The following is a 144179-nucleotide window of genomic DNA, read 5'->3' as shown; positions in this document are numbered from 1 at the left end:
GGAACTATTTGAGGCAGTTTGAGAGGGACTTGGGACTCTACAGTGAAATTGTATAATAAGAACTAACTGGAACAGCAATAGGCAAGGCATATTGACATGGGAGAGAGGCATAAAGCAATCACAGGTGTTATTCGAGAGAGCTAAGACAACAACTGGTAATGGCGATGAAAATAAAACAGGACAGGGTACCGTGTAAAGGAACAGTCCAGCAGGCATCAGCTGTGCAGCTGAGTGATCATAAGGTCCAGTGAACAGCAATGTGAGTCCGAGAGCAGCTCGAATTGGTGCTACAGCACAGGCGATCAGGAAGCACGGCTGTTGAATTGCGTGTGCTAGCGGGCCGGGGCTAGCAGATGGATCTTCATGGTCGTCTCAACAGGAAGCCTGTTGAAACCACAGACGATTACGTTGATGGATCGGCGGGGCTCCGTGTCGACACTAGGAGGTCCCGTCCGGTTGACAGAGAGGTAGATAGCCGGGAGATGGGCCTGACTCAAGGCTAGCTCACGGCTGATTAGCCAACCACAACATCCATTCGGTTGCAGCTAGCTAGTTGCGATGATCCGGTGTTAAAGGTCCAGTGATTCAGTGATTCCGGCAGAAAATCCGATATGTTCTGGGTCGATAACGCGCTGTGCAGACTGGCCGATAATAGTCCAGGCTAGAGCTGGCTGGTAGGTAGTGCAGGCCACGGACAATGGTGAAAAAATAACGCTAACTGTGGCTAGTAACAAGTAGCTAGTTAGCTGGCTACTCCCGTTCGGTAGACAGAGAGGTAGATAGCCGGGATATGGGCCTGGCTCGAGGCTAGCTCAAGGCTAACTGGTGCTTGCTTCGGAGGCAGTGGTGATTAGCCAACAGCAACATCCATTCGGTTGCGGCTAGCTGGTTGCGATCCGGTGTTAAGGTCCAGTGATTCAGTTATTCCGGCAGAAAATCTGATGTTCTGGGTGAAAAACCGCTAACGGTGGCTAATAGCAAGTAGCTAGTTAGCTGGCTAGCTAGTTTCAACTGGAGATTCTAGATAAAAGGTAAGTAAATAATAGAATCCGATCCACATTGAGTGAGGCGGGTTGCAGGAAAGTATATTTAGTAGAAAGATGAAAAGTGTGATAGGGGAATATATACAACAAAAGACAAAGAAGAAAAAAACTGGCTATTTACACGGAACCCACAAGAGTACACGACCACACTGCTACGCCATCTTGCTACGCTTTCTTGAGCAGGGGGACCTCGCGGGCGCTGCAGGATTTCAGTCCTTCACGGCGTAGTGTGTTACCAATTGTTTTCTTGGTGACTATGGTCCCAGCTGCCTTGAGATCATTGACAAGATCCTCCCATGTAGTTCTGGGCTGATTCCTCACCGTTCTCATGATCATTGCAACTCCACGAGGTGAGAGCTTGCATGGAGCCCCAGGCCGATGGAGATTGACAGTTATTTTGTGTTTCTTCCATTTGCGAATAATCGCACCAACTGTTGTCACCTTCTCACCTAGCTGCTTGGCGATGGTCTTGTAGCCCATTCCAGCCTTGTGTAGGTCTACAATCTTGGCCCTGACATCCTTGGAGAGCTCTTTGGTCTTGGCCATGGTGGAGAGTTTGGAATCTGATTGATTGATTGCTTCTGTGGACAGGGGTCTTTTATACAGGTAACAAGCTGAGATTAGGAGCACTCCCTTTAAGAGTGTGCTCCTAATCTCAGCTCGGTACCTGTATAAAAGTTTCAATTTGCTTCGATAGGACTGGTTTCACATTCGTCTCCAGGGATCATAAGGAAAAATCATCAAAAACAATTGCTATGTGTATTTAGAATCCCCTTCTCCAAACGGATTACTAATTTATCTAGCTCTTATCAATAGCTCTTATCAATTTATAAATTACAGTGTATGGGGAATGCTGTTATTTCTATCAGAAAAAATGTAGTTGATGCTTTTTCGACTTGGAACAGGCAGGTTCACTCGACCTTGCGAGTAAAGCCGGTGGAATTATTTGAGAATTAAGTCAAGGTCAGAATTCGGCGTATCTGTAGACATACCTCCACCACACCTTCATTTCTTAGATCTCCACCCTGAACGAATAGCAGGTGAATAGCATGCTATTCTCATGCTTAAATTCAAGGTCAGAATAAGCATAGAGAGAAAAGTGCATAAAAAGGGAATTATGTTAAATTTAAGCGCACTTAACTATGAGTGCAGAACAGCTTGTATCTAGACTGTTTACAGTATCTCTCCTCCTCTCACTCTCTCACTCCCTCTCTCTCTTCCCCCCACCTCAATTTCTCTCTTTCTCTCTCCCCACCCCCTCCCTCACCCCCTTTCTCTCTCTCTGAGTCCTCCACCGACTCCTAGCTAATAATACCGTCCACTCTAGCTAGCGTCCCATTCATCCCAAGGCTCCAAACCTGATGAATAATTTAGCAGTCTATATTTCCAGCCATCTGGTTCTCTTTGCCTGGCCATCAGTCCTCCTCCTAGTCTACGTATACTGGCTGCTTGCATAGGCTTCAAACATACACATACATATTCACACCCATAGACATATACAGTACATAGACACATTCATATACATTGGCATATAAATTCATACTCACCTGTGTTTATATACATACTTGACTTTAAAATGGTGTGCTTCCCATTCGCATAGATAATGATAAAGCCATGATAGCCATGTCATGAATGTTTATGAAGGTATATTTGTATGAATTTACTATACTTCTGTGAAGTAGCTGACTTTTACTCAACATGTGACAAAACTGCAACTTAAGGGAAATGTACGAAAAGTGCAACAATCATAATTTTCCCTCTGTAATGTAAATCTAAAGGAATCACTGTCATATGAACATCACCTTAAAGCTAAAACGACTTGAACCAAATTATACCGAAAACGAACGCTTTCACCGCTCCTAATGCCACTTTCGGTCATGAACCTGCTGCACTGGCCAACATCCACCAGCAGAGGACAGAGTAAACCATCTGTCCCCTTTAACAAATTATTCTCCAGAGAGGACCATACCAGGTTCAACGCTATACAATAAAACAGGGTTCTAATCAGTCAAGTTCACGACGACATTAACAATCCTAATCTAAAAACATAATTACATACAATTTGATAATGACACAGCACATGGTTATGAGCAACTAAAACTGGCGGACATCTTGAAATGACTGTTTAGATGGGGTTGCTGTGCTGTGCTGAGGTTTTGCTTATTGAAATAGATCATGTGAGAAAAATCAGATGATGGGAAAAGCTGGGAATCCCTCCCTCCCTCCTTCCCTCCATCCCTCCCTCTCTCTACTGAACACTGTCCTTTTCTCTGTTAAATTACAGCTCACAGAGATCAAGCCCCTGGTGGAGCGCCAACACAACCAGCCTCTTTGTTCAGGTGAAATTCTTCGCTGGTATCTCTGGCTCCCAAACTCCTGAGCTGCGTTTACTCAGCTTAAAGAAATTAGACGACTCTTGTAGCTAGCTGCTTGGCGCCCACCCTCTTCCCCAGCCATCTCCATAGACAGAGGATGCGTCCCAAGTGGCACCCTATTTCCTATATAGTACGCTAAAAAGAGCATAGGGTGCCGTTTGGGAAGCAACCATAGACAGAGAGGAGCATTTAAAGATGCACATGTAACAGCCAAGATAATCCAGTCATTCTTGGGGTGTAGGCCTACACTGTAAACAGGATGTATATGGTGATGGCATAACGTAGACATACCAGTGGTAATGATATTAGGGATCATAAAAGGCATCGTAGAATTGTAACATATGTCTCTGTAGTATCATAAAATGAAATAACAGGGTAAATTAGGTTCATAATATGAACTCTTCGGTCAAATTGTGATGTGTATGAAATGACAGCACTGGATTTGCCACTGTGCCATGACAGTACCTAAGGAAACTTTTGGCGCCGTGAAAACCCCCCACATTTGTCACACCTGTCTATTGTATGAGAGGTAGCCCAGTGGGATGAATGTGTGGCTCACTGTGCCCCCTGCCCTGACAGCTTCCCCACCCATCCCAGACACATGAAATATCAGTCCTTCAGCATCGGCTGTTGTGTGTGTGTGTGTGTGTGGTGTGTCTGTGTACATGCATATATCTGTGTGTGTACACACGTGTGTGAGCGTGCATGCGCGCACATTGGTCTGTGTGTATGTATAGTATGTGTGTAGGGGTGGCTTGCTGTATCTGCTAAACATGGCTGAGCCCAGTCTGGCTGGCCCAGAAAGTGAGAGAGAAAGAGAGAGGAGGTCAAACATTCATTTTACACTGCCTTTACACACACTGACAGATGCTGTCTGCTTTGATCTAACTTTAGCTGATCCACTCCTGTCTGTCAGTCCGCCGGTGGTGACTGCATGGTCAGGAAGCAGCTTAAAGGTTCTGCTTGTCCTACGCCACAGAAAGATAAGCTATGCAATCTAACACTGTGGGGAGAGGTCCAAATCACAGGCAAATACAAACACCAGTAAGGCAGTAACCCTTTGCTTTTCATTGCTTTACAGCTGCCCATCAGTGCACAACCAACCGCCCAGGGAGGGACACTACCTGGGTCTCCGTACCATATAGCATATTTCCAGGAACCGCAAGCCACTGTGGTGGGGCTCTGTGTGGATGTAATGGGGGGTTGTGAGGAGTGACAGTTAAAGGGGAGAGTGGGGCGTTGGGGAGGGGGGTGGTTGCAGTGTGCCAGGCACAATGGGGTCCGCCCGCCTGCCACGGAGAGAGAGAGCGAGAGCAGGAAGGAATCTGGCCGCTCTGTTTCTCTCTCCCTCATTCCCTCTCTCTCTGTCTCTCACTGGCTCAAATAGGAGAGGAGCTGCGAGGGGAGAGGAGAGAGAGGAGAGGGGCGAGGCGAGGGGAGAGGGGCTGGCTGAACCGAGTGAACTGCAGAGTGTTTGCTGTGAGGTCAGAGAGTCCAACATTCCTCTGGAGCTGTGTGTTTACACTGCTCGGGAGAGAGAGAGAGAGAGAGAGAGAGAGAGAGAGAGAGAGAGAGAGAGAGAGAGAGAGAGAGAGAGAGAGAGAGAAGAGAGAGAGAGAGAGAGAGAGAGAGAGAGAGAGAGAGAGAGAGAGAGAGAGAGAGAGAGAGAGAGAGAGAGAGAGAGAGAGAGAGAGAGAGAGAGAGAGAGAGAGAGAGAGAGAGAGAGAGAGAGAGAGAGAGAGAGAGAGAGAGAGAGAGAGAGAGAGAATGGGGGGGGGGGAACGAGGGGGCTTACAGAACGGGGAACAAATCAACGTCCCGTCTCTCTTTGTGCCATACAGTCCCGTCCTGCTCTACTCTACTCTAACGCTGAACCATCGCAACACTACCTATCACTTCAACCGGGTTTTTTAATCATCACAAACTTTACATTATCTGTGAAGATAAGCAACAGGCTGACAGAGTGTTTATTATCTAAAGCCTGGGATCTAGTACAGATTTTTTAACGTTGGCAAGATGTGTGGTTTGTTTAATGTTAATAATTTATGTGTTGAAAAGTTGGGGGAAAACTCTAAGGAGCAGAGTTAGGTCTGGTAATCAAATGTATATTTCTCTGTGCCTCTGGAGACACACATGGAAAAGGACCTCCAACACTGTCAAAAACAATTGTACATTCTGCAGAGTGATTAATTTTTTTTTATTTTTTATATGTAAAACTCACAAAGTGAGATTCTACATAAAAACTAGCTCGGCTTAACAATTGTGAAAACGCCAGAGCCTATTGTATAACTAGAAACTATAGATATTGGTATATATACTTATTAGATTCTGTTTATTTTACATTAACCATTTACTATAGTCTTAAAAAATATATATTTTCCATCAAACAGTCTTCAGTACAATTTAATTCCAAATCACAACAACTTTAATGCTATTTGTTAGTATATAATTGTACAATTCAAACCAATTATCTGGTTAAAAAAAACAACATCTGAAATATTCCATAAGGATTTCCTTCATAAAGCTGGTTTTCATTTCTAATGAAGAGACATAGTACAGTAAGTAGTTCCTATGAAATAATCTCAACTTTGAAAACTAAAACCACTTTTGGTCTTTACAAAATCCTTGTATCAATATTATAGAAATATAATGTGTTAAGTAGAAATTCTATATCATGTTCTTGACTAAATATGCAACAAAATTGCAATTTTCACTTTTAGTTACTACATGATCTTGGCTTAATACGAGGCAGAAATATGCCATTCACCATTCATGTTTCCTGCTCACACTTATTTAGAAAGGTTATTTAAGAAATGCATTTTAAAAAACTGTTTGGCCAAAGATACAATTGTAGAAATGCATTAAAAAAACTGCTTGGCCAAAGATACAATTGTAGAAATGCATTAAAAAAACTGCTTGGCCAAAGATACAATTGTTTTATGAGAGAGCCCCTCTACCATTAAATCAACCAGACCTCTCTCAGATCTGGGCCTGTATTCATAAAGCATTTAATAAATAAAATGACATGGACAGGGAGGAGCTGATCCTAGACCAACACTCTTAAACTGAGAAGCTTTGTGAAAATGGGTACTGGTCTGCTGTACTGGGACTCAGAGCTGGGACGATCAGAAGTGCAGTTCATCAGGGAGATTTTCATTCACTGAATAAAGATGTTTCCTTTCCCCCTCTCCTGGACAGTCAGACACACTACACTCTATTCACAGCACACTTCTGCACTGCAGATTGCACAACGCCGAGCACTAACACTTTAGGTAGGAACATTTGGAGACTGAATGAATCTGTCCACTTTTATAAATAACATGTAATATTATCTCTCAGTTGAAAGTATTCTCACAATATCAGAGGCTATAATGAAGAAAATGTACAGTTTACTGACTATACAATATAGAATTCTAAACAGGTTTTTCTACAGTAATCCTACAAAATTCAGGATTACTGTAGGATCTCTCTCTCTCGCTCTCTCTCGCTCTCTCTCTCTCTCTCTCTCTCTCTCTCTCTCTCTCTCTCTCTCTCTCTCTCTCTCTCTCTCTCTCTCTCTCTCTCTCTCTCTCTCTCTCTCTCTCTCTCTCTCTCTCTCTCTCTCTCTCTCTCTCTCTCTCTCTCTCTCTCTCTCTCTCTCTCTCTCTCTCTCTCTCTCTCTCTCTCTCTCTCTCTCTCTCTCTCTCTATTCTCCCTTAGTTTTCCATCAAACACTTTTTTGTGGCTAAATAATCACACAATTTTTCAACAAAAGAAATGGAAAATGTATTTGCCAGTGTTTTAGTAATATATATAACAGGGGTCACCTCAGAACCAAAGAGTTCAGATTGCTCTCTTTAGGAAGCCTCAGCAATCTTGATAAAAATCACATCAAATCCACATAAAACAATCAAACTTTTTTAAATTCCAAATAATTGATTCCAGAAATATATATTTTCATCTGCCATGCCATTATGTGCAATCATGATCAGGTTTCTTGACTTATAAGGATTTATAATTACCATTTGAATTGCATGTGTTAGTTGCCTTTCAGGAAATCATCACATCTGGCATCTGCTAGAATGTAATTTCAGCAAATCAAACCTGAGTGTGAGACTATTGGTTGTCTGGCATTCCAGACTGTTTAATCAATCTAGCTTCAGACTGCTGCATAGCAACACCAGTTGGTAGGAGCTCAAGTGCGCACCCCCTGACAAAAACAAATCTAATACTGAACTACAGGGGAGGAATACGGCAAAATCCTGAAAATTATTTAATCCATTTTAAATCTAAAGCTGAGGAATATTATGAGGCACTAAGACGATAGGGTGTTACAAAGTTGCTTAGATGGTCTATTTTAAATTTCAGAAGCTGAAATATAGGAGATTGAAAAGGCATTTTACTAGCTTCAGATGACAGCTATAATGCCACAGTATAGTTTCATTATTGTGGGAGTAGAACTTAAAAATTGGTTTTTAAAGCACAGTCAAAATTGAGAAACAAAAACAACAGCAGTTTATCAAGAACAAACAGGCACCAGACTATCCAAATGAACTGAACCATCACATTTTCTCACTTTTTACCATCTTTCAATTTCATCAACATGTTTCAATATCACTGTAAAACAAACATTTATTCTTTGGTGTAACGTAATTAAATTCAGAACAATTTGAGTCAGTACCAAAATCTTTGGCTCTGTAAATCTATCAGTTAAGTATTTGAGCTCTGTCCTTCAAGTTATGAATGTCTACAGCAATAAAATCCATTCACAGACAGAGACAGGAAATGAGAGGAGGAAGTGTACTTTGCTTCCAAAGGTTGAGCTATCCTTCATAGTTGTGTATTCTTTGGTAAAAGTCCTGACTTACAATAACAATAAAAAAGATCCAAACTGCCACATTGTGCATATGTGTGTGACTGGTGGTTGTGTGGATACGTTTACCAACGGCCTCAATTTTGACATGCTTTTCGAGCAAGTATAAAATGCTCACTGATTTACTAAACAGAAGCACGCACTCTTTAGTCCCACGGTCCCTATAGGTGAACAGCTCTAACACTACATTTTAACACTCAATTTAAGGGAAACATGCACTTAAAAATCACTTAGTAACTACTGACAGGTAAGAGATAATTCAAAATGATCTTTACCCAGCGAAGAGCTGGACAAAGGGGGATGAGAGAGAGACAGAATGAAGAGGTATATGACAAGGTGGTGGTTTTGACAGTTCAGCTACCGGTTAAGGGGATAGGGGACGACAGGAGAGAGAGAGGGAGAACTCACTCTGGCCAGACCTCCATTCCTCAGCCCCCCAGGGGGTAGAGCCACAGTCACAGCCCCAGCAGCCAGCCCTGCCGCAGGGGAGCGTAGCCAGACACCCACCCAGGACACCCGTCCCCCAAACAAACCGATCCGGGAGGGAACCACCGCAAAGGGAGAAGCGGCAGGAGGTTTCCAATGCAGCTGGGCACCGGGCAGCTGCCAAATCACCGCCACGCTTCTCTTCTTCCTTTCTCTCTCTTTCTGTCAATCCCTCGCTCCAGATCTGAGAGAGGCCCAGGATTGGGAGAGCGGAGGGAGAGAGAGAGAGAAGGAGAGAGGGTGAGTCAGGCACACAGACACAATAGATAGCCGTGGCTTTGACAATGCCTTCCCCAAACGCCAGAACCGTTGCTCCCTCTCCATGACACCCGCATTCAGCCAGACAGACTACGCTGGACACAGACAAAGGCAAGTGCAAAGAAGGATGGAAAGAATGGAGAGAGCAAGCAGGGGATAGCGGAGGGGGAAAAGGGGGTTAGGATGAATGGTAGGGTAAGATCGGCGAACTGCGCTCACCTTTCGTCCGACTCTTTGTTGTGTGTGTGTTTCATTCATTTTCCGAATTTTTGCATAGTAATCCATCACAAAGTTTGGGACAGAGTACTGCGACCGTAATGCGATGAGTACTGTTTTGTATTTTCATATTCAGCCTTGCGCACTTTTCGTAATATGGGAAGTGTTTTTTCCCCTGCATGCGGTCATTGTCCAGTCCTAGTTGGTGATCACATAGAAAAGGAAAGGAATGTGAGATAGATAGTCAGCTCAGCTGTTGATGTTTTGCTGTTGTTTGCCCTGAATCCTTCCTGCTTCTCTACACAGTCGCGGCATAAGGACTTTCTTGTCCCCCTCCCTCTCTATCCACTCACAAGTATAACAGTAAGTATAAGTAGTGCCAACGAGTGTGTGTGTGTGCGTGTGTGTGTGTGTGTGTGTGGTGGGGGGTGATTGCGTGTCTGAGTGTGTGTACCTGTGTGTGTGTGCGCGTCTGCTCGTGCATACATCCAGTGAGTGTATTAATAAGGCACCGGGTCGGTGTGAAGACCTGTCTTCAGCAGCTCATTAAACTTCTCACACCAATCATTCAACAGGAGCCTATAGGACATGGGAAACTGGGAAACACAGGAGAACAAAGGTATGGTGCACCCAATAGCACCTCCGCTACACTACCCCGACAGAACAGACCCACTTCCCTTTTTCTCAAACAATCGCAGCTTGGCTGTGCACTATGGGCAGGAACAATTCCCTTAGTAAGTGAGTGTAACAGACAGTTCTGCCTGCTCCACAATATATTGTAGCTACAGGAGCTATGCATACAGGTGTAGGATCTTCATTTGATCACCCTATTGCAGGAGAACTTTCCTGCAAAGCAGGAAATGTAAAACCTGTAGTGTATTTGAGGTTTAAAATGGCTTCTGAAGTTTGTCATTTCAGACTTGATTTTCCCTTACGAAAAATGCATCAACCCCTACAAAAATGTCCATTAATTATAATTCACATAATAATTCCCATTTCCTGTAGCTGCAGGATTATTTACCTGCAGTAGCAAACTAGCTCAAATTAAGATCCTACATCTGTAGTTTCATACAGACAGACCCAGCTGATAAAAAAGCTTGGTTTTAACGGTTCAGCAGAGAGAGGAAGCCAGGAAGGAAATGTGTTACAAAGCAGGCAGAGGAGGAACTTTTCTAGTGAACTAGGTAAGGCAAATACTGTATATGGCAATGGAGGAGGGACTATGGAGTCTTGGCATTTACAGTCTTTCAAAGACTGGGATGTAGGATTTGATTAGAAACTATAAGTATAGATACAAATACACAGTAGCCAAGTCAAAACTATTACTACCTGCTCTTCATGTTCAACCTGTGGTCCAAAACAGACCAATACAATATTTATGGGATTTGTTTATCAGGTTTGTGTTAAATCTACAATTTCTGAAGAAATGACTGTCAGTTGTAACTATCTGTGATCCATACTGTATAATTGAATTAAACATAAATATCTTATAAATAGTATATCTTATAAATATCTTATATATATATATATATCATTAAAATGCATGTGATCGAAATATTCCCTTTGAAGAATGTTACTACAGGGTATAGTCTGACAGCGTGGCCATATCTTATGCATGCAGTTTGTGTACAAATATGATGTGTGTGATGATGTGGTCAGTCTGTCTCCGAAGACAGGGAGAAAGAGGAAGGGAGAGATGAAGAGATGAAGGGAGGGAAGAGACAGGGAGACAGAGAGAGAAAAAAAGAGAGCGAGATAGAAAGAGAGAGAGAAAGGGAGAGATTAAAAAAGGGAGGGAGAGAGGGAGAGTCAAGGCGAGGCCAGGAAGAAATGAGGTATCTGATGCACATGCCCAGAGGAATAAGGCTGCTCGATACTTCTAAAGTCTTCACTTGTACTGCATGTATTATTTATACTCCCCACTGCAGCTGTCTCAGAGGAAAATTGAGATGTGTCTCTGTCTGATTCACAGCAGCTATGGGCCCCGGCACAGTGCACTGAGGAGCCATCCCCATCCGTTTGACCAAAAACCCAGGGAAAGCGTTTGTTGAGGGGGATATAGACTCACATAAATGAGTTATAGGAGGTGTTACCAAACTTGGTTACTTAACGCTGGTATAATACATTATGATGCGGTTAAAATGTGTTGTAAGACTTGTCATAAGCATGTATGACCTCCTTATGATATGTTCTTATCATCTCACAATGATTCTGAATAAATAGCAGCCATTTTGAGTCAAGTGACAGAGGGGCATAACTTTTTATAAGATTTATCATAAGACATTATAAAGGCTTGTGCATGTTTATAACAAGTAGGCCTAATGAAGCATTATACAGTAAGTAAATAAAGTGTTACCAGTGACAAACGTCTCTATGGTTCTTTTCTCAGACTATCTCTCATCACCCGGGAAGTTGATGGAAACTTTCCGCCCCATTCTAAAATATGTTAATCCTAATTTAATTAGTTATCAGAAAATGATCATTCATGAGGATGAGGACATCACAGCAACATTCTGCGAAAACATAACTTTTTTTATTAGCAGAGCTTTTACTTCAAGACAATTGAACACAACACAAGACATGCTATTATTACAATATCATAGCATGAGCATCTATGTCATGTATGATGTTCTGTCACATTCTCATCAACAAACTCAAATCACCAAATGACTCATTACAATTTTGCCCATATGAGTTATGCGAATCAAAAAAGACTTTTCCAGATGAACATAAACTCAACCCCTGTCTGTATGCTCTGCCCCCAGGGTACTCCTGGCACCTTCATTAATAGTCTGGAAGTGCCCAGAGGTTTTCTCCTTTTGGCAATCTGCGGCTTCATCGTTATCAGGCATTTCATCTAACCCATCCCGTGTCTGCCCAATGTGCTACTGCTTGATGATGACTCGTCACTGAATTTAACATAAAGGCAGAGAAGGATTTGTCTTGACAGCTTAACAGCAGCCAAGAGAATGGTTGCCTTACGATGGCAAGCCCCATACACTCTGCCTCACCAGATGTATATATTCATGGACATAGCTCAACTTGAACTGTCAATCTCTCGACTGCATGGTGTAAAATCTGAGAATATTAACATATGGACTATAGCACTTGGCAGTATAAAATCATTACTTTAAGATAAGTAGTTAAGTAAGCAGGTCCTGTGGGTTGGATGGGGAGGGGGGATAAATGAGTAATGTCTGTTGGTTTGTGGTTTTTTGTTTGTCTTGATCACAAAAAATAAGTATGATGTTCTAGCGAATCCACAGCTTCGCCGTTGAGGCAAGCCTCATAAAGCAACTACTCTAAACATGATTTGTCCAGACCGGACAGAAGCTATCTGAGGAGAGGGATTTCAATGGATACTTTGGTAGAAACGGCAGGGAAAAAAGCCACCCCAAAAAAGAGAGAGAACTAATCTCCTTTTTGGATGTTCAAATCCCTCAAAAGGAGAGTTCATTCAGAGTTTGCTCACAAGTCGACAAAAAACAACAACATTCTTCATAAACATAGCATGGGTGGAAAATTGACTTGGTGCACCTTTCATGAATGAGATACTAGCTTTTTGAAAGGGATCATTTTGGGGCAGCAACTAAAAGCTTAGCTGTGTTCGAAAACCCCAAATCAGGTGGAGGCACTTTATAACTAAGTGTAATTAAAGTGATACATCACAGCTAAACAAGCCTCATTTCATTACAATAACCTTCTATCTCTCACAGGCGCACAATTGTCTTTGCACCAAGGTGACAAAAGCACTGCAATAATTAGCATGAAAACAAAGATGGCCGCCGGTGTGGTGGTGGTGGTAAACGAGCAGTGAGCTCATGCAGTGTTGACCACCTTCCAGATGTGTTGATTGATACAGTGTCTTTTGACTGGTATCGATACACAGAACCATGTGTGAAACTGCACAGCCATGGAGCCGTGTGGGCGTTCTGCATTCAGAGCCTGCCGTTCTCCCAGCCGTGGGGAGAATGAGAAATAACTATGGTGGGTCCGAGTGCAGGCTGCAGAAAAGAGCAGCACATCTGCACCCAGCCAAAGCGGAGTGTGTTTGCTGGTGTGTGTGTGTGTGTGTGAGACACACTGTGTGTGCAGGGCCATCAATCACACCCACCATAGGGCCTTCACCCACGCATACGTGTGCATGCACACACTGCAATGCACATTCACATGCACACACACACACACACACACACACACACACACACACACACACACACACACACACACACACACACACACACACACACACACACACACACACACACACCCTCTCTCCCTCTCATAAGACTAACACAAATGCACTCTCTTATCACCTAACACACACACACACACAATCATGCACTTAGTGTCACTGCAGTCAGATCGATTAAAGTGAGAGAGGGATCAGGCTTCCTTTGCATTTCTGCACTTATTAATTCGCTGACTAACTCAGGCTTACGTGTTTGTGGAGAGAATCCAGTTAAGTGTGTGGGAGCCATTAGAGCAGCACCCAGAGATATACAGTAGACCACTGTTCTACAGAATGCCTCTATTTTGTGGAAAGAATGACATACTTTGATCAAAGAGCAGCAGTAGCTTTTCACATTTGAAACATGAAAGCCTGTGTTCCATACAGAACTCACAAACACATGTCTAGTAGGTTCTGAAGTAGGCATGCAATCTCACAGAGCTTCTTTGAGATCCAGTAGAAAATCAATTCACTTCAGTTTTCATTATATATCTTGACGCTGGTCCTCACAAGTGTACTCGAAGACGTACTCCTTAGATTCACTTCATCTTCCAGCTATGACATACACTACCTTTCCAAAGGTACGGTAGACTCCTCTGTGTGATTTCAGTGCTACATGTGAAGTGACTGAGATATGTAACATAAAGACGCATTCTCAGCATCCAGATCTTAGGAATAATGACTGCAATTCACAGATACCCCATGTCTTGGCCTGACAATTGACATCTACAGTTGATGTCATAATTCATTGAGAGCAATACTGGAAATAGACAACATTTTGATGGACACCATTATTTTGAAGACAGCCAGAGTCATGTCGAGTGAAGTATATAGACAGACACAGACAGACAGACACAGACAGGCAGACAGACAGACAGATCACAAACGCTGTAGAAAGAACTCTGCTAATTTGTCCTTGTCCACCTGTCCTTGCTATCGCTGCTTGTTATGCGTCGGAGGCACTACCACACAAAGCCGTCTCTTACTGCACTCCTCTCTTGCTACAAACAACCTGACAAATAGCTGGAGCCAGGATGAGTTACAATGTCACCAGCAGTCTACCAGCAATGGACCTACTGACCGGCCCTCTGCTTTACTATCTGTGTCCAGTGTCCCTAATGTCCAAAACCCCGTCGGCAACAAACAAATCACACCTGTCCCCTGTTTAAGTACCACCAGTAGCTAGTTTTGGGATTGGGGAGGAAAGCTGATATGAGCCCCTGAGGCGCTGTACAAGGTGAGACACTTAACCTGGGGGAGCCGACTGTTCTCTAGTCTAGACTGCGTCCCACATGGCACCCTATTTCCTATACACAGTCCACTACATTTGACCAGAGCCCTAGGAATAGGGAGCCATTTGGGACTCAACCCTGGACCTGTTGATGTTGCTTTATTTTGTTTACATCAAATACAAACATACACATACGAACAACAACTTACAGACGCACACAAACAACAACAACTACATCTCATCTGCCCAGACCCACATGCTCACACCCCCATCCCTACTGCCTGCATTATTGTTTGCCACATGGCCTTAAATGTTGATGTTGCTTTAGAAAGCACATACAGCGCATTCGGAAAGTATTCAGACCCCTTGACCTTTCCACATTTTGTTACGTTACAGCCTTATTCTAAAACGGCTATATAAAAAAAAAAAACTGAAATATCACATTTACTTAAGTATTCAGACCCTTTACTCAGTACATTGTTGAAGTACCTTTGGCAGCGATTACTGTCACCCAACGCACCCTAATCATCTCCAGCGCACCTGCACCTCATCATCTCATCACCACCCCTATATAGCCCTGGACTGTTCAGTGTTGTGTTGTGTGTGATTGTTAGTGTCATGTCGTGTACTCGCTCTTTGTTGTTCTCTTGCTCAGTGTTAAGTACACCTTTACATTGTTGATTCCTGCGTCTGCGTCCTGCCTCTTCGTATCCTCTGTACTCGTCACAATTACAGCCTTGTGTCTTCTTGGGTATGACGCTACAAGCTTAGCGCACCTGTATTTAGGGAGTTTCTCCCATTCTTCTCTGCAGATCCTCTCAAGCTCTGTCAGGTTGGATGGGGAGCGTCGCTGCACAGCTATTTTCAGGTCTCTCCAGAGATGTTCGATTTGGGTTCAAGTCCGGGCTCTAGCTAGGCCACTCAAGGACATTCAGAGACTTGTCCCGAAGCCACTCCTGCGTTGTCTTGGCTGTGTGCTTAGGGTCGTTGTCCTGGTGAAAGGTGAACCTTCGCCCCAGTCTGAGGTCCTGAGCGCTCTGGAGCAGGTTTTCATCAAGGATCTCTCAGTACTTTGCGCCGTTCATCTTTCCCTCGATCCTGACTAGTCTCCCAGTCCCTGCCGCTGAAAAACATCGCAACAGCATGATGCTGCCACCACCATGCTTCACCATAGGGATGGTGCCAGGTTTACTCCAAAACCTGGCACCATCCCTATGTGTGTGTGAAGACAAACAATGTGTACGAAAAGACAAACAATGTGTACGAAATGCTTCAGTCTGGTTTTAGACCCCATCATAGCACTGAGACTGCACTTGTGAAGGTGGTAAATGACCTTTTAATGGCGTCAGACCGAGGCTCTGCATCTGTCCTCGTGCTACTAGACCTTAGTGCTGCCTTTGACACCATCGATCACCACATTCTTTTGGAGAGACTGGAAACCCAAATTGGTCTACACGGACAAGTTCTGGCCTGGTTTAGATCTTACCTGTCGGAAAGATATCAGTTTGTCTCTGTGAATGGTCTGTCCTCCGACAAATCAACTGTACATTTCGGTGTTCCTCAAGGTTCCGTTTTAGGACCACTATTGTTTTCACTATATATTTTACCTCTTGGGGATGTTATTCGAAAACATAATGTTAACTTTCACTGCTATGCGGATGACACACAGCTGTACATTTCAATGAAACATGGTGAAGCCCCAAAATTGCCCTCGCTAGAAGCCTGTGTTTCAGACATAAGGGAAGTGGATGGCTGAAAACTTTTTACTTTTAAACTCGGACAAAACAGAGATGCTTGTTCTAGGTCCCAAGAAACAAAGAGATCTTCTGTTAAATCTGACAATTCATCTTGATGGTTGTAAAGTCGTCTCAAATAAAACTGTGAAGGACCTCGGCATTACTCTTGACCCTGATCTCTCTTTTTGACGAACATATCAAGACTGTTTCAAGGACAGCTTTTTTCCATCTACGTAACATTGCAAAAATCAGAAATGTTCTGTCCAAAAATGATGCAGAAAAATTAATCCATGCATTTGTTACTTCTAGGTTAGACTACTGCAATGCTCTATTTTCCGGCTACCCGGATAAAGCACTAAATAAACTTCAGTTAGTGCTAAATACGGCTGCTAGAATCCTGACTAGAACCAAGAAATTTGATCATATTACTCCAGTGCTAGCTTCCCTACACTGGCTTCCTGTTAAGGCAAGGGCTGATTTCAAGGTTTTACTGTTAACCTATAAAAAGCGTTACATGGGCTTGCTCCTACCTATCTTTCCGAGTTGGTCCTGCCGTACATACCAATACGTACGCTACGGTCACAAGACGCAGGCCTCCTAATTGTCCCTAGAATTTCTAAGCAAACAGCGGGAGGCAGGGCTTTCTCCTATAGATCTCCATTTTTATGGAACAGTCTGCCTACCCATGTGAGAGACGCAGACTCGGTCTCAACCTTTAAGTCTTTACTGAAGACTTATCTCTTCAGTAGGTCATATGATTGAGTGTAGTCTGGCCCAGGAGTGTGAAGGTGAACGGAAAGGCTCTGGAGCAACGAACAGCCCTTGCTGTCTCTGCCGGGCCGGTTCCCCTCTCCACTGGGGTTCTCTGCCTCTAACCCTGTTGCAGGGGCTGAGTCACTGGCTTGCTGGTGCTCTTTCATGCCGTCCCTGGGAGGGGTGCGTCACTTGAGTGGGTTGAGTTACTGACGTGATCTTCCTGTCTGGGTTGGCGCCCCCCCCTTGGTTTGTGCTGTGGTGGAGACCTCTGTGGGCTATACTCGGCCTTGTCTCAGGATTGTAAGTTGGTGGTTGAGGATATCCCTCTAGTGGTGCGGGGGCTGTGCTTTGGCAGAGTGGGTGGGGTTATATCCTTCCTGTTTGGCCCTGTCCGGGGTTTCTTCGGATGGGGCCACAGTGTCTCCGGGACCGCTCCTGTCTCAGCCTCCAGTATTTATGCTGCAGTAGTTTATGTGTCGGGGGGCTGGGGTTAGTTGGTTATACCTGGAGTACTTCTCCTGTCTTATCCAGTGTCCTGTGTGAATTTAAGTATGCTCTCTCTAATTCTCTCGTTCTCTCTTTCTCTCTGAGAACCTGAGCCCTAGGACCATACGTCAGGACTACCGGGCATGATGACACCTTGCTGTCCCCAGTCCGCCTGGCCTTGCTGCTATTCCAGTTTCAACTGTTCTGCCTGCGGTTACGAAACCCCTACCTGTCCCAGACCTGCTGTTTTCAACTCTTAATGATCGGCTATGAAAAGCCAACTGAGAGACCTGAGCACCTAGGACCATACGTCGGGACTACCGGCCGTGGTGACTCCTTGCTGTCCCCAGTCCGCCTGGCCTTGCTGCTATTCCAGTTTCAACTGTTCTGCCTGCGGTTATGGAACCCCCTACCTGTCCCAGACCTGCTGTTTTCAACTCTTAATGATCGGCTATGAAAAGCCAACTGAGATTTATTCCTGATTATTATTTGACCATGCTTGTCACTTATGAACATTTTTGAACATCTTGGCATGGTTCTGTTATAATCTTCACCCGGCACAGCCAGAAGAGGACTGGCCACCCCTCATAGCCTGGTTCCTCTCTAGGTTTCTTCCTAGGTTTTCGCCTTTCTAGGGAGTTTTTCCTAGCCACCGTGCTTCTACACCTGCATTACTAGCTGTTTGGGGTTTTAGGCTGGGTTTCTGTACAGCACTTCGAGATATTAGCTGATGTAAGAAGGGCTATATAAAATAAAATTGATTGATTGATTGATTGATGTGACGCTTGGCATTCAGGCCAAAGAGTTCAATCTTGGTTTCATCAGACCAGAGAATCTTGTTTCTCATGGTCTGAGTCCTTTAGGTGCCTTTTGGCAAACTCCAAGCGGGTTGTCATGTGCCTTTTACTGAGGAGTGGCTTCCATCTGGCCATTCTACCGTAAAGGCCTGATTGGTGGAGTGCTGCAGAGATGGTTGTCTTTCTGGAAGGTTCTCCCATCTCCACACAGGAACTCTGGAGCTCTGTTAGAGTGACCATCTGGTTCTTGGTCACCTCCCTGACCAAGGCCCTTCCACGATTGCTCAGTTTGGCTAGGCGGTCAGCTCTAGGAAGAGTCCTGTCTCGGAGCTCTACGGACAATTCCTTCGACCTCGTTGCTTGGTTTTTGTTCTGACATGCACTGTCAACTGTGGGACCTAATATAGATAGGTGTGTGCCTTTCCAAATCATGTCCAATTGATTGAATTTATCACAGGTGGACTCCAATCAAGTTGTAGAAACATCTCAAGGATGATCAATGGAAACAGGATGCACCTGAGGTCAATTTCTAGTATTTTTGCTTTGTCATAATGGGGTATTGTGTGTAGATTGATGAACAAAAAAATATTTAATCTATTTTAGAATAAGGCTGTAACGTAACAAAATGGGAAAAATTCAAGGGGTCTGAATACTTTCTGAATGCACTGTATTCATACAGTATCTACTCAGACTCTGGGAAATGCGTTTGACTCCATATAATGAGAGGGTGACTGTCACTTTTTATCTACATTGTCTTCCCTGTCTGTCTCTCCCTCCTCCCTTCCGTCACTCCCTTCCCACTAAAAATATGATAAAACATGAGGGGGAACCGGTCCAGACCCACAGGCATCCAGGCTTCCAGGCTCCCCTATCCCGGTGACAGGCAGGGAGAGGAGACCAGGACCCACACACTCCTCAGCCCCGGCTGGTGCTGCAGCAGTACCCACCGCTGCCCCACATTCCTCTCACTTAACTGGGGCTGCTGGGGCTGAGCTGAAACTCATTTGGCAGCCAGGGCCCTGAGAGAGATGGCTGGGGAGGAAACAGAGGAGGAGGAGGAGGAGGAGGAAGGTGTACGGCTGGAGCTCCAGACGTAAATAATGACCTGTCACGAAAGCGATCGTGTGAGTAACAGTCATTTTTGCATGTTGAAATAACAAAAGTGTCCTGGAGATGAATAGAAGAAACTACACTATGAAACAAAGATAAATGACATAAAGAATGATAGTAAAAAGTTTTGGAGCACCTTAAATGAAATTTTGAGCAAAAAGGCAAACTCTGCTTCATCATTCATTGAATCAGATGGCTCATTCTTCACAAAACCAACTGATATTGCCAACTACTTTAATGATTTTTTCATTGGCAAGATTAGCAAACTTAGGCATGACATGCCAGCAACAAACGCTGACACTACACATCCAAGTATATCTGACCAAATTATGAAAGACAAGCATTGTAATTTTGAATTCCGTAAAGTAAGTGTGGAAGAGGTGAAAAAAGTATTATTGTCGATCAACAATGACAAGCCACCGGGGTCTGACAACTTGGATGGAAAATTACTGAGGATAATAACAGACGATATTGCCATAACTTCAATTTAAGCCTAGTAGAAAGTGTGTGCCCTCAGGCCTGGAGGGAAGCAAAAGTTATTCCCCTACCTAAGAATAGTATAAACACCTTAACCAACTTACCAACCCTTAGTAAACTTTTGGGACAAATAATTTACTAAACCCTAAACCTCAACTAAATCTTGTAATGAATAATGTGGAAATTGAGCAAGTTGAGGAGACTAAATTGCTTGGAGTAACCCTGGATTGTAAACTGTCATGGTCAAAACATATTGATACAACAGTAGCTAGGATGGGGAGAAGTCTATAATAAAGCGCTGCTCTGCATTCTTAACTGCACTATCAACAATGCAGGTCCTACAGGCCCTAGTTTTGTCGCACCTGGACTACTGTTCAGTCGTGTAGGTCAAGTGCCACAAAGAGGGACTTAGGAAAATTGCAATTGGCTCAGAACAGGGCAGCACGGCTTGCCCTTGGATGTACACAGAGAGCTAACATTAATAATATGCATATCAATCTCTCCTGGCTCAAAGTGGAGGAGAGATTGACTTCATCACTACTTGTATTTGGAAGAGGTGTTGACATGTTGAATGAACCGAGCTGTCTGTTTGAACTACTGACACACAGCTCGGACACCCATGCATACACCACAAGACATGCCACCAGAGGTCTCTTCACAGTCCCCAAGTCAAGAACAGACTATGGGAGGCGCACAGTACTACATAGAGCCATGACTACATGGAACTCTATTCAACATCAGGTAACTGATGCAAGCAGTATAATCAGATTGAAAAAACAGATAGAAAATACACCTTATGGAACAGCCAGGACTGTGAAGAGATACACACAAACAGACACAAGCATACACACACACACACACACGCACTCTACACACACGTACTTTGTAACATTGTTGTATGGTGGTATTCTACACCTTACGGAACAGTGGGGACTGTGAAGCAACACAAACATAGACACATGCATACAAACACACAATAACATATGCACTATACACACATGTACACATGGATTTTGTGTTATAGATATGTGGTAGTAGAGTAGAGGCCTGAGGGCACACACTTAATATGTTGTGAAATCTGTTATGAATGTACCTTAATTTTGCTGGACCCCAGGAAGAGTAGCTGCTGCCTTGGCAGCAGCTAATGGGAATCCATAATAAATACAAATACAAATACAAATAGCTCCCGCCATTCCTCTCCTTCACTCGTACTGATGCTTTCAGAATGGCTGTTGCACATTGAGACAGCTGAACATGTCGAATATGGAGCACACAAGATGGACGCTAAACGATCTGACATGATAGGGCTTATGAGTGGCAAGGACCTATTATCTGAACGAATTACACGAGAAAAAAAGCCATTACGCACAGCTACACGGACACACACACACACACACACACACACACAGAGTAAAGGCTGTATATAAAATCATATTGATTTACTTTGATAACTTTGATATTTTCTTAAACCTAGCCCTTCCTCATCTGTGTGTGGTGTTATCGTCTTATGAAATGAGGTGAATATTAGATGAACAACCTGTATGTTGGTCCTGTATTTAGTGAGCTGAGAGAAGTAGTGTTTTATGAACAGTGGTGTGTCTTCATGGCCTGATGTGTGATGCTGTGTGTGAGTGAGTGTGTGTGTGTGTGTTTGTGTGTGTGTGTGTGTGTGGGGGGGATTGCAGTTGAAAATTAAACTAAAACTGGCAGTTTTAGAGAAATGTTGATTAATGTGCATGGTCCCTGTAAAAAAACATAAAGTAATAAAGTAAAGGAAGTAAAGTGTATGCGTGGGTGTGTGTAATGTGTGGGTGTGTGGGTGTGTGGGTGTGTGGGTGTGTGGCTGTGTGGGTGTGTGGGTGTGTGGGTGTGTGGGTGTGTGTAATGTGTGGGTGTGTGGCTGTGTGGGTGTGTGGGTGTGTGGCTGTGTGGGTGTGTGGGTGTGTGGGTGTGTGTAATGTGTGGGTGTGTGGGTGTGTGTAATGTGTGCGTGTGTGGGTGTGTGGGTGTGTGTAATGTGTGGGTGTGTGGGTGTGTGGGTGTGTGGGTGTGTGGCTGTGTGGGTGTGTGGGTGTGTGGGTGTGTGGGTGTGTGTAATGTGTGGGTGTGTGGCTGTGTGGGTGTGTGGGTGTGTGGGTGTGTGGCTGTGTGGGTGTGTGGGTGTGTGGGTGTGTGGGTGTGTGGGTGTGTGGCTGTGTGGGTGTGTGGGTGTGTGTAATGTGTGCGTGTGTGGGTGTGTGGGTGTGTGTAATGTGTGGGTGTGTGGGTGTGTGGGTGTGTGGGTGTGTGGGTGTGTGGCTGTGTGGGTGTGTGGGTGTGTGTAATGTGTGCGTGTGTGGGTGTGTGGGTGTGTGTAATGTGTGGGTGTGTGGGTGTGTGGGTGTGTGGGTGTGTGGGTGTGTGGCTGTGTGGGTGTGTGGGTGTGTGTAATGTGTGCGTGTGTGGGTGTGTGGGTGTGTGTAATGTGTGGGTGTGTGTAATGTGTGGCTGTGTGGCTGTGTGTGATGCTGGTCTATAGACGGCAGATGTGTTGGGGCCCACCTCAGGGGGTTAGACCAAACCACAGTCCACACAGGAGAGAACACCAGTCATTCCACAACGCCCTCCGAGACAGAATCAGTGCTCACACCCTATGACAAAACAAACATCATCTGTGATGTTTGGCCCGCCGCTAGTCTCGTGTCACGCTGCCCAACCGCTGTCAGAGAGTTGTGGGTGTTGAGATCAGCCCCCCCAACGGACTCCCTCAGGACAGGGGAGGTTTGTTATTTATGTTTAAGAATACCACTAGTTGACTTTTCTTTCCACCAAACCATTCCCACTGTACTTTGTGTGGCTCGAGTGTACATATTCCAGCATGGTAGGTAGCACACTGGTCACACACAGTTGTGTAAAGTACTTAAATAAAAAGACATAAGTCATTTTTTGGTATATCTGTACTTTACATTACTATTTACAATATCATTTTGACAACTTTTTGTTTTACTTCACTACATTCCTAAAGAAAATAATGTAATATGTACTCCATGCATTTTCGCTGACACCCAAAAGTACTCGTTACATTTTGAATGTTTAGCAGGACAGAAAAATTGTCAAATTTACACACTTATCAAGAGAACATCCCTAGTCATCCCTACTGCCTCTGATCTGGCAGACTCACTAAACACAAATGCTTCATTTGTAAATGTCTGAGTGTTGGAGTATGCCCCTGGCTCTCCATGAAATAAAATAACAAGAAAATCGTGCCGTCAATTTTGCTTAATATAAGGAACGTGAAATGATTTATACAGTGGGGGAAAAAAGTATTTAGTCAGCCACCAATTGTGCAAGTTCTCCCACTTAAAAAGATGAGAGAGGCCTGTAATTTTCATCATAGGTACACGTCAACTATGACAGACAAAATGAGAAAATCACATTGTAGGATTTTTAATGAATTTATTTGCAAATTATGGTGGAAAATAAGTATTTGGTCAATAACAAAAGTTTCTCAATACTTTGTTATATACCCTTTGTTGGCAATGACACAGGTCAAACGTTTTCTGTAAGTCTTCACAAGGTTTTCACACACTGTTGCTGGTATTTTGGCCCATTCCTCCATGCAGATCTCCTCTAGAGCAGTGATGTTTTGGGGCTGTCGCTGGGCAACACAGACTTTCAACTCCCTCCAAAGATTTTCTATGGGGTTGAGATCTGGAGACTGGCTAGGCCACTCCAGGACCTTGAAATGCTTCTTACGAAGCCACTCCTTCGTTGCCTGGGCGGTGTGTTTGGGATCATTGTCATGCTGAAAGATCCAGCCACGTTTCATCTTCAATGCCCTTGCTGATGGAAGGAGGTTTTCACTCAAAATCTCACGATACATGGCCCAATTCATTCTTTCCTTTACACGGATCAGTTGTCCTGGTCCCTTTGCAGAAAAACAGCCCCAAAGCATGATGTTTCCACCCCCATGCTTCACAGTAGGTATGGTGTTCTTTGGATGCAACTCAGCATTCTTTGTCCTCCAAACACGACGAGTTGAGTTTTTACCTAAAAGTTCTATTTTGGTTTCATCTGACCATATGACATTCTCCCAATCCTCTTCTGGATCATCCAAATGCACTCTAGCAAACTTCAGAGCCTGGACATGTACTGGCTTAAGCAGGGGGACACGTCTGGCACTGCAGGATTTGAGTCCCTGGCGGCGTAGTGTGTTACTGATGGTAGGCTGTGTTACTTTGGTCCCAGCTCTCTGCAGGTCATTCACTAGGTCCCCCTGTGTGGTTCTGGGATTTTTGCTCACCGTTCTTGTGATCATTTTGACCCCACGGGGTGAGATCTTGCGTGGAGCCCCAGATCGAGGGAGATTATCAGTGGTCTTGTATGTCTTCCATTTCCTAATAATTGCTCCCACAATTGATTTCTTCAAACCAATCTGCTTACCTATTGCAGATTCAGTCTTCCCAGCCTGGTGCAGGTCTACACTTTTGTTTCTGGTGTCCTTTGACAGCTCTTTGGTCTTGGCCATAGTGGAGTTTGGAGTGTGACTGTTTGAGGTTGTGGACAGGTGTCTTTTATACTGATAACAAGTTCAAACAGGTGCCATTAATACAGGTAACGAGTGGAGGACAGAGGAGCCTCTTAAAGAAGAAGTTACAGGTCTGTGAGAGCCAGAAATCTTGCTTGTTTGTAGGTGACCAAATACTTATTTTCCACCATAATTTGCAAATAAATTCATAAAAAATCCTACAATGTGATTATCTGGAGAAAAAATATCTCAATTTGTCTGTCATAGTTGACGTGTACCTATGATGAAAATTACAGGCCTCTATCATCTTTTTAAGTGGGAGAACTTGCACAATTGGTGGCTGACTAAATACTTTTTTTCCCCACTGTACTTTTACTTTTGATACTTACAGTGGCTTGCGAAAGTATTCACCCCCTTGGCATTTTTCCTATTTTGTTGCCTTACAACCTGGAATTAAAATTGATTTTTGGGGGGTTTGTATCATTTGATTTGCACAACATGCCTAGCACAAAAAAACTGAAAACGTGAGCATGCATAACTATTCACCCCCCCGCCAGACATAACGTTTTCCTTGATGGCCATAAAGCTCAATTTTTGTCTCATCTGACCAGAGTACCTTCTTCCATATGTTTGGGGAGTCTGCTAAATGACTAAGAAAAAAAAAAATATATATATATATAAGATACTCCAATCTCCGCTGTGGAGCTTTGCAGCTCCTTCAGGGTAATCTTTGGTCTCTTTGTTGCCTCTCTGATTAATGTCCTCCTTGCCTGGTCCGTGATTTTTGGTGGGCGGCCCTCTCTTGGCAGGTTTGTTGTGGTGCCATATTCTTTCCATTTTTTAATAATAGATTTAATGGTGCTCCGTGGGATGTTGAAAGTTTCTGATATTTTTTTATAACCCAACCCTGATCTGTACTTCTCCACAACTTTGTCCCTGACCTGTTTGAAGAGCTCCTTGGTCTTCATGGTGCCGCTTGCTTGGTGGTGCCCCTTGCTTAGTGGTGTTGCAGACTCTGGGGCCTTTCAGAACAGGTGTATATATACTGAGATCATGTGACAGATCATGTGACACTTAGATTGCACACAGGTGGACTTTATTTAACTAATTCTGTGACTTCTGAAGGTAATTGGTTGCACCAGATCTTATTTAGGGGCTTCATAGCAAAGGGGGTGAATACATATGCACGAACCACTTTTCCGTTATAAATTTTTTGGAATTTTTTGAAACAAGTAATTTTTTTCATTTCACTTCACCAATTTGTACTATTTTGTGTATGTCCATTACATGAAATCCTAATAAAAATCAATTTAAATTACAGGTTGTAATGCAACAAAATAGGAAAAACTCCAAGGGGGATGAATACTTTTGCAAGGCACTGTAAGTATATTTTAGCAATTACATTTACTTTTGATACTGAAATTAAAACCAAATACTGAAGTAAAACACAAAAGACTGATTTCTACTGTGAAAATGCTTTTTTAGTGTACATTATTTAGGCACTTCTTCCACCTAATTTAGTTGACCTATTATGGAATATTTAGCAAAGGCTCTATGGATTTTCCCTGGGCATAGCTATAATCAGAAATACAAAGAGGTGTTGTGTAAATGACAGCAGACAGTTAGGAATAGGCTATTCTACAGAAGATACACAGACCCTGTAAGCTTTATCACTTTGATAAGTCTGCGGCACGCATTTGTGAGTGATAGGCCTACAATTGGTATGTAAAAGGCTTTCATCAATATTAGTTGAACTAAAAATAGTGTAATCAATTCACAGCAATAGCTTTATAAAACCAACCAGTATGGGTGGAGTGGAAAAAATAGATGACTTCTAATATCTGGATATCCCTTAAAACAGAACAATCAACAATAAATTAAGTCGAAAACATTGTCAAAAAGTCGGACTAGTTTTATGTTGCAAACTTAAGATTAGCGTTAAACCCTTTTCTGTTAAGAAGATGACTATTGTTTTGTGGAGCTGCCTAGATTTTTTAGCGAAGGAGGTGATGATGAACAAGAAAATAAACATTCAACCTCTTGTGGCTGGGCTGCCTTGTTTAGCTTCGATTTAAGCTTTTATGATACCATTCAGTCATTTAACTACTTAACTCCTGACTTACACCAACACGGGTGCTATATCACTACATCACTAACGTAGCCGCAGGGCAAATGCAGTAATCACTGCTTGTTTCAGCAGACCCAAGGGCATGGGCAGTAATTCATGCAATTCATGTTTCCCTACTGAGGAAATCTCTGATTACTCAAGGTAACACAGAGAATGGACTCTATTCATGAAACTCTTGCTGTTCTCCTAAAATGTAAGTATAACCTAAACAAGTACTTTTCCAAAACCACCATATACCTGCCCCCAACCTTCAGCTGATTGCCTTTCCAACTACCTACACTGAAATTCCACATGTAAATGTAATGTGTCTGTTTCAGCCATGGGTGAAAATAATAATAAACGTCTCTTGCATATAAACTACCAGTCAAAAGTTTGGACAAACCTACTCATTCAAGGGTTTTTCTTTATTTGTACAATTTTTTACATTGTAGAATAATAGTGAAGACATCAAAACTATGAAATAACACATATGTAATCATGTAGTAAACAAAAAAGTGTTAAACAAATTTGAGATTCTTCAAATAGTCACCCTTAGCCTTGATGACAGCTTTGCACACTCTTGGCATTCTCTCAACCAGCTTCACCTGGAATGCTTTTCCAACAGTCTTGAAGGAGTTCCCACATATGCTGAGCACTTGTTGGCTGCTTTTCCTTCACTCTGCGGTCCGAATCATCCCAAACCATCTCAATTGGGTGGAGGTCAGGGGATTGTGGAGGCCAGGTCATCTGATGCAGCACTCCATCCCTCTCCTTCTTGGTAAAATAGTCCTTACACAGCCTGGAGGTGTGTTGGGTCATTGTCCTGTTGAAAAACAAATGATAGTCCCACTAAGCCCAAACCAGATGGGATGGTGTATCGCTGTAGAATGCTGTGGTAGCCACACTGGTTAAGTGTGCCTTGAATTCTAAATAAATCACAGACAGTGTCACCAGCAAAGCACCCTCACACTATAACACCTCCTCCGTCCATGCTTTACGGTGGGAAATACAGATGCGGAGATCATCCGTTCACCCACAACACGTCTCACTAAGACACGACGGTTGGAACCAAAAATCTCAAATTTGGACTCCAGACCAAAGGACACATTTCCACAAGTCTAATGTCCATTGCTCGTGTTTCTTGGCCCAAGCAGGTCTCTTCTTATTATTGGTTTCCTTTAGTAGTGGTTTCTTTGCAGAAATTCGACCATGAAGGCCTGATTCACACAGCCCCCTCTGAACAGTTGATGTCGAGATGTGCCTGTTACTTGAACTCTGTGAAGCATTTATTTGGGCTGCAATTTCTGAGGCTGTTAACTCTAATTAACTTATCCTCTGCAGCAGAGGTGACTCTGGGTCTTCCATTCCTGTGGCGGTCCTCTTGAGAGCCAGTTTCATCATAGCGCTTGATGGTTTTTGCGACTGCACTTGAAGAAACTTTCAAAGTTCTTGAAATGTTCGGTATTGACTGACCTTCATGTCTTAAAGTAATGATGGACTGTTGTTTCTCTTTGCTTATTTGAGCTGTTCTTGCCATAATATGGACTTGGTCTTTTACCAAATAGGGCTATCTTTGGTATACTACCTTGTCACAACACAACTGATTGGCTCAAACGCATTAAGTAGGAAAGAAATTCCACAAATTAACTTTTAAGAAGGCACACCTGTTAATTGAAATGCATTCCAAGTGACTACCTCATGAAGCTGGTTGAGAGAATGCCAAGAGTGTGCAAAGCTGTCATCAAGGCAAAGGGTGGCTATTTGAAGAATCTCAAATATAAAATAATTTTGATTTGTTTAACACTTTTTTGGTTACTACATGATTCCATGTGTTATTTCATAGTTTTGATCTACAATGTAGAAAATAGTAAAAATAAAGACAAACCCTGGAATGAGTAGGTGTGTCCAAACTTTTGACTGGTACTGTAGGCCATGGAATTATGATGCAGTTTCTGAAAATGACCCACGATTGTGAGGCTTGGCAAAGTGGTTAATCATGTTTGCAAAGTTAATTTAATGACAACCCGTTAGAACTGAAATGGATACAAACTCCTAACTGAGTGCAGAAGCTGTTTAGTGGCCTATGTACATTGTTAAAGAAAAATTCAGGAGCTTAAAATATGTATTTTGTTACTGTATATGGTGACTTCTTAGAGTCCCCTTAAATTCTGTGGATCTGCAAGCATCCACAGAAAAACTGATCATCCCCAATCTGCTGTTTAGCTACTGTTCTAACTTTTCCTTTTACTGAATAATAATTGCAAAGTTAATGGACCTTTGTCTAAAGGTCCAACATATCCATAATAGGTTCATCCTTGGCAGCTCTAGAGCTTAAAGCCCAGCTCCAGCCCCCTACCAAAACCCCTTCCGAAGCCCCAGACCCCAGCCTCTGCAAATTCCCAGCCCAAGCTCAAACCCCAGCTCAACCCAAACCCTAAACTCAGCCCAAACCCCAAACTCAGCCCAAACCCCAGCTCAACCCAAACCCCAAACTCAGCCCAAATCAGCAGCCCAAGCCCAAATTCAGGCAAGTCTAGAAAATCCAAAGGCCAACCCAGACCAGACCTGCCCCTTCCCCAGGTGGTCAGCCCCAGCCTGTATGCCAGCCCATGCCCCAGCCCAAGGCCAATCCCATTGGGGAATTACAACAGACTTTCATTTAACTTCTGGCTTCTGTCCCGGCAGCTTGAGCCACAGCCACACAAAGGACCCAAGTTTCAAGTTGAACGTGAGAACCACCTCATCTCCTGACCTCTATTAGCATATGAATGGTCCAGAAAGGAACTGAAAGCAAAGAGAGATGAGGAAAAGGGAGAGAGTGACCGAACACAGCTTAGTGTGCCCTTGGCCGACTCTCCTCCTTTCATCAGTTTCAGTTACTGTGAAAACAAACTATGCCCTTTCATTCAGATCTCTTTACAGGGTGACACGCTCTGACAAAGAGCTATGCTGAATAACATGTTGCTCCAATGTTGCACACACATTATGGCAAATATGATTGGATACACAAAAACATTGCAAAGGCTTCATGTCTGAAATTTGTTTGAATTTATCAAATTAAATGTATATTGGGGAAAAACATCTGCGCAAAGAGCATACATTTCCTATAAATAAAGTGCCTATTGACTATAATATTCAACGCATCTAAATCAAAGTCATGGCAGTTCAGTTGCTCTTCTTTTCAGTTGTGTTAATGGGGGTAAATCTATGGTGAAAAAGGACAAACCATACCTGGTGTAGTCCTTTACTGTGAGAGACTCATAGGTTAATCTGCCTACCCAGCAGTCCCCAGGTTGACACTATTCATTGAGCTTATCTGGGAGAGGGGAGGGGAGTTAACCACACTGACCTTACTCTCAGTCCACTAACAAAAAGGGCACGCTCTCTCTGCCCTCAGCTCCAGCTGGTTAGAGGAAGAAATGGAAAGGGAGATGAAGCAGGAGAGGGGGACAGGGAAAGAGAGAGGGAGAGACAGAGACAGAGAGAGATTGAGACTTGACTTGGACTTGAAGCCTCAAGACTCTGGACTTTGACTTGAGACTGATGACTTGAAATTATTTGTGGATTACTCTCCACGCAGCCAGAGACTTTAGCCATTGCATCGCACTTGCAACAGGTTGGCTAGTGAAACGCACATTCTGCCCTCTGATTGGACCGGCAAAATGTAAATCAACACAGGTCGGGTGAGCTAGCGAACAGATTGCTGATTAGATCGGGTGCAGCGCAAACGCCAAATTGTAGGGAGAGAGGATTGCCATAATAAATAAATATGCAGCTCCAAACATTGTTTGGGGATCAATAATATTAACTGTTTACTTTGCAAGCTCACCAGCAATGGGGCATCAAGCAACAATTACTGGTCTTTTGGTATGTGAAAATTTTGGCTGCTGTGGACATACAGTATAATTTTTTTATGCTTGGCCTGCCAGTCCTCAACATGAAACAAAGCTCTGTAAATCTGTTCCCTGTGTGTCCATTATCTACCTCTCTCTCTCTCTCTCTCTCTCTCTCTACACCTCTCTCTCTCTTGCCCCCCCCCCTCTCTCTACACCTCTCTCTTGCTCCCCCCTCTCTCTATACCTCTCTCTCTCTTGCCCCTCCCTCTCTCTCTCCACCTCTCTCTCTCTTGCTCCCCCCCTCTCTCTCTACACCTCTCTCTCTCTTGCTCCACCCTCTCTCTCTCTACACCTCTCTCTCTCTTGCTCCCCCCTCTCTCTACACCTCTCTCTCTCTTGCCCCCTCTCTCTCTACACCGCTCTCTCTCTTGCTCCTCCCCCCTCTCTCTCTCTCTCTCCACCTCTCTCTCTCTTGCTCCCCCCTCTCTCTCGCTCTCTCATTCTCCTCCTCACCCTGTCTGCCAGCTACACACCACTCCTGTATCATTTTTTTTTTCTTCTTCATATTATTGTCAGAGAAGTGAGAGCAAGAGAGTGAGCTGAGAGCAAGAGAGTGAGCTGCCGGGAGAGGCAACATTTCAAAGGCACAATACAAAAGAACCATATCAGACTGTGTTACATATTATCTAGCTGCTATCTTATTCCATTTTTGGAAAACCACCAGTATCTTTACACCCAGACAAGCACCCGATTCCCACCTTTAGTGACACAGAAAAGTCTGTCTGTCCGTCTGTCTGTCTGAGGTAGATTATGTCCTGTGAGATGTGAGTGGATAGGGCTTGGAGGAGCATCCGTCTGTCTGTCTGAGGTAGATTATGTCCTGTGAGATATGAGTGGATAGGGCTTGGAGGAGCATCCGTCTGTCTGTCTGAGGTAGATTATGTCCTGTGAGATGTGAGTGGATAGGGCTTGGAGGAGCATCCGTCTGTCTGTCTGAGGTAGATTATGTCCTGTGAGATGTGAGTGGATAGGGCTTGGAGGAGCATCCGTCTGTACTGTGCCATTATTGCTCTCCTCCACTGCTTTTATCATCTCGATAAATCTCCACTGTCTGAGCCCCAGCCTCCCCATAAAGAGCCAACCTGTGAGTATCACCCCAAGGAGAAGAGAGAGAGACAGAGAGAGAGAGAGGGAGAGAGCGAAGTAGCCCGTACCCAGACGCATCCATCTCACACACCTCTGTCTGGAACAGGCAGACAGACGGGCATGCCTGGTATATACTGTAAGCTACAACTGAGATATTAACTTTATAACATTGATCAGATACATCCAATAGTATAACATTTTAGACCCCAGAGAAAGACTCATTTTCTAGCAGAAAAGCACATTTTGAACACTTGGACTGGTTATTACAGTGCAGAATTACTGGTATGATGATGTTATATGGCAAGCTACAGTAGTACAGTGAAAGGGAAAGAGCAGATAATAACAGAATAGAGATGGTGGACTGATACAGGGTTCAGAGGAAGTGCATTGCAACAGGATCTCTCCAGTATCAGTCAATCAAAAAGGCTCAGCTCTCTGAAAAGGAGAAGCCACACAGATAAGTGACCCAGGTGCCTCCGAAGATTGTTTCGTCTCGCACAAAGCCGAGATAACTCTTACACAGTGCGAACTGCAACAAAGAACATTTGACACAATCTACACCCAACAACTGTTGAAAACGACCTACGCTGTATTGTGTGTGTCAAATATGTCCACCTTCAGTTACCAGGTAGGCCTATAGGCTACTCTTAGTAGAGTATCAACTTTATGGAAAAAACAACATTTGAGTCAACTTACTAAAATGGACCAATGTTGACCTCCAATAAAGCACAATGTTCTGTGTTTATGTTCCCTCTGTGCAGGCATGCCGTTAGCTTTATGTCAACAGACGACTGAGTCCTTTTACCACGTCTTCATAACACAGCCCTGATGTAACTGAGATAACCTTGCGTAACCACTGACGCTAGTCCAAACACAAGGCTTGAGTTGACACATAGAATGTACTTTGCCCAAAGATGGCTAACCTGAAACATCTTAAAACATTCACAACAATTTCTTAATGCCATTTTGAGTCAGTTTGAACTTTTGAACCCTGAAATATCACTGCAATATCCCTTTTTTCCATGTCATTTTGAGTCACTTTTGACTGTTGGATTCATATAGTCTTCAGTCAGTTTCTTCTGATGCCGCATTAAGTTCTGCCAAGGCTATTAAACTATTACTCTGACAGTGACAGATGGCCAGGGAGAATAATTTGATCACTTCTACAGTATATGACATATTTCTTAATTTGGCATCTCTCTGCAAGGCACATTTAACTGAACACGGAACTGACACTGTCCGTTCTCTAGCCTCGCTCCCGCTCACCCCTCTCCCTCTCATTAAATGGTCCTCCAGACAGTAACAGCCACTGTGTCATACTGAAATACTAAATAATCAATCCACTCCACCTTCTTCCCACCTATGAGCCTCTTTCTACCCTTCAATCTCATTACCACACAACAATTATCTGACAAGCAGGAGAAAACATGTTTCAAAACATTGAACAAACCCCCTTGAGGTTGCAATTTAAATATCAGCCACTTGTACAGAGATTCAGGACTCCCTAGATGGGATACTTCAGTATCTGCCCATCTAAGCTCTCAGCACCATGGTGATTGTTAGGATCACCATGGTGATGAGAGGCTGCCCTGCTCCCATCATGCATCTGTCTACTCATCATGCCCTAGCCTTTGTCCTCTCCCCAGGAGAGATGTGGCAACACCCAGAGAAGTGGCATTAGATTGATGCATCTATTTCCAACCATCATACAAGCCCTAGTCCCAATGAATGGAGGCCAATAGTCATTGGAGCGTTTCAATGTCCCTCACCCCGGGACTAAAAAGTAACAAACAACTAAATGTGACAGGGAGCCAAAGGGAGTTGACAAGTTCACAGCTTTTTCAGAGAACATGGCTTCATACTGCTTGATGAATCCTGGGCCTACAGAGGGCAAAGACTGGGTTGGAGTTCACTGTGCACTTCAGAGCAGGGTGGCGTCCCTAATGGCACCCTTTTCCCTACATAGTGCACTACTTTTGACCAGAGACCAATGGGCCAAGGTCTGGGATCATGCCTCCCCAGGCCTCTGGCCTCCATTCTCCTTCCTCTGGCTCTCTCTAGGGTAAGGTTTAATGAGAAATCTTTATTAGAGTTTGCTGGGAAGAGTTGGGCCCGATGAGGTTTTTATTCATCCCAAGTTTAATTGTGAGCTGCTTGCTTGGCCCATGGCCTAAGTGAGGCTACCCAAGTATATTATTATGTCTAAAACGATGCCAATGATGACTTTTAAAACTGTCATTAAGCTTATGAGATACAGGATAATGTGTGATTTGATCACAATGAGGTTAAATCTCTTAATTTACTCATAGTCACTGCTGTCATTTGGTCAAAACCAGCCTAACATGTCTCTGCCTCAAGATTAACAATTTGTATATGTATGAAATGATTCAAAGATTGATCATATCCACTTGGGGGTTCATCAGGCCACCAGCCTGCTATCTGTCAAACCTACTGACCAGGCAGGTAGCCTAGCGGTTAAGAGCATTGTGACAGTAACTGAAAGGTCGCTGGTTTGAATCCGCAAGCCAACAAGGTGGTGAAAAAATCTTCCGTTCTGGCCTTGAGCAAGGCAATTAGCCCCCAACAAAACATTTGGGCGCTGTGGATGTCAATTAATGCAGCCCCCTGCACCTACAGTGGGGAAAAAAAGTATTTAGTCAGCCACCAATTGTGCAAGTTCTCCCACTTAAAAAGATGAGAGAGGCCTGTAATTTTCATCATAGGTACACGTCAACTATGACAGACAAAATGAGAAAGAAAAGTAAGTATTTGGTCACCTACAAACAAGCAAGATTTCTGGCTCTCACAGACCTGTAACTTCTTCTTTAAGAGGCTCCTCTGTCCTCCACTCGTTACCTGTATTAATGGCACCTGTTTGAACTTGTTATCAGTATCTTTTTTTTCTCAATTTGTCTGTCATAGTTGACGTGTACCTATGATGAAAATTACAGGCCTCTCTCATCTTTTTAAGTGGGAGAACTTGCACAATTGGTGGCTGACTAAATACTTTTTTCCCCCACTGTATCTGATTCAGAGGGGTTGGGTTAAATTTCAGTTGAATGTATTCAGTTGTGCAACTGACTAGCTATCCCCTAGTGTAGCTGGTGCTTCATAGTCATGGGAGTATGTTGAAATAACACAAATACTCAGCGTAAAGAGGACAACAGGGTGTTTCAAAGGAATGCTTGTAATGTTGTGTTTCAGTCAGAGCATAACCTGACAGTGGGGTAGGTGGGAGGGATAAATATGTCTGGTATGCCACAGTTACCAACAGCATGTTCATCGTACTGAAACCACACCTTAGCCAATGGGAGGTAATGATAGACACAGCTGTCAGTACTTGAGGGGCTTTTTTCATTATCTTTCTTTGTTCACAACCAAAGGAAGGAGTAGACTGACTTAGAGAATGTAATGGTGATGACATCATGGCAGCGGAAAAGGGTTCCAAAAGGGTTCTTCAGCTGTCCCCATAGCAGAACCCTTTTTGGTTCCAGGTAGAACCCTTTTGGGTTCCATGTAGAACCCTTTGTGTAAAGTGTTCTACCTGGAACCAAAAAGGGTTCTTCAAAGGGTTCTCTTATGGGGAGAGCCGAAGAACCCTTTTAGGTTCTAGATAGCACCTTTTTTTCTAAGAGTGTACTGAAGAAAAACAGTTTTCACTCATTCAATGACCACTGTCAAATAAGATTGACCAGAGCCATATACTATATCTCTACATATTGCTCTGCTAGTGCTATTGACCACAACAAAAAACAACCTCCCTGACCTCCATAGATCCAACCTGCATGCCCACGCCGTAGTCATTTCTCAAAGTGATTTTTCATTTATCATAACCACGTGGCTTCAGTCAAGACACCAAGACAAATCCCTCTACGGCTAAGGCTGTGGACTCCTATTCCAAGACATGCAAACATCTGAAGTATCCCAAAGAAATTGTCACATAATATGCTGTGGAAGAATCCAGGCAACTAAACCAGTTACAGACTACAGTAGGTGCCACTCAGCAGCACTGAAGGGCATAAAGACAGTCCACGTGTCTGTCTGCCCACCCTGTAGCATTGCACAATTCTCAACCAATAAATCCTTTTCAGGACGGTGCACCCACAAGCACCCTATAACACCACATTTCCACATACATGCAAACATGAGATGAAAGAACTTTGACTGTGCAATTACCAGGAAAAATACAGGAAACTCCTGTCCCTTGCTTGAGAACCCCTTAGTACTGACCTTAACAGAAAACCACAGGTTTCTCATCTCTCCTTCCTGCTCATATTTCACACCAGCTACCTCTTGCCTTTCTTTTGAAGTTAGTCCCTCCAGATCCACTGTTTCTGAGGCAAAGTCAGTGGAGGGAAAAACCAACAGTCCAGACAAACTCTGGTCATTTTTCTTCTCTTCATTTTCTTGCTTCTTTCAGTTGTTTTGTCTAGTTGAAGCTGCCTTCCTCCCTCGGCCGTCTCTCCACACCAAAAGGGGTAAAGAAAACAAAAAAGAGAGAGCTGTGCAGCGAGAGAGCCTGACAGAGACAGAGAGTGTGTGGCACAAAAGTCTGCTCGGACACAGTCACCTCACCTCCCTCCTGTTCAAATTTAGAGGCTGGAGCTGGTAGAGCAGAGCCGAGCCCCACTGTGCATGCTCAGAACCGAGAAGCACACTTTTAAATGAACATTACTTCCTTTCCAGTCCCTGGCACTCAGTCTCTCTCTCTCTCTCTCTCTCTCTCTCTCTCTCTCTCTCCTCACTCTCACTCTCACTCTCACTCTCACTCTTCCCGCCTGCCTCGCAGTTGAACAGGAATCAGGAATGCTACTCTTATACCAGAGTCAAGCCATTTGCCCTACCCACCAAGGAACATGCCCACCTCTCTGGATCAACAAGTATAGCCCCCCCTCTGACTGACAGACAGACAGGCAGACAGACAGTGGGAACAGTATATTATATTTGGAGCAAGATGTGCTCTACTTACAGGAACTCACAGCCTCAAGCTCATTTTCAATCCAGATCACTTGCAACAGTCTTTTCATCTTTATGTGAAGTCTAGACAGGAATGATAGTTGATTTAAGGGTTTCTAATACTAGAACCAAAATGCTAATTCCAGTGTTCCATAGGTCAAGTCAGAAATGTCAGAATGATGTCAAATGTGACCTTTCTCATTTCCCCAACATATCTCCACACGCAAGCACCTTGTTAGTCATCACAAAAACACAATTGCTTGCAAATGTTGGAGAAATGTTTAAACAATCATATATCTATTTCTCTCTCTCTTTCTCTCTGGTCCCTTGTATCTGGGTTTGACTGATAACAACATAATCTCTTCCTATGTGTGAGCCCCCTATTTGCCATCAGACTGGTGATCCAGCAGGACTTCAGCTTACTGTTCACTGTGTCCCACACCACTACTTCACACAGATGGGTGACTTACTCCCTCCACTTTTCACTGTTCCCACACACACACACATACACACACACACACACACACACAGGAATCAGTGCAGTGTACTTACCCACACTGGGCTGATAGCAGAGGCTTGGGAAATGGAGAGTCATTCTGTAGAGAGTGATTACATTGCACAGTGAGAGAAGCAGCGAGTTACAAACCTGAACAGGGGGAACTTACACTGACCAGTAGACATGGCACATAATGTACTGACAACAACCTAAGCATTTTATAAACATTGAGCCACCTTAACACCATTACATAAAACACTCAACATGTCTTCCAAAACAAAATTACTTTACTGACTAATACAGCCTAAAGGTAGAATTATTGGTTATTCTTTTAAATTGTTTATCTTCTGAAACCATGTTATGCAGTTAGGTGCCTGTGTAATCTCAAGACTCCATGCTGACCCAATTCCTCTGTTTCATTGAATCTGTATGTATTGAAACCAGGCTATGCAACCAGGACAGCAGTTGGAAGACAAAAATATTCCCTATACATCTGTCCTATGGTAGTATACAGTAGCTAGGACTACATCACAAAAACATATACACTCAAATGGCAAAGCAAAGCTATTCAATGTTTGTGACACAGAAGGGTTCACTGCTTAATAATTTTGTTCAAGATGCACTGATCGTGTTCTCTACTAATAATATAGTATAAATTATTTATCTTTAATTTCATAAATAAGAGTTTTAAAGAACTGTTATCACAACAACAAAAATAGGAATTTCTGTAAGAACAAAATAAACTATGTTTCAATGTTGAGAAAACAGAGTAATCTTGTCGACATTATAGCATTAAAGCAATCTCTCTGATAGCTGTCCAGTTTATTGGAGCTAACCTGACTGATCATGTGCTCAACACGCTCAACAAGCTCTCACAGCCTCATGTCAGAATTAGACGTTCATCCATGTTTCTCAAACGTCAAATTTCGAAGTTGGTCCAAAAGTCAATTTTTTTGAAGTGTTTAAGGTTAACTACAAAGGCTTAAGGTTAGGCATTAACTCTGAATGGTTAAGGTAAGGGTTAAGGTTTGGGATAGGCTTAAAACTAAAATCTCAAAAACAACTTTCCATCACTGGATTCGAACATGCAACCTTTTGCACCAGAGGCAGATATCCCTATCCTCCATCCCCGTCTGCAAAACCGAAACCTACTTACATTTACATTTACATTTTAGTCATTTAGCAGACGCTCTTATCCAGAGCGACTTACAGTCATTATTATTATTACGTTTTTTTTACTTGAAGGTAACAGCTCTCACTGTTGCCCCTAGTGGACGGTTTCCACATCATCTCTCGACGTCCTCAGACATGGATGGACGTCTAATACTGACTTGTATCAGGTGTGACCTGGCTGAACACGCTAATAAAGGGGACACAGATTATAATTCACAAAAGTCAGTTAATATGGGGGGACACAAGATTGCGGAGAGGGTCAGGGGAAGGGGGTGTCAGTCAAGCCTGAGCTCCAGACGGCTGTGGACTGGTCCTAGAGGTCAAAGGTCAAACAAAGGTCGTGGGAAAGCACAGGTCAATATGGTGATGTTAGGGTGGTGCTCCAACTGACCAGAGAGCAGACAGACAGACAGGCTAGGGGGGAGAAGGGTCCTAGCTACTAATTAATTACAATTTTTGAAGGTGCGCGTTCAAGCTGCGTGTCCCCCCCGTGGTGGTCTCAGAGCAGCGTCACTATGTCACAATGGGATGCCGGACTATCGCGTCTCAGCGTCTGTGGACTATGATTTACGCTTTAGGGATTGCTTGGGATAGCTGTTTGGGGTATTTTGGTGCATTGTGAGGTAGTTTGTGGTAATTAACTGGACCTGGGGAGAGAAGGAGATGAATCATCAACAAAGTGACTAAAGCTAAGACCCTGGGCCAAGAGGGCTTCAAAGATAGGGCTTGCTATGCCTATCTGAGCTTCAGGAGAGCCCCAGTAGGAGAGTGGCCAGTCCCTCTTTGCTCCATGCTGCCTCATTAGCTTTCTTTTACGGGGGATATGGGGGCCGGAGGCCGAACATGACCTCTGACATTGTGTGCCGACAAGCTGTGCACCGAGAACAAAGCACTGTCATTAAGAGCAGCTCAGAAGGGGCTGAGCCTTACAATGTGCAGCAGTGTCAGTCTGTAATGAAATGAAATGGCCGAATGCATTAGTTCACCCAAACGCACTGCTTGTGAACTTAAGTCTGGCACTGAAAAGGGAAGGCAGGCGGCAACAATATGCTGTTAATAGATCACACTTAATGTCCACCTGTTCCTGTGCAAATACATGTGTAAAGTTTGTTTTTGACCATCAAGTAGTCATGGTAGTCCACGGTAGTATATTTCCCCTCTCTTTAAGTCAATAAAAAAAAAAACATGTCTAAGGTGCGCAGAGAATCTAAAGCGAAGAGCCATTCAAATTGGAGCTCAGAGCAATCTGCTCTTAAGAGTTTGTGAGCAAGCCTAGGGCTTGTTGTCGAGAGTGGTAGAGTAGTTGACTTGAAAACTGTCACGCTCTGGTTCCGGGACGTTGTTTTTGAACCAGGGTGTGTTTGTATTGTTGGGTGTTGTGTGGGTTAGGTTGGGTATGGGTGTGTTCGTTTTGTTGTGTGCTGTTTGGTTGGGGTGTCTAGGGGGTTGTCTTTCTGGTTTATTAGTCATGTGACTCCCAATCGGAGGTAACGAGTGTCAGCTGTCGGCTCGTTATCTCTGATTGGGAGCCATATTTAAACTGTGTGTTTTCACCTGGTGTTTGTGGGTTTTTGTTCCTTTTTCGGTCTGTGTACCGTGGACTTCATTGAGTCGTCTTTTGTTTTGGATTTTGGTTACTTTGCTAAATAAAGTCATGTTTCTTGGACACGTTGCGCCTTGGTCATACTTGGACGACATAGACGACCGTGACAGAAAAACCCACCACAAAAAGACCAAGCAGCGTGTCAAGCGGCAACAGGACCTACCTACACAGGATTTATGGACTCCCATAAAGGATTCATGGACATGGGAGGAGATTCTGGATGGTGAGGGGCCTTGGGATCAACCGGGAGAATATCGCCGTCCTCGTGAAGAGCTGGAGGCAGCTAAAGCCGAGAGGCGGCGATATGAGGAGGCAGCACGGAGGCAAGGCTGGAAGCCCGAGAGTACTACCCAAAAATTTCTTGGGGGGCTAGAAGGGAGTGTGGCGAAGTCAGGTAGGAGACCTGCGCCTACTCCCTGTACTTACCGTGGAGAGCGAGAGTACGGGCAGACACCGTGTTACGCAGTAGAGCGCATGGTGTCTCCTGTGCGCGTGCATAGCCCGGTTCGGTACATTCCAGCTCCACGTATCGGCCGGGCTAGTTTGAGCGTTGAGCCGGATGTCATGAAGCCGGCCCCACGCATCCGGTCACCAGTGCGTCTCCTCGGGCCGGCTTACATGGCACCAGCCTTACGCATGGTGTCCCCGGTTCGCCTACATAGCCCGGTGCGGGTTATTCCACCTCCCTGTACTGGTCAGGCGACGGGGAGCATACAACCAGGTAAGGTTGGTCAGGCTCGGTGCTCAAGGGAGCCAGTACGCCTGCACGGTCCGGTATTTCCGGCGCCACCTCCTGTCTCCAGTCCAGTACCACCAGTGCCTACACCACGCACTAAGCCTCCTGTGTGTTCCCCGAGTCCTGTGCGTCCTGTTCCTGCTTCCCGCACTAGCCCTGAGATGCGTGTCCTCAGCCCGGTACCTCCAGTTCCGGCACCACGCATCAGGCCTACGGTGCGTCCCCAGGGTCCAGTATGCCCTGTTCCTGCTCCCCGCACTAGCCCTGAGATGCGTGTCCTCAGCCCGGTACCTCCAGTTCCGGCACCACGCATCAGGCCTACGGTGCGTCCCCAGGGCCAAGCATGCCCTGATCCTGCTTCCCGCACTAGCCCTGAGATGCGTGTCCTCAGCCCGGTACCTCCAGTTCCGGCACCACGCATCAGGCCTACAGTGCGTCTCAGCCGGCCAGAGTCTGCCGTCTGCCCTACGGCGCCTGAACTGCCCGTCTGCCCAACGGCGCCTGAACTGCCCGTCTGCCCAACGGCGCTTGAACTGCCCGTCTGCCCAACGGCGCTTGAACTGCCCGTCTGCCCTATGGCGCCTGAACTGCCCGTCTGCCAAGCGTTGCATAAGCCGCCCGTCTGTACTGAGCCTGCAAAGCCGCCCGTCTGCCATGAGCCTTCAGAGCCGTCCGCCAGACCGGAGCCGCTAGAGCCTTCCGCCAGACAGGAGCCGCTAGAGCCTTTCGCCAGACAGGAGCAGCCAGAGCCTTCCGCCAGACAGGAGCAGCCAGAGCCTTCCGCCAGACAGGATCAGCCAGAGCCTTCCGCCAGACAGGATCAGCCAGAGCCTTCCGCCAGACAGGATCAGCCAGAGCCTTCCGCCAGACAGGATCAGCCAGAGCCTTCCGCCAGACAGGATCAGTCAGAAACTTCCGCCAGACAGGATCAGCCAGAGCCGTCCGCCAGACAGGATCAGCCAGAGCCTTCCGCCAGCCATGAGCAGCCAGATCCGTCAGCCAGCCATGAGCAGCCAGATCCGTCAGCCAGCCATGAGCAGCCAGATCCGTCAGCCAGCCACGAGCAGCCAGATCCGTCAGCCAGCCATGAGCAGCCAGATCCGTCAGCCAGCCACGAGCAGCCAGATCCGTCAGCCAGCCATGAGCAGCCAGATCCGTCAGCCAGCCACGAGCAGCCAGATCCTTCAGCCAGCCATGAGCAGCCAGATCCGTCAGCCAGCCACGAGCAGCCAGATCCGTCAGCCAGCCATGAGCAGCCAGATCCGTCAGCCAGCCACGAGCAGCCAGATCCGTCAGCCAGCCATGAGCCGTCCCAGCCAGGATCCGCCAGAGCCGTCCAGCCAGGATCCGCCAGAGCCGTCCAGCCAGGATCCGCCAGAGCCGTCCCAGCCAGGATCCGCCAGAGCCGTCCCAGCCAGGATCCGCCAGAGCCGTCCAGCCAGGATCCGCCAGCCAGCCAGGATCCGCCAGAGCCAGCCAGCCAGGATCCGCCATTCAGTCCGGAGCTGCCCCTTAGTCCGGTGCTGCCCCTTAGCCCGGTGCTGCCCCTTAGTCCGGTGCTGCCCCTTAGCCCGGTGCTGCCCCTTAGTCCGGTGCTGCCCCTTAGCCCGGTGCTGCCCCTGAGTCCGGTGCTGCCCCTGAGTCCGGTGCTGCCTCTTAGTCCGGTGCTGCCCCTTAATCCTGTGGGGTTTAGTTGGGGGGTGGTCATGTGGAGGAGGTTACGTAAGCAGGTTGTGACTATGGTAGGGTGGGGATCACGACCGGGGCCAGAGCCGCCACCGTGGACAGACGCCCACCCAGACCCTCCCCTAGTCTTTTGTTGGTGCGCCCGGGGTTCGCACCTTTAGGGGGGGGTACTGTCACGCTCTGGTTCCGGGACGTTGTTTTTGAACCAGGGTGTGTTTGTATTGTTGGGTGTTGTGTGGGTTAGGTTGGGTATGGGTGTGTTCGTTTTGTTGTGTGCTGTTTGGTTGGGGTGTCTAGGGGTTGTCTTTCTGGTTTATTAGTCATGTGACTCCCAATCGGAGGTAACGAGTGTCAGCTGTCGGCTCGTTATCTCTGATTGGGAGCCATATTTAAACTGTGTGTTTTCACCTGGTGTTTGTGGGTTTTTGTTCCTTTTTCGGTCTGTGTACCGTGGACTTCATTGAGTCGTCTTTTGTTTTGGATTTTGGTTACTTTGCTAAATAAAGTCATGTTTCTTGGACACGTTGCGCCTTGGTCATACTTGGACGACATAGACGACCGTGACAAAAACATTGAGGAGAAAAACATGTTTGGCCTGCCAAAGACCACTTCTACCATAAAGAGAGGGGGGGTCAGGAAAGGTTCACTAAGGTCTGCTGTGTTTTCTTTGTGGAAAGTCCCCAAGGCAATAGTAAAATGAGGGAGAGGAGAGGAAATACGTTGCATTCTCCTGATAATAGCTACTGTATGAGGACCTAACCTCAGAGACAATTTTTTTGTATTGACATAGCAATTAATTGATATACAGCTATTGATATCTGTGTTATCAATTAACTTCATGTATCGACCCAGCACAAAAAATCCCATTACCCACAGATCTCATGTCAACTTCCCCAACTTACTTTAAATAACATTGCTGCAATATTTACTTCTGGATCAATTTTGTGTCTTAAGAAAATATTATTTGCATTACCATGATATAGGGCATTATTTGTGAAAAACCAAGCTCAATAAAAAAATTATGAAGTTGTTAGTTCAGGAATACATTCTCATTGACATTTGTAAAAAATTAAAACATTAAATCACTCAACTTAAAACCTGTAGTTATAATGCATTATTATGCCGTTATAATGCATTGCAAGACTTGTCAAGAGCATGTATAAGCCCATGATGTAAGGGATAATCAACAAGTGGCTATGCGTTCTATGGAAAATAATGAACGACGTGGTACTACTTCCACAGAGTTGCTTTATTTTCCAGAGAATGCATAGAGTCATGAATCAATTATCCCTTTTATAGCATGGCTATAATTTAACACTTTTGATGTTAGAAATGTGTTCATTTGCCTCTAGAAATGTGTTCAATATCCACTGAAGTAGCTAGCAAGTTTACTAGATAGACAGTAGTTGCCTCGGTAACCAAATAAACAGACTTGCTAGTTTAGCTAACCAAACCATCAGTCCTAGCTTGCTATTATGAAAATCTAATTCAACAATGACAAATGTTTTCAATTCGACTTTTGCTTTCAAAAGCAGCTCAAACATAGAACATGTAACAATGAACTATAGCCATTGAATTCTACTGTGCAAATATACTGTGCGTTATAGGGAAATAATGCATGCTCTAGAATGCCCTTCAAGCCAATCAGAAACGAGTATTCAACAATGCCATGGTATAATTAAGTGATAATGCCAGAGAAGCCGGTGTTTGGAGGATACATTGGCACAGGTGTTGTTAGGCCCGAGACGAAGTCGAGGGCTGGCAAACCGTGCCAATATATCCTCCAAACACCGGCTTCGAGGGCATGATCACTTTTACAGTATACAACGGCTTACCAACATATTCAAATAATGATTTACATAATTTAATTTAAAACATTATTTTGATTAATTTATTCATACTATTTCATCCTTCCACAAGATATAGTCCCGACACAAATCTAGGGTTGCTACCCAAGCCAGCTGGTTGTTCGTTCTATCGGTTCGGTTGCCAGAGACGCGACCCAGTCGTTCAGTCTTTTTATTCTGTATCTATGGATGCAAACCAATTGACATTTCTTTGTATATATCCATAAAAAGGAAATCATAATTTCGACTGGCTGAGAAACGCTGCCTGCCTGTCTGTCTCGTCCTGTCTCCCGACACGTTCATTACTATGGGACAGCTGGAGATCGAATTTGAATATTGAAACAAAGTTGCAAATTTCAGAGAGACAGACGGCAAGGTTTATACAAATCTCCGCTGTTGAAAACTAAATGTTAGTCTAAAAGAAAGGTGAGATAATGTCTAGATGCTTTTTATAGTGGAGATCAAGTTTATAAATTGCCTGGCTGGGCTGATGAGACAGTGGATTGCGCAGTCAGATGGAACAGAGTAAATAGGCATTTTAACGTCATCGATTTAGCAGGTGGTAACTTGTGGAATAGACACTGGCTGGAATGCGGTTTTAACCGATCAGCATTCAAGATTAGACCCACCAGTTGAATAAATGTAATTTTGTAACTGGGTGGTTCGAGGCCTGAATGCTGATTGACTGAAAGCCGTGGTATATCAGACATTATAAACTGGGTGGTTCGAGTCCTGAATGCTGATTGGCTGACAGCCGTGGTATATCAGACAGTATACCACGGGTATGTCAAAACATTTATTTGTACTGCTCTAATTACGTTGGTAACCAGTTTATAACAGCAATAAGGCACCTCAGGGGTTATACCACGGCTAAGGGCTGTATCCAGGCACTCACTAATTGGAAGTCGCTCTGGATAAGAGCATCTGCTATATGACTAAAGTGTAAAATGTAAAATACAGACTTATAGTATGCCTATTACATACAGTATTATGCCTTGTTATAAGATTATAACAAGTTATACAACATTAATGCATGCCTGCATGCTAAAATACAATTTTACAAAAAGAAAACAAGGAAACAACATGTTGTCCCCTGGAATTTGGGCCAATCAGAGCCCTCCACACGACCTCTCCAATCAGACCTCTCCAATCCGTCTTGCAAGAGAGAGAGTTTGGTGACAGCTTGATAAACGTTCTGTCTCCTATGACACCTGGGTGTTTCACTAACCATGATCAAAAAAGGCAACAGTAAACATGTAGTCCCCCACGAATGATGCAGCGCCGCCCTTGAGCCAATCAGTGTAATTTTGTAAATGACGGATCTGTATGGCAAGACGCATCATTCACCCAAGTTTTGTCAAAATCGGCCGAGTGCTGTCTGAGATATCGCGTGTGATTTATGTACAAACGGACAGACTGAGACCGATCCACAGTCCCCTCCCCGATTTCATCGTGGGGACAATAAAAATATATGCCTACTTACTGTACATTATTTCAAACAATATAACAACAACATTCACAGTTATGCAAATAAAATGACAAATAAAATGCAAATAAAATGACAATTACCATGAAATAACAGTTCAAAGATAATCAAAACATAGACCTACATCAGAGCCAATTGAACAGCGTTTTCAACTGTAGGTCCTAAGGTCCAAGACAGTTTACAACATAGTTCGGACCAGAGCAACCAACAACACTGACTGGATTGTTGAGGGCGCTAGCTTGGCGAGAGGGGCTGGAGCGTCATGCCTACACCTCACAAAATGGAGCTCTAGTGACCCTCACTGGATTTAAATTGCACATCATTTCACAGGCATTTCGCTTTCAGATTTTCACTCATTTGCCAAACGTCCATGCCTGATCATTTATCCAAGTCATCGACAGTGAAAGCCACCAAATTCATTCTAGGAAAAACTAGAAATAGATATCATAACCTCACACCTCTCACTACATTAGAATACCAGCATCTACAATCAGTCTCTCCACTGATGCAGTCGGCACCCAAACATTTGCAGAAAGTCCATTCAATAAGAGGGCCTTAAGTCAAATGTATCCATGATTTACTGTATGTAAAGTGTGCACCTTATTATTGTCAAACTACCCATTTCATCTTGAAAACCATATATTTAGCAAATATAAACTTTCCTGGAAACAATCAGAACGTTGAGCCACAATTAACCGAACTCATGCTGAAATGACCTCTTGAATGTTTGCCATAGAAACCTGAATTCAAACAATATAGGCAGACAAAAAACAGAGACCCAGATTTCGACCTACATGTTTACGTTAATTGCCTGATTACTGAAACTTTAATTGATTAATAATTAGGCTATTATTATTATCATTATCAGCATTATCATTATTATTATCATTATTATGTTACCAATAGTATTATTATTATTATTATTATTATTACAGCATTTGATAATCAAATAGGCCTATAAATCAAGAATGGTATAACATTTCCTACCTGGCTCATATCGTAGCCTACGCGTCAAGTGCAGCGCATAGTTTGGTCCTCTTTGTCTCTAATTTTGTCAGAGAATGGTCAGGAGATATTGGTTGGTCACCTGTTACCGTAGACTACAACTGAGTTTGCCAGCATCACTGATGCAGGTTAGCCTTTATATGCTGCTTTAAAACGAAGTCAACTTTTATAGCCTAAGACTCGAGGCAATGCAATTGAGCGAATAGATTTTCAAGACAGACAAAAGCAGACCTCAATTGATCTAGCGCTGAAAACAAATATATTGTCATTGACGACACCCACTCTTAATGCTTTTCTTAGTGGGAGAATAGCGATTCATATACAAATAGCTCACATCAATTGCGTGGGCCATTGAGAGCAGCTCCTGTCACGTGCCGCCTGGAGAAGGGAATAATTCCAGTGGTTCTTAAGCCAACATTTTAGCCAATTTGGAATCGTTTCTTGTACCATTTCACTGTGATATTTGTACATGTTTAGCGATCTTCTAGTTCTAGGATATAAACCTAGAAAGCAACAGTAGCCTAGGCTATGGAGCCATATTCAATTGTAATAACAATGCAATATATATTTTTCATTCTAAAAAAATGTTTTGCAGTGCTTACCATTATTGCACCATCCAGAAGGTAATATTGGGTGCCCGATGCTTTATTGTTGTGAAGCAACCTTCTTTATTGGGAAAGGGCACAATGATTATTCAAACGTCTTGAAGTCTATTGACTCAAACAACGAGCAGAGTCCGTTTGAAAGTTATAGCTCCTTCAATCTGTGAAAAGGCGGGGGATATGTTTGAGGTGGGAAGTACAGCTGTCTCAAGAGGCTCCGTCACCGATAATTAGCGATCAATCACGAATTAGTTTAAAGCTTGAGAAGAACACCGAGAGCACTATTAGATTGCAAAGATTCACTGCTTTCCGATAATTACTTGTTTTTTTTTAGAGGAATGAAACCGCCTGTGCTTTTATCAGCCTCTCCGGTGGCCTATCACTCCATAAATCAAGTGAAATTGAAGGCAACACACACATAGGCCTACAGTGAATGAGACTGTGGGTGGGTAGACCTATGGAAAAAGGTTGTTTGCATATGGAGTAAGGGCTTAATAAAAACGTTATAATCAACTGCAACTAGTTCATTATTTCAGGAGGATACTTTTTTTTTTTTTACAAGTATGATTTATTTTCTGATAATCAAGACCTGCCTGAAAGACATCTGTACAAAAACCCTAAGTCAATATCATTAATGTACAATCTCAAGCCTAGTAGTACTTCAGATGCTGGTGCTTCATTTCATGAATAGGGTTGTATGAGAAAATGCACTGGAATTAGAAAAGGTCTGTAGCCACCAAACCCTATTCATTACATTGTCCAAATAATATGGCATCTTCAACACATATTGTGAGGAAAAGCAAGATAAACACAGCACATGGACAACTACCAGGTCATGGTAGATTGGATATACAAACTACCATAACCTTTGGTGCTTGTCATTATAAAGTGTGTGACATGATGGATAATCAACACGAAGCTACTTACTACATTTGCATTCACATATATGATAGTACCATTATGTATACATAATCCCAGCGATATGTGAAAAAAATATTCATCCTTTCATAAAAACATGAAACTTGGTACAGGCCTGAATTCCAAAATGAATACCGTTGCCATGACTCTCAGTCGCACCTTTTCAAAATCATTATTTGTGATGTAGGCCAATGTGATAAACAACTTCCAACATTTTCGTTTTTTAAATATTGGTCAATAAATGGGCATAGAGTAATCTTGTGGAAGTTCTCTAAAAATAACACTCATCCTGTATCCTGTCCAATACAAATGAGGTTTCAGGCAATAAGAGAAGATAAACAGTGATGCATTAAATTGGGTCCCTCAGACATCCGTGAGGAATTGGTGTGTTTAGAGCTTGGCATAAAACAAAAGGCTAAACAAATTAAGTAACATCAGACTAATGAGAGACTGGAATATAGCAATCACCGAGGATAAACACGATCAATAGAAGAGCTTCGGGAATAATACAGACACAGCCCAATCCAGCGGGGATAAGAGTTTCTTCAAAGTTGACATCTGCCCATGTAAACATTGGCATTACTAGAAACATGCAAAAACGTAGTTCTTCAGAGGCAGCGCAGGTCTACTCTTCCAGGCTGAGTTTGTGGAGATTGGAGTGTGCAGTAGCCCTGGTGGGTCCCTGGAATTGGTTGTACACTGATGCCAATGCCACCTCAGCCACAGAAAACAACTTGTCGACGAGTTCACTACAGAGGTGTTGAGTGGAGTTTTCCTAATTCAACATTGTGCAGTTTTGTTTTCTAACCTTACTTCAACCCCTAACCCTAAACTGAACCAATCACATGTATTACCTAAACGTAACTAATCACATTTGTTTCTGCCCTCAAGACAGACGTGCCCTCAAAACAAGACGGAATAAGGAAAACTCCAATCTGCAACAGAGGCTGAACACTGACAATGATGTGAGACAGACATACCACACTCACAAAGGTTTGGGGGTCGACTGTCCCTTATCTGGATGCTAGACAGCGTTGTCAACTCAGGTCTCCCTCTGGCTCCAGGCAGGCGGCAGCTGGGGGAAGGTGGTGGTGGTGGTGGTGTTTGTGTTGGTGGTTACTTTTACCTCCAGCAGCAGGCCCAGAGTGGACTGGAAGTTCAATTTTAAGGAGCTCAGGTAGCTTGTTAGTCAACAGGCACAGTTGTAGCAGACCTTGACCAACTCCTGTCTCCAAGGTGACCAGCCAAGGGGCAGGAGTCTACAATAAATCAAGTAGGGGAAACAAAAAGAGAAGCACAGCAAAGTAAGTTAAATCTTGCAAAACTAAAAAGACACCATTTCTAATAAAAAGTCACTGCAAACTCAAAATAATTCATAGATACACACAATAAGGGCTGGTCTTCAATTTGAGGGGAAACAAAGGAGGGGAACATGCGACACAGATACCCCTGATCTCTATACTACTGTAGATGGGGAATAGATGAAACTCTGAAAGACTTTGAGAGATTATGTCAAAGGTGTAGCCTAAACATCACTCTTGTTTTCACAGGAAGATTACTCAGACTGAACTGTATATTTACGTTGAATATCTACCTAAGTATATCTAACTGATATCTACCTTGAGATCAATTTCTTCAATAAAACGTTTTGTTGTTGACCTTGTTCTATATAGAGGTTTTCAACTAAGTTGTATATTCAGCAACAACAACAACAAAATCATGCATCGATATGCATTTAAAATACAGTATGTCTGTCTGTCTGGAAGATTTAACATAAACTTGTTTGTTTTTAGACAGTTGCAGAGTTTTTCTGCGCTGCAGTAGTAAATTAGGCTTTACTGAGTGGAGATTTTAGCCCTAGGTAATAAAAATTCCTGTTTACATCCAAGTGGGTCAATGCATCACTTCTCTAATTTCCCAGTCTACTTTAGGTATTTTAGAAGAGGGCAATCATAGCACAGACAAGAAATCTAACTAATACATTTAATTTGGCCTCCAAATTGCAGGTCTGTTGGGGATGGGGGAGGACTGGCACATTAAAGGAGAGTTCAGGTTAAATCAGGACAAGAGTGGCAGAGATCGAATATCCCCAGCTTGGATAAACCCATTGGCCAGGCTTTTTAAGCTCCTGCCGGTGCTGAGACAGTGTCTGAAACCAGATCCCCAAAGCCCCAGGTGTATTTATATGCTGGAGTAAATAGGGGTGAGCAGGCCACCAAATATAATTACAAGTCTGTGCAACAATAACCCAACGTCAGAGTAAATCAATCTTGCATTTGGGTCTCTTTTTGGGGTATAATTATACAGATATAAGGACTCGACATGTGAGAAAGATTCTATTGATGGAAGGATGCTGTTTGTTTCCCAAAAAATTAAACAAGATGATTGCTACACAATTGACTCTCATTCAAGTTTTATGCACATAATCAGAGGTATGAGTTGGTTGTCAAATTTGTAGTCATACCATAGAGTACGCCAGTATGAGGAAATGGTTCTAATCATTTTTCCACCATACATTTTTACCATAGGGTATTTTAGAAACACTTTAAATAAGGTCTGTGTTTCGTGTAGGCTTAACCTGGCGTGACGTTTTGATAACCGTGTAAATCTCTCTAGGACATTTTTTTACTTGCTTTACCCCCATTTTTCTCCCCAATTTTTGATCTTATCTCATCGCTGCAACTCCCCAACGGGCTCAGGAGAGGCGAAGGTGGATTCATGCGTCCTCCAAAACATGACACACCTAACCGCGTTTCTTAACCCCCGCCAGCTTAACCCGGAAGCCAGCCGCACCAACGTGTCGGAGGAAACACCGTTCAACTGGTGACCGGGGTCAGCCTGGAGGCACCCGGCCCGCCACAAGGAGTCGCTAGAGCGCAATGAGCCAAGTAAAGCCCCACCAGCCAAACCCTCCCCTAACCCGGACGACGCTGGGCCAATTGTGCACAGTCCTATGGGACTCCCGGCCACGGCCGGTTGTGGCACAGCCCGGCAATGAACCCGGGTCTGTAGTAACGCTTCTAGCACTAAGATGCAGTGCCTAAGACCGCTGCGCCACTCGGGAGGCGGACAAGGGGACTTTTATAAATATATTTGCCTGTATTTATCCCCCCCCCAAAAAAAAATATAATGCTAATTTGCTGCTAATGTGGCTATCATAAAGAACTACAAATGCCATGATGATCTGGATGAGACTGCCAATTGAGGCAAAGGTAAGAATCTCTGGATTAACTATTTAATGTTATCTAAATTTAGTAATGAATAAATTGGCTACATTTCTTTAAATTTACAATTCTGTGAACTGTCTTGTGCAAGTTTTAAATTGACACAATACCTGAAGGCAAAGGTGTCAGCTAGAGATGACGTGCAGGAGCTTGCATGGATTTGTAGTCTTGCATGTTTGAATCTGAGAGTAAATAGAGTCTAATATATTGATAAAAGTCACCTTGTCCGAGAGAGATTTGCATGGTTATCAAAACATCACACCAGGGTAAGCCTATACGAAACACAGCCTTTATTTTAAGTGTTTCTAAAATTCTCTATGGGAAAAATGAATGGTGGAAAAATGATTGGAAACATTTCCCTGTTTGACCGCTAGGTTTTATGGGTATTATGACACCTCCACTGTTGGGTTCTATAGCCTACTTGTATGCATGATTACGTGTGTGGCAAGGTACATTATCAGTGGTGCTGACGACATGCATGCATCATCATCATCATCAGGTGTGATAGGGTCACTTTTGCCTGGTAAATCAGACTGACAGCAGAGTTCAGTCTGATTTAACCAGGCTTGGTTCACTTAACCTGACTTAAAGGGATACCTCAGGATTTTGGCAATGAGGCCCTTTATCTACTTCCCCAGAGTCAGATGAACTCTTGGATACCATTTTTATGTCTCTGCGTGCAGTTTGAAGGAAGTTGCCAACTAGCACTTGCACAATTGCTAACTAGTGTTAGCGCATTGACTGGAAGTCTATGGGTTTCTGCTAGTGTGCTAGTAGATACCCATAGACTTCCAGTCATTGCGCTTTCGCTAGTTAGCATTGACTCATGAAACTACCTCTAACATCCCTTATACTGGACACAGAGACATAAAAATTGCCAAAATACTGAAGTATCCATTTAAAGGTCCAATGCAGCTGTTTTTATCCTAATATCATATAATTTTTAGGTAACAATTAAGTACCTTACTGGAATTGTTTTAAATTAAAATGGTAAAAAAGAAACAAAAATAATTTACTGGCAAAGAGCACTTTCTCAAGCAAGAATTCTGCTAGGACTGTCTGGGAGGGGTCTGAGTGGGGAGGGGAAACCTGAAAACGAGCTGTTATTGGCAGAGAGGTTTGGAACTCTCTTAATTATTGGTCTATTAACTAATTTACCTCCTGGTGATGTCACCAGGCAGGCCAAAACCCCATCGATTTGTTTTTATTTATTTTTTACACACATTATCACAGTTTCTTATTCCTTTCAGTTTGTTAGTTATGTCTACTTACTGCATAATTATCTAAGGATTTCTTTGTTTTTAAATCACTTCAGGCCAGGGGTGTCATGCACCTATTATGTCATGGATTCTGCCGAGACTGCCCTTCCTTCTGGCTCGGGCAGGCTTCGGCGTTCGTCGTCACCGGAGTACTAGCTGCTGCCGCTCTATGTTATATGTTTCTATGTTCACTTGATTGTTGTCTGTTGTTGCACACCGGTTCCCCATTATGTTAGTTTGTCTTCCTATTTAACCTGTTCACGTCCACTGATTGGTGTGTCATTTTGTGAGCGGGTTTTGCTCCTCCTTTGTTGTTTGGAGGGTTTTGCTTGTATTTCTTTACTACTCAGTAAAGTGGTTCTTCATCTCATTCTGTGTCCTGCGCTTGACTCTGGCCTACCGCATTCCACCGACATTCGTGACAGAAACACGCACCACTATGGAGTCAGCAGGAGCAGCCGGAGTAACCGAGACGATGGAGGAACGAGTCCGTCAGGAATTCATGATTCAGACTCTCGGGGTCACCATGGAACGAGTATTCCAGACAATGGAACGATGGGAGAGAGGTGGTATCCCGTCACCATCTCCAACCACTCAACCACCTACAACACTGGTCACCGCTTCGCCATCTGGGTCCAGTGGGATTCGGCTCTCACTCCCGAGGGCATATGACGGAACACCTGCCGGGTGCCAGGGATTTCTCCTCCAGGTTGAGCTGTACCTGGCCACCATTCACCCGGCGCCCTCGGGATACGAGAGCGTGTCCGCCCTCATCTCCTGTCTATCGGGGAAGGCGCTGGAATGGGCCAACGCAGAGTGGGGAGGAATAGACGCAAGTACTGTCCGCTACGAGGATTTCACCCGCCGCTTCCGGGCGGTATTCGATCATCCACCAGAGGGGAGAGCGGCGGGTGAACGTCTGTTCCACCTACGACAGGAGATGAGGAGCGCGCAGGAGTTCGCGCTGGAGTTCAGAACTGTAGCAGCCAGCGCGGGATGGAATGAGAGGACCCTGATCGACCATTATCACTGCAGCTTAAGGGAGGATGTCCGTCGGGAGCTGGCCTGCAGGGACACCGATCTCACCCTGGACCAACTGGTGGACATGTCCATCAGGTTGGATAACCTGTTGGCAGCCCGCAGACGTTCTGATCAGGGGCCGTCCATTCCATCCCCCAGCACCTCCGAGTCTACCCCCATGGAGCTCGGAGGTGCTGCGGTTAGGGAGACGGGGAGAGGGACCGTCGCCTGCACCAACTGTGGCCGCAGAGGACATACTGGTGGTCGGTGCTGGGGAGGGTCCTCAGGAGGTCAAGGCAGCAGGCAGGGCACTGGTCGACCGTCTCAGGTGAGTAGGCACCCGACTCACCCAGAGCCTCCTGTTGCTAATTTGTGTATAGATATTGTTTTTCCAGAAGTTTCCCCCCATTCCCAGCATAAGGCGCTAGTAGATTCAGGCGCGGCTGGGAATTTTATTGATCGCCAGTGTGCTCGTAGTTTAGGGATTCCTACTGTGTCTGTTGATAAACCTTTCCCTGTGCACGCTTTAGATACTCGCCCGTTAGGGTCAGGCATAATCAGGGAGGTCACCACCCCACTTCTGATGAGGACGCAGGGGGGTCATGAGGAGAGGATTAGCCAATATCTGATTGATTCTCCTGCGTATCCTGTGGTGTTGGGACTTCCCTGGTTAACCATTCATGACCCCACGATTTCATGGCAACAGAGGGCTCTTAAGGGATGGTCCGGTCAGTGTTCAGGGAGGTGTGTTGGAGTTTCCTTGGGGGCAACTACGGTGGAGAGTCCAAACCAGGTTTCCGCTATGCACATTCCTGCCGAGTATGCCGATTTGGCTATCGCCTTCAGTAAAAAGAGGGCGACTAAATTACCACCTCATCGTCCAGGGGATTGCGCGATAAATCTCCAATAGGAGCTGCACTTCCCCGGAGTCACGTGTATCCTTTGTCTCAGGAGGAGAGGGCGGCTATGGAGACATATGTCACAGAGTCTCTGAGACAGGGATACATTCGGCCATCCACTTCACCTGTCTCCTCAAGTTTATTTTTTGTGAAGAAGAAGGATGGTGGTTTACGCCAGTGCATTGATTACCGTGTCTTAAATCAGATTACCATCAAGTACAGCTATCCATTACCCCTGACAGCTAGTATGACGGAATCATAGCACGGGGCACGCTTCTTCACAAAATTGGATCTCAGGAGCGCGTACAACCTAGTGCGTATGCGGGAGGGAGATGAGTGGAAGACGGCATTTAGTACCACCTCTGGACATTATGAGTATCTTGTCATGCCATACGGGTTAATGAATGCTCCATCAGTCTTCCAATCACTTGTGGATGAGATTTTCAGGGACCTGCACGGACAAGGGGTAGTGGTGTATATTGATTACATACTTATATACTCCACTACAAGGGCCGAGCATGTGTCCCTGGTGCGTAAAGTACTTGAAAGACTGTTGGAGCATGACCTGTATGCTAAAGCAGAGAAATGCCTGTTCTTTCAGGAGTCCATCTCCTTCCTAGGGTACCACATGTCCGCGTCTGGGGTGAGGATGGAGAGTGACCTCGTTTCGGCCGTGCGTAATTGGGCGACTCCAACCACGGTAAAGGAGGTGCAGCGTTTCTTGGGGTTTGCCAACTACTATCGGAGGTTTATCCGGGGCTTTGGTTAGGTAGCGGCTCCCATTACCTCGTTGCTGAAGGGGGGACCGGTGCGTCTGCGGTGGTCAGCTGAGGCAGACAGGGCTTTTAGTCGCCTGAAGGATCTGTTTACCTCGGCTCCAGTGCTGGCTCATCCGGATCCCTCCTTGGTCTTCACGGTTGAGGTGGACGCATCCGAGGCTGGGATAGGCGCTGTACTTTCTCAGCGCTCGGGCACGCCACCCAAGCTCCGCCCCTGTGCTTTCTTTTCAAAGAAGCTCAGCCCGGCGGAGCGCAACTATGATGTGGGGGACCGGGAGTTGTTGGCGGTGGTCAAAGCCCTGAAAGCGTGGAGACATTGGCTTTAGGGGGCTAAACACCCTTTTCTCATTTTGACTGACCACCGCAATCTGGAGTACATCCGAGCGGCGAAGAGGTTAAACCCTCGCCAGGCAAGGTGGTCCATGTTTCTAACCCGTTTTGTTTTCACCCTTTCTTACAGGCCGGGCTCCCAGAATGCTAAGGCAGATGCTCTGTCCCGACTATATGACACGGAGGAGAGTTCCGTGGAGCCCACTCCCATAATTCCGGCGTCGTGTTTGGTGGCACCGGTGGTGTGGGAGGTTGACGCGGACATCGAGCGGGCGTTACGTAGTGAACCCTCTCCTCCCCAGTGTCCAGAGGGTCGTAAGTACGTACCGCTAGAGGTCCGCGATCGTTTGATCTATTGGGCTCACACGTCACCCTCCTCTGGTCATCCTGGCATCGGTCGGACAGTGACCTGTCTTAGTGGGAAGTACTGGTGGCCCACCTTAGCCAAGGACGTGAGGGTTTATGTTTCCTCCTGCTCGGTGTGCGCCCAGTGTAAGGCTCCTAGACACCTGCCTAGAGGGAAATTACAACCCCTACCCATTCCACAACGACCGTGGTCCCACCTATCAGTGGATTTTATGACTGATCTTCCTCCCTCTAGGGGGAACACAACCATCCTGGTCGTTGTGGATCGGTTTTCTAAGTCCTGTCGCCTCCTTCCTCTGTCCGGACTCCCTACGGCCCTACAAACTGCCGAGGCCCTGTTTACACACGTCTTCCGGCACTACGGTGTGCCTGAGGATATAGTGTCTGATCGGGGTCCCCAGTTCACCTCAAGGATGTGGAGGGCGTTCATGGAACGGTTGGGGATCTCGGTTAGCCTTACCTCAGGTTTTCACCCCGAGAGTAACGGGCAGGTGGAGAGAATTAACCAGGAGGTGGGTAGGTTTCTGAGGTCATATTGCCAGGACCAGCGAGGGGAGTGGTCGGTTTTCCTACCCTGGGCAGAGATGGCTATGAACTCCAACCGCCACTCCTCAACTGACCTCACACCTTTCCAGTGTGTGTTAGGTTATCAGCCGGCCCTGGCACCGTGGCATCAGAGCCAGATCGAGGTACCTGCGGTGGACGAGTTGGTTCGGCGCTCGCAGGAGACCTGGGACGCTACACATGAACGCCTGCAGCGGGCCATCAGGCATCAGAAGGTGAGCGGCGACCGCTACCGCAGTGATCTGGGGCGAGCGCCGACCGCTACCGGGTCTGGCTCTCGATCCGAAACCTGCCCCTTCGCCTGCCCTGCCGGAAGTTGGGTAGGCGGTTTGTGGGCCCATTTAAAGTCCTGAGGAGATTGAACGAGGTATCTTATAGGTTACAGCTTCCTATTAATTATCGTATTAACCCCTCGTTCCATGTGTCTTTCCTCAGGCCGCTTGACTCTGGCCTACCGCATTCCACCGACATTCGTGACAACGAAGTATGTAATGATGGAGAATTTTTGCATTTTTCAAACACCTGAAACATATTTTTCCTGCAATCTAGAGCCACAAGTTTAGTAATTAATTTAACATCTGAAAAAAATAACAAGACAAATCTGAGGAGGAATGTTCCCATGTGCCCCATATGGGCATTAAGCCTCTGCTTCATGCTCATTTTCTCCCTAAAATAGATACTGTATGTAGTCAACTCCAAAGGTCTTATACCTACACCTAGTGGCTAAACCATAATACTACGTATTGAACAAGATGTTGAAGGAGTTCTTCATCGAATAAAAAAAATTGATAACAATACAAAACGAAATGACCTGATTTTTTTTATTTGATATGTAACTTCTACACATCTGAAACAGTGATACTGTCAGTATCATATGGGGGTAATTCGGACAATTTTTGAAACAAAATAAAGAACACACCTCAGATATGCTCATATCTGAATATACAGGGATGTGGCAAGTCTCTATGAATACTGTATCATCTCCACATTCAATCAGTTTGTTTTCATTTAAATATTTTGCACATCTTAGCCCACCAGTCCTCCTAAAGAATATGTTTGACTTAACTTTTAGCATTTTGGTGAAAAACTTAAATTAACGTTTATATACTTTTTGGAAATATAATATTTGAGACAATAAATTAACACAAATTGACACAGATGGCTTCCTCCTCAGTTTTCAGGTTTACAGGGTTTCTTCAACAGTGCATGTGGCTAACTTCTGATGTAGGCCTGCTTTGTTCCTCACTGACACCTTTATTACGAATTTGTAATTGTACTTGTAAGTATTGTACTTGTAAGTATTGTACTTGTAAGTATTGTACTTGTACTTGTAAGTATTGTACTTGTAAGTATTGTACTTGTAAGTATTGTATTTGTAAGTATTGTACTTGTAAGTATTGTACTTGCATGTATCAATGGAAGAACAGCACCAGAGCATTGTTTTAGAGCCCCCTTAATAATCAGTGCATTATTTGCAGAAAGATTAGTTCAGATAGATTTAGATGAGGCTAAACAAAAGCATTCAAGTTGACACAATGAACAGAGAACTTCTCTCCGATTTCACCACTGACACATCAAGAGAAATCAGGTTAAATCTTAAGAGGCACTCACAACAATTTTCATGACCCAATGAAATGCACATACTGTATAAGGTCACAATGAAATCTGCACCAGAGAAAAACATGTATTTTCCTACCATGGGACAGGTCTTTTTTATATGTTTTTTTGAAGAAAATCTCTTCAATTGTTAAGTATCTGAATAAAATATAAATGGTGGTGCAGTGGTCGACAACTATTCTGCCATAAGACCTTACATTATGTAAAATAAACACATACAGTATAAGTTCCTAACTACTGGTTATTAGACCTGCCTCACCAAGGCTCACCTGTGATTGTCAATAGTGCATTTTGTGCCATCGAGATTGTTTCAAATAAACCGGGTGAAAAGCCGCCCAGTGGAAAACATTTGGCACATGCCGTCTTAATGACGTAATTTTCTGGTTGTAAACTGCTTTTCTGGTTGTGAAGCAGTCATAAAAACAGATTTCCAACTAGTCTCAGTTACAACCACGTAAAGATGTATTTTTTATGACGAGATCAAGATGTCATAGTAAATACGTCATATGTTGGTTGTTATCTTACGTCATATGTTGGTTGTTATCTGGTCACAAAACACATTACAACTAGGCAAAGACATCTTTTTCTGGTTACTTACGTTAACAAAACATTTTTATACAACGTTACCATAAAGTCATAAAATACGTCATACTGACCACATTGCAATCAGTTTTAAGTGGTTGAATAAGTGGTTGTACTTACAGTATTGAAGAGATCATGAATTAAGTTTTGCATTTCCCACAATGAGTTCAACTTTATACACACAGAAACACAGATTCCACGCTGGGAAACATCTGTAAGATGACTTGCGGCTACAATCAAGGGCTTTTGAGGATAACATTTGCCCTCGTCAACAGTTCATCTGCAAGCGGGACAAGAGATACAATTGCATTTCGAAACACAAACTACTGTGTTAGTTTTTTTAGGTCAATGTTCTCAACCTTATGACTCCCTTCTGGCCCGCAGTTGATGATGTAATATATAATGGTCCATGTGGTTGCTGTAGCCAGCTGAGTGCTAGCCTCCACGATCAACCAGGCCCTGAGACTTAGCCCTGCCCTCTCCAACTTCACTCTCTTCTCCCTCTGCCCTCACTAACAACAATACTGTCAAATTAAAAATGTCAACAATACTGTGAAATTACAATATGTACAGTACAGTACATACAGGTCCAACCACCCATTGACTCTGGCAGGGTCTCTCAGTGCTGTTTGAGCAGAAACTAAAGCCTCGGGATGGGGCTGAGCAAGTCTGCTCTCCAGGGAAGCGGATGTCATTCCTGGAGGAGGGTCTCCCTCCAGTTGAAGCTGTGGTTTGGTCCATGTGTGAGGGGCAGGATGGGTGGGTCCACCAGCTGCCAGACCCCCGTGTCGGCCTGCTCCTCGCAGGAACAGAAACCTAGGTAGGGGATCTACAGGAGGGAAAGAGGCTCTCGTCAGCCACAACAAAGGCAGAATGAAAGTTAGGGAGTGCGGTGGAAAGGCAGAGGGGGAGAAAGAGAGACAGAGAGAGAGAGAGAGAGAGAGAGAGCGAGAGAGAGAGGGAGAGGCAGACAAAGAGAGAGACAGACAGACAGAAACACAGACTGAAACACAGATACAGAGAGACAGAGTGAAAGTAAGAGTGAAAAAGAGTGAGGGGGAAGACACAATGAGATCAAAAGAAAATATCACATTGAGCGAGTAAAATAAACTTCAGCTAACCTTCCTGACTACTTGGATGAAGTCCTTCGAGTTCTGAGGGCTGCGGCCCTGGAGCTGTCGCGTGCAGGCCTCCAGGGAGGAAGCGTGGGCCACAATCAGTATGTTGTTTCCTACAGAGTGGGAGATGAGGAGATGAGGGAAGGGAAGAACAACATGGACCAGATGAATCCCAATGTCCATCCCACACATTTCTGTATCACATCTGGGATTCAAATAGTATTGGTTTTCTTTAAAATACATGAGCGTTTGATTGAACCTGTCTAGAGTGGAGTAGGAGATGAGCAGGGTTTGCACTTTTGGGACTATTCCGTTGATTCCATTGTGCTAGGAAAGCTCAATCGAGCACAGCTAAAGGATTTTAAAGATAAGTACTAATTGAACCCAGGGCTGTTTTTTTTATACACATCCCATCCAAAGCCACAGCAGTGATTGAACCCTGCATCATAATTACCCATGTTTTTGCAGTCAGACAGAATGTCTTTGGTCACTTGGTAGCTCCGGCTCATGTACGTGTCATAGGACTCCGACACGCTAAGTTTGCTTATTGGGATGAGAGGTCTGTGGGAAGAAACAGTGAGAACGTGAGACAGAGGCATGGCTGAAAAGGCTCCGGCCCCGTCCAGCAACAACCCTTAGCCCCTACCTTAAATAAGCATAGGCAATATGGTAGTAGCTCCATCATTTTCTTTGATAGGCTTAATGGAATGTTGACCATATTATTTGTACATATCTGGTTTCTTTATATCCGTGCCTAGGCCCAAGGCTAGACTAGGGGTTGTTTCTGGATGAGGCCTAACTCTGCGTTTACACAAGGAAGCGGCATCGCACAGTGAAACATCGGAAGCCATTCATTTTCAATGGAAGGAAAGCGAGAGAAGCGGAGTGGGCGGGGGGACCGTTGAGCGAGGCGAGCATGAGTGAGGGAGCTAAACAGAGTATGACTAAAGCTGGGGAAAGCTGAACTTTATTCAAATCCTCCGTGATATTGTGACGCGAGTGACCAATCGAATCTCACCATAGCTTCCAACCCCTACTGGATTGGCTGACAATGGCTGTTGATACGTAGCACAACCTAGCTTGCTTGCTAGCTTGTTAGCACCCACATGAGGGTGAGGCTAGCATGGCTAGGCAAGTGCCGCTTGTATAGTGTAAATGGTCAGTAAGTGTACAGTATGGAGGTGAACCAGGAAACAGTCTTGCCTGTATCACCTGTATGTTGTGTCTACACTGAAGTGGGATGCAGCCAGGTCTGTGGGAGGGATCCAGGCAGGAAGGGAGCTCCCAGAGACCCACTTGGTCCACTCGAATAGCCCTGGCTCCACTCTGATCTTCAGCTTGCCATCCTGCTGCAGACCTGCAAGGGGAGACAGAGAGGCGCATCAGCACAAGAGGAAGACTGCAGCCTCTGCTGCACACATCAACCCTGTCCAAAAACAACCCCTAGTCCCCTAGTCCCCTAGCCACTTATGTAGATCTGAAAGGATTGGATTAAGATAAGCAATATGGAGACAATTTCACTTAGCCTATCAGAAGGAAAGGGAACTACTACCATATTGGCTAAATTTACCAACCCCCTCTCAGATCTACATAAGTGCCTCAGGGGAAAGGACCAGAACACAGGACCAGAACACATTATATGCTCTCAATTATGTTTATTGACAACATTTCAACCACTAAAGGGGCAATCCACAGTTGAAACAATAACAAAGCGTCCTCCCTGCCACTGTTTCGGGATGGGGCTGGAGAAATGTAACCATTTTCAAATTCATAGACAGAGCTATGGATGCAAGAACTGACCATCCATGATATCAAATGATAGTTTTAACTATGTTTGTAGGCTATACAGTGCATGTTTACATTTACTTTGTTTACAAACATTGGAGTAAAAAAACTGTATATTTTGGTTCTGATGGGGTACGACAGTTGCTAAGCTCATGAAGCATTTATAAATTAGATTGTTCAAGAATCAATGGGTACATATAATTCATTTATAAGCCCCAAAATGGATGTAGCAACTGCAGAATGCCCCTTTAAGTCTTCATCAGGGGTTAGAGAGGCGGACATTATGGATATGGCTCTTTATCCTAAGTAGGATTTGTGGTGGCAAGTAACTACATGCTGGTTACCTTTGAGGATGTTCTGAGCAGTCTGGACACAGCGCAGAGAAGGCGAACAGTACACAAAGTCGATCACTGTGTTGCTCTCCAACAACGCCTCGCCTGCAACAAAGACAGACAGGGGAATAGATTGTTATCACGCTGTAATGAAACATGAGATATGGAATTGGGCAGATAACATAGCCTACTACTATGTGTTGACAACCACATACCCACTATTTGTGCTTGTGTGGAACCAAACACAGTGATGGGGGTGTCCATGTCGTAATATCGGTGTCCTCCACTCCACATAGGCAGGCTGACTGGCATGTTCAGGTTAGTGGGCACATATCTACCTGTAAAATAGCACACCACAACCCAGCACACTGCTGTTATGGTTTCAAAACCTACAAACAATACTGCCGTTTTATCTATCCAATCAAAACATCAGATTCATCCAACTCAAAATGTATGCCTCCTTTGAAAGCACACTTGCTTTTAGGATTGCACCTCCAGTACCATTGGTCTGACTCTGCTCACCTTTGGAGTCAGAGCACAGTGAAAGCCAGTGTTTCCCAAACACCACATCCATCCGCTCACCGTGCCGACAGACAAACAGGGTTCGCTTGGGCAGCCGAGAGTGATTGCTGCTGACCCGAAGCACCTAAGAAACAATACAGTGAATTGGGGCATCAAATCCATAACATTTTCGAGAAATTATCAGTACACCAGAAAAACCGCTTTGCTATTGAAGCAAGGTTATTATAGTTTGTGTTTTTATATTAGTTTTTATTTCTATTAGTTTTTATTTTTTTATTTAAAATTCAATTTAGTTTCCTTTTCAGACCTGATTTGCTAATTGTTATTTAGTTATAGTTGTATACAAATATTTATATTTCGTTTTTATATTATTTAGTTTCAGTTTAATTTTAGTATTAGGGACAGAAAGCATGCGTGGGAGGCTAGGAGCCATTGGTGCTGTAAAGTTTTCGGGGATGTCATTTCTTGCAACTGGAGGCAGTAATACATAAATTATAAAGTCAATCTCAATGTGACTTGGATTTAAAAGGAATAGCGCAAAGACTGGTCCAAAGAATATGGTGGAAGGAAACTTGTTTTTTCATGATTCGTTTTCATTTTCGTTTACAATGATAATCTTGAATTGAAGTCATTCTTCAAGAATAATAAGAATCCTGTTGCATATCATAACCAGGACCAGGAGTTTTTCCTGATCAGGATTAAACGCTAGGCACTACTTATCCTGGTTAGGAAAGGCTGTATGGTTTAGTTAAAGAGACTTCCTTCTGTTCTTTGGAAAAAGTACCAGTACCTGCATGGGATGACAGATGAGGCTCAAAGTGGGTGTGTCCCCAGGGCTTGTGTTGTCGAGGCGACGGCTGTCCAGCAGCCCATCGAATGGGCCCCTTTCTTTGCTCCCTTTGTCGGAGGGGGCGGAGCAACTGAAGAAGGAGTGTGATCTGCACAGGGTAGAGGACAAGAGTTAACACACATACTCACTCCTACTCATGCATCACTACTGACTACTGAGCAGAACTCTCCACGCTCTTCTACAGTGTTCTAGCCCAGGGTGCGGGTCAATTCCATTTCAATTAAGTCAATTCAAGAAGCAAACAGTTCCTTCTGGATTTACTGAATTGAAATGGAATTGACCCCTGCCCCCATGTTCTGGACCCAGGACTGTAAGTAAGAAGCTGGTGAAAGTAATACATTCTCAAACTGGCACAGCACATTCTGAGGGCTCACCCGTGGAAGACCCAGGTGTCACACTCGTCTGCCCGGCTGACGTAGTTCTCAGGCAATAGGCCGGACAGCCCCGTGGCCAGGGAAGACCCATAGACCCAGCCCTCGCTGGTGTTGTTCTGCTCCAAGGGAGACATGAAGACAAAGTCGCCCGGGACCAGCTCCAGCTCGTCCTCATTCTGAGGGCCGTAGGGATACATCACGCGCAGTGTCTGCAACAGAGGGAGGGAAAGACACTGCTTGAGCACACCCATGCCATATCTAGCACCAGAATACAGTACAATGCAAGGCTATAGGTTTAAATGGGCAAGCTCGTAAAGGGTCACTGTGATATTTACAGCCGTTCTAAATGAATCATTACTGTATATTCCCATTGATTCTTGAAGAATATCATGTATTATAAATGCCTCATGAGCTTGTCTTGTAGAAGGTACAAGGTCCATGTCATGGTTGATTAGTAGAAAGTACAGTCGTGGTCAAAAGTTTTGAGAATGACACAAGTATTGGTCTTCACAAAGTTTGCTGCTTCAGTGTTATGAGATATTTTTGTCAGATGTTACTATGGTATACTGAAGTATAATAACAAGCATTACATAAGTGTCAAAGGCTTTTATTGACAATTACATTAAATTTATGCAAAGAGTCAATATTTGCAGTGTTGACTCTTCTTTTTCAAGACCTCTGCAATCCACCCTGGCATGCTGTCAATTAACTTCTGGGCCACATCGTGACTGATGGCAGCCCATTCTTGCATAATCAATGCTTGGAGTTTGTCAGAATTTGTGGGGTTTTGTTTGTCCACCCGCCTCTTGAGGATCGACCACAAGTTCTCAATGGGATTAAGGTCTGGGGAGTTTCCTGGCCATGGACCCAAAATGTCGATGTTTTGTTCCCCAAGCCACTTAGTTATCACTTTTGCCTCATGGCAAGGTGTTCCATCATGCTGGAAAAGGCATTGGTCGTCACCAAACTGTTCTTGGATGGTTAGGAGAAGTTGCTCTTGGAGGATGTGTTGGTACCATTCTTTATTCATGGCTGTGTTCTTAGGCAAAATTGTGAGTGAGCCCACTCCCTTGGCTGAGAAGCAACCCCACACATGAATGGTCTCAGGATGCTTTACTGTTGGCATGACACAGGACTGATGGTAGCGCTCACCTTGTCTTCTCCGGACAAGGTGTTTTCCGGATGCCCAAAAACAATCGGAAAGGGGATTCATCAGAGATGAAGGGGATTCATCAGAGATTTACCCCAGTCCTCAACAGTCCAATCCCTGTACCTTTTGCAGAATATCAGTCAGTCCCTGATGTTTTTCCTGGAGAGAAGTGGCTTCTTTGCTGCCCTTCTTGACACCAGGCCATCCTCCAAAAGTCTTCGCCTCACTGTGCGTGCAGATGCACTCACACCTGCCTGCTGCCATTCCTGAGCAAGCTCTGCACTGGTGGTGCCCCAATCCCGCAGCTGAATCAACTTTAGGAGATGGTCCTGGCGCTTGCTGGACTTTCCTGGGCGCCCTGACACCTTCTTCACAACAATTGAACCTCTCTCCTTGAAGTTCTTGATGATCCGATAACTGGTTGATTTAGGTGCAATCTTACTAGCAGCAATATCCTTGCCTGTGAAGCCCTTTATGTGCAAAGCAATGATGACGGCACGTGTTTCCTTGCAGGTAACCATGGTTAACAGAGGAAGAACAATGATTTCAAGCACCACCCTCCTTTTAAAGCTTCCAGTCTGTTATTCTAACTCAATCAGCATGACAGAGTGATCTCCAGCCTTGTCCTCGTCAACACTCTCACCTGTGTTAACGAGAGAATCACTGACATGATGGCAGCTGGTCCTTTCGTGGCAGGGCTGAAATGCAGTGGAAATTGTTTTTTTGGGATTAAGTTCATTTTCATGGCAAAGAGGAACTTTGCAATTAATTGCAATTAATCTGATCACACTTCATGACATTCTGGAGTATATGCAAATTGCCATCATCAAAACTGAGGCAGCAGACTTCGTGAAAATTAGCATTTATGTCATTCTCAAAACTTTTGACCACGACTGTACAAGAGTAGTATTGGATGTGAAATGAAGGTGGACAGGGTTTATGTCAGAAAACAAAGTGGTTATTATTACCTCATGATTGGTAAACCGAATGTCCCGGGAGAAAAGGACAGCCAGCCAATCACAGCCTAGCTTCACCTCGATTCCCTTAGCCAGCTTTTCCAGGGAGGACAGGTGATTGGTGGGGAAGTGGTAGGCTAACGTCAGATGGAGCTGCTTCTTATGGGGCTCTAAATGGACATCTGAGACAGAGAGAGAAGGAACGAGTGAATAAAGGTAAAGAATATGAAGAAAGTCATTTATGTGGGGCAAACTACTACGGAGGGAATCTAGCGCAGCAAATCGTAAATCAGAGACCTACTTGAGCAGCACCGCCCCCTCAAGATTCTGAGCCTGCCTGGCAGGGTTGGTCCTACAAAGCCAGAGCCCCCTGATGGGAGAGCATAATATACAAGGAAATTCTCAAAGCTGCTAATGAGAACCTTGACGACCTTTTACCTAGCCGGTGGGGATTCCGGTGGGGTACGCCCACCCAGGTAGTGGCAGTGCTGGCAACACTGGCTGCAGTAACCCATGGGGAGGGGGTCACACTCGGACAATCAGAGAGGGGGTTTATCATTGTGGCCCAGGTGGCACAAAATAATCAAAGGTCTGACCGCATGGAGATGCTTGGGAAAATGGTTACAACAGGGGATCAGAGTGTTTGTGTCTCAGGTGAAGAGGGTGGATCTGATCTCCATCACCTAGGACTTGACATAGATTAAGTAGATTAATCAAATCTCACATTGTTATCAATTTCTGCTCAATCTCCATGCTTTCCCAATCAGCTTTAACTGTATGTGCACTCGTAAATCAAGTTATTTCTCGAGTTGGGCTCTGGGATATAACAGCCGTTGAGTATCTGATTTTATGGTGGATTGTGGAGGAGGGGGGTTGAGTGTGTTGGAGTATGTGAGTATGTGCGTGTGTGCTTGTCTGGCATCTGTTGTGGGGGTGGGGATGTTGGGGGAGGGGGGTATGGGATGGACCACGGGAATTAATTGCTAGGATAATAATTGCTTGTCAATGAATTAAATGTAATACAATGGCAATCCGGGTTATATGTTAGAATCCTACGCGTGAACTGCCGACATTATTACGCATATTAATTGATAATGATGGAAAATAGGATATGCATAATTTAAAAAAAAATAGTTACAGTGGGGAGAACAAGTATTTGATACACTGCCGATTTTGCAGGTTTTCCTACTTACAAAGCATGTAGAGGTCTGTCATTTTTATCATAGGTACACTTCAACTGTGAGAGATGGAATCTAAAACAAAAATCCAGAAAATCACATTGTATGATTTTTAAGTAATTAATTTGCATTTTATTGCATGACATAAGTATTTGATCACCTACCAACCAGTAAGAATTCCGGCTCTCACAGACCTGTTAGTTTTTCTTTAAGAAGCCCTCCTGTTCTCCACTCATTACCTGTATTAACTGCACCTGTTTGAACTCGTTACCTGTATAAAAGACACCTGTCCACACACTCAATCAAACAGACTCCAACCTCTCCACAATGGTCAAGACCAGAGAGCTGTGTAAGGACATCAGGGATAAAATTGTAGACCTGCACAAGGCTGGGATGGGCTACAGGACAATAGGCAAGCAGCTTGGTAAGAAGGCAACAACTGTTGGCGCAATTATTAGAAAATGGAAGAAGTTCAAGATGACGGTCAATCACCCTCGGTCTGGGGCTCCATGCAAGATCTCACCTCATGGGGCATCAATGACCATGAGGAAGGTGAGGGATCAGCCCAGAACTACACGGCAGGACCTGGTCAATGACCTGAAGAGAGCTGGGACCACAGTCTCAAAGAAAACCATTAGTAACACACTACGCCGTCATGGATTAAAATCCTGCAGCGCACGCAAGGTCCCCCTGCTCAAGCCAGCGCATGTCCAGGCCCGTCTGAAGTTTGCCAATGACCATCTGGATGATCCAGAGGAGGAATGGGAGAAGGTCATGTGGTCTGATGAGACAAAAATATAGCTTTTTGGTCTAAACTCCACTCGCCGTGTTTGGAGGAAGAAGAAGGATGAGTACAACCCCAAGAACACCATCCCAACCGTGAAGCATGGAGGTGGAAACATCATTCTTTGGGGATGCTTTTCTGCAAAGGGGACAGGACGACTGCACCGTATTGAGGGGAGGATGGATGGGGCCATGTATCGCGAGATCTTGGCCAACAACCTCCTTCCCTCAGTAAGAGCATTGAAGATGGGTCGTGGCTGGGTCTTCCAGCATGACAACGACCCGAAACACACAGCCAGGGCAACTAAGGAGTGGCTCCGTAAGAAGCATCTCAAGGTCCTGGAGTGGCATAGCCAGTCTCCAGACCTGAACCCAATAGAAAATCTTTGGAGGGAGCTGAAAGTCCGTATTGCCCAGCGACAGCCCCCGAAACCTGAAGGATCTGGAGAAGGTCTGTATGGAGGAGTGGGCCAAAATCCCTGCTGCAGTGTGTGCAAACCTGGTCAAGACCTACAGGAAACGTATGATCTCTGTAATTGCAAACAAAGGTTTCTGTACCAAATATTAAGTTCTGCTTTTCTGATGTATCAAATACTTATGTCATGCAATAAAATGCAAATTAATTACTTAAAAATCATACAATGTGATTTTCTGGATTTTTGTTTTAGATTCCGTCTCTCACAGTTGAAGTGTACCTATGATAAAAATGACAGACCTCTACATGCTTTGTAAGTAGGAAAACCTGCAAAATCGGCAGTGTATCAAATACTTGTTCTCCCCACTGTATATAGATATATATATAGAGAGGTGAAAGCATTGGAAATGCTTTTGGCGGTTAATCTGCTTCTGTTTTGTGGGTGGCACTGTGTGCTGTTTTCGATGGATGGGTCCTGGCCTCTCGGGCCTTAGGGATACGGAGGGACGTGGGTGGGATGCTGAGCTCAACTTGGGATGGGGAGGGGCTTTAGCGGGGGAATTAGTGGAGAACAATTGTAGGGTTACTCCGTAGCAATGCAAATATCACGGTACAGCTATATGGACACTCAATCATTACGCTATTTTTTATTGGTAAATTTACAAACATATATAATGATAAATAGACTTGAAACTTGTATCTCATTATGATGTATGGTGAAATAAGTATAGCCAGTTATAATTGTAATGATTTAGCTGATAATAACAAAAGAAGAACAATATTTACATGGCTCAAAGAGAAGGAATATAATATCTATTGTATACAGGAAACTCATTCAACAATTCGAGATGAAGTAGCGTGGAAAAAAGAATGGGGGGGGGGGGAAATATACTTCTCCCATGGGCAAAGAAATTCAAAAGGGGCGATGATATTAATTAATAGTAATTTCGATCCGAATGTGCAAATTGTCCAAATAGATACGCAAGGTAGATGGATAATTTTACATATGTTATTGGACCATAAACAGATATGGCTCATTAACCTTTACGGACCAAATAATGATGATCCACAATTCTTTGACAATATATATAATAAATTATCAAGCCTGCAAGCAACTCAAGACAATATTATTATGGTGGGGGATTATAATACTGTTTTAAATAGCTCAATGGACCGTAAAGGAAATCACACCACAAACAATCACCCACATGCTCTTAAGGAAATTGTGAATGTCATGGATACATTAGAACTAGTAGATATATGGAGGCTTAAATATACTGATCTAGTGAGATATACATGGCGGAGACTGAATCAAGCTAGTCGTCTTGACTTCTTTCTTATCTCATTCTCGTTGGCACCAAAAGTAAAAAAAAGTGTTGATAGGGGACAGAATGCGGTCGGACCATCATATAATAGGCATATACATTACTCTTCCTGAATTTCCACGTGGGCGAGGATATTGGAAATTTAATCAAAGCCTATTGGATGATAATTTATTTATAATTAGAACAAAGGAATTTATAACTGACTTTTTCCAACATAACATAGGTACAGCGAATCCCCCTTATTGTATGGGACACCTTTAAATGTGCCTTTAGAGGCCATGCAATTCAGTACTCATCTCGAAAACAAAAGCAATTTAGGTCAAAAGAGTTTATACTAAGAAAGGAAATAGAAAGTCTAACAGAACAGATAGATGGCAATAAAAACTGTAACATAGAGGCTCAGAATAAATTAGAGGAAAAACAAAAAGAAATGGAGAAACTTATTCAAGAAAGATCAAGTGTAATATATTATAAAAATAAAGCAAACTGGATGGAATATGGGGAAAAATGCACAAAATTCTTTTTTAATCTTCAACATAGGAATGCTACCAAAAATAACTTAATGAAACTGGTTACAATTGACGGAGTCACCCATAATTCACCAAATGATATTTTGAAGGAAGAAACAAAGTACTTTAAGCATATGTTTTCTTTTCAGTCGCCTCCATCTCCTCTAACTGAAGCTAATTGTAGAGATTTTTTTCTATTGATAATGTCAAATTAACAGCCACACAGAAAGACTCATGTGAAGGTGAAATTACAGAGGAGCAATTAAAGACTTTAAGTCCGGGAAAACTCCAGGGTTGGATGGCATACCAGTCGAGGTATACCAAACCTTTTTTGATATACTAAGAGGACCGTTATTAGCATGTTTTAACCACTCCTATGTAAATGGTAGATTATCTGACACTCAAGAAGAAGGTCTGATCTCATTATTACTGAAACAGGATACAAGTGGAAAATATAAAGATCCAGTCCATTTACAAAATTGGAGGCCCCTTACACTTCAGTGTTGTGATTCAAAAATCCTAGCAAAATGTATAGCGCATAGAATTAAAAAGGTATTGTCGGATATTATTCATTCTAATCAGACAGGTTTTTTACATGGAAGATACATTGGAGATAATATAAGGCAAGTATTGGAAACAATAGAACACTATGGAAAATATGGGAAACCAGGCCTGCTATTCATAGCAGACTTCGAAAAAGGCATTTGATAAAGTTCGACTGGGGTTTATATATAAATGCCTGGAGCATTTCAATTTTGGAGAATCTCTTATAAAATGGGTCAAAATCATGTATAGTAACCCTATGTGTAAAATAGTAAATAATGGCTATTTCTCCGAAAGTTTTAAACTGTCAAGAGGAGTGAAACAAGGTTGTCCACTATCGGCATATCTATTTATTGTGGCCATCGAGATGTTAGCTATTAAAATCAGATCCAATAATAATATCAGAGGATTAGAAATACAGGGCTTAAAAACAAAGGTGTCATTGTACGCTGATGATTCATGTTTTCTTTTAAATCCACAACTAGAATCCCTCCACAGCCTCATAGAGGATCTAGATACATGTTCTAACCTCTCTGGATTACAACCAAATTATGACAAATGTACTATATTACGTATTGGATCACTAAAAAATACAATTTTTACATTACCATGTAGTTTACCAATAAAATGGTCTGATGGTGATGTGGATATACTCGGAATACATATCCCAAAGGAAATACATGATCTCACTTCAATACATTTTTATAGAAAGTTAGCAAAAATAGATAAGATCTTACTACCATGGAAAGGAAAATACCTGTCAATTTGTGGGAAAATCACCCTGATTAACTCTTTAGTATTATCCCAGTTTACCTATTTGCTTATGGTCTTGCCTACGCCTAGCGAACAGTTTTTTAAATTATATGAGAAAAAAATATTCAATTTTATTTGGAACGGCAAGCCAGACAAAATTAAAAGGGCATATTTATATAATGAATATGAATTCGGAGGACAGAAATTATTAAATATTAAAGCATTAGACCTATCACTAAAAGCTTCAGTCATACAAAAGTTATACTTAAATCCGAACTGGTTCTCAAGCAAATTAGTAAGATTGTCTCACCCAATGTTCAAGAAAGGCCTTTTTCCCTTTATTCAGATTACAACCTCTCACTTTCAGTTATTTGAAAAGGAAATAATCTCCCAAATATCACTATTTCTAAAACAAGCCATAGAAAGTTGGTTGCAATTTCAATTTATCCTCCAGAAACGACAGAACAAATAATGCAACAAATATTGTGGTTAAATTCAAATATACTAATTGACAAAAAACTTTATTTTTTGACAGAATGTTTAAAAAAGGTATAATCTTCGTAAATGATATCATCGGTAGGACTGGTGGAGTTATGTCGCACATGCAGCTAACAAAAACATATGGAAATGTCTGCTCTACCCAAAATTACAACCAAATAATTGCAGCCTTACCGCAAAAGTGGAAGAGGAAAGTGGAAGGGGGAGAAAGTAAGGACCTTGTCTGTCGGCCTTGCATTAAAGAACATAATTGGTTAAGGAAAACTGTGATAAATAAAAAAGTATATCAGTTTCACTTAAGGACCAAAGGATTGACAGCCGTCCCATATAGATTGCAAAATAGTTGGGAAGAGATCTTTGATGTACCGATCCCATGGCATAGTGTTTATGAACTGACATGCAAAACGACACCGGATTCAAAAATTTGAATCTTTCAATTTAAATTATTATATAAAATTCTTGCTACCAATAGAATGTTATTTATATGGGGGATACAATCTTCCCAGCTCTGCAGATTTTGCTGTGAAGAGACAGAATCATTAGATCATTTGTTTTGGTTCTGTCCATTTGTAGCTTGTTTTTGGACACAGGTCCAGGAATATTTACCTGGAACTAACCTTGCAGATCGCATTACTGGGTGATCTGAAAAGTCATAGTCAATCAATCAATAATATAATAATACTTTTAGCAAAAATGTTTATTTTTAATTCACAATCTGTAGAAGCAATAAAACATCTACAGAGTGGAGCAAAATGTCCCAATATTTTCCAAACAACCTTTTCTGACGTGTTATAATCCACCATGCACAATTTGAAATGAAGCTCCAAACTGCCGGTGCCTTATGGTGAAGATAATCTCTTTAGGATTTAGCATTACAGTCAGGGCCGGCGCCAGAATGAATCAGTTGGACAGGCATTTGATTTCTATAGGCAGGCCCGTTTTTTTCACGGGCACCTACTTTGTGCTTGCGCGTGCTCACATTTTGTTAATGGGTGTTATGATAAAGACCATACACTCTTAGAAAAAAAGGTGCTATCTAGAACCCAAAAGGGTTCTTCGGCTGTCCCCATAGGAGAACCCTTTGAATAACCTTTTTTGGTTCCAGGTAGAACCCCTTTGGGTTCAATGTAGAACCCTTTCCACAGAGGGCTCTACATGGAACCCAAAAGGGTTCTACATGGAACCAAAAAGGGCTCTACCAGGAACCAAAAATGGTTCTCCTATGGGGACAGCCGAATAACCCTTTTGGAACCCTTTTTTCTAAGAGTGTAGGCAGCTCGTGAGTTTAAGTTTGGGGAAGCTTACAATTTATCCTACAATTTCTACCTATCTGCGTGCCATATAACTATAGGCCAATGCAGCAGTAGGCCTATAACTTCCATAATCAACTAAGTAAAATATATAGGCCTAAAGCCATAAAAAAAAAGAAAACTGTAGAAAATATCCTGATGAAAATTCTGGTTCTTTCAATCACATTAATATCTCTACTCCACCTGTCAATAAATAGGCCATAGTGCAAAATAATTACAATTTAGTATTAACACTGGAATGATAGATGTGCAAGAGATGATGTGCAAATAGAGATACTGGGGTGCAAATTAGCAAAATAAATAACAATATGGGGATGAGGTAGTTGGGTGGGCTAATTACAGATGGGCTGTGTACAGGTGCAGTGATCGGTAAGCTGCTCTGATGCTTAAAGTTAGTGAGGGAGCTTCAGAGATTTTTGCAGTTCGTTCCAGTCATTGGCAGCAGAGAACTGGAAGGAATGGCGGCCAAAGGAGGTGTTGGCTTTGGGGATGACCAGTGAGATATACCTGCTGGAGCGCATACTACAGGTGGGTGTTGCTAAGGTGACCAATGAGCTAAGATAAGGCGGGGATTTGCCTAGCAGTGATTTATAGATGACCTGGAGCCAGTGGGTTTGGCGACGAATATGTAGTGAGGGCCAGCCAAGGAGAGCGTACAGATCCTCTGTGGCTAAGTCAAGCTCTCTGGCAAAGTATTTTTGAATGATTTTATTTAGACAGGAGTAATTATATAATTTTGGCAAAACATACATTTACTTTAGGGAAAGCCAGCATCCGAACAGTGCACTGTGCACCCGCCAACTTTCCTTTCTAATTTTCAAGTGGCTGAAACCAGAGATATATATATCTCGTCATTATCATTATATCTCGTCATTATCATTATATCTGTATATAATGACGAGATGCTAATGTCTCCGCCCTAACAATGCGAGTCGTTGTCCCAAATCCGGGAATGCAGGCGACAAGTTTAGGTCTGCATATTATGCCCATAGAAACGCAATGGGCGTATTCAGGACAGATTCTTGCGAGAGCGAGCCCTCGCACTTCTCCTCTTCCTCTCTGCTGAAAGTAGCGAGCCAAACAGCGCCCCTCTGTCATCCTATATGTAGCTCATGTATCTGATGATGTCTGGCCAGAAAAAGTATGACATGCCATACTCCTTTTGTCCAGACAGCATCAGATACATGGTCTACACATACGGAGACAGAGGGGCGCTGTTTCACGGATGCTTTATCTGAGATTAATGCGTCTTTCTGTCTTTGCGTGTCTCAGTCAAATAAATGATCAATATTTCAATATTTATTTATTTGTCCAGTAGGTCGAGCCAGGCCCCCTAGGGCCCGCCAATAACGTCGGCCCTGATTACAGTAATCCCTTACCAACCTAAAATATGTCATTTTCTGACCAAAGCGTGAGGAGCGATAGATTGCCTGTAAAAAGGCAATGTGTGCATGCTTGTGTGTGTGTGTGTGTGTGTGTGTCTGACGTGCTTGCGTGCATGGGTGTGTGTCCATGTGTCACAGGCAGAGAGAGTCCCTACCTGCTTTCCTGGCAGCCTCAGAAGCAAAGTCAGCAGCAAACTGCTTGAGGACCTCTGCGATCTGCTCCTCAACAAAGAGGCCTATGAAGTTGAAGGAGGTGTAGAGCTCCAGGGGCAGGGGGCTAGGGAAACGACCCCTCCATTGGCCCACCGTGGCCTGCAGGGCTTCCAACAGGGCATCCACCTTGTTGTCTGCACACTGGGGGACATGGTTGAGTCTGAGTACCACACAAACACTGAGGCTTACATCAACATTTAGGGCCAGTTTACCAGACACAGATTAGACCTAGTCCTGGACTTCTGCTCAATGGAGAATCGCCATTGAAAGCACGTTTTAGTCCAGGATTTAGCTTAATCTGTGTCTGGGAAACTGGCCCTTACTAGACAGATGTTACAGTCTCTTGAACTCAACGTGACTTCTTGGATAAATACACACTTAGAAAAAAGGGTTCCAAAAGGGTTATTCGGCTGTCGCCATAGGAGAACCCTTTTTGGTTAAAGGTAGAACTCTTTTGGGTTCCATGTAGAACCCTTTATGCATTCTACATGGAACTCAAAAGGGTTCTACCTGGAAGCAAAAAGTGTTTTTCAAAGGGTTCTCCTATTGGGACAGCCAAAGAACACCTTTAGGTTCTAGATAGCACCTTTTTTTCTAAGAGTGTAGGTTCAATTAAAATGTTAAAACAATGTGTCATAAGTGTTAAGTAACATAATTATAATACTTAATGGCGAGCTGAATTAGAGGGAGGAGCATCCATGTGTTGATGTATGAGCATGAGGTGTGTCATTTCACCCTGGGCTCACCATGAAGAACTGGCAGAGTGTGATGTGGGGGAAGATGTTGTGGGCCTTGTTCTTGCCACAGGTGACGCGGGACTGCTGCCAGAAGTGATGGAGCTGATTCTGCAGGGGTCCGCTGGGGCGCAGGTACAGGACATACTCTCTGGGCAACGGGTCATCCAGGAAGGGGTCATCCACATGGGAGAACAGCCTGAGGAAGAGCAGGAGAAGAAGAGGAGGAGGCTTATCAATGACTGAGGTAGAAGATGTGTGTGTGTGTGTGTGTGGGTGTTGGGGGGGCTCCAATGCAGCTGTTTTTATCTCAATATGAACTATCTTTCTTTTTGGTCTGTTAACTAATTTACCAGGCAGGCCAAAACTCCCTCCCACCAAAACAAGCTGAAATTTCAGCCTGTCTTTTTTTTTTTGGGGGGGTAGATCAGCTTTAATATTGCAAATAGATTGTGACTTCCAAAAATATAGTGAACAACAATGCTTAGGCCTCTACTTCCAGCTTATACATACTATATACATTTTATAATAATATAATAATATGCCACTTAGCAGACGCTTTTATCCAAAGCGACTTACAGTCATGTGTGCATACATTTTTTGTGTATGGGTGGTCCCGGGGATCGAACCCACTACCCTGGCGTTACAAGCGCCGTGCTCTACCAGCTGAGCTACAGAGGACTACTAATTGACACAAGTCCATTTTACAATAATGATATTTTGTTTGTTTTTACTCCTGAACTTCCTCTACCCTCAACCTCTCCGATCATTTTCATGATGTCCATCCGATGCCATATCTTTCTAACTGTGCTCTTTCACAAAAGCTCTCAACCTATAACCTATATACTTATTATGGACACAGTATGCTTTACATTAGTTATCTTGTTGTTATTAGTTGTTGTTAGTTGTTATTAGTCCCATCCTTCAACTCCATTCAACACTACCCATCTATCTCTTAACACCATCCATATTGGATTTCAATTTGCCATATATTTTTTAACTGTACTGTGATGTTTTACAAAAGTTCTGAACCCTTCTATTCTCATTGTTTCTACAGATTGTAAATTGAAAATATTTTTTTTTGCTAAAAGTATTATTATATTATTGATCGATTGACTATGACCTTTCAGATCACCCAGTAGTGCTATCTGCAGGGTTAGCTCCAGGTAAATATTGCAATCCTTTAGCCATTCCTGGACCTGTGTTCAAAAATAAGCTACAAATGGACAGTACCAAAACAAATGATCTAATGATTCTGTCTCTTTGCAGCAAAATCTGCAGAGCTGGGAAGATTGTATCCCCCATATAAATAACATTATATTGGTAGCAATATTTTTTTATAATAATTTAAATTAAAAAATTCTAAGTTTTGAATCCGGCGTCGTTTTGCGTATCAGTTCATAAACACTATGCCATGGAATCGGTACGTCAAAAATCTCTTCACAACTATTTTGCAATCTATATGGGATGGCTGTCAATCCTTTGGTCCTTAAATGAAACTGGTATACTTTTTTATTTATCACTATTTTCTTTAACCAATTATGTTCTTTAATGCAAGGCCGACAGACAAGTTCCTTACTTTTTCCCCATTCCACTTTCTTCTTCCATTTTTGCGGTAATGCTGCAATTATTTGGTTGTAATTTTGGGTAGAGCAGACATTTCCATATGTTTTTGTTAGCTACATGTGCAACATAACTCCACCAGTCCTACCTATGATATAATTTACGAAGATTATACCTTTTTTTTTTAATCCAAAAAATAAAGTTTTTTTTATCAATTAGTATATTTGAGTTTAACCACAATATTTGTTGCATTATTTGTTCTGTCGTCTTTTTGGGGGGGATTAAATTGAAATTGCAACCAACTTTTTATGGCTTGTTTTCTGAATAAGGTTGTAATCTGAATAAAGGGAAAAAGGCCATTCTTGAACATTGGGTGAGACAATCTTACAAATTTGCTAGAGAACCAGTTCGGATTTAAGTATAACTTTTGTATGACTGAAGCTTTTAGTGATAGGTCTAATGTTTTAATATTTAATCATTTCTGTCCTCCAAAGTCATATTCATTATATAAATAGGCCTGTTTAATTTTGTCTGGCTTGCCGTTCCAAATAAAATGGAAAAAATCGTTCTCATATAATTTAAAAAACTGTTCGCTAGGCGTAGGCAAGACCATAAGCAAATAGGTAAACTGGGATAATACTAAAGAGTTAATCAGGGTGATTCTTCCACAAATGTACAGGTATTTACCTTTCCATGGTACCAAGAGCTTATCTATGTTTGCTAACTTTCTATTAAAATGTATTGGAGTGAGATTATTTATTTCCTTTGGGATATGTATTCCGAGTATATCCACATCACCATCAGACCATTTTATTGGTAAACTACATGGTAATGTAAAATGTTTATTTTTTAGTGATCCAATACGTAATATAGTACATTTATCATAATTTGGTTGTAATCCAGAGAGGTTAGAAAATGTATCTAGATCTTCTATGAGGCTGTGGAGGGATTAAAGTTGTGGATTTAAAAGAAAACATGAATCATCAGCGTACAATGACACCTTTGTTTTTAAGCCCTGGATTTCTAATCCCTTGATATTATTGTTGGATCTGATTTTAATATCTAACATTTCGATGGCCATAATAAATAGATATTCTGATAGTGGACAATTTCAGGCAGTCTTTTCAAACAGCTCTTACACTAAAAGGGCATTATCATAATTTTCACAATTTCACAGTATAATTCCAACCTCGGAGTGTAGAAATATATATAAAACACTGGAAAATCTAGTTTTTGAGTGCACTGGGCCTTTAAAGAATTGTAGTCGTTCACACCTGGCTAAATAGTAAGCGCACACACATAGGCAGTACAGCAGAGGGCAGCATAACACTACCATAACATTATCACAGTTCAACATGGTTTATCTCTGGGAGTGTGTGTTTGTATATGTGTGCATGTGTGTTAGAACTCACCAGTCACATGCTGCCTGTACACTCCTGTCTCCTGTTGATACTAGTGCCTTCAATCTGCAAAGACAGAAAACAGTGGCTGTTACAATGCTCACCTTTGAAGGTTTTATTTCCAATGCTTGTATGCAGTTTCCTTATTTGCATGCACTTATGGTATATTGTGACATTGTTACTAAAATATTATTTAAGAAATGTTTTATGGTAAAGTCATATATAGCGTACTTATAGTAGATTGAATCTCACTTATTTATAGCCAAACTGAGAGGCACAAAGCCAGAGTTCACAATCTCTGTTCCATATTTGTCTGAGATAAGTGGCAGAGGGTATGACCCAGATGGCACCCTATTTCCTATTGGGCCCCTGTCAAAAGTAGTGCACTATATAGGGAAAAGGGTGCCATTTGGGAGGGACAGATTCACACAGTTTTAATAAGCACTATTGAGGTAGAGTTCATACACTGTATATTTAGTCATGTGGAGCATGGTTCAGCAGGAGTAGCACAGCCTTTATTATAAACAGTGGAGTCTGATACAGTGGACAGTTATACTAAGCTAATCATACCGTTTCAATAAGACACTCCATAGGAAAGTGTGGAGGAGATTCCTCGATACAGTATGAGTATGAATAAAACACAAAGGTGTGAGGTGAACAACCCACCACACATAATTTCCACTCAGCCATTTCAACTGTCAAAACCAGTTCAATCAATTAATCCATGAAAATAGACACACATGCTCAGTCACTCTCCAAAATAGCAAACTACTGCACAGCATGCGACCGAATGACTACCTCTACTACTGCATTGTGAGACAGCTTCCTAAATCCAGCAACACCTGGAGGCCTGGTTAACAAGCAGTGGAGGGAGCATGCTGAATCAATTATTCTTATTAGGCCCTCAGAATCTAATTAGAGACTACTCAAGGGAAGGGAAAAAACGTGGAAACTGCTAATGTGATTTTCCAATCTGGGGACTATAGTCTCCATAGCATCCGCAGCAGTGGAAACCAAGAGAGGACCTAGTACCGAGACCTGGGGGACACCAGTAGTGAGACCATGTGGTGCAGAGACAGACCCTCTCCAATGTTAATTTAAATGTACATTGCTGACTAACTGGAGGTATGTAGAGTGTCTCAGGGCACTGATCTGGGTTTTGTTGGACGGGGCATGGCTAGCCTCTTGGCCATGCCTATTGGCTCACTTAAAAGTACAAATACAATGTTGATCGAGTTCAACTCACTTCTGTACCCGCAAACACGGGTTGACATAATAGTGTCAAAAGGGTATTAACCAACCAGTTTAACGTTTGAGCTCTGCCAGACACCCGAGTCAATCTGTGGAAAAGGGTAGTACAGATGCTTAATGATATATCTACTGTAAGTATGTAGGAAATATTTCACCTTTCACCTAGGCCCTTCAACAGTATTAGTTTTAACTTGACAATACTAGGATTGTGTGTAGATGTAATGTTGCAGAGAGGGGGTGTCCACAGAGGGTTGATTTCATGCATTACATCAGCCAAACATGAGGCCACCGGGGAGCAGCTACATAGGAACAAACACTCTACCGTCACACAGGAAATGCTCAATATGTGTGCATGTGTCTCTTTAATCTTTGATAATTCGCCCAACTCAACATAGGGCTCCCATATTGAGTTCATTCAAATGTCTCCATACATCTGAGGCATGGGAGAGCAGCAACATAGGAACCACAAACACTCTACCATCACACAGTAAAGACTGAATGTGTGCATGTGTCTCCGCAATATTTCATCATACTCCACGCAACAGAGGTAGAGTGTCCCAGATATGTGTTGCCTGGAATTCTTCCCCTGCATCCCGTTCCCCAGCAGAAGCCGCTAGGGAACCCTCAAGGGCCAAGTCCTCTGGAAGAACGACATCACAGCTGAAAAGGGAGATTGTTCAGATGTACATTACTCTGCAAACAGCAACTTGAGTCAATAACCACTGCTCCGTGCTTCCGCTGAGGATCCCACACAGTCCCTGATCGCTCGTTCCTCCTTCTCTTCAACCTGAATATCTGCCATTGTTTTATTCATCTTGTCTATCAACAGAATCCCCACTCAAGTGGGATAGTTACCTACTTGTACTTCTTAAAGTAACTGTTCAGTGAAAATCTCACTTCTAAAAGTTAATATTCTGTTAACTCATACCCAAATAATGTTGTTGACTCATCCTATACTCGTATTTGTGGCCAAAGCATAAATTGGAGGGGAAAAAAAGAAGAAAAAAACACCTCAAACAGACTGTTTCAAATGTCATCTTCCTGAGGAGGATGAGCTGGCCAATCAGCGGTCTACTCGCCTGAATATCTTTAAGGCCCATATACGCTCACACCATTCTATTGTTAGGGTACACCCACACCATTCCAACACAGAAAAGCTGCTTTTTAACATACTTAACTTTTGGAAGGAAAACTATAACTCATATTGTAATAAATTATATATTAATGATCATATTTCATAGAAATCTGGAAACACCGGACAGTTACTTCAAAGGAGGCTACAATTGTCAGATCAACTGGGTGTCCTGCCACAAGATTGGCTTTAGCCCAAGCTAAAACTGAGTTAGGCTGAGCTAAAACCTGGGCATTAGTTTAGGTAGTTAATGCTAGTCTTCAGGTCTAAGCCGCGGTTACTCCTTAGACCTGAAGTGATTGTGTATATATGACAAGCCCTGTCCCAGAGTGGAAGCTAAATGTGGCCTATGTACAAAGTATGAATCAAACTCTGAATCAGAGGAGGTGTAGTGACCAGATCACTGTAACTGAATATGTTAGGTGCATAACACAATCATACATACAAAAGCCACAGCTGTATGAGTTCAGCTACATTCAGCTCAGAATAGTTCCAACCTCAATCGAAAAAACAGGCAGCTGCTTTTGACTTGTGGCTTGCTCTCTGTTCTAGAGATACCCTGTGAACAGCACAGGCCTCAGTCCAACATCCTGAAACAGGTAGCTAGAGCATTCTCCCTGTCAGGCTGTCTATGGGCTGCGCTGAAGTGAAACCCCCAAGAGTATTGCAGTGCTTCCCCATCCACACTTCATATGCTTCTGACAGGAAACGCCTCAGAAGTACATCAGCTGAGGATAATGTGGTCGGTCTTTCTCAGATCTGAACCAGGCGTAAAATAAGCTGTGGACACTGGTATTTAAAGGTTTACAATCAACCGAAACGGCTTGAATGAAGAGAGAACCAGTATGACTGCTAGATCACTGCCACATGTGAACACATCATAGCCCAGGGTTCCCCAACTGGCGGCACGAGGGCCAAATTGTTTTATTTGTCCCTCCAAGTTTTCAGAGCAAAAAAATAAAAAATAAAGAGTATATATTATTTTGGGGGGCATTTTCATTGTTGGACATAAAATACTGTAAAAACACCAGGAAATCAGCTATTTTTATTTTAGAAATCTATTCCCAAGTATTCCCACGCATAATAGAGAGACATGTGATCGTACACAAATAATAATTAATAATAATTGATTGGATTTATATAGCACTTTTCTACTAATTGAGGTACTCAAAGCGCTTTACATACTCACCACATCCACCATCAATGTGTAGCACCCACCTCAGTGATGCACGGGGACAATTTTTGAGCCAGAACTCGCACCACACATCAGCTATCAGGTGGAGAGGTGAGGAGTGATGTATGCCAATTAGGAATGAGGGGGATGATTAGGTGGCCATGATGGAATGTGGCCAGGTTGGGAATTTAGCCATGACAACGTGGTGAACACCCCTACTCTTACAATAAGCGCCATGGGATTTTGAATGACCACAGAGAGTCAGGACACCCGTTTTAGCGTCCCATCCGAAAGACGGCACCCTACTCAGGACAATGTTCCCAAATGTAATCAAGGTTTGAAATGATTATGTTTTAGTCAAATATTATATATGTTTAGGCTTCATGCGGTCAGTTTGCAGTCTAAATGTTTTTTTATTATTATGTTCTGGCCACCCGACCATCCGCTCAAGAACAAATTGGCCCGCGGCTGAATCTAGTTGATGTCCCTGTCATAGCCTAAGTTGACAGAGACACTGAGAGCCAGCAACAGCAGGGCTGTGCTGTGGTCGTCCACCACAGTAGCATGAGAACTACATCAAGTATGAACATGGTGTAGACAATGACTCTTAATTGACCCTAAATGCTGTTTTTTCTGGTCCCTGAATTAATTTAAATTAAATTCAACTTTATTTGTCCCTAGGGCTATTACAATTAATGAAGTTCCCAGAATAGACCTTTGATTGAGCAGTAAATTAGTTTTACCAGGGCTGGGGTCAATTTAGAAACGGAATTCAAATGAATAACATTATGACTGAGCTACTGTATTTTAATTATATTTGAAGAGTTATTAGACTAATAGTGTTGTGTGTCTGTAGCATGGAAGAGCTCAGCTTCATCCTGAGGTATTCATTTACACTATTACCCCACACACCCATGTCTTGCACTCAGTTTCCCAACCTATCACATCTGTCCAGCAACGACATGACATCAACCACCCCACACGTCCATGTGCACTTGTAATTGACTACATTTTGCTCTGTGAGTTTGTGTGCAAGGGAACCGAGAGGCTTGGATCCAGTTGGATCCAGTTTCCTCCAGAGCTGATGAAGTACAGATTCTGTACAACATTCTGTTTTGTGAGCTAATCTAATTTTAGTCCAAGCTCGCTGGGAATAAGAAAATAAATATGAACATTTCAAAACACACAATGTTGTCTGCAACTGATCAAAGTATGGGGGAAATCAACGTAGAAGACCGTCCTTGAGAACCTTCTCACCAAACCCAAAGTTACCACTCCCTAGGAGTCTACAGATCATATACCAACTTTAATTTGTGTAATAGCACTCTCTTGTGACAGCCTTAACATTTAGTGGCTGATTTGGTTGTGGGTGCAATAATAACTGTTCAAATAGCGCTGAAATACTTCCTCTACTACAGTGTATGGAGCGACATGGGAAGTCAGTTTGTCTCAGTCCATGGTTCGTAGTCCCCTGTAGCTCAGTTGGTAGAGCATGGCGCTTGCAACGCCAGGGTTGTGGGTTCGTTTCCCACGGGGGGCCAGTATGAAAATGTATGCACTCACTAACTGTAAGTTGCTCTGGATAAGAACGTCTGCTAAATGACTAAAATGTAAAAATGTAATGATCTGTTCTAGTGTATCTCTATTCCATGGAAACCTACATACAGTACTAGGGCTGGGAATTGCCACGGACCTCACGATACGATATTATCACGATCCTTAGGTGCCGATACGATATGTATTGCGACTCATTACTGTGATTTTATTACGATTTCATGTTCAAAACATATTGCTCACCATGTGTCTGCTGCAGAGGGACAAGAGAGAGCCATGGGAAAACAAGTTTTGATCAGTCATGGAAATAAAACTGCTAAAAACAAATTGGTTCCTTATTTAAAAAGAACATGGAGAACAAGCTATGAAGGAAAAATACTGGAGTTTGGTGCAGGTACAGCCAACTAGCGCAAAAATAATATTGTCAAAACGATACACTACAATATATCATAAAAAACGAATATCCTGATATATATATATTTTTTTGTTGTTGTTGTCATTTTAGCATACGCTCTTATCCAGAGCGACTTACAGTTAGTGAGTGCATACATTGATATGTAACTTGATTCCCCCCCCCATCACTACAGTACCCTGCAATTCAATCAACAGTGCCTGTGCTGATGCCCACATTGGAAAACGGTTTGTCATCATTAACAGTAAAATGCTTACAGCCTAGATAGATCATCTACAATTCCATAATCAATTGATATACCACTGACAATGCAGCATAACATACAACTCATACAATACTTTTCAGTGGATCATTTAACCTTGTGTTACGTGGATTGCTTGTTATTCGGATCACAATCAGTGGTTGTAAAGGACTTTATCACACAAACTATACATTCTTGAAGGTGAGAAAACCACTTGCTTTTTTTACGCCCACTACATTGTGAACGTGACATTTTCCAACCAGAGAGATCCTGTGAGCTTCTCAAGACAGGAAGAGGAACAGACGAGCCTCTAAGCAGGACACCCCCACAATCAGCTCACTCATGTACGTATGTATTGCATAGTACACCAAGTGTATGTATGTGTCTGTGTATGTGTGCATGTGCGTGCGCTTGAGTGTTTTTGAGGTGCACAAAAAACGAATACGTCCTTATGTAGCACTGTAGATAGCATTACGTTCCTTCTTCTGAGTAACACAGTGTATCACTGCCCACATAATGGGGCAGAAATACAAGTACACATGGAGACAATGACTAATATTGTCCAACGGTTATGAAAAATAACTAATGATGAAGCTGAGGAAACCATGGGGTTAGTTAGTCACCCTTAGCTGAACTTCAATCACTTCATTTCTACATGTGTTGAAAGACTGAATCATAAGGAACAATTGACACCCAAAGGTGTTGCGAAGACCACGAGATGAACAATGAGACAATCAAATGTCAAGGTGATCAGGTCAGGCTGAGATAGCAATAGCAAGATAGTGCTACAACACCAACCAGATCTGTGATTAAGGCCGGGCTTCAACCAAAGGCGCAGCATAAGGCAACACAATAGACAGCCGACAATACGCCTTTTAAAGGTAACTTATGTTTGAGCCGACATTTCCAGTGTTTACCATGAATGCGATCTCCGCAAACATCTGGGAAATTACCTTTAAAAAGGTGTATTGTCAGCTGTCTAGTGTGCTGCTCTATAAAGCGCCTTGTATTGAATCGTGGCCTAAGTCAACGAAAGGAGGAGAGGAAGGATCATTTCTTAAATATTAGAACAGGGCCCTTGTTTCATGACACAATTACCATGTGCACTAAAGCCTTCCAATGTGATATTTACAGCTCAGAACACTACTGTGTATGATTATTCCCCCTGGCTTCCTCTCCTCCCAGTCTACTCTTTGCCAACCAGAGCAGCAGACAAACAGTGTGATGTCACATGACACATGACTCACCAGGAAGGAAGGAAAAAAGCCACAAATGCAGACACTGTATGGAATGACCAAGCCTTAAGTGCCTGAGATATTTCTGATCTCTCAATTTATTGGCATGTGAAACATATGTTTACATTGCCAAAGCAAGTGAAATAGATAATAAACAAAAGTGAAATAACCAACCAAAAATGAACAGTAAACATTACACTCACAAATTTCAAAGGAATAGAAACATTTTAAAGTACAAAAGGGAAAATATATAAACATAAATATGGGTTGTATTTACAATGGTGTTTGTTCTTCACTGGTTGCCCTTTTCTTGTGGCAACAGGTCACAAATCTTGCTGCTGTGATGGCAAACTGTGTTATTTCACCCAATAGATATGAGAGTTTATCAAAATTGGATTTGTTTTGGAATTCTTTGTGTGTCTGTGTAATCTGAGGGAAAGATGTGTCTCTAATATGGTCATACATTTGGCAGGAGGTTAGGAAGTGCAGCTCCGTTTCCACTTCATTTTGTGGGCAGTGTGCACATAGCCGGTTTTCTCTTGAGAGCCAGGTCTGCCTTCGGCGGCCTGTCTCAATAGCAAGGCCATGCTCACTGAGTCTGTACATAGTCAAAGCCTTCCTTAATTTTGTGTCAGTCATAGGACTGTGGCGGTCACGGAATTTCGTCAGCCGGTGATTGTCAAGCAAATAACTGTCGGTCTCATGGTAATTTACCATTCATTAACATAAACACATTTAAAATCAAATCAAATGTTATTTGTCACATGTGCCAAATACAAAAGGTGTAGACCTTACCATGAAATGCTTACTTACAAGCCTTTAACCAACAATGCAGTTCAAGAAATAGAGTTAAGAAAATATTTACTAAATAAACTAAAGTAAAAAAAATAAAAAATAAAAATAAAATAAAATAACAATAACGAGGCTATATACAGGGTGTACTGGTACCGAGTCAATGTGCGGGGTTACAGATTAGTCAAGGTAATTTGTATATGTAGGTAGAGGTAAAGAGACTATGCAAAGATAATAAATAGCGAGTAGCAGCAGTGTAAAAACAAAGGAGCAGAGGTGTCAATGTAAATAGTCCGGGTGGCCATTTGATTAATTGTTCAGCAGTCTTATGGCTTGGGGGTAGAAGCTGTTAAGGAGCCTTTTGGACCTAGACTTGGCGCTCCGGTACCGCTTGCCGTGCGGTAGCAGAGAGAACAGTTTATGACTTGGGTGACTGAAGTCTTTGACCATTATTTGGACCTTCCTCTGACACCGACTAGTATATAGGTCCTGGATGCCAAGAAGCTTGGCCCCAGTGATGTACTGGGCCGTACATACTACCCTCTTTAGCGCCTTACGGTTGGATGCCGAGCAGTTTCCATACCAAGCGGTGATGCAACCGGTCAGGATGCTCTCGATGGTGCAGCTTTAGAACTTTTTGAGGATCTGGGGACCCATGCCAAATCTTTTCAGTCTCCTCAGGGTGAAAAGGCGTTGTCATGCCCTCTTCAAATCAAATCAAATCAAATTTTATTGGTCACATGCGCCGAATACAACAGGTGCAGACATTACAGTGAAATGCTTACTTACAGCCCTTAACCAACAGCACATTTATTTTTAACATAAAAAGTAAAAATAAAACAACAACTAAAAAAGTGTTGAGAAAAAAAGAGCAGAAGTAAAATAAAATAACAGTAGGGAGGCTATATATACAGGGGGTACCGTTGCAGAGTCAATGTGCGGGGGCACCGGCTAGTTGAGGTAGTTGAGGTAATATGTACATGTGGGTAGAGTTAAAGTGACTATGCATAAATAATTAACAGAGTAGCAGCAGCGTAAAAAGGATGGGTTGGGGGGGCAGTGCAAATAGTCCGGGTAGCCATGATTAGCTGTTCAGGAGTCTTATGGCTTGGGGGTAGAAGCTGTTGAGAAGTCTTTTGGACCTAGACTTGGCACTCCGGTACCGCTTGCCGTGCGGTAGCAGAGAGAACAGTCTATGACTAGGGTGGCTGGAGTCTTTGACAATTTTGAGGGCCTTCCTCTGACACCGCCTGGTATAGAGGTCCTGAATGGCAGGAAGCTTGGCCCCAGTGATGTACTGGGCCGTACGCACTACCCTCTGTAGTGCCTTGCGGTCGGAGGCCAAGCAGTTGCCATACCAGGCGGTGATGCAACCAGTCAGGATGCTCTCGATGGTGCAGCTGTATAATTTTTTGAGGATCTGAGGACCCATGCCAAATCTTTTCAGTCTCCTGAGGGGGAATAGGCTTTGTCGTGCCCTCTTCACGACTGTCTTGGTGTGTTTGGACCATGATAGTTCGTTGGTGATGTGGACACCAAGGAACTTGAAGCTCTCAACCTGTTCCACTACAGCCCCGTCGATGAGAATGGGGCGTGCTCAGTCCTCTTTTTTTTCCTGTAGTCCACAATCATCTCCTTTGTCTTGGTCACGTTGAGGGAGAGGTTGTTGTCCTGGCACCACACGGCCAGGTCTCTGACCTCCTCCCTATAGGCTGTCTCATCGTTGTCGGTGATCAGGCCTAACACTGTTGTGTCGTCGGCAAACTTAATGATGGTATTGGAGTCGTGCCTGGCCATGCAGTCATGGGTGAACAGAGAGTACAGGAGGGGACTGAGCACGCACCCCTGAGGGGCCCCCGTGTTGAGGATCAGTGTGGCAGATGTGTTGTTACCTACCCTTACCACCTGGGGGCGGCCCGTCAGGAAGTCCAGAATCCAGTTGCAGAGGGAGGTGTTTAGTCCCAGGATCCTTAGCTTAGTGATGAGCTTAGAGGGCACTATGGTGTTGAATGCTGAGCTGTAGTCAATGAATAGCATTCTCACGTAGGTGTTCCTCTTGTCCAGGTGGGAAAGGGCAGTGTGGCGTGCAATAGAGATTGCATCATCTGTGGATCTGTTGGGGCGGTATGCAAATTGGAGTGGGTCTAGGGTTTCTGGGATAATGCTGTTGATGTGAGCCATGACCAGCCTTTCAAAGCACTTTATGGCTACAGACGTCAGTGCTACGGGTCGGTAGTCATTTATGCAGGTTATCTTAGAGTCCTTGGGCACGGGGACTATGGTGGTCTGCTTGAAACATGTTGGTATTACAGACTCAGTCAGGGTGATGTTGAAAATGTCAGTGAAGACACTTGCCAGTTGGTCAGCACATGCTCGGAGTACACATCCTGGTAATCCGTCTGGCCCTGCGGCCTTGTGAATGTTGACCTGCTTAAAAGTCTTACTCACATCGGCTACGGAGAGCGTGATCACATAGTCATCCGGAACAGCTGGTGCTCTCATGCATGCTTCAGTGTTGCTTGCCTCGAAGTGAGCATGGAAGTGGTTTAGCTCGTCTGGTAGGCTTGTGTCACTGGGCAGCTCGCGGCTGTGCTTCCCTTTGTAGTCTGTAATAGTTTTCAAGCCCTGCCACATCCGACGAGCGTCAGAGCCAGTGTAGTACGATTCAATCTTAGTCCTGTATTGACTCTTTGCCTGTTTGATGGTTCGTCGGAGGGCATAGCGGGATTTCTTATAAGCGTCCGGGTTAGAGTCCCGTTCCTTGAAAGCGGCAGCTCTACCCTTTAGCTCAGTGCGGATGTTTCCTGTAATCCATGGCTTCTGGTTGGGGTATGTACGTACGGTCACTGTGGGGACGACATCATCAATGCACTTATTGATGAAGCCAGTGACTGATGTGGTGTACTCCTCAATGCTGTCTGAAGAATCCCGGAACATGTTCCAGTCTGTGCTAGCAAAACGGTCCTGTAGCTTAGCATCTGCGTCATCTGACCACTTTTTTATTAACCGAGTCACTGATGCTTCCTGCTTTAGTTTTAGCTTATAAGCAGGAATCAGGAGGATAGAGTTATGGTCAGATTTGCCAAATGGAGGGCGAGGGAGAGCTTTGTATGCGTCTCTGTGTGTGGAGTAAAGGTGGTCTAGAGTTTTTTTTCCCTCTGTTTGCACATTAACATGCTGGTAGAAATTAGGTAGAACGGATTTAAGTTTCCCTGCATTAAAGTCCCCGGCCACTAGGAGCGCTGCATCTGGATGAGCGTTTTCCTGTTGATTTATGGCCTTGTACAACTCATTCAGTGCAATCTTAATGCCAGCATTGGTTTGTGGTGGTAAATAGACAGCTATGAAAAATATAGATGAAAACTCTCTTGGTAAATAGTGTGGTCTACAGCTTATCATAAGATACTCTACCTCAGGCGAGCAAAACCTCGAGACTTCCTTAGTATTTGATTTTGTGCACCAGCTGTTGTTTACAAATATACACAGACCGCCACCCCTTGTCTTACGGAGTCAGCCGTTCTATCCTGCCGATGTAGCGTATAGCCCGCTAGCTGTATGTTATCCATGTCGTCGTTCAGCCACGACTCGGTGAAACATAAGATATTACAGTTTTTAATGTCCCATTGGTAGGATAACCGTAATCTTAGGTCATCCAATTTGTTATCCAATGATTGAAGATTGGCTAATAGGATTGATGGAAGAGGCAGTTTACTCGCTCGCCGTCGGATCCTTACAAGGCACCCCGATCTACGTCCACGATATCTCCGTCTCTTCCTCACGCGAATGACGGGGATTTGGGCCTTGTCGGGTGTCTGTATGATATCCTTCGCGGCCGCCTCGTTGAAGAAAAAATCTTCGTCCAATACGAGGTGAGTAATCGCTGTCCTGATATCCAGAAGCTCTTTTTGGTTATAAGAGACGATGGTTATAAGAGACGATGGCAGAAACATTATGTACAAAATAAATTACAAATAACGCGGAAAAACACACATAATAGTACAATTGGTTAGAGGGCTGTAAAACGGCAGCCATCTTCTCCGGCGCTGTTGCGCTTCACGACTGTCTTGGTGTGTTTGGTCCATGATAGTTTGTTGGTGATGTGGAAACCAAGGAACTTGAAACTCTCGCCCCGTTCCACTACAGATCCATCGATGTGAATGGGTGCTTGTTCAGCCCGCCTTTTCCTGTAGTCCACGATCAGCTCCTTTGTCTTGCTCACGTTGAGGGAGAGGTTGTTGTCCTGGCACCACACTGCCAGGTCTCTGACCTCCTCCCTATAGGCTGTCTCATCGTTGTCGGTGATCAGGCCCACCACTGTTGTGTCGTCAGCAAACTTAATGATGGTGTTGGAGTTGTGCTTGGGCACGCAGTTGTGGGTGAACAGGGAGTACAGGAGGGGACTAACCACGCACCCCTGAGGGGCCCCCGTGTTGAGGATCAGTGTGGCAGATGTGTTGTTGCCTACCCTTACCACCTGGGGACGGCCCATCAGGAAGTCCAGGATCCAGTTGCAGAGGAGGTGTTTAGTCCCAGGGTATTTTGCTTAGTGATGAGCTTTGTGGGCACTATGGTGTTGAACGCTGAGCTGTAGTCAATGAACAGTATTCTCAGATAGGTGTTCCTTTTGTCCAGGTGGGAAAGGGCAGTGTGGAGTGCGATTGAGATTGCATCATCTGTGGATCTGTTGGGGCAGCATGCGAATTGGAGTGGGTCTAGGGTTTCCGGGATGATGGTGTTGATGTGAGCCATGACCAGCCTATCAAAGCACTTCATGGCTACCATGGTGGTAGTCATTTAGGGAGGTTACCTTTGCTTTCTTGGGCACAGGGACTATGGTGGTCTACTTGAAACATGTAGCTATTACAGACTCGGTCAGGGAGAGGTTGAAAATGTCAGTGAAGACACTTGCCATTTGCTCTGAGTACACGTCTTGGTAATCCATCTGGCCCCACGGCCTTGTGAATGTTGACTTGTTTAAAGGTCTTGCTCACATCGGTTACGTAGAGCGTGATCACACAGTCGTCCGGAACAGCTGGTGCTCTCATGCATGCCTCAGTGTTGCTTGCCTCGAAGCTATAATAAAAGGCATTTAGCCAGTCTGGTAGGCTCGCGTCACTGGGCAGCTCGCGGCTGGGTTTCCCTTCGTAGTCCGTAATAGTTTGCAAGCCCTGCTACATCCAAATAGCATCTCCTGGCTTCCACACATAGCCTACAAGCCACTGATGCAGACCTTTGGAACATCTACATTTAAAAAAGTATAATAAATCCATGTAATATAGCCTTTACCTTCACAATAAATCTATTATTTAAAGAAACATGATATGAAGAAATTGTAGTCTATTTCAGAAGAACAGAATAGCATACTCTGAGTTGTCCTTATGTTAGGTCCTGATCTGGCTATGCCAAATGGCTGTGGGCTACACTAGTTCATTTATCAGAAAAGATTTGCTTTGAATTCCGTGGCATTATTTAATATTATTTTATAGTATGAAGAATACAATCGAACAAAGCTGAATAAAATAGAAAGGATATTTTCTCCAAACGATTTGAGGGAGTGCGCACATGCGGCTATTCTGTGTTGAGCGGTTAACAAAGAAATAGGTATTCCTATATGCTTAATTTAGAGTTATTAATGTAACTTTAGTTGTTCTACAAACGTTGGGCTATATATTTTGATTTGTAATACATTGTAAGGCTGCATGATGCGACTCTAATGCTGATTTGAAAAAAAGTAGCTTGAAAGGCATGAGCTCTGCTTTGTTTTTTTGCGCAAGCTGTACAGACTTCATCAGTCTCTCATTCACAATTCGACAAGCACTTACGAATGCCTCAAATTTCCCAGCGGCATTCCCTTTGTGTGGCCGTAATGCACCCTAAAAAAATCCATGCCTTTTGCGGCCAGTGGCCGTTGTGCCCTTGGCCCGGAGTGCTGCGCTGTGCCCTTCTCCCTGAGTGCTACCTGCTCAGAAGCACCTCTCACTCACATGGCTATCCATCACGTGATCAGGTCTCTCTCACAGGCTACATGTGAAGACAGACACATCCGGGACGCAACTGTGCGCGTCCTTATCCAATTCCGATAAAAATGTTTTAAAAAAGGTATAATCTTCGTAAATGATATCATAGGTAGGACTGGTGGAATTTACAATCTGTAGAAACAATGAGAATAGAAGGGTTCAGAACTTTTGTGAAACATCAAGAATATATGGCAAATAGAAATCCAATATGGATGGTGTTAAGAGATAGATGGGAGTGGTTGAATGGAGCTGAAGGTTAGGACTAATAACAACAAGATAACTAATGTAAAACATACTGTGTCCATAATAAGTATATAGGTTATAGGTTGAGAACTTTTGTGAAAGAGCACAGTTTGAAATGAAAATGATCTGAGAGGTTGAGGGTAGAGGAAGTTCAGGAGTAAAAACAAACAAAATAGAACTATTGTAAAATTGACCATAAAATGTACAGTCCCAGTCAAAAGTTTGGACACACCTACTCATTCAAGGGTTTTTCTTTATTTTTAGAATTTCGTACATTGTAGAATAATAGTGAAGACATCAAAACTATGAAACAACACATATGGAATCATGTAGTAACCAAAAAAGTGTTAGAAAATTAAAATATATTTCATATTTGAGATTCTTCAAAGTAGCCACCAATGGCCTTGATGACTGCTTTGCACACTCTCTCAACCAGCTTCATGAAGTAGTCACCTGGAATGCATTTCAATTAACAGGTGTGCCTTGTTAAAAGTGAATTTGTGGAATTTCTTTCCTTCTTAATGCGCTTGAGCCAATCAGTTGTGTTGTGACAAGGTAGGGGTGGTATACAGAAGATAGCCCTATTTGGTAAAAGACCAAGTCCATATTATGACAAGAACAGCTCAAATAAGCAAAGAGAAACGACAGTCCATCATTACTTTAAGACATGTAGGTCAGTCAATACCGAACATTTCAAGAACTTTAAACGTTTCTTCAAGTGCAGTCGCAAAAACCATCAAGCGCTATGATGAAACTGGCTCTCATGAGGACCGCCACAGGAATGGAAGACCCAGAGTTACCACTGGTAAGTTCATTAGAGTTACCAGCCTCAGAAATTGCAGTCCAAATAAATGCTTCACAGAGTTCAAGTAACAGACACATCTCAACATCAACTATTCAGAGGAGACTGTGTGAATCAGGCCTTCATGGTCGAATTGCTGCAAAGAAACCACTACTAAAGGACACCAATAAGAAGAAGAGACTTGCTTGGGCCAAGAAACACGAGCAATGGACATTAGACAAGTGGAAATGTGTCCTTTGGTCTCTTTGTGAGACGCAGAGTTGGTGAACGGATTATCTCCGCATGTGTGGTTCCCACCGTGGAGCATGGAGGAGGAGGTGTGATGGTGTGGGGGTGCTTTGCTGGTGACACTGTTGGTGATTTATTTAGAATTCAAGGCAAACTTTACCAGCATGGCTACCACAGCATTCTGCAGCGATACGCCATCCCATTTGGTTTGCGCTTAGTTGGACTATCATTTGTTTTTCAACAGGACAATGACCCAACACACTTCCAGGCTGTGTAAGGGCTATTTGACGAAGAAGGAGAGTAATGGAGTGCTGCATCAGATGACCTGGCCTCCACAATCACCCGACCTCAACCCAATTGAGATGGTTTGGGATGAGTCGGACCGCAGAGTGAAGGAAAAGCAGCCAACAAGTGCTCAGCATATGTGGGAACTCCTTCAAGACTGTTGGAAAAGCATTCCAGGTGACTACCTCATGAAGCTGGTTGAGAGAATGCCAAGAGTGTGCAAAGCTGTCATCAAGGCAAATGGTGGCTACTTTGAAGAATCTAAAATCTAAAATATATTTTGATTTGTTTAACACTTTGTTGGTTACTACATGATTCCATGTGTTATTTCATAGTTTTGATGTCTTCACTATTATTCTACAATGTAGAAAATAGTAAAAATAAAGAAAAACCCTTGAATGAGTAGGTGTGTCCAAACTTTTGACTGGTTTTGTAAGTATGTTTTTTTGTGTGCTCTACGGCAATGGTGTGTAGATGGACATTTCTTTTGTGGTGCTGGCAACTGGACCTTGTTTGGAACACCATTATTTTTGTCATACTGAGATTTACTGTCAGGGCCCAGGTCTGACAGAATCTGTGCAGAAGATCTAGGTGCTGCTGTAGGCCCTCCTTGGTTGGGGACAGAAGCACCAGATCATCAGAAAACTGTAGACATTTGACTTCTGATTCTAGTAGGATGAGGCCGGGAGCTGCAGACTTTTAGAGTGACCTCGCCAATTCGTTGATAAATATGTTGAAGAGGGTGGGGCTGAAGCTGCATCCCTGTCTCACCCCACGGCCCTGTGGAAGGAAATGTGTCTGTTTTTGACCATTTTAACTACACACTTTTTGTTTGTGTACATGGATTTTATAATGTCGTATGTCTTTCCCCAACACCGCTTTCCATCAATTTGTATAGCAGACCCTCATGCCAAATTGAGTCAAAATATTTTTCTTTGCTCTCTCTCTCTGTCACTTACAGTGGGGAAAACAAGTATTTAGTCAGCCACCAATTGTGCAAGTTCTCCCACTTAAAAAGATGAGAGAGGCCTGTAATTTTCATCATAGGTACACGTCAACTATGACAGACAAATTTAGATTTTTTTTCTCTCCAGAAAATCACATTGTAGGATTTTTAATGAATTTATTTGCAAATTATGGTGGAAAATAAGTATTTGGTCACCTACAAACAAGCAAGATTTCTGGCTCTCACAGACCTGTAACTTCTTCTTTAAGAGGCTCCTCTGTCCTCCACTCGTTACCTGTATTAATGGCACCTGTTTGAACTTGTTATCAGTATAAAAGACACCTGTCCACAACCTCAAACAGTCACACTCCAAACTCCACTATGGCCAAGACCAAAGAGCTGTCAAAGGACACTAGAAACAGAATTGTAGACCTGCACCAGGCTGGGAAGACTGAATCTGCAATAGGTAAGCAGCTTGGTTTGAAGAAATCAACTGTGGGAGCAATTATTAGGAAATGGAAGACATACAAGACCACTGATAATCTCCCTCGATCTGGGGCTCCATGCAAGATCTCACCCCGTGGGGTCAAAATGATCACAAGAACGGTGAGCAAAAATCCCAGAACCACACGGGGGACCTAGTGAATGACCTGCAGAGAGCTGGGACCAAAGTAACAAAGCCTACCATCAGTAACACACTACGCCGCCAGGGACTCAAATCCTGCAGTGCCAGACGTGTCCCCCTGCTTAAGCCGGTACATGTCCAGGCCTGTCTGAAGTTTGCTAGAGTGCATTTGGATGATCCAGAAGAGGATTGGGAGAATGTCATATGGTCAGATGAAACCAAAATATAACTTTTTGGTCAAAACTCAACTCGTCGTGTTTGGAGGACAAAGAATGCTGAGTTGCATCCAAAGAACACCATACCTACTGTGAAGCATGGGGGTGGAAACATCATGCTTAGGGGCTGTTTTTCTGCAAAGGGACCAGGACGACTGATCCGTGTAAAGGAAAGAATGAATGGGGCCATGTATCGTGAGATTTTGAGTGAAAACCTCCTTCCATCAGCAAGGGCATTGAAGATGAAACGTGGCTGGGTCTTTCAGCATGACAATGATCCCAAACACACCGCCCGGGCAATGAAGGAGTAAGAAGCATTTCAAGGTCCTGGAGTGGCCTAGCCAGTCTCCAGATCTCAACCCCATAGAAAATCTTTGGAGGGAGTTGAAAGTCTGTGTTGCCCAGCGACAGCCCCAAAACATCACTGCTTTAGAGGAGATCTGCATGGAGGAATGGGCCAAAATACCAGCAACAGTGTGTGAAAAACTTGTGAAGACTTACAGAAAACGTTTGACCTGTGTCATTGCCAACAAAGGGTATATAACAAAGTATTGAGAAACTTTTGTTATTGACCAAATACTTATTTTCCACCATAATTTGCAAATACATTTATAAAAAAATCCTACAATGTGATTTTCTGGAGAAAAAAAATCTAATTTTGTCTGTCATAGTTGACGTGTACCTATGATGAAAATTACAGGCCTCTCTCATCTTTTTAAGTGGGAGAACTTGCACAATTGGTGGCTGACTAAATACTTTTTTTCCCCACTGTATCTGTTTTCAAAAGGGTGACACACTGATCATTACTGCACTATAAAATAGAAAACTGTATTGCTAGAAATGGGTAAACTAATGAGAATGGAGGTTGAGTTAATATTTCTTATAGCCTGTCAGTATCAGACAGACGAGTGAACTCTCTTGTGTGGAAAAGTGCTTTACTTTATAACCGGGCTATCTCTGTGGTGGATGATCGGAGCAATGGGAAGACTCCCGACTTCAGCTCTGCCATCCCATTCAAAAGAAAGTTGTCTGTGTGCTAGAAAATGTAGCTAATTTTGGATATTCAATGGCCCCTCCTCATTGTCTGACAACAGTTGTGCCCCATCACCCCCACCCACCCAGTCACACACAACACCCATCACCCATTCACAAGAAATGTCTCACCAGGACATCCCATACCATTTCAACACCAGTTGACCACCAACCCAGACAGACACACTCTCACCCCTCCCACCTCAGCTCTGTGGGGAAATCCCATGGCTCTGGCCCCTGCATCCGGACAGTTCCTGTTTACAAACCTGCCAGAGACCTTGAGGCCCTGTCACACTGAGGCTAAGCCACTGACCACAAGAGCATGACCAGAGTGCAACACGGTGGGCTGCACCCTCTCTCTCTCTGATTATGTTCCTCTTTCAAAATCTCAAATTGTAAAGTATGCAAAGGTGACTGACAACACCATAAAAATATAAAGAAAATAGTAATATCGGTAATGAAAATTGCAATATCTGTCCTTGTTCATGATCTGGGTCCTGTGGTTATCTGGGACAGTTCAATGTGGGGGTGTAACTGATTTGTTCTAATCACAGAACATTGTATTTGTTCTGGGATACTTTGTTTCCCCCTGCAATGTGCTGTGATGGGGGAGTTTTTTTTCTTCCTGTTTTCCTATACATTGTTACAGCCTCTATGTGTCTGCCTGCGTCTACTCTCAGACAGCCAAACAGAAACTCAAGGAAGTAGTATAACAACTTGAGAGACATTTGTTGATCTACTCACAGGAGCTGTGAAGAAGATGTGTTTTGAATTGAAAGTTAGGGGTGGTGAATTGAAAGTTAGGGGTGGTGATTTTTATGATTTGAATTTAATTGAACCAAATATTGAACTGGCCAATTTGAACGGCATTGGAACATTGGAATAACACTTCTTATTGCACTGTGGCTTACACACATACACGCAGGCAGGCAAGCACACACACACACGATTATTAATAACATAACATATGTCAATGTAGAATATTTGTAAGCCCTCACTCACATGTAGACTCTCGCTGGATTCAGAGCCCCCTGAGCAACATCAGTGAGGCTGATGTTACTGACGACTAATTCTCTGCTGTGTTTTCCTCTCATTATGCATTTCATTGATGTATAGAGGAAGACTCGAAATGAATGAAGGACTTACTGTTCAGACAAAATTCCCCCACTGTGCTCTACCACACTGACTGCAATTATCTACCATGCTACAATTATGCTCTAATTATTTGTGAGGGAGGCCTTTACTTTTCCACCGTTTTCTTCACAAAGCTGTCATCCATAAACTGCAAACGATTCACAAAAGTGTCTCTCTTGCCTCATTATATGCACTAACACAGTCAGTGACAATTTGTGTCTCCACAAAACCAGTGAACACAAAACAAATCACTGGGGGACACACAACGGTTGTGAAACAATTTGACCCAGACAAAAATTGTGCTTAACTATGTAAGATTCCTAATATATAATATTGAGAAGTGGCTACTGCTGCATTCCTTCAGCTGACTATTGGAACACAACAATTCTAACTTTCTATTCAATTTGACAAAAATGTGTCTAAACAATATTTAAATATTCAGAACTATTAATTTACAAGGTTTGCATTTCAAAACTGTAACCTGTTTTTACTTTTTACATTATTGCCAGTCAAGTGTAAAAGAAAACACATTTACCATCCAGGTACGATGAGCAATATTAACTACTGTATGCCTGGGAACATAGAATCAAGCCGTCAGTGAACTTTATTATGATTATTTTTTACTAGAGCGCTAAACACAGCTTTCCTTCCCCCAAAGACAATTTAGTCCACCTGAGCATCTAGGCCTACAGTAAAATACCACTCTAATACACAAAATTCTGTTGCATGTCTCTATTGTCCGTAATGGTGTAAAATAGAAGGGAACTGCTGTATAAAAATAGAAACGCATGCTTACATACTGTACATACAGCGTGTGTTAAACATTTAAATGCTAGCCTCTTTGATAAAAATCAGATGAAGAGACTGCTGGTTAAGGAAGGAACCATCCGGTTTAGAAAGACAGTGTGCACAGCCCCAGCCCGTAAAAGATGCCCCACAACTGTAAGTACCTTGTGCTTGCCAAACCAAGCCTCAAACACACTTGCCTTGTCATTACGGCTCTAGTACAGAGCCAAGAAACCACCTCTGGTTCAGTGCCTATTATACAGTCACAGAAATCAGGGGAATCTCTGTCACTAATCCTAATGACATTATTTAGGCTATAAAACACATTGCTGTTTCTCCAGTGAGTTGTTTCTGACTCTGGGTTGGTACACACCTTTGTTTTTCACACTGCTAGTGGGGCAGTAGGTGAAAACTGGATACAGTATGCTACACATAAAATATGTATAACAATGTTTACAGTATACATACAGCAGCTATGTACTGTGTACATAACAATGATAAAGTAGGCTGCGTCACAAATGGGCATCGTCATATCATTGCACAGGCACGCAGTATGTGGACAAATGCATTTTGATCTAATAATTTCATCATTCACGCACGCCCGTCATCATATCAAATTGGGCTTGTAATTAAAAGCGCATCAATTGTGATTTCATCTCTGATCATTTGGACCCAATCTCCAGCAAACTGGCAGGGAGTTGGAGCTCCATAAGTCCTCACATAGTGACTCCAGTCAGCGGATGGATGCCGCAGTATGCTTGAAGCATGTGGCTGGAAGGACACTAGATCTTGGATTGGCTGTCGTGGTTCTGGCAAATGTAGCACAGACACATATGGCGCAGCCACAACTAAACACACAAACCCAGACACACAGACACACACACAGAATACACACACACACAAAGACAAATACATAAAGGGGGAAAAAGGATGGCTAGCAAAAAAGCAGTTACCAACGGACCACATCGCATCCACACAAGATGTTGTATTTCCAAGGAGGATCAGCTCAGCTACTGCTGGTGCCTGTGTGAGGTGAAGGTACAGAAAGGCTGGACTGTAAATGCGCTTGGTCTCCCATGTTTCTGTTGCAAAGCTCCAAGTGGTCTGTCGCTGGCATCACTGAACAGATGCAACACTGTCAGTTCCACTCTGAACGAACCCTGTATGGCTTAATGAAAACAACAGCTGCCTCGCAGGCCAGGGGGACTGAGAGAGGGGCAGATATGGTACTAGTAGCAGAGGGGACAGAAGGAGCACAGCTGTCTGTCCCAAAATATGCTAAGGCGGGCACCTGCGGGTATGTCAGCAACTGTGGCCAGGCCTTGTCAGAGTCGTCAGCCTGGCGAAACAATACTGCCCTACGAAACAAAAAGGCAGTAACTGCTCATAGCGTCGAACTGATAAAAATGGCTTTTATTTACCTTGGCTTCACAGTAACCTTATGCAGTTACCGCTAAAATGACCCCCATTTTCTCCAAAACACTATACAATAGAGGCAGGATACTTGTCCAGATGATTAAGCATGTATTTAATGTAGCAAAAATTACATTAACTCATTTTCGACCAAATGAGCAGTTACTGCCTTTTTGCTTGGTAGGGCAGAATAGGACGCATTGAAGGGAGCAGACTGGCACACTTCTCTCTTTGTGCTGGTCACCCACAGGATTTTGAAGAAGCGTCTTCTTAACTGACCATACTGCATGATATTGGAACAACAATGACAACATGATATGGTATCTGAGTGTCTGGACAGACCAAAGATACACTATGGAGGTTTAGTTGCTAATTGTTTACGTTCAATGTTGGCTTGAATCTTGGCTGTGAGGTTCATGATATAATATTAATCAATTTCTTATCTCATGAAACCACACACATCCTTAGTTTTAATCAAATAATATTTTTGCTCAAGGGTGTGGGGACATGTGCCACTTTCTGGCCAGTGAGGTCATTTTAGGACAAGATTTCTATCCAAAGGTTTCTTATGGCCTCTTTAACTGATCCTGTTGCGTGATATTGGAGAAAAATGATTACATTATCTGGTGCCCTGAGTTTCCAGACAGAGCTTTAAAGGCATTATCTTCAGTTATCTTCAGTGATGTACCTCTCTTAGGAAGGAAACACATGACATTTACATACCCTAGCATGTTCCTCCTGATACAGAGTGATGCAGTGTTAATGCAACGTTAGTGCAAAGTTGTCCTATAAATGAATTGGCCTTAGAATTGGAATATAAATAATATAATAATAATAATATGCCATTTAGCAGACGCTTTTATCCAAAGCGACTTACAGTCATGCGTGCATACATTTTTGTGTATGGGTGGTCCCGGGGGATCGAACCCACTACCCTGGCGTTACAAGCGCCATGCTCTACCAGCTGAGCTACAGAGGACCATGTATGATAAAATGCCTAAAGGCTCCAGTGGTAAAAAAGTGAACCCCATTGACATGTTAAACAAAGCAATCCAAGGAACTTTCATTTACATAACTATTTTAAAGACAGAGAAAATGACCTGAACAAAAACACCAAAAAATTGATAACAACGGTGTTATTCTACATCCAATGTTGCCGCTTAAGAAGGGGGAGGCAGCTAGAGCAATTCCCTTGAAAATAGACAGGTTCCACTGTGTCAGCCCCTATGTTGTCCACACATGCTCCAACACTTCAGACTTTCCAGCCACAGTTAACAGATATGGCTCACTGCTGCCTCAACCTCACAATGTCCCACTCATCATCAAAGCGGAAGGCAAGGCAAGAACAGCACATAGGTACCAGCATATTTACACAATTTTCCACAAACCTCCCCAGCAAAGACTCAGAACATTTCAGAGGTGTGGAGATAACACATTATAAACTGAACTGCTCAGAAACCAGGGGAAATGCGCTAAGACAGCATTCGTAGCATACTGTGTTACTTGAACTGCAATGTTCAGAGATCTCAAAAATAGTGTTTGCCTGCACTAAACCAAATCGAATGAGCCAGAAATATCCCTGGAAGCTGCAGTGCATTACAATTTTGGATTATGCTGTGAGCGTAGCTAATTGGTGAAAGCTGCATTTACTACTACACAGGAAATGTGTGGTGAACATCCCTGGAAAAGAGTCAGGTGCCGAATAATTAGATATTATAAACCTACTCTTTTCCAGCTTTTCCTTAGAGTAAATATAATCATCAAAACATGATAAGATATATAGTACACAGTTATACAGAATTTAGATATAGAGTAAATGTATTGTTATAAAGACACTGTATAGGCTATGTCTTACTAAATATATTTTTGGTCATCATCAGCTTAAACCAAGTAGAAGACTTGGAAGAGAATCTGAAAGCCTGCATCAGACCGAGCCATGGAACTTGAATTCAGCTCAGTATAAATGAAGTCCCCAGAGAGTATTGGGAACTCAGAGCCTGATAATGAGATAGTAGCTCAATGACAGAGGAATTCAGATGGGAAGAATACTGTCCAGTGCCAGACTAGCTGTCGCCATTGGCGTCGGCTAATGAGGATCCTAATAAATCAAATCAAAACTGTACCAGGGCTCAACTCTGTCCCAATTAATTAACACTGTTTTAGTCAGTCGTACCAGATACTGTGGGAGAAACGACAAACCTCAAGGGCAGCATTTCACAAAATGTAAATGCAAACCAAAGGGGTCATTTGTTTGTAGACTGTGATAATGATATCAGTCAGTGGCAGCAAATAGGGTATCTGGTCATTGTTGGAGTCCAAGCAAGTGCCATAACCATGTTCTTTACTAAATTCCTTAACCATTTGAATTGATTGTCTTGTCTTGAGCCAAGTTTGGTTGATAGTAAATTATGCACTAAACATACAACACAGTAATACAGGGTTTCATACCCTCTATTCTTGTGTTGTATGTTTACTGCATAATTTACTATCAACCAAATCAAAAGGAACTGATGCCGAACAGACAGTGAAGTGAAATAAGAGAGGTGTTTTCCCCCTAAAGGCAGAGTTGTACATCTGACACAACAATTACACCAGTATACTGAGTGCATGGCACAACCAACCGAGTAGCCTCAAGTGCAAGGTCAAATCAAATTTACATTCATTAGGGGTTCAAGCAGCGTATTTGTAGGCGTTCATAATTCCGGTTCTCCATGGATTTACAATGGTGCCGGAGGGGATGGCTGCCGTTTTACGGGCTCCTAACCAACTGTGCTATTTTGTGTGTTTTTTCGCATTATTTGTAACTTATTTTGTACATAACGTTGCTGCTACCGTCTCTTATGCATGAAAATAGCTTCTGGATATCAAAACAGCGATTACTCACCTCGAACTGGACGAAGATTTTTTCTTTAACGAGTCCGATGCGAAGGATATACTGCTTCTCCGAGACCAGGCCCAACAAATCCTCGACATTCGAGTGAAGAAAAGACGGAATACAGGGGGCGGAGATCGGGGTGCCTTGTGAGAATTAGTCGGCGAGTGGGTAACCCTTCTCTACCATCCATTCTATTGGCCAACGTGCAATCACTGGAAAATAAACTGGATAATCTCCGTTCGAGACTATCCTACCAACGGGACATAAAAAACTGTAATATCTTATGTTTCACCGAGTCGCGGCTGAACGACGACACGGATAATATACATTTGGCTGGGTTTTCCGTGCATCGGCAGGACAGAACAGCTACGTCTGGAAAGACGAGGGGTGGGGGTATGTCTATTTGTCAATAACAGCTGCAGATAGTTTTCATCTATATTTTTTGTAGCGTCTATTTACCACCACAAACTGATGCTGGGACTATGATCACACTCAACGAGCTGTATAAGCCCATAAGCAAACAAGAAAATGCTCATCCAGAAGCGGCGCTCCTAGTGGCCGGGGACTATAACGCAGGCAAACTTAAATCCGTTTTACCTCATTTCTACCAGCATGTCACGAGGGAAAGAAACTCTAGGCCACCTTTACTCCACACACAGAGACGCATACAAAGCTCTCCCTCGCCCTCCATTTGGCAAATCTGACCATAATTATATCCTCCTTATTCCTAAAGCAGGAAGTACCAGTGACTCGCTCAATACAGAAGTGGTCAGATGACGCGGATGCTACGCTACAGGACTGTTTTGCTAGCACAGTCAGGAATATGTTCCGGGATTCATCCAATGGCATTGAGGAGTATACCACCTCAGTCACCAGCTTCATCAATAAGTGCATCGACGTTGTCATCCCCACAGTGACCGTACGTACATATCCCAACCAGAAGCCATGGATCACAGGCAACATCCTCTCCATAGCCGATGTGAGCAAGACCTTTAAACAATCAACATTCACAAGGCTGCGGGGCCAGACGGATTAATAGGACGTGTACTCAGAGCATGCACGGACCAACTGGCAAGTGTCTTCACTGACATTTTCATCCTCTCCTTGACCGAGTCTGTAATACCTACATGTTTCAAGCAGACCACCATAGTCCCTGTGCCCAAGAAAGCGAAGGTAACCTGCCTAAATGACTACCGCCCCGTAGCACTCACGTCGGTAGCCATGAATTGCTTTGAAAGGCTGGTCACGGCTCACATCAACACCATCATCCCAGAAACCCTAGACCCACTCCAATTCGCATACCGCCCCAACAGATCCACAGATGACACAATCTCAATCGCACTCCACACTGCCCTTTCCCACCTGGACCAAAGGAACACCTATGTGATAATGCTGTTCATTGACTACAGCTCAGCGTTCAACACCATAGTGCCCACAAAGCTCATTACTAAGCTAAGGACCCTGGGACTAAACACCTCACTCTGCAACTGGATCCTGGACTTCCTGACGGGCCGCCCCCAGGTGGTAAGAACAGGCAACAACACGTCTGCCACGCTGATCCTCAACACGGGGGCCCCTCAGGGGTGTGTGCTTAGTCCCCTCCTGTACTCCCTGTTCACCCATGACTGCGTGGCCAAGCACGACTCCAACACCATCATTACGTTTGCCGACGACACAGCAGTGGTAGGCCTGATCACCGACAACGATGAGACAGCCTATAGGGAGGAGGTCAGAGACCTGGCATTGTGGTGCCAGGACAACAACCTCTCCCTCAACGTGAGCAAGACAAAGGAGCTGATCATGGACTACAGGAAAAGGAGGGCCGAACACGCCCCCATTCACATCAACTGGGCTCTAGTGGAGTGGGTAGAGAGTTTCAAGTTCCTTGGTGTCCACATCACCAACAAACTATTATGGTCCAAACACACCAAGACAGTCATGAAGAGGGCACGACAACACCTTTTCCCCTCAGGAGACTGAAAAGATTTGGCATGGGTCCCTAGATCCTCAAAAAGTTCTAAAGCTGCACCATCGAGAGCATCCTGACCGGTTGCATCACCGCATAGTATGGCAACTGCTCGGCATCTGACCGTAAGGCGCTACAGAGGGTAATGCGTATGGCCCAGTACATCACTGGGGCCAAGCTTCCTGCCATCCAGGACCTATATACTAGGCGGTGTCAGAGGAAGGCACAAAAAATTGTCAAAGACTCCAGTCATCCAAGTCATAGACTGTTCTCTCTGCTACCGCACGGCAAGCGGTACCAGAGTGCCAAGTCTAGGTCCAAAAGGCTCCTTAACAGCTTCTACCCCCAAGCCATAAGACTGCTGAACAATTAATCAAATGGCCACCCGGACTATTTACATTGAAATTTTGATTTGATTTGATTTGGTAAAAGATGCAAATTCCCGTGAGATAGTAGGTCTAGGAGGGTGCAACTTGGCATGATGGTAAAGGCCCATGGGCCACACTCTCTCATGCAATTACATGCCAATTGGCCAGATGTTGGCGATATAACAAGCAATTGAAAGGTTATGCAAACTTTGAAAGGTCGGTATATAGGTCCCGCTCCTCACAAGGAACAAATTAGCCTCAAGGATCCATAAGGTCCGCAATGATGGATTTTCTGCCATTTTGAATTTTTTGTTAAAACGCTACTCCTCTGGCACCGAATGACCGATTTGCGCAAAACATAATATATAGCATGTATGGACCAAGGTCTCAACCCATTATTTTCTAGGCTAGCATCTCAAACAACATGGCCACTACTGACCAATAAACATGAATGTGGGCGTGGTCTGGCACATAAATGCATATAAATCACACACAGATATTCATATTGTAACAAAACTTGATACACTTCATGTCCCAAACACTGTCAATACTCAACGTATGCAAGCACATTCAGGTCAACCACACGGTGGCGCTATAACGGGTACATGTTTACATCTCTTGATCTGTTTGACTGTGATCATATTTGGCACACATGCTCGGGGATATGAGTCCAGCTAACCTGTATAGTATGGTTCAGTTTGGCTACATGGTGGCACCGTTTGGCAGGAAAAACCATTAATGCAAGCTCATTGGCTCATAGCGGACTTATTGTTTGAGCTAGAGTCCTGGAATATATTGTGTTTAAAGACGTGTACATAGATGCTACATACCAAATTTGGTGCCAATCAGTCTAGCAGTTGTGGAGAAGAAGACGTTTAAAGTAGTCAACATCATTAAAATTGGTCCAAAATACATCCGAAGCATATTGTATGATCTCTTCGATGTTGAGTTCTGATATTTGGCAAGCGTGGTAAGGAGTACAGAAGTTCTGATGGGGGCGCTATGGGGCCAAAGCGTGAGCCCTGGCATGGCTGCTTGCAGTTATATTTATCTTTGTTTTGGGAGTGCACAGCACGCACCGCTTGTTACGACTGGAATCAAAACCCTGTTGAAGGGTTGTATGTTTGGCAAAATGACTATGTGCAGAAAGCAAGTCTGAGTTTTTCACCTTGTGACTGTGGGTTTCAACATCCCAGATGTTATTCGGTTCATTGTTGCCTTTTGCTCTTTCACTCCTCAATGATATCTCTCACACACTGTAGCTACTGTGGTTCATCCCACCAGAGATTATCTAGTAAATGTCAGTTGATGCTGACCCAGCTTTGTTCCCCTTCTGCATTGCCATTCTCCTAAGCATCTAAGAATCAGACTGCTTGACTATTTCAGTCCATTCACAGCATCCAGTGAATCCAACACGCTCTCAGGCAACCCCTTCTCCCCCTCCCTGGACCAAAACACTAGTCAGTGACAGAGGTGGCAGATATGACGATCTCCTAGGGCATGTCCCTTTAAGTCGGTCAGGAAATGTAGTGGGTCAATACTTGAGTGAGGGAGATAGAGAGAGACGGAGAGGAAGAGGCTATTAATAACTTGCTCTGTCATGGCCAAGCAGTCACGGGCTGTCTAATGTAAAAGAGCTTGTGGCTTCTCTCACAGCTTCTAGGCATTCTCTCTCTCTCTTTCTTTCTCTCTCTGCTGACAAAGGGAGCCTCGAGGCATTCCTACTGCTGTGTGTGTGTGTGCGCGCGAATGCGTAATGTCTGTGACCATTCAGCATGCAAGTCACGTCAGACTCCCTAAGACATCTGACCTCAATGTATAGGAAGTAATACAGACTTGAGACTGGGACTTAAAAATATGAGAAGTAAAACAATACTATTGTGAATAACTATGATCATAACCACTGGGACGCACGTTTCATATTTTACTGAGCAATGATGTGGGTTGTGATCCTGATCACATAGAAATTATACAATTGATATACGTTTGAAAAGTTAACAATGTATTTACTCTCTATAATGGTGACATTAGGACCACTGTAAATGCTTCCTTACATGGTGAGTCTGTCTGTGAGTCTCTCCTAGTGAGTACCCAGCTGACATAACAGTTGTACACTGTGCTGCAGTAATTTGGTCACATCAAGAACAGTCAATCCATTCAGTTCAAAACATAAGATTGAGCGTGATCCATGACACACACACACAGTCTCTCTCGCTCTCAAGGTCATGAAATTTCCCTTTCTTCCAGACTTAAAAATGTTTTCTGTTGGCTATCATATCTGTGTAAGTGAAGAGTATCTCATCTCATCAATACCATCAGCATTTATTAGAATTCCATCTTATATACAGTCTCTACCAACTACCATCAATGCCTATTGTGCACCAAACTCCAACCCAGACCAAGAGCAACATTCATGATTACAGTAGCCTATGAAGTGACCTCTTAAAACAGCTTGGTTTCATAGACTAGACGTAATATTGTAAACAAAAATCCGGGACACTCAAATTAGTATGATATGTTAAGTTTGGTATGGTATGTATTAATTTGTGGATCCTTTTAGTATGATATTTTACGAATTACAATTTGTATGAAATGTTACAAATAACAATTTGTACAATATATTCCGAATTTGATTTACGTATGATACGTTATGAATTCCAATTTGTTGTGGCTAACGTTAGCTAGGTGGCTAACGTTAGCTAAGCTAGGGGTTAGGCGTTAAGGTTAAGGTTAGGAGTTAAGTTAAAGGGTTAAGGTTAGGGGAAGGGTTAGTTAACATGCTAAGTAGTTGCAAAGTAGCTAAAAAGTAGTAATTAGCTCCTAATTAGAAACCTTTGGGTTGCTTGTTTTAATGGTGTTGGTTGTTTGTCTTGATTGTCTAGTGTTGATTTTTGTTTTTAATCAACCGTTAGTGGTCAAATGTAATGATTTATGGGCTGCTTGTAAAACCCATACAGCGCTGTGAACCGCAGAGCCAGAGATCTGACGTCTTGTAAAGCATGTTACTGTACAGCCACTAACTTCCAATTTATCATACAGTTCCTTCAGAAAGTATTCCTACCCCTTGACTTATTCCACATTTTGCCGTGTTAGAACCTCAATTAAAAAATGATTAAATATATTTTTTCCTCACCCATCTACACACAATACCCCATAATGACAAAGTGAAAACATGTTATTAGAAATGTTTGCAAATGTATTGAAAATTGAAATATATAAATATCTAATTTACATAAGTATTCACACCCCTGAGTCAACACGTTAGAATCACCTTTTGGCAGCGATTATAGCTGTGTCTTTCTGGGTAAGTCTCTAAGAGCTTTACACACCTGGATTTAACAATATTTGCACATTATTATTTTTTAAATTCTTCAAGCTCTGTCAAGTTGGTTGTTGATCATTGCTAGACAGCCATTTTCAAGTCTTGCCATAGATTCTCAAGCTGATTTAAGTCAAAACTGTAACTAGGCCACTCAGGAACATTCAATGTCGTCTTGGTAAGCAACTCCAGTATATATTTGGCCTTGTATTTTAGGTTATTGTCCTGCTGAAAGGTGAATTTGTCTCCCAGTGTCTGTTGGAAAGCAGACTGAACCAGGTTTTTCTTTAGGATTTTACCTGTGCTTAGCTCTATTCCATTTTTTTTATCCTTAAAAATTCCCTAGTCCTTGCCAATGACAAGCATACCAATAACATGATTCAGCCACCACCATGCTTGAAAATATGAAGAGTGGTACTCAGTGATGTGTTGTGTTGGATTTTTCCCTAACATAACACTTTGTATTCAGGACATAAATTTAATTTATTTGCCAAATTTTGGCAGTTTTACATTAGTGGGTTATTGCAAACAGGATGCATGTTTTGGAATATTTTATTCTGTACAAGCTTCCTTCTTTTCACTCATTTAGGTTAGTTTTGTGGAGTAACTACAATGTTGTTGATCCATCCTCAGTTTTCTCCTATCACAGCCATTAAACTCTGCTTCTGTTTTAAAGTCACCATTGGCCTCATGGTGAAATCCCTGAGTGGTTTCCTTCCCCTCCGGCAACTGAGTTAGGATGGATGCCTGTATCTTTGTAGTGACTGGGTATATTGATACCAAAGTATAATTATTAACTTCACCATGCGCAAAGGGATTTTTCAATGTCTGCTTTTTTTCTTTCATTTTTTTACCATCTACCAATAGGTGCCCTTCTTTGTGAGGCATTGGAAAACGACCCTGGTCTTTGTGGTTGAATCTGTGTTTGAAGTTCACTGCTCGACTAAGAGACCTTACAGATAATTGTATGTGTGGTGTACAGAGATGAGGTAGTCATTCAAAAATCATGTTAAACAGAGTGAGTCCATGCAACTTATTATGTGACTTGTTAAGTGACACATTTTTCCTCCTGAACTTATTTAGGCTTGCCATAACAAAGGGGTTGAATACTTATTGACTCAAGTCATTTCAGCTTTTCTTTTTTAATTCATTTGTAAAAATGTCTAAAAGCATAATTCCACTGACATTATGGAGTAATGTGTGTAGGCCAGTGATAGAAAATCTAAATGTAATCCATTTTAAATTCAGGCTGTAACAAAAGTCAAGGGGTGTGAATACTTTCTGAAGGCACTGTACTTATTGCAAATTCGTAACATATTGTACGAATTGCAAAGCGTAACATATCATACGAATTGTAATTGGTAACGCTTCATACAAAATGGATCCACAAATTAATACATACCATACCAACGTAACATATCATACTAATTTGAGTGTCCCGGATTTTAGTTTAGTATGATACGTCTTCCCCTACCCGGGTCCAGGTTGCGTGAGAGTTTAATGAGGAAAAGTAGGCAATTGCCAGCCAATTGCGCATGGTGAGAAAGATAATGTGGATCAAAAGATTGCCTCCATAGGTGAAATACGACAGTGCGTCAGAAAACATTGTATTTTTTAACAAAATACAAATTGTAATTTTAACAAATGCTAAAACTATACCCAAAGAGCTAGTGTTCACCTCTACGAGTGACTCGGATAAAGTACACAGTAGCCTACTTACGCCCTGACTTTGGGGAAACCCATCGATAAGAGGACCTCCAAATTCGATCCATATTTCACAGTGCCGGGTACTTTCGGCCGAAGTCTTCGCGGGATGATTTTGCTGTAGAGATCCTCTTTTGCAGCCATGATTCCATTGGTTTTCAGACTAGGTCTACGATACTGTTGCGAGTGGTGGGGAAATATAACTAATAGACTACAACCGATTATTTTTGTGAGCAAGTGCGGTTGCGGGAGCTCCCTCTCCGCCCCCAGAAACTCAAATGATGTCTGCTGCTGCGTTTTGTGTTTAAAACGGAAAGATACGTGCAGAGCGCACGGGATCTATTATTAATTTTCGCCTGTACTCTGTCTGGGACCCAAGGAGTGTCCTAAATTACAGTAGCCATACTATCATAATAATAGGCTATTCAGTATAGCTTTGATGTTTACAATTTGTGTCCTCAAAACGTTAGGTTACGTTTGAGTCCAAAAATAAAAGGGAATTTTAGATAAAGTGAGCAATATGTAATACAGAGTAACGTTAGACCCAGCCTAATATGGTAGATGAAATAAATAAGTGAAATTAGGCTACTAATACACTGCATTTGCCTAATAAATTAATAATCCATATTTATTCAATGTTCATAAAAAGACAATGTGTTACATTTATAAAATGACTCACAAACCATTACAAGGCACATTCATTTCACAACTGCCTCATTATAAACCATTCACACAGGAAATCATTGACTACAAATCTGCCCACATGAACAAAAATATATAATGTTGTGTTATCTTAGCTACAGATATTACATTTGATTGATTATTAAAACGTCCATTATAGATAATCAGCCTTGGCTGTTGGTTCCAATGGTATCAGATGGGTTATATGGCACAATCACACAGAACACACAGCCAGCCTCTTGGAACGCTTTCCTCATCTCCACCTAGTGTCAAAGCAAAGACAGGCACAACATTACTACTGTATGGGTGACACTGTATTTGGATAGTCCTCTACATAGAGCCTACAGATGGACCAATTTATAGATGCTAAAGTAACTATCAACAAACTTTAGCCCTAACCCTAGGAAGCTGTGGTGTTTCAAGTTAAGTCGAGTTATATAACAGAGTTGCAGTTGATAGTTTGAGCATCAATTAACCATCTATACGGGATTATCAAAATAAAGTGACCAAAGTATGAAAAATAATTAAGCTCTTTTACATTGATTCCACCGCGCATACAGTATACAGTGTTGTTTAAGATGTCTTACCAGTCTTCCTTGATCCAGACATAAGCCCACTACAGCCCCACCACTGCCGGGTAGTTTCGCAGCTGAGCCAAACTACATTGGCAAGCAATGCAAGCAAACACACCAAATGATAAACAAAAAGTACAAAGAAACATCATAGGAAAATATAAGATATTCTTGGAAATTGTAACTCTATACTTTACCTGTCTTGCCAGTTGCACCATCTTGATTGCCTGGTCCCAAACAGTCTTCTGTGTACGCAGACCTATAGGACAGAGTTCGTTCCAGTATTAGTGGTTTCCTGTCTGAACAAAAAGTTGCCCTTACATCTTACTATGTAAAATCATGTTGTTCATTGATGACAATTAACTCTTTAGGGCCAAGAGTTTTTCCTGATCAGGTCATGTGGTCAGGAAAATCTTCTGTCTCTATGACAGTTGGCGATCATGTTTTATCTTTCCAAGGTCACAGATATAAAAGCCCACTTCATGGGAGCAAAGAGATTAACTTCCTCAAACCAATGACAGACTCAAAGGATGTCACGCTTGTCTTTACCGTCGCAGCTCAAAGTTCTCATCCATCAACTGGGCCAGCCTGCTCCAGTCCATTCCCTGCAGCGCAACCCTGTGGAGGACAAGAGAACCCAACCTTTTCATTCCCAGGTAATGCTCACTTAAAGATACAAAAGTTTGAGAGTGTATAATTTCAGCCAGTAGTTTTGAGTGGTGCTTACAAGCCAAAAGTGGTCCCTGTTTTTTGTGTACTACATCATCCATTTCGTATGATATGTTACATCCTGCAAATATATATATATATTTTTTAATGTTAAGAATTTGTTGTGCTGAAGATCCTAGATTAGATATTTAAGCCATATCAAAGAGACAGGCAAGAACTCTGTGGGGTAGTATGTAGACAGAGGTTAGAGGGGCAGACCAGCACTGGAGGGCTGCTGGTTCAAATCCCATAACTACCATCCACTGATGTTGTGCCATTGCTATCGCACCAGGGGCACTACTGCCACTGAACCTGTGTGCCTCCAAACATCTCACACAAACCTGGCTTGATCTGTGAACTCAGCAAAATACTTCATGGCCTCAACCACTTCAGCTTCTCCTGAAAAAAAAAGTGGACAGAGAGACTTAATACGGATAGAGAACAAAGGTATTCCTGTTCATTATCATCTGATTCCTCTAGCCTACAGTTTAAAATTGATGAAGTGATAATTCCATCAATGCAGGAAGTAAACAAAGTCGAAATGGAATTGACCTCGACCTTGGTGAACATTGCTGCCTGCCAACCGAGCTTACCGTGTGTGTGTCTTACCGTTGAGCCAGCGCTGTCTGACGTTGCTGTGAATCCGACCAGAGTAACTGGGATCACTCAGATAAACTAACCAGAATGGTGGAAGACTGCTCATGGCCATAGGAGTGTAATCCCCTGTGTACAGTCAACACACAAACATGAACATGTAAAAGGTTAATTGTAAACTCAGAGTTACATAATGTATACATAAATGTTCAGCTCTAGTTATTTGCAAGAGGATGCACAAAGATATCCACAGGTACCTTTAAAAACACACATGCACAAACTCTCATACCCCTAAAGAAATGAATTACCTTTCAAAAATCATTATCATTAATCATTAGGCCACACGTGTCAAACTCATTCCACGTAGGGCCGAGTGTCTGCGGGTGTTCGCTCCACCCTTGTATTTGACTGCTGAATTAAGGTCACCTGGTTGTCTAGGTCTTAATTGAAAGGAAAAAAACAAAAACCTGCAGACACTTGGCCCTCCATGGAATGAGTTTGACACCCCTGCAGGTGTTCACAGTTATCAAGCATAGATTGGTCACTTTTTTTTCTAATTTGGCAGACAGAACTACCAGAGGCCATGAGTAACTTGATCAAAAAGAATTGCAACGATTGGCCTATAGGTGGCACTATTGTAAGCAGTCTCACTTAAACCCTCATATCCATCGCCCTGTTTGACCTAGAGACTTGAAACGTTGTATGTAGGTGTCTTTCCTCATGTTGAACAAATTTGCCTCAAGGACCTATAAGGTCCAGCAGGATAGATTTTCCTCCATCTTGGAAATGTCTGAAGATATTTGGTATGTAGGCCAATGGTACATCTCTTAACTTAACTGAGAAAATATATACGGGATTGGTTAAGAGATGGAGTTATTGATAAATCAGGAAATCATTTTTTACCTGTCCATTTAAATCCTTCATAAATCCACTCCACAATGGCCTATCAACAAGAAACATTTTAGGGTCATCAAAGCCATTACCATGATGAACCATGTTAAGTTTGCATTGATATCCTAAAAAATAAGGAAACAACACTTTCTTGACTTTATAACGCTAATGCTTAAAATCATAATAAAAAAAATATTCTCATGGACTAAAAGTCAGATTTACTCCAAATTCGAGCTTTGGACTCACAATAGTCCATAAAGAGCTTGAGAAATGACGTTGATGCATTCAAAGATGGCAACACTATATGGCAACAGTATATGCATATTAGCACACACGTTAATATGCTACAAAATGCAAGAAATACTTAAAAAATCTTCTTCTCATAAACCATAGGACCAAATGACACCAAATATGGAATGTAGGCCCATAGTACATGTCTTAACTAGTTTGAGAAAAGCTAAGGGATTGGTCAAAAGATGGCTAAGTTATTGACAAATCAAAAATCAGATTTTATGCGTCCACAGTGGCCTATCAACTTGAAACTTGTCATCGCTATCATGGATGTCCCTAAGATTAACCACACTGAATTTGGAATTGATATCTCATTATATCAGTCTTTAATGGTTTTGAGAGAAAAAATGGTTGCATTCAAATATGGCCGCACTGTACCTATTGAGGCGTGTTAGCACATATGCTAATGCTAAAAAAATATTCTCATGAACCATACATTACCAGTCAAAAGTTTGGACACACCTACTCATTCAAGGGTAGAATAATAGTGAAGACATCAAAACTATGAAATAACACATATGGTTTGGGAATTCATCATGTAAACATCATGCATATATGTCTTGCATTAGGGATTTTACACTGACCCCTCCTTATGGCTGATACAGTACAGATCCTGCAAGCTTCCAAATTCAGTCGGGTCATTGAGTGGATGAGGCAGAAGAACCTGAAGAAAACAGAGCAAACATATCAATCATACTATCTTTATGGTTGAATACCTTAAAATTTGATCAGAGATGACACTACGCATTTTGTATTCTCCTGCCGTGTACAGTGCATATGGAAAGTATTCAGACCCCTTGACTTTTTCCACATTTTGTTACGTTACAGCCTTACTCTAAAATTGATTCAATTGTTTTTTACCCTCATCAATCTACACACAATACCCCATAATGACAAAACAAAAACAGGTTTTTAGAATTTTTGGCAAATTCATAAAAAATTAAATATCACATTTACATAAGTATTCAGACCCTTTACTCAGTAATTTGTTGAAGCACCTTTGGCGGCGATTACAGCCTGGAGTCTTCTTGGGTATGACGCTAAAAGCATCTCTCCAGAGATGTTCAATCGGGTTCATGTCCGGGCTCCGGCTGGTCCACTCAAGGACATTCAGAGACTTGTCCCAAAGCCGCGTTGTCTTGGCTGTGTGCTTAGGGTCGTTGTCCTGCTGGAAGGTGAACCTTCACCCCAGTCTGAGGTCCTGAGCGCTCTGGAACAGGTTTTCATCAAGGATCTGTCTGTACTTTGCTCCGTTCATCTTTCCCCTGAATTTGACTAGTCTCCCAGTCCCTGCCGCTGAAAAACATCCCCACAGCATGATGCTGCCACCACCATGCTACACCATAGGGATGGTGCCAGGTTTCCTCCAGACGTGACGCTTGGCCAAAGAGTTGAATCTTGGTTTCATCAGACCAGAGAATCTTGTTTCTCATGGTCTGAGAGTCCTTTAGGTGCCTTTTGGCAAACTCCAAGCGGGTTTTCATGTGCCTTTTACTGAGGAGTGGCTTCCGTCTGGCCACTCTACCATAAAGGCCTGATTGGTGGAGTGCTGCAGAGATGGTTGTCCTTCTGGAAGATTCTCCCATCTCCACAGAGGAACTCTGGAGCTCTGTCAGAGTGACCATCGTGTTCTTGGTCACCTCCCTGACCAAGGCCCTTCTCCCCCGATTGCTCAGTTTGGCCGGGCGGCCAGCTCTAGGAAGAGTCTTGGTGGTTCCAAACGTATTCCATTTAAGAATGATGGAGGCCACGGTGTTCTTGGGGACCTTCAATGCTGCAGAAATGTTTGGTACCCTTCCCCAGATCTGTGCCTCGACACAATCCTGTCTTAGAGCTCTACAGACAATTCCTTCGACCTCATGGCTTGGTTTTTGCTCTGACTGTCAACTGTGGGACCTTATATAGACAGGTGTGTGCCTTTCCAAATCATGTCCAATCAATTGAATTTACCACAGGTGGACTCCAATCAAGTTGTATAAACATCTCAAGGTTGATCAATGGAAACAGGACGCACCTGAGCTCAATTTCGAGTTTCATTGCAAAGGGTCTGAATACTTACGTAAACTAGGTATTTCTGTTTTATATTTTTAATAAATTAGCAGAAATGTCTAAAAACCTGTTTTCGCTTTGTCATTATGGGGTATTGTGTGTAGATTTATGAGGATTTCTTTTTTTATCCACTTTAGAATTAGGCTGTAATGTAACGAAATGTGGAAAAGGGAAGGGGTCTGAATACTTTCCGAATGCACTGTATTAACTGGAGTCAAGTCTGACTGTTACCAGGGTCTGGCTCTCCATCAGTGTGACCTCAGCCCAGAAGTTGGAGATGGTCATGGCAATGGTTTTCCCATTGAAGCCATCAGAAGGATTCCCCATCAGTCCAACTCTATGAGGAAGTGAAACATGATGTTAGATCACATTCCCTGAAAGGACATATTCACTGAAGGAGTCCAAAAGGTGAGAGAACAACCCATCAATACTATTTTTCAGAAAGTCTTTGTAGTGGTGCAATCTACCTTGCGTATGAGCGGCATGTTATAGGTTTGGCAGGGCATTCCTGTTGCTGGGCAGAATAGTGGGCAAGCCACTTGGTGTAGTCTGACAGCCCCTGTGATATCCAGAAGAGAAATAAATCTCGTCAACATACATCATCATCATATCACTCTTTCCAATAGAGCTAACCATCTAGTCATACCACCTTCCTTCCACTATATTGTGATGCTTAAATGATTGTCAATCTATTCACATGCTCTCCAGTAGACAGTTACATATCTCATGCCATAACATGACACCATATTCTGTTAACTCCACAGTAGTCTGTATGGTTGAGGAAAAAAGCAACCAACCACTTGTCCAATGAGCTGGAACCCTGAGGGCAGTTTAATGCCAACACAGGTAACTTCTCCTCATTGATAATCCACTCCTGGGTGAAAAGACAAACAGGGAGTCTCGTGATGCGAGTGTTAGTTGCTAACCGATTTGATAGACAGTACGTTTTACATTTTAGTCATTTAGCAGACGCTCTTATCCAGAGCGACTTACAGTAATATCCAGGGTTGGGGTCAATCCAGTTTTCAATTCAGAAAGTGAATTGAAATTAAAATCATGACTAGAAAATCCTCATATAAAACAACAGGCAATTATCAATGAATTCATTGAATTTAATTTCACTTCCGGAAGTCACTGAATTGAAAACTGAACCCAAATCCAAACATTCCCATGTTCCCAGTCCTTACTGACCCAGAACCTGCCGAAGGTCCTGTCTTGGGCTTGTTGCTGCAGGCTGAGGAAATCTGAGATGTAAGGCAGTGTGGCTTTGCGAAGGCAGTAGAACACCACACTGGCTAGATGCAATGCTGTCACTCCCTCCTGTAGCTTCTCAAGGAAGCGATTTATCCTAAAATACCTAGGCTTTTAGGCTTTTCTGTTGGTGGCAAATTACCCATATCAAATGGGAGTTCTGTTATCAACAATATACTGGTATCAAGATAAATTCTGCCACAGATTATTTTTCCTGTTGCCTACCTGTGGGTCTCAGGGCATACCTCCACTATACCCCTGGAGCTGCTCTTCTCTCCCTCCTCTAGCTCACAGTATATGGCCATATTTATGTTTTTCTGTGAATTGACCTGCTTGTGCTGTGAAATGAACCAACCACGTTTGCTCACATTAACAATTTACCTTAATCTGAGTTTCTAGAACAGTGCCGTGGCCAGCTACCAATAAAATACAGATCATTTTCTTTGCCCTAGTCTTATTCGCTTGTGAACGACATCAAATACCTTGGTTTATGCGAGACAGTACAATAAACAGTAAAATGGTGTACCCATACGATTTCACATTGAAATGTGACTTCATGACTGCTACACTGTAGCCTAATTCTTAAAGGGCCAGTGTCTCCGAATGATGACCCCTGCTGGCGAGTTCCCATAAATTGCATGCATTCAGGAAACAATAAAAATAGAAAATATAGTTCATAAATCCATATTACTTGTATATATTTTTTTATAAAAAATGCTCATGACAATCATACATTATATACTAGGTTGACTAATGATGAAATTAAAACTCAGAATGATATAACTGATGTTCATAGTGGACTCAATAAGTGAACTGAACAGAAAGCTCTCAATCCCATGAAGTTTTTCACTAAATTATTAAGTTCCATCATCATTTACCAATACAAAGATCCTTTATTACAATATATATCATTGTAATACATTTTACGCTGACAACTTTAGAAAAACAAAGTGCTGAGCCATTTCTGGAAGTGGGGACATCTCATACTCTAGATGCATTAAATGTAAATGTATTTTGAGACTTATTCTAAGAGTTACTAAATATACTTGATACAATGAAGCGCAATTGTGTCAAAGGTAAAAAAGCTAAACAATTGTATGTACATGACAGCTGAATAGCTGCGGGAAAAATCTTTAGTTATAAGAGCTAACATGGTTTTCCTTATGTAAAATGTGACCAATTAATGACCTATCTACAAACTCCTTCAGACTGATTTTGTATGGTCGCTTTTTGTAGTGAAGTGAGAATTTTCTTCTGGTTTGAGGTCAAAAGTTCTATCACAAGTTAATTCTACCATCCCTCCACTGAGATATTCAAATTCTATGATCTAACATCCTTCCTCTCCCCGGACTACCCATGCTGCTCCTCACTGAGGGTCTGCGCTTGCTGCTCCAACAATGCCATTCTGTCGCATCTGGTTCCTCAGAATCTGGTTCTTGGATTTCCAGCCTTCTACCTGTTCAAAATTGGAGGGGAAAAGCAGCTCAAACAAAGCCTATTATTACAGCTGATGCATGGATTTTCGTGAAAAGCTGTCCTAAGGTTTGGTATTTTGTTTGCACGTTTTTCAGAATGTGTGAGAGGTACAGTGTGATCACAGCGAGGTGCAGAACCCCTAACCTTGATCACTTTATAAGTAGTTAATAAGTTGTTTGGATGCAAGGTGATTCGTATATCAGTGATGCTGCGCAGTCTGACTACAATCTCCAACACACATTTTTTCTGTGGTTCTGTGTGACTGCATACAATTAGTGTTGCAGTAAGTAGGTGAACAGGATTGATGATAGAACAAACATCTCTCACTGACTAATCCTACGGCCTGATCAGCAAAATCCAAATCTGAACCTATTACAAAGCATGAATGAATCATAGTAGGCTGCGTTTACACAGGCAGCCCAATTCTGATATTTTCCCACATATTGGTCTTTAGACCAATCAGATCACCTCTTTCTACAATAATTGTGCAAAATATCAGAATTGGGCTGCCTGTGTAAACACAGCCGTAGTGTCTTACCTCCTGCCTCAGTAGTTGATTGTCTATTCTGAGCCTCTCCAGGGTGCTTAGGTCATCCCCTAGTCTGAGATTGTTCTGCCGAAGCTCCTGGATATAGTCACAGGCTTTGGAGAGGATCCCACCTTTACTCTGGACCAAAACAGAAAGACCGTGTCACCATCTCCCATGTAAGGCCAGGATGTTTTTCCTGAGAATGTGTTCTGACAAGGAAAAACTCTAGGTCCTCATTTTTATAGCTAAGTTCTTTCTAGTAAGGTGACATGGTCAGGAAAAACTGCTGACCATACACATTAGACTTGAGAGTGACCCATTTTATGGTGATACTGACCTCATTGCTGATACTGACCTGCCCTGACTTGGTAGGGTCAATGTTGCAGTCTGGGATAGTCTTTGAGAGCGTGACAATCCAGTTGTTGATCTTGTCCCTGCGTCTACGTTCAACTTGGGAGACAAATTACACAATAACAAATTTGAGTAGGCAGGGCAGATGATTCTGTGCTCAACGTGACATGCAAACCCAACTAGCATTTAAGAGACATTTCATATGAAGTATTGTATGAGTAATTTATGATGGGTATCTAGGTCTCACCCTCATTGTGCTGGGCTCGCCTTTTGTCATCTCTAGAAGTACGTGGGACCTCTGATTTTCTACAAGACACAATCAGTATAGACATGAATAAACAGATATATTACAGTGTAAACCATTGTCATACACATCATACATCCATATACAGTTGAAGTCGGAAGTTTACATACACTTAGGTTGGAGTCATTAAAACTCGTTTTTCAACCACTCCACAAACTTCTTGTTAACAAACTATAGTTTTGGCAAGTTGGTTAGAACATCTACTTTGTGCATGACACAAGTAATTTTTCCAACAATTGTTTACAGACAGATTATTTCACTTATAATTCACTGTATCACAATTCCAGTGGGTCAGAAGTTTACATACACTAAGTTGACTGAGCCTATAAACAGCTTGGAAAATTCAAGAAAATTATGTCTTGGCTTTAGAAGCTTCTGAAAGGCTAATTGACATAATTTGAGTCAATTGGAGGTGTACCTGTGGAAGTATTTCAAAGCCTACCTTCAAACTCAGTGCCTCTTTGCTTGACATCATGGGAAAATCAAAAGAAATGGTAGACCTCCACAAGTCTGGTTCATCCATGGGAGCAATTTCCAAACGCCTGAAGGTACCACGTTTATCTTTACAAATAATAGTATGCAAGTATAAACACCATGGGACCACGCAGCCGTCATACCGCTCAGGAAGGAGACGCGTTCTGTCTCCTAGAAATGAACGTACTTCGTGCGAAAAGTGCAAATCAATCCCAGAACAACAGCAAAGGACCTTGTGACGAAGCTGGAGGAAACAGGTACAAAAGTATCTATATCCACAGTAAAACGAGTCCTATATCGACATAACCTGAAAGGCCGCTCAGCAAGGAAGAAGCCACTGCTCCAAAACTGCCATAAAAAAGCCAGACTACGGTTTGCAACTGCACATGGGGACAAAGATCGTACTTTTTGGAGAAATGTCCTCTTGTCTGATGAAACAAAAATAGAACTGTTTGGCCATAATGACCATTGTTATGTTTGGAGGAAAAAAGGGGCACTTGCAAGCTGAAGAAAACCATCCCAACCGTGAAGCACGGTGGTGGCAGCATCATGCTGTGGGGGTGCTTTTCTGCAGGAGGGACTGGTGCACTTCACAAAATAGATGGCATCATGAGGAAGGAAAATTATGTGGATATATTGAAGCAACATCTCAAGACATCAATCAGGAAGTTAAAGCTCGGTCGCAAATGGGTCTTCCAAATGGACAATGACCCCAAGCATACTTCCAAAGTTGTGGCAAAAGGGCTTAACGACAACAAAGTCAAGGTATTGGAGTGGCCATCACAAAGCCCTAACCTCAATCCTATAGAAAATGTGTGGGCAGAACTGAAAAAGCGTGTGCGAGCAAGGAGGCCTACAAACCTGACTCAGTTACACCAGCTCTGTCAGGAGGAATTGGACAAAATTCACCCAAATTATTGTGCGAAGCTTGTGGAAGGCTACCCGAAACGTTTGACCCAAGTTAAACAATTTAAAGGCAATGCTACCAAATACTAATTGAGTGTATGTAAACTTTTGACCCACTGGGAATTTGATGAAATAAATCAAAGCTGAAATAAATCATTCTCTCTACAATTATTCTGACATTTCACATTCTTAAAATAAAGTGGTGATCCTAACTGACCTAACAGGGAATTTTTACTAGGATTAAATGTCAGAAATTGTGAAAAACTGAGTTTAAATGTATTTGGCTAAGGTGTATGTAAACTTCCAACTTCAACTGTATGCAGCTAAAAACAGTAACAAGGCTAAGTAATTAAGACCCAACACACAAAGAAACTCATGAATGGACATGGGACAGTGTGACTAACTAATATGGTAACTGTGATGATTCTCCTGGCTTCTCCAGTCCAGTACCTACTGTACTGATTAAAATGGCAGCTTACGTGTTGTAAGGTTGTGTGCGAGGTGCAATGGACCTCTGGTTGGCTCCAGTCAGCACTTCCTGGGGGGACATCATCACATACAACTGCCCTGAAACAAATAAGTCCCTTGCTTCCTTCAATTCAAATTGTCAATATAAATGTATCAATATTAAATGGCAATCTAAATGGGAAGCCAATTGGAAATAAATGCATAACCTGATGGAGCATAGAAATAGGATATATTCATTCTATCTAGCAATTCTATTTCTATGTAATTGAATCTCCTTAATCTCCTCACCAGTGGGAGTGCTCTGACTTAGATGTGTATCAGATGCCTGCACCACGCTGGTTACCATGGTGCCTGGTGAAGCATCAGCGATGGTGGCAGGGTAGTAGGTGTAATGCGTCTCAGTGCCGTCCCCCTCCAACCCCTCGGACTGAGAGAACACAGCCTACAGCAAGAGGACACCTTTGTCAGTGTTGAATAACTAGCAAAACTGTATACAGTGGGTAGTAGAAATAGAGGAATAGAATAGAGTAGAGAATCTTTATTATCACAAATTAAAAACAATGCTATGTTTGATTTCCAGAATCCGACTTTGAATACTACTAGCCTGGTGGGCAAAACTGATTGAAATGTATGTCATTTCAACCAGAAACAGGTTGAAATGACTTATTTTTACATAATTTCAAACCAGTGTTCCCCGCTGGGAGGGCCCCCAAGTCCTGCTCGTATAAATTCTCACCTGGGTCATAGGCTGTGTGGCTGCAGGAAATCCAGTGAGCACACTAACCGCTGTGGCTCCATCAGTTTGAGCCTCCAACTGTCCATCAGACACCTGGATGACTCTGTATGTCACCTTCAGCAAAAGATAACACACAGGTTTGTTGAGCGAAACATCAAATCGGTCATTAGTAATGACAGAAGACTGAGCCTCAGAAAACTGTGGCTGGGCATTGGCTGGGCTCAGAGCTCTAGCTCAGGGACTTCGGCTAGATCTAGTGAGCCCTGTAGAGCATGCTCTCCCCAACTGTACCTGCCCAGTGGGAGGGTAGTACAGCTCCCCTACCTGCCCCCCTGCTCCCTCAGTCTTGAATAGATACTTTATGGGATGCTCTGAGGAGAAGGTGGCGGCAGACTGAATGGTGGCGATGGCAGCTGATGGGTCATCAGCTGTAGCCACTGCACCTGGTAGAGCAAAAATCAGAATACATAGTCTCTATAATATAAGCAAGAAAATACCATGGGTGTCATTTGTCTTCTGAGGTTTTGAGGGGCATTATTTCCTTTCTACATGATGTTACCTTCTTCAATGACATGTGCACTTTCATCTGGGTCAGGGCTTTTCTGTTGACTACATAACAAAATGAGAAGAACAATGTTAATATACAGTAACACACCGCTCTTTCAACTTGTACTAGAATATGATCATCCAGCCCAACACTCAATTCATTACAACAAATCATGTGGAAGTAGCTTTGGTTCAAATGGATTATGGTTAAATCAATGTATTGTTAGCTCACCCCTTCATTTTCACAGTGTCAACTGGAAAGAGAATCTCCTTCATTCACCCGGGAGCTAAACAGGTTTGAGGAAGAAGGCCAAGTTGGTTATCTTTTTGGGAAAACAAACCAGGCTACTGAAACTCAATCACAAACCTGAAACCTCTGATTTCCAAACATTGGTACAGGCTCTGCGTGTATCCATCTACAATATAGAAAGCCTTCAACGAACATGCTATACTGTGTGTTTGATTGGAGTGATAACAGTACTCTTTAGGCCCCTTCAATAGTTAGTCAACGTTGCACCCTACAATGTAGCCGCGAGCGTGGAATTTCATTCAACAAATAACTAGCTAACGTTACCCAGTGACTTTAGCAGATGCATTATATTGCTAAAGACGTTATGCAAACATCTGCAGCGAAATATCAAAATGTCAAATCCAGCTTGCTAAAGTATTAACTAACCAAAACACATGCCGATATTTACTTGTTGTATAAATTACGAATATGTAGCTAGCATTAGCATAAAGCTGCATTATTCCAGCGGTTCCTTCAAGCTACGACGGGTCAGTTCAACAAAGCATCTTTGCTATCGCTAGCTGCTATAGCTAATGTTGTGAGTTAACGCAAACTACCTATTTAGCCAGTAATAAAGCCAAGCAAATGTCTAATATTAGGCATTTGTACAACGCTGCTTGAAACATTGAATTGCATCGAGAATACAGTATTTGTACAATAGCTATATACAAGATCGGACAATTTTAGCAACTTACCGTGCAATTGGCCCCTCCCCAGTAATTTGTCAACATTACTGGCTGTCTGCGCCAATGACTGAATGGTCTGCGCATGTACAACATTTTCGGTGCGCTTAATTTACATCGTCTGGCGCGCTCAGTGAGCAGATTTAGCCTGTTTACCATTCCACTGCTCCTCGAAATTGCGCCGGGTAAGATAAATCAAACGGATCTAGAGTTGTGGCCATCTTTACCAGGCTTCATCAACTGTGCAGACCTAGGATCAGCATTCTAACCACAACCCAGGTATAAATCAGAAGGAGATACAATATAAAACCGATCCTGAATCTGGGACCGTGGGCAAGTACATTAAACGTTATTTTGTCCCGAAGGGGTTCACTGTTTCACTACTTTGTAGGCTATCTAAATTCCCAAATGAATTATGCCTGCATGCACCGTAACTATGTCTTGTTTTGTTGTAGTCTCTATTTCCCCGCTCAATACCCATCAAATTGCTACAGTGAGGAAAAAGTGACTGGCTGGAGAGAGCCCAAGGTTCGAGCCCGCTGCTGATATAGAACGTGTTGAAAGTAACCACTGAGCTACGACAGAGCAGTATTTTGTTTGGGATTTTTTATTTTATTTTAGGTTTTGGTAAATAAAATAAAATTGCTGTAAAATCACCAGCAATTCAGTATTTTTTAATGTTTTATTTAGGAAATCTGTTGCCGATTATTCCCATGAATAGCCTATTTGATCATGTCTCAATGTAATCAAGGTATGAAATTATTGTTATTTTCAAATATAATCCCTTTTGGGGCTTCGTTTTTTTGGGGGGATGCATGCCAGCAAAGCCACTACACTACACAACACTAAGCAATACATTAATTGGACTATAATGGTGACAAACGGTGCCCACCAACTGTTAGAGCCTACAGAAAGCTGTCTCAACAGCATAGTCCCCTGTAGCTCAGTTGGTAGAGCATGGCGCTTGCAATGCCAGGGTTGTGGGTTCGTTTGCCACGGGGGTCCGGTATGAAAATATATGCACTCAATAACTGTAAATTGCTCTGGATAAGAGCATCTGCTAAATGACTAAAATTTAAAAAAAATAGTCCCAACAATTTACCACTGTTACACCTGGCTATCAGCAGACCCTTGTCTGGCAGCGAAACAGTTCATTCAGCCTCATTTACTGCCTTTTAAAAAACATAGCTGATATGGCTGACTTGCTTAAACAAATGTGGTTTCTGCTGACAGTTACAAACTATGGCATAAGGGGACGACCAGCGGACATATTAGGCAATCCGTAATTTCGATGAAGACATTAGTGAGCGAGCTAGGACGGACGTAGTTAATATAACTATTTGTTCAGCACTTTTGAAATGTACAGCGACAGAATTCAGAACATGGGCCGTTCTTACAGTATTCTCCCTGTACACCAAGTCAGAACCGTAGGATAAATAAAGGGGACATATAAGCAGACAATGAAAGCTCTTACAATGTTCGATGATGAAATGTCTCTAAAACATAGGCTACATGTGCACCACCAAGTCAGAACAGTAGGCTAAGTTATGAGTGGAAAAAGTACCAAATTATTAGGGTGAGGCACATGGGCTACTAACAGCTTACTACACAACATCCAGTTAGTATTACTTTCTTAGCTACTGTATCTACATATCTCCCTGGCATATTACATCATTTATGCAGCAGCATACAATACATTTTTGGACTCACCTTGTTGTGCTCACTTGAACAGGAAGGTGGTGCGGCTGTCACACCCTGATCTGTTTCACCTGTGTTGTGCTTGCCTCCACCCCCCACCAGGTGTGTCCCATTTGTCCCCATTATCTCCTGTGTATTTATACCTGCGTTTCCTGTTATCTGTTGCCAGTTTGTCTTGTCAAGCCTACCAGCGTGTTTTTCCTGTACTCCTGTTTCGCTCTAGCCCCTGTTTTTCTGGTTTTGACCACTCTACCTGCCCTGACCCTGAGCCTGCCTGCTGTTCTGTACCGGTCTGACACTGCTCTGGATTACTGACCTCTGCTTGCCCTGACCCTGAGCCTGCCGTTCTGTGCCTTATTGACTCTGCCCTGGATTACCGACCTCTGCAGTCCTCTTCATTTCCCTTGGATCACTCGAGGATAGCGTACCTGATAACGCTGATGTCTGGGAGGGCTCTCGCCTGGGCTACGGCGGTGAGGGAGCAACAATCCACCGTTTGCCTCAGTCTGAAGGAGTTCATGGCGGAGGTACGTAAAGTGTTAGATTCTCCGTTGTCCGGGAGAGAGGCGCTCGTAAGCTGCTCCAAATACGTCAGGACTCCCGTAGTGTGGCAGACTACCCAGTGGATTTTCGCACATTGGTGGCTGAGAGTGCCTGGAACCTGGAAGCCCTGTTCGACGCGTTCCTTCACGGATTATCGGAGGTGATTAAAAATGAGCTCGCAGCCGGGAGCTGCCCATGGACCTCAACTCCCTCATAGCCTTGACCATCCGGATCAATGGGCGGCTACCGGAATGTAGGAGGGAGAGCGAGTCTGTTCCCTGTCGCCCTCGCTCGTCCTCCATTTCCACCTCACCTCTGAGGAATCCCGGAAATCCCCGAAGTCCACATTTCCGAGTGGATCCGATGTCACCCGAGTTCTCTCGGAAGTCAAGGAGGGCTGTCGAATCGTCTCTTCCAGAGCCCATGCCACTGGGCAGGGCTAGATTGTCTCCTGCTGAGCGCTTACGCAGACTAAACACCAAGAGTTGTCTGTATTGTGGAGCTACGGGACATTTCTTATCTACCTGCCCATTAAAAGACCAGGCTCATCAAGTAGGTATGAGAACACTGATGACCCGTACGGGGAGTTTCCCCATCTTCCATTTCTCATACCCCTCTCCATACTATCCTGTTGTGGGGTGACCAGTCCAAATCTCTCCGGGTGCTCATTGACTCTGGGGCCAACGAGAGCTTTATGGCCGCTACCCTGGTGTCGGAGCTGGGAATCCCCACAAAACCGCTCTCCATTCCCATGGACGTCAGAGTGCTGGATGGGCACTCTATTGACAGAGTCACCCACACTACGTTTCCCATTAACCTGAGAGAGTCAGGTAATCACAGTGAATCTATGCAGTTCCTGCCCATTGAATGCCCTCATGCACCCATGGTTTTGGGGTTTTCATGGCTCCAGAGGCACAATCCTCTGATCGACTGGGCTACTGGTTCTATCATGGGTTGGATCCCGTTCTGCCATGCGCATTGTCTGAAGTCGGCGCAGCCTGCCCCAGGACGTCTTCCTGCGGGCTTGGGAGAAGCCTCAGATCTCTCTGCCATTCCCGCGGAGTACCCGTACCTCCGGGAGGTTTTCAACAAAGCCGTGCTACATCTCTCCCTCCACATCAACACTACGAATGCACTATCGACCTTCTCCCGGATACTACACTGCCTCGGGGGCGGCTTTATTCCCTGTCAGGTCCGGAGACCTAGACCATGGAGAGGTACATTGAGGATTCTCTTGCTGCAGGGAGTATTCGTCCATCTGCCTCCCCCGTTGGTGCAGGGTTCTTCTTTGTGGAGAAGAAGGACAAAACCCTGAGCCTGTGTATCGACTACCGGGGCCTAAATGACATCACGGTTAAAAAAATGTTACCTTTGTTGTAGAAAATTATCAAATAAACAAAGTACTTTCAGAGTTTTTGTAGAATTAAGATATACTTTATTACACAAGCAATAGAGCCAAGCTGGTCTGCAGAGCAACTGAAGACCATCTTTTCATATCATATCTGAGCCACTATGGTTTCTTTGTCTAGCTTCTTTTCTGTCTATCCCCATGTCTGCTTGGTCTCCTTTTCATATCATATCAGAACCCCCTCTTTATCCAAACAGCCACCCTCCCTTGACCTGGAGCCACTATGGTTTCTTCTTGTGGCTATGTGTATCGGGACATAGCGCACAAACAAGTGATAACTTTAGTTCCGTTACTACTCATATCTCCACACAGCTGCGCCCTTGGAAGATAGTAAAAGACAGGATGAACTGAAAAACTGTGGTCATTCTGAGGCTCTTTGTCCTGACCGTGTGACCAGGTTACTCAGAAGCAACGAGAAACAATACAGGTCTATCTCCATCCCATGTCCTTGACTACACACCCAGACCAGCTGCAGGGAGCTAGAGGGAACCATCCTTTCTCAGAAGAACAGCATTTGCACTAAAGAAATGTCTCTACTATTGTTAAGCATACTATAATAGATGTAATGGAAAAATACCTATAGAGCCATTTCTTCATGGCTCTGTTTTAACCCATTTCATTGTTTCTTAATCCATAGGCATATAGGGCATATAGGTGTTTCATTCTACAACATGGATAATTCATATAATTGGTTTGTTATATTGTCTGCCCTAAAGTAAGACAGAGTAGTTAACAAAAAATCTCCAATATATCCCCCCTTTGGGACTTTATAGGTCCCACACAAACACTGCAAATGTATATAGTGACTAATATATTAATATAGGGATATGTAGTGACTAACATCCTTGCATTAAGGTTATATTTTCAAACATCACAGTCCTCAGCAGTAAAGGGTAGCTCAGTTAATCATTCGCAACCTGCATTCTGGCCCTGGGTCATGGCAGCATTTAACATTACATTTGTTACCAGTTTTAAACACATATTGCAGCAAGACTTCAACATGAGGATGAGCAGCAAAATCAATGCAATGATTAAAACAACTGTCAGACACAGTTGCATGATCCACCCTCCAAACCCGGTATTATCTGGCCTAGTAAACGACGGTGGGCCTGTGTGGTTGTGTAATACAGAGAACGTCATGGGGTCAGGGTTACATGGTATCTCCACTAAGAATGTTAAGACCGTTTGCATATTCAGATTTACCCCTATGGGAACTCCCACAAGCGGTAAACCTGCTCCTACCTTAAACGGCCCCAACCCACACACCCAGCACTCTTTTTGTCCTGATGTAAGATTAGCAACCATTTCTGCTCTAGATAAGAACAAATTGTCCTCATTGTTGTGAGGGCCCAGCAGGGCTCTCTTCCGACGATTACCATCTGCTTCTGGGCCTCTACTCCGGGCGGCGTTGGTCCCTTTCGCTCAGGACCTTCTTCCATCACTAGGGTCTCGGCATCCTCAGCTTCCTCATCTCTCAGTCGTTGGTTTCCATGCGGTACTCTGGTGCATTGGTTTAGATGATACCTGGTCGAGCTCCCTTTGACCCTTACGGCAGTTGGTGTAGCCTGGGTGACGGTGAAGGGTCCCTCACGTCTCTGTTCGTTCCACTTCCTTCTGAAGACCCTGACGTAGACCTTCTCCCCCGGGACTACTGGTCGTGGTGGATTCGCTCTGGTTCTGGAACTCTGCTTCTCTCCTGTTGGTATATAACTTCATGTATAACAGTTAGTTTCCTGATATACTCTTCTAATTCCCTTTCCAACTGTTCAAGAGGTGGACCCTCATATGGTCCCCTTTGTACTTTGTCTCAGGCCACAAATACATTTGCACATAAAACATTCCATCTAACCCATAACCCATGAATTACTACTGCTCATATCCTTAATACAATTTGCATATTTACCAAAAGGCCCCAGGGGACCTGTAATTTCCCTTTTGGACACACGACTCACATCGTGATTCATGCGCCCAAAAAACAAAACAACAACACTGCCTATTAAATCAAAATAACAAATCAAATGACAACCCTTTATAACATCTTAACTTAATTGTATCCCATAAGGTAAAATTGACTAGCGACAGGTGTCCCTTTTTCAGGGCTAGCGCTCTCTCTCTGTCCTTGTCATGGTCCGAATCACACATAGGACTATTGCTAAATTATCAACTTCTTCCTAATCATTAGTGTTCACATATTACATTTAAATCTCACCCAATGTCTCTAGGCTCTCTAGTGAGGGTGATCAGGCCTTACCAGAAAGTCAGAACAGAGGTCAGAGGCCATTCAACCCCATTAAGTGAGTGTCTCTTTCCCTTTTCTTCCCCTGTACCTCAGACATTATTCAAAGACATTTCAAACATCTTGTGTACCAGGTTTACACTGGGTTTTTCAGTAAATTTGTTTTCAGGATAATTTACATGTGTGCAACCAAAACTCTGGCAATAGAAACTTCAGAGAATGTAATGTATGTGCCTTTTAAGGTGTATTATTTCTAACCTGTGAAAAATCCACTAAACCAAAAAAACAACAAAAAAAACACAAGAAATCAAACATGGTATTAACACCATTAACAAATATTCATAACAAGTGTGTTGTGTGTGGTTATTCGCAATCCATATGGTACAAACAAACATGTCAGGCCTTATTTAATTTGGCAGCACCCTTTTACGGTCTAATCCGGATACCTTTATACTTATAAAACATACACATTTCACTAACTGCTCTCCCCAAGACCACAAACCACAATGAAACACCCATTCTCCTGGAAGAGAAAGTGTACATTTCGTTAACATTCACTATAGTACATCTTAATCAGCCACCCAAACGTTTTAACTATAAACAGAACATGAAGGTAATTCCATTGTACTCCCTCAAATCATTCATAGTTTGTTTCAATCTAATTCCTCGTGTATGTAAATTGCTGTCCTTTGTAAGTAAACGCAAACAAGTGTCTACTTTCTTCTGCTAAAGGTACACAAAAAAATGCTCCACATAAGTCTATCACTGAGAATCATTTTGCATCTGGTGGAATGTTTGTTAACAGTGTGTGTGGATTGGGTACCTCTGCTTGGTAGTCTTGAACTACTTCATTCACTGCTCTCAGGTCATGGACCAGTCTCCACTTCTGTTTGTATGCTTTTAGTACTGGTAGCAGTGGCGTGTTACAGTTTTAACCAGTACTCCTGCTTCTATCAGTCCCTCTAACGTAGCTTGTATTCCTGCCTCTGTTTCAGGTTTCATTGGGTATTGCTGTTTCCATGGGGGTCTTATGTCTGCCTTCATTTTAATGCAAATTGGATTAGCTGATTTTACCAAACCCACATCTGTATCATGTTTTTCCAATAAGTCTTCTGTGATCATACTTTCCATTTGTTTCCATGGCTTTTCTTGATTTGTTTCTTCTTTAACTACTGGCATTTGCCTTTCCTAAGTTATTTCCACTTCCTGTGGTTCCCCCATCAGTTCTGCAAAGCATAGGACATTTATTAGGTTTTTGTCAACAGACTGGAAAATTAGTGGATTCTCTTTTTTTCCCACTGTGTATTTTTAGCCTTCTTCATCATTGGTCCTAGGTCATTTGCCTGATATCCCTCAGCCACTAGAAGTGTTATGTGAGGTTCTGTTCCTGGTATATCAAACCAGGTCTGTATGATATCAGATTCTGGAGCATCTTGTGCTTCCATTGCTGCCCCCTGTTTCCCTATTACAGAATATTGCGATCTCATGAAGGCCGGTTAACCCCATGCCTTCCTCAACCATAGTTGTTCTAGCAAATTATTTTGATATGAGTCATATTGCACTGTACAATGATAGCCTAATTTAGGTAATTTCATTTCTGGAACATGAGCCCTGATACATTTTCCCCACTTCTTTAGTACCTCTTGTACTGGTAATTCTATGTTCCCTATCCAGTATACATTTGCTGTTTTATCCATAGCCATCATCATCTGTGGACGTACACCTTCCTGATCTATTATTAGTCCATCTGATGTACATTTAATTTGGATGCCCATTCTACATAGTGCATCTCTCTTAATAGATGAACTGGAGTTTGTTCTGATACTAATATAGGTATGCAGGTATATTTTCCTCCTGCTTCTAGTTTTACTGGAACTGTCATAGGTATTAGCTGTGTTTGTCCCGAAAAACCTACTTTCTTTGCATATTTGCCTGACATGGGGAGGTGAGAGGCAGAATTTGGACTTACACATGAGTAAAATGCTCCAGTATCTATCATCATGGGTTTGCCTCTATTATTCACCTGAACCTGCAGCATAGGTTCTTCATCAGCCTGCATAGTTACTGCCACTAGCTGACCCTCCCCTCTAGGATTCTCTGGGCATCTCTAGTATCCCTGATTTGGTCCTCCCCACGGTTTCACTGGGCCCTGTGGAGCCTGTGTCTGAGACTGTTGCCATGCAGCTGAGCTGGTGTCATTTCTTTGCCAATTGCCATGTTGTGGTTGCTTAGGCCGCCATGGGTTGGTAGGACAATTCCTTCTTGTATGTCCTGATTGATGACACCCCCAGCAGACACCTGGCGGTCTTCCTGGTCCACCATTTTGGTATGTCTGCTGCTGTGATTGGTGACCTTGATTCCTGGGTTTGTTTCCATTATTTCTGTTGTGTGTACACATTTACTACTGGTATGGCAGGAGCTCTTTGGCCTTGTGGTTGAGGCGGTGGTTGGAGAACAGGTGCCATGGCGCCCTCTTCTGGCAGTACTGGTGTAATCACCGGAGCTTGTGTTTTCTTTTTGTCCTTTCTTGTCAGCTCTTCCAGCTGCATTTGTCTCAGTTGTCTCTGAATGTCTCTCCCCTGCTTCGCCAGTTTCCGTTCATCCCTCCTGTATTTCTCCATTGCGTGGATAACATGGTCGCAGAACTCCTTGCGTGACCTTGACGTTAGTCCCACCACATCTTCCAACCTGCTTCTGACAGGCGTTGGCATTGCTTCCCTCAATGATGTCCTGAACAGTGTTGTCATCAGTGGATCCCCCTCTGGGTCTCTTTCTGTTTCTTGTCGCCACCTCTTGAGCTGGTCCTCTAGGTAACTTGCAGGGTTTTTTTAATCCCCCAATGGTTCCCCTCTCAGTGCTTTAGTGTCTATTTTGGCCTGATACTCTCTTCTCAGAGTGTGCCATAGTCCTGGCCTATAATTGTCAAATGCCACTCCATCCAGTAGCGTCCTCCGCACCGCCTGTATGAGGCCCCCCACCTGCAATAGGTCCTCCATTTTGGCCCCTCCCACCACCCTGGCCAGCAATGCCTTCAAGTCTCCCACTGCCAGTAGTTTCCCCATTGTTTGTTCTTCAAATGTTCTAATCCATTTTCCTGCTCCTTCATGTATGTTTGGCAGTCTAGTCACCGGGCCTTCCAGGTCCTGTGATCCCCAGGGCACATAGTGAACGTGTCCCCTTTACCAAAATGGGATATTGAGCTCCATACTTTTCTGGCTTTTTTATTGTCCATCTGTTTCTTAATTCTCTTTTTGATTTTTCCAGGATGGGCTTGCAGTGCCTTACCTAATTCTGTTACTATAGTTTTACCTCCCATGGCTCCTTGTGGTGATAATAGTCCCTCTGTCTCACTCTGTTCTTGATCAGAGTCAACACTGTCTGAGTTCTTCATCTTCCTCATCACTTGCCTCCTCCCGTTCACTTTGCCCATCATAATCTTGTTAATCTATCCCATAATTTTCCAGTTTGGTTAACATGCCCCTCAGTCCCTCATAACAGTCTATGTCTAAGTGTGATCCTCTTTCTCTTTTTGGGGTGGAAGCCCGCCGCTTCCCTTTTTCTCCTCTAGCTCTACAGTCCCTGTTATTGAGACTAGTCCTGTGACCTGAGGATACTGCCCCCCTTGTGTCTATGGTGGTGGTGCAGTTAAGCCAACCTTTTTGGTTCTCTCTCTCCTTCTCCATTATTATCCTTCCAGATTTGGCCATGCTTTCTCTCCAGCCCTTTCCTTCCTCCCAGAACATCTTCAAAATGTCTCTCTCTTTTTCTCTCTTCTTTCTTTTCTCCCCTTTCTCTCCTGTTTTATAGTTATTTATTATGGTATCCATTTCCTCACACACTGTCACATCAAACGTCCCTTCCTTTGGCCATTTTGTTGCTATTTTTCTGGTAATGTTATCATTGTAACCTATTGCATTAATTTTGTCCAAATATTAATTTGTTGTTTAACAAATCTAGAACCTACAAAAAGTTGGTGCTGTCCCATCAATGTAATAGTCAAAGCTACCTGCAATCCACTGTTCCACGTAACGGAAACAGATTATCATTTTAGAATTCATTCACTGTTTGCATAAATCACTGGTGTTACGCAAACTATAGAATTTAGTAATAATAATTAGAAATTGTCAAAGAACATTTCCGATTCAACTACCCTATTAACTTACTTTCCTTTGTTATCAATTAAGATCATGGCCACAGCTAAATCGCAATTGCCAGTCCGCTATTATTAGAAGTCAGTAGATTTAGGTAACTGTCCTGTCTGATTAGGCTACAGGTAACAAAACAAACACTTGCTGTAGTTCACAAGCATATATTCAATTAATATTCAATTCAATATTTTAAATTACAACCCCATTCTCAGTAGGTTCCTCCAGCAAACCATTAGGCCACACAAAAAAATGTATTACCTCGAAATCGTTCCACTATTCATGTTCAATAACTTAGCCTCAATTTGAACTAAGCAAGCTGCTAAATCGTTCAGTTTACATCTTAAAATTAACACTGGCTGCTATATCAATCTAAGCAACCCATGGCCATAGTTGAATTATAATCAGAAACCCATATTTTTGTCAGTAACACAGAACCTATGCCTATGGAAATGAAAAGTAAATCCCGCAAATATCCCAATTACAATGGTTTGTAGTCTTAACATCTGGCACATAACACAATTACCAGAAAATAGCCTTAAAAGTCGTCCAAGAATTTCTTTGCAAAGATCTCACATGCTCAAAGGGAATAAATTAGCAGTCAACGAGTCAAATCTACATTAATTGATTTGGAAACAGATCTAGCGAGTTGAATCAAACTGATTATCTTTCCCTTGCGACATAATGAAATTCCTTTACTACGTCACATTAGCTCCATAATGATAATTAGTTTGATGGAAACCCTAAATTGGCTTTGTACTATGTTATAAATTACGTCGATAATTTCCAGGCCTTATGGGCAGTCTTGTCTTCAATTCCCCAATCTTCCAAAAAGTGGACATACGCCACTCAGTCTCTGAGACTATTGCCCAGGTTGTAGACAGTCATATAATGCTTAACCTTATCTCTATCAAACGATCCATAAACTGCACCAACTCAGAAAACCTTTATTTATTGTTTCTCACCCCTGACATACAGAGAGGGAAAAAAGTATTTGATCCCCTGCTGATTTTGTACATTTGCCCACTGACAATGAAATTATCAGTCTATAATTTTAATGGTAGGTCTATTTGAACAGTGAGAGACAGAATAACAACAAAAAAATCCAGAAAAACGCATGTCAAAAATGTTATAAATGTATTTGCATTTCAAATGAGGGAAATAAGTATTTGACCCCCTCTCAATCAGAAAGATTTCTGGCTCCCAGGTGTATTTTATACAGGTAACGAGCTGAGATTAGGAGCACACTCTTAAAGGGAGTGCTCCTAATCTTAGTTTGTTACCTGTATAAAAGACACCTGTCCACAGAAGCAATCAATCAATCAGATTCCAAACTCTCCACCATGGCCAAGACCAAAGAGCTCTCCAAGGATGTCAGGGACAAGATTGTAGATCTACACAAGGCTGGAATGGGCTACAAGACCATCGCCAAGCAGCTTGGTGAGAAGGTGACAACAGTTGGTGCGACTATTCGCAAATGGAAGAAACACAAAAGAACTGTCAATCTCCCTCGGCCTGGGGTGCCATGCAAGATCTCACCTCGTGGAGTTGCAAACATTATGCTTTGGGGGTGTTTTTCTACTAAGGGGATAGGACAACTTCACAGCATCAAAGGGACGATGGTCCTCTCATACCCCTCCATGTACCGTCAAATCTTGGGTGAGAACCTCCTTCCCTCAGCCAGGGAATTGAAAATGGGTTGTGGATGGGTATTCCAGCATGACTGACCCAAAACACACGGCCAAGGCAACAAAGGAGTGGCTCAAGAAGAAGCACATTAAGGTCCTGGAGTGGCCTAGCCAGTCTCCAGACCTTAATCCCATAGAAAATCTGTGGAGGGAGCTGAAGGTTCGAGTTGCCAAACGTCAGCCTCGAAACCTTAATGACTTGGAGAAGATCTGCAAAGAGGAGTGGGGCAAAATCCCTCCTGAGATGTGTGCAAACCTGGTGGCCAACTACAAGAAACATCTGACCTCTGATTGCCAACAAGGGTTTTGCCACCAAGTACTAAGTCATGTTTTGCAGAGGGGTCAAATACTTATTTCCCTCATTAAAATGCAAATCAATTTATAACATTTTTGACATGCGTTTTCTGGATTTGTTGTTGTTATTCTGTCTCTCACTGTTCAAATTAACCTACCATTAAAATTATAGACTGATCATTTCTTTGTCAGTGGGCAAACGTACAAAATCAGCAGGGGATCAAATACTTTTTCCCCTCCCTGTATGTCTATGTTTGGGTGCGCAAGTTAGTATATGAATATTATTCCATTTATTACTTTATCAAATCTCTAGTAATCGATTACACGCACATACAATTCATAATATTTTCATATATTCACATTAACCAAACCATTCGAGTTTCTAATGATTCTCCATTGCCACAAATCAGCTTATCGTACTCCTACTCCCAGCGGAACAACAACTTTAGCTACCCGGACCCTGCCCCTCAGTCATAGGATCCTCCCAGAAACGTATAGACTTGCCACTACTCCCTAAAATAACATCCCGCTCTCAATACCATCCTGTGATATTCTATGATGGGCAGTGTTGTACGGAACCCCAAGATATCATTATATCAAAGCTTATTGTCCAAACTTATATCAAATTATCATACACACTTCTATATGTTATTATTCAAACTTCAGATTGTGACTTATTTTCCACATTTATACAACTCTCATATCACATTCACACAATGCTATTCTCAAACACACTTAATCACTATTTGTATAACCTGCAGGAATATGTTCTTCTATAAAAAGGCCCAATTTATCATTTTACTATAATCAATTTTACCATAATCCTAAATCACCTCTAAGGTTTCCAAATATAATGGCCGAAACATACCCTAAAAGATTGGCCGAAATACAATGTCTAGACGTCATACAACCACACCGGTACACGTGACCTGTTCCTCCAACAGGATTTCTCATACCCCTCCTGGTAACGTGAATTTTCCACACTCAGTTTGTCAATGAATATACACGCACCATTTATTCTTCACCTCCTAATGCGAGATTGGGCATGCCCTCTCCCCACCAGAGACAGAAGCTATACATGACCTCAAATATAGTCCCTCTTCTGATACACTTCCTCACCACAGAAAAGGCTATTATTTGCAGGATTTCTTGTTCTTTTCTGATCACCCACACAGATGAGCAGCCACCTGCGCAGAAATGAATCAGACAATGACCAGCAGGACGAACAAATGAATTGAACAAATACACCAGATGAACAACCGAGTGACCTCGATGAATTGAATGCACGAATTGAGTAAGACCAGTTGACCAAGATGAACGAATTGCATTCGCAAACTTGAGCGGGTCGAATAAAACCAGTCTTGTACAAAACGAGTCAGACAAAACAATTGAATCAAACAGATTGATCAAGCTGATCAAATGAGCAACATGAATGAGACAGATGAAACATCCAACTCAACCAAAACTGAATGAATCACAGCCGCCCAAGCAAACCACTCACCCCCACAGGCTGAGCAGACCTACTCTAATGCTTTCTCTATATATTGCAGCCCTTGTGGCTATTTCACAACTGTTCACCTACTCCGGATGACCAGCGCTACTTCCAATTATTATATCACCTACTCAGGATGATCTACCCTTCCTAATTTTTCCCTATGTATGGCAACCCTCTAACGATACACTTCCTCAACACGTTAGGGCAATACTCATAGACAACCCATCCTGGTAGTCCTCTGGAGGGCTAACCTTAGCTTCTCCAAACCGGTATTCCTTCAGACTTATATACAACGCCTATCCTTAGGACGTAAGCTAGCCACCTGCCCGTTCAGTCCTACGGAGTGTTAATCTTAGCTCTCCAAAGCGGTAGTCACAGGATTTAAACTTATTTACAACCATCAACAATATTCAACAATCAATACCATTGCATGCATGCTTATTTCTCATTCCAACAAAAACTCTGTACTTTCCTAAATTTAGCCCAGAAATACTGGAGAGACCTGGTACCTGACCTTTAGAATCAGTTGAGTGAATCACACAATTTCTATGTTTAAAAGTAAAAACGTTGCTTACCTATATTAACAGTGGCCACTGTATTTTGTGTGTGATTCGTTCAGCCTCCTCCAGATGGCGCAGCACCCCTATGGTCTCTTTTTCCAGTCCCTTCGTGGTCGCCAATTATGTTGTAGAAAATTATCAAATAAACAAAGTACTTCCAGAGTTTTTGTAGAATCAAGATAGACTTTATTACACAAGCAATAGAGCCAAGCTGGTCTGCAGAGCAACTGCCGTCCCAGACTTGGAGCTCTCTTTTTATACAGCTTCATCTTTTCATATCATATCTGAGCCACTATGGTTTCTTTGTCTAGCTTCTTTCCTGTCTATCCCCATGTCTGCTTGGACTCCTTTTCATATCATATCAGAACCCCCTCTTTATCCAAACAGCCACCCTCCCTTGACCTGGTGCCACTATGGTTTCTTCTTGTGGCTATGTGTATCGGGTCATAGCGCACAAACAAGTAGTTCCGTTACTACTCATATCTCCACACAGCTGCGCCCTTGGAAGATAGTAAAAGACAGGATGAACTGAAAAACTGTGGTCACTCTGAGGCTCTTTGTCTAGGATGAACTGAAAAACCTGTGGTTATTCTGAGGCTCTTTGTCCTGACCGTGTGACCAGGTTACTCAGAAGCAACGAGAAACAATACAGGTCTATCTGTTCCTGAAGTTTATCTCCATCCCATGTCCTTGACTACACACCCAGACCAGCTGCAGGGAGCTAGAGGGAACCATCCTTTCTCAGAAGCACAGCATTTGCACTAAAGAAATGTCTCTACTATTGTTAAGCATATTATAATATATGTAATGGAAAAATACCTATAGAGCCATTTCTTCATGGCTCTGTTTTAACCCTTTAATTGTTTCTTAATCCATAGGCATATAGGGCATATAGGCATTTCATTCTACAACATGGATAATTCATATAATTGTTTTGTTATGTTGTCTGCCCTTAAGTGAGAGAGTAGTTAACAAAAAATATCCAATAACTTCTACCACTCATCTCCTCGGCTTTCGAGCCTCTCTAGTGGGCAACGATCTTCTCTATGTTGGACCTTCGGAACGCCTACCATCTGGTTTGGATACGGAAAGGAGACGAATGGAAGACAGCTTTTAACACGGCTAGCGGGCACTATGAGTACCTTGTAATGCCATTCGGACTGACAAATGCTCCTGCAGTGTTCCAGGCCCTGGTCAACGATGTCCTCCGTGATTTGTTGAACCGGTTCATGTTTGTCTACCTTGAAGACATCCTTGTTTTTTCCCAGTCAACTCAAGAACACATCCTCCACGTCCGACAGGTCCATCTGGCTAACCGGATGTTTGTCCCGGACTCTGCCCATTCCCCGATTCTGGAATGGGCTCATTCCTCCAGACTTCCCTGCCATCCTGGCTCCCGCCGGACCCTGGCCTTTGTACGACAACGCTTTTGGTGGCCCACCATGGTTCCTGACGTCTCCGCGTTCATCGCCGCCTGCACTGTGTGTGTTCAGAATAAGACTCTGAGGTAAGCTCCGGCTGGCCTCCTTCAACCACTCCCTGTTCCTCACCGCCCCGGTCTCATATATCCCTGGACTTCGTCACTGGTCTCCCTCCTTCAGATGGCAACACCACTATCCTTACAGTGGTGGATAGGTTTTCCAAAGCCGCCCATTCCATTCCCCTTCCCAAGTTACCCTCTGCCAAGGAGACAGCCCAGCTCATGGTACAAAACCTCTTCCGGATCCATGGACTGCCGGTGGACATGGTCTCCGATCGCAGTCCTCAGTTCTCGTCCCGGTTCTGGAAGGTGTTCTGCACCCTCATTGGGTCATCGGCCAGCCTGTCCTCCGGTTTTCACCCCTAGTCCAACGGCCAGTCGGAGCGAGGCAATCAGGACCTGGAGACGGCTCTTCATAGCCTCGTCTCCACCAAACTACCACCCGGAGCCAGCAACTTATGTGGATGGAATACGCCCGCAACACCCTTCCCTGCTTGGCCACTGGTCTCTCGCCTTTCGAGTGTTCCATGGGATATCAGCTCCCACTCTTCCCTGAGCAAGTGGAAGAGGTCAGCATACCCTCGGCCCAGATGTTCGTCCGCCGCTGTCGCCGTACCTGGAAGAGAGCCCGGTCCGCTCTTCTCAAGACCACCTCCAGGTATCGGCGACAGGCGGACTGCCACTGGACCCCTGCTCCCCGCTATCGTCTCGGGCAGAGGGTATGGCTGTCCACTCGGGACCTCCCCGAGTCTCGTAAACTTTCCCCCGTTTCATCGGCCCTTTCCCCATCTCTAAAATCCATAGCCCCTCTGCTGTTCATCTTCTGTTGACCCGCACCCTCCGTATACATCCCACTTTTCATGTATCGAGAATTAAACCGCGGTCTCACAGCCCTTTGTCTCCTGTTTGACCCTGAGCCTGCCTGCCGTTCTGTACCTTACTGACTGTGCCCTGGATTACCGACCTCTGCCTGCCCTTGACCTGTCGTCTGCCTGCCCCCTGTTTTGTTAATAAACATCTGTGATTCAAACTGTCTGCATCTGGGTCTTATCCTGAGTTCTGATAGCGGCGGTCCTTCGTGAGTAAATTCTGTCATCAAACTTTCTCATCAAAGTCTGGCATTCTCTGGATTCATGGTGCTTTCAAGACAACTGGGAACTTGGAGAAAAACAAGGTTGATTCATGACGTTAGTGATCTTCAGGTCAGAGCTCTAGAAAGAGGCCTGAGTTCCTGACTTGGAATTCCGAGTTGGATGACCGTTCAAAACGTATTTTCCCAGTTGGAGCTAATTTTTTTCAGAGTTCCCAGTTGTCTTGAACTCACTGAAGTTGGAGATTTCCCAGTTCCGAGTTTCCAATTGTTTTAAAAGTGGCAGAAGCCATGCTGGATTGACAGCATGGCCAATGTTGAATATTTATCCTTTTAAGCTTTGAAAAGAGACCCTTAAACCCAGAATTGGACCACACATCCACTCCACTGAATAGCAGGCTAGTGATTGCTTTGTAAAGCTTGCAGTTAGCCACTGATTCCTTCCAAACCACTCATTGTTGAATTTGCGATTTCCAACTTGTTGTGTAATGTTTATGTCCAATGGCCAATGAGCTCCGATACATCTTATCTATAATTTCTCTTCATAATTTCTCTTCATATGACAAGGATTGAAAATGATTTGATTTTGATTGTTGACTTGATTCATGATGACGACTGCTAGCTTGTTAGCTAGGATGTTGAAAGTATGATGTTGACATGATCAGTCCAATCAAAGCTACTGTAGATATAACGGGATTTGACATTTTATCTGTGGTCAATGAACTTGAGCCTTCTTGGATGGGCACTTCCAATGTAACTCTTTGGCAGTACCCAAGGGGCTTGAATTTTCGAGCTCGCCCTGTAGATTTTGCGGTGATGTAGTGTCCCCATCAGTGACAGAACACTGAACCAATCACGGCGCAAATAGAGAACATTACAAACCCCTACGCGCCATATTTTCCGCTGGCTGCCCCACCACCACAGAAAGCACTGAGCTAGGCTGAAACACCTACATTTTGGAGCTGCCTTACTTAAGAAAGCAAAAAAATAGACAATGCTTTTTAACTCAATGTTTTTTTTTTCTTTACATTGTTTGCAAACTGATGTGACACGTATTAATAATAACGTGCAAAACAGGCACAAAAAAATGGTGGGGCGCAAAACCTGAATGACGGGTCGCCACTGTCCTGTTATATTTACATTTACATTTTAGTCATTTAGCAGACGCTCTTATCCAGAGCGACTTACAGTTAGTGAATACATATTTTTTTTATACTGGCCCCCCGTGGGAATCGAACCCACAACCCTGGCGTTGCAAACGCCATGCTCTATCAACTGAGCTACATCCCTGCCGGCCATTCCCTCCCCTACCCTGGACGACGCTGGGCCAATGTGCGCCGCCCATGAGTCTCCCGGTCGCGGCCGGCTGCGACAGAGCCTGGATTCGAACCAGGATCTCTAGTGGCACAGTTAGCACTGCGATGCAGTGCCTTAGACCACTGCGCCACTCAGGAGACCTGAGTGGCGCAGTGGTGCATTTTCCACTCAGCTATCGCCATTTGTTTTTATCCACCTAATTTCATCAAACTTTTAGGGCTGCGTTTCAACTTTCCCCAGTCATATGTGCCTTTTGACAATACAACAGGACCCCGTCCTCTGTGGTGAGTGTAGTGTCTGAGGGTCTATGATTGTGCTGACGTTTGCAAAAGTGTGTTAGAGGAAACTTGGCTCTGCTTGCTGAAACATCTGGAAAGCATTACTAAATTCCTGGAAAAGAGGATATGTGAAAAGCCAGGGATTGGTGTATTAAAATCACGCCATACTATGTCACATAGGATATAAATACCATGTCTTGAACAAAGGAGGGAGGAATAGCAAATCAGATTGGGTCCGGCTGTTCTTCAGATATCTGCAGGTATCTGTAAATCTGACGCTGAAACTCTTTGTTATAATAAACCTTTATAAACAAAGTACAGTGTCAGCGGATCTTCTTATCATCACGGCATTATCAGCAACGTTGTCTTTTCACCACATTTTAATGGCGATGAGGTTTTTGGGACGTGTTACGTCTTTTCTCTGCATTCCATTCCTGGGCTACAAAGTGACTCCCGCTCAAGAGGCCGACAGATAAGGTGAGCTTTCTCACAAACATTGGGCGCTGGTCGTTTTGTGAGTCCAGGGTGTGTGCGTTCAGATGTACCGTCAAAGAACTTGTGTGTGCGCTTTGCTGGTATTTGCTGTGTGATGAGAATTCCGTTCTAAATTTTCTAAATTCGTTTGCGTTGGGAACAACGCAAAAAGGGGGGAGTGTCTATAGGGCACACCGATAGGGCACACCGATATTTGGCTTGAATAAAAGTAAAAGGAGTGTCCAGGAAAAGCATGAAGGAATAAGGCCAGGAAATAAGGAAAAAGTATACTTTTAGGACGCCGTTAATTTAAGGAAGCCCTTGAAACAAGGCGATCAATATGATGGGCCATGAATCTTGATAGTTATTAGATTAACTCTCAAGTCAGTTCTGGGAACTGCAGATTGTAGAATATATATTCAATTGTATGTTACCCCTCAGAATCTATTTGACGAAGTATTTGTCTGAAGTAATCCTCTCATTGAATGTCTACAATCTGAGGTAGCAGAAATTTAGAAAGGAATATAAAGGAAAATAGGAACGGCGGTAGCATACTTTGTATAAACGGATGCATTCTTTTTGTGTGTGTATGAGAGGAACGGAGCCTGCGTGTGTGTGTGTGAGACAGAGTGAGCCGCTGCATGTCTGTACATCTGATGTATGCCAGCTGTGTGTCGACTCATGTTAGAATAAGATCTATGTTAGAGATTTATACATATATATATATATGTTTTGGTTGAGAACAGGGATTTTTGTTTTCATAAGGAAATATAAGCCCCCTAGAAGGAAGTTAAGGTTAAAAAAATCTTATGAGTCTCCGTTTGTGAGAACGTTAATAATTGTTAACTATATATATGAGCCCCCTGGAAGGACATTAAGTTTAAAAATCTTATGAGTCTCTATAAAAAGAGAACGTTTACTAACTAATCATGAGCCTACAGGGAGGAATTTTTTAAGAGTGTATAGAGATGTTTTGTAATTGATAACAACATAACTATAAATCTGCAGATTAGGATAAGTGAAGATAAGAAACTTCGAAGTAGGATTTGTGTTCTATGTTCTGTGTTCCGTGTTCGTTTGTGAGCTCTGTTAAGTGTTATTGTTTGTCAAAAGGGGGAGAGAACGGAGCGACAGCTGGTTTGTCTACTCTGTTGTTTAGCTGGGAGAGAGCTTTTTAGGAGGGCTCTGTTCACTCTGAAATCGCATTGGTGACTGAACTGCGCACGCGTGGGATTTTATGAGTTTAGAGTTACGTAGAACAGATGTGCCACTCCCCTGCACTGAACTGCTGGGAGATGCAGTCTTAGAGCAGACAAAGAGGGAGGGGGAAACTTGCACACAAGTGGAATGTTCTGCTTGTTGAATTAACTGTTGCTTGACTGTGAAACTGTTTGGTTGATATCGGTTGAGTTGATGAATGAGAGATATATT

The 144179-nt window shown here is 43.2% G+C and overlaps 2 protein-coding genes, 2 long non-coding RNA genes and 1 pseudogene across 9 annotated transcripts; 1 reads left to right on the top strand and 4 right to left on the bottom strand.

Annotated features, from left to right (window-relative positions):
* Positions 1–7158: 7158 nt before the first annotated feature.
* LOC121565050 lies at positions 7159–9321 on the bottom strand. Its single transcript, XR_006000364.1, has 2 exons — positions 9234–9321; positions 7159–8940 (listed from the first exon to the last, which is right to left on the bottom strand). It is a non-coding gene; the product is annotated as an uncharacterized LOC121565050 (long non-coding RNA).
* On the top strand, positions 9135–11840 carry LOC121565033. Of its 3 annotated transcripts, none has more exons than XR_006000349.1 (3): positions 9135–9593; positions 9806–9849; positions 11203–11840. It is a non-coding gene; the product is annotated as an uncharacterized LOC121565033 (long non-coding RNA). The 3 variants fall into 3 exon arrangements; XR_006000354.1 differs by having other exon boundaries at positions 9806–9964; XR_006000352.1 differs by having other exon boundaries at positions 9806–9968.
* A 46094-nt stretch (positions 11841–57934) lies between these two features.
* On the bottom strand, positions 57935–110531 carry LOC121565017 (ubiquitin-associated and SH3 domain-containing protein B-like). The gene is made up of 14 exons (XM_041875964.1): positions 110260–110531; positions 78507–78560; positions 75544–75730; positions 74740–74938; positions 65898–66067; positions 63780–63988; positions 63346–63493; positions 62556–62679; positions 62249–62371; positions 62046–62138; positions 61129–61273; positions 60371–60477; positions 59920–60029; positions 57935–59627 (listed from the first exon to the last, which is right to left on the bottom strand). Exons 1-14 carry the CDS (start codon positions 110385–110387, stop codon positions 59490–59492), a joined length of 1935 nt encoding a protein of 644 aa, XP_041731898.1. The 5' UTR covers positions 110388–110531; the 3' UTR covers positions 57935–59489.
* Positions 110532–110853: 322 nt separating this feature from the next.
* LOC121557285 lies at positions 110854–117585 on the bottom strand (annotated as a pseudogene).
* A 382-nt stretch (positions 117586–117967) lies between these two features.
* LOC121564982 (upstream stimulatory factor 1-like) lies at positions 117968–124126 on the bottom strand. 4 transcript variants are annotated; one of them, XM_041875952.1, is made up of 11 exons: positions 124055–124126; positions 123303–123357; positions 123084–123133; positions 122816–122967; positions 122525–122638; positions 122077–122230; positions 121800–121887; positions 119884–119942; positions 119623–119735; positions 119295–119423; positions 117968–118736 (listed from the first exon to the last, which is right to left on the bottom strand). In XM_041875952.1, exons 2-11 carry the CDS (start codon positions 123344–123346, stop codon positions 118647–118649), a joined length of 993 nt encoding a protein of 330 aa, XP_041731886.1. In that variant the 5' UTR covers positions 123347–123357; positions 124055–124126; the 3' UTR covers positions 117968–118646. The 4 variants fall into 4 exon arrangements, with proteins under 4 accessions (XP_041731886.1, XP_041731892.1, XP_041731896.1 ...); XM_041875958.1 differs by having other exon boundaries at positions 119641–119735; XM_041875962.1 differs by having other exon boundaries at positions 122849–122967.
* Positions 124127–144179: the final 20053 nt, after the last annotated feature.

The sequence above is a fragment of the Coregonus clupeaformis genome, chromosome 5 (assembly GCF_020615455.1).
Source record: "Coregonus clupeaformis isolate EN_2021a chromosome 5, ASM2061545v1, whole genome shotgun sequence".
NCBI classification, from domain to species: domain Eukaryota; kingdom Metazoa; phylum Chordata; class Actinopteri; order Salmoniformes; family Salmonidae; genus Coregonus; species Coregonus clupeaformis.
This window is presented reverse-complemented; position numbering and strand designations above follow the sequence as displayed.

Excerpts from the sequence above, each read along its gene's own strand:
- LOC121564982 (XM_041875952.1), bottom strand. The coding sequence starts at position 123,346 with ATGAAGGAGATTCTCTTTCCAGTTGACACTGTGAAAATGAAGGG. Across the intron at positions 122,231-122,524 it reads CCACACAGCCTATGACCCAG|GCTGTGTTCTCTCAGTCCGA; the intron begins GTGAGAATTTAT and ends CTCTTGCTGTAG. Across the intron at positions 121,888-122,076 it reads AAGTCAGAGCACTCCCACTG|GGCAGTTGTATGTGATGATG; the intron begins GTGAGGAGATTA and ends TATTTGTTTCAG.
- LOC121565017 (XM_041875964.1), bottom strand. The coding sequence starts at position 110,387 with ATGGCTGCAAAAGAGGATCTCTACAGCAAAATCATCCCGCGAAGACTT. Across the intron at positions 78,561-110,259 it reads GGTTTCCCCAAAGTCAGGGC|ATTGAAGGCACTAGTATCAA; the intron begins GTAAGTAGGCTA and ends CTGTCTTTGCAG. Across the intron at positions 60,030-60,370 it reads GTCTGACTGCAAAAACATGG|GAAACAACATACTGATTGTG; the intron begins GTAATTATGATG and ends CCCACTCTGTAG.